Genomic DNA, 144,179 nt, shown 5'->3' with positions numbered 1-144,179 from the left:
GGTGAACCATTATCCTTGTACTTAGCCATTTCTGGGAGTGCAATAAGTGCTGTCTTGGTCAAAGATCATGAAGGTCAACAACATCCAATATATTATGTAAGTAAAAGCCTACTAGATGCTGAATCCAGGTATTCTTATCTTGAAAAGTTAATTTTAGCATTTATAATGGCTTCTACTAAATTAAGACATTATTTTGAAACTCATGTTATCCATGTAAAAACTAACTATCCTATTAAGGCTGTTTTGAGAAAACCAGAAATGTCAGGAAGGATGGCAAAGTGGGCTGTGAAACTTAGTGCGTACGATATATTGTATGAACCAAGGAAAACCATCAAATCACAGGCACTTGCCGACTTTGTGACTGATTTTAGCCAGGATATACTCGAAGAAGTGGAAAAAGAAGTTCACCAATTGGTGATCAAGGAAAGTTAGACCTTACATAAAGATGGTGCCTCCAACATAAGAGGAACAGGTCTTGGTATCTTGCTAAAATCGCCACAGGGGGACATTATACCTCTATCCATATCCTGTGAATTTCAGGCTACTAATAATGAGGCTGAATATGAAGCCTTAATAGCTAGTTTGCAATTAGCTAAGGATATGAAGAGACCAAGGGAAGAGAACACTAAAGCAGATGCCTTAGCAAATTCAGCATCAGCTCTCAAGATACCAGACGATATCAAGATACCCATCGTTCATATCTTGACTCCAACAACAAAGGAGAACCATGAAGTCATGGAGACTTCGTTACCTGAAGACAATCCAATATCCTGGACCCGTCCCATAATACGGTATCTTCAGGATAACATGATCCCAGAAGGAGAAAATCCCAGAGAATTCCGAATGAAGGTAACCCAGTATACTATCCTAAATGATGTGTTGTATAGAAAATCACTTGCAGGTCCATACTTGAGATATTTGGAATATCAAGAAGCACAAGAAGTTCTCAAGGATATACATGAAGGTGATTGTGGAAACCACACTGGGGGCAGACCTTAGTATCCAAGATACTTAGGACAGGTTACTTCTGGCCAACAATGAAGAAGGACGCAATGAACATCTTGACGGGTGGATCATAGAGCCACCCTTAAGTGTAGTAATTCTTATTAAATCGTGTGCGTTTATGTTTAATTTCAAGGATTTGGAATACTACATTATATTGTGTGATTGCAGGTTTGAAAAGCTAAAGGACGAAACAACAAGATCATAGGTGAAGACGGTGAAGGAAACGGAGCTAGAATGAGAAAGTTATAAAGAAAACAAGAAAATTTGAAGCATCTACACCGTGGCCTACGGTGCAGACCGTGGACCACGGTCCACCTAACACAAATCTAGCAGAACCCACCGTACCGTGGGTTGTATGGGAACCGTGGAGGAGACCGTGGCCCACGGTCCATGTCGTAACAGCAAGTGTCTTTTGGGTTTAATTGGCCGTTTTGGCTAATCTTTCATTATCTTTTCATCAAGAAACATTGAAAAACGATTGGGGAGGCTGGAGAATTATTGTTGGTGATTGGAAAACATTATTTTATGCTTTGAATTCGTATGTGAATGATAACTAATGTGATGATGATTTCTCAAACAATGCTTGGCTAATCTCCTTTGTGTTTTCCCTCGGATTGTAAGGTTTCATATTGTTTGTTGATTGAATGTTTATGCAATTGCTGAGATGGTAGTTCAATATTATTGATTTCATAATTATGATGTTTATGTATTGATTGATAAGTTATTAGTTTGTTTAATTCGTGTTCTAAACCGTCAGTTCTCGGTGCTATAGGCAATCGGGATTAATCGGGTGGAATTCGGGGTTGGATAATCTAATTGGTTATTGAGTGATAACCTTGCATTTGTTAATCCAAGTACTTAGTCCTCAATTATCACAATCATTTGCATATTCATGAATTATGTTTTTATAGTTCCTCTCAGATTAAACGTTTACATTAACATTCATTGAAACCTGAAACCGAGGGAGAGCATATCCTCTCATCTTTGATTGAAAAACAGTGTTAAGTGTTTTAGTTAATTTTTGTTAATCAAACAAAACAACCAAAACTTTGATAGTTTATTTCATTCATTTAGTTTAAATTTAGTTAATCTATAAAAATACTTGGTAACACAGATTCCACAAACTCTTCGTGTTCGACACCCATTTACCACTATCTAATTAGTTGTATTTGGTTTATTTTTGCGCGAGCTTTCAACCTCACGTCAAATTTTGGCACCGTTGCCGGGGAATAGTGCGCAACGTGTGTTATTTTTTTTTTGTAGTTTTTATTTAAATTGTTATTGTCAGTTTTACGCGAGTTGTGCTAGTGTGCAGGTACTTACAGGTATATGCATACAAGACGCTCTCGGTCTTCATCACTGTTAGCGTTTGATCCTGAAATTGAGAGAACCTTTCGTCAGAACAGGATTCTGCAAAGGGAAAACAAGGTTATTGGGTCACCAAGTATAAAAAGTCGAACAACTGACACCACAATCATGGCTTCGGAGCAAACCGTACCGCCGATGCCACCACCCATTAATTCACCAAACCCACCATCTACTATACCCATTACCACCACCAATTCCACGTGAACCTACTTCAGCTGCGTTTAGCTTTCAGCCACCAGCTAACCTCCCACCTTTGACAAATTTCATTCCTATTCTAGGGCAATCATCAAACTCACCACAACAATCATCTTTCCAATCTCAACAAAATCCACGTTTTCAACAACCATACACATTTACCCAAGACCCACCTATAATTCATACTTCACCGGGTCAAAGATCGGGCCCGTATTTTTTTGGTGGGCCATGGTATGGTGATGGCAATGAAAGGTATGAAGAGTATGAAGAAGGATATGCAAGTGGGGTTGATAGTATGGATCTGAATTTCAACCGCAACAACAAGTGCAACAATGGGTGGTCCGAATGTCAATCAAATATAACAACCACAACCATTGCAACAAGTTCCACAACAACCGCATTATCAACAACCAAATCCCCAACCGCAAGTTCAACAAAATATGCAACAAAGGCCCGTTTACCGAAAAATGGGTCAACAAAGAGTGCCATTGGGGGTACCAAGAAGGCATGAAAGGGAAATGGTTAGGGGAATTGAAGCTCATTTTCGACCGGTCATCACCAACAACCCATCTCCGGTGGTTATTCCTCAAAACCAAAATGGAAAAACGTTTGAGGTGAGAAATAATGCACTCCAAAGTTTACCAAAGTACAAGGGTCTTGCAACGGAAGAACCCTATTTTCATTTGGAGGCATATGATTCTATTTGCAACACGATTGGGGGTCAAGGTTTTACACCGGATGAGGTGAAATTGGTTTTATTTCAATTTTTGTTGGAGGATAAGGCGAAGAGATGGTTTTACACATTGCCATCCGCATCGATTTATACTTGGGCCGAGATGTAACAAAGGTTCTTAGAAGAGTTTTACACGGCCCAAAAGACTAATGATGCGAGATGAAGTTCGAGGTCTTTCCAACAACAATCGAGTGAAATGTTTCATGAAGCATTCGAGAGGTTCAACATGATGATCAAGAATTGTCCTCATCATGGTATAGCTCTTTAGGAGTTGTTGAATGCTTTTCATGAAGCGTTGAATGCGGAATATGAAAGGGATTTGATGTCAATCACAAACGGTACATTCGGTACCAATTATGAACAAGACGATTGGGCATTTTTGGAACAAATGTCGGTCACATCGAAGAGAAAGGCTCAAACTGCAAGAAGAGCAAGACCGGCAATTGGAAGACCGCAAGTTCATGCTGTGGAAGATGTGGGGGTACAAACTACTAATCAAAGAATTGATGTTTGTACCAATTGTAATGAGTTGGGTCATGGGGCTGATGTGTGTACGGTAGGGCAAGTACAAGTTGAAGAGGTGAATGCACTTCAAGGTCAAGGGGGTGGTAATCGGAATTTCAACCTGAACTCAAACACTTACCACCCCGGGTTGAGAAATCATCCAAATTTCCGTTATGGAAATCAAGCAACTCAACTCAATCCGAATTTCTAAGGGACTTCTCAAACCACCTTTATCCCTCGTCAACAATACTTCAACCAAAGAAATCAAAGTCAATTCCAAGGAATGGGTGGTAATCAAGGTGGGTCTTCGGGCCAAAGTTCATCGAGTGGGAATGAAGTGATGGACATGCTAAAGATGATGCAACAAGAGATGCAAAAGAGGAATCAGTTGGATGAAGCTCGTATAGAAAATGATGAAATTCGTGACAAGGCCATCCAATCATTGACAACTCAAATGGGCCAACTTGAAACCGAGGTATCTAACTTGAAGAAGAACAAAGGTCAACTCCCAAGTGGCACCAAGGTGAACCCTACTCACACTACTTCTCACAATGTGCCGATTAATCAGGTAAGTGTTTTAAGAAGTGGTAAGTAATTTAAAATCAATACCACACCGCAATTAGTTGAAGGTGTGGTAGAGGATGTGACGGGGGTAGAAAGTGAAGATGAACAAGCTTCACCCATTCAACCCCCTAAACCATCCACGTTTTCAAACAAAGATTCGGGTCAAAATGAACTTTTAAACGATAAAAGCAAGGAAGTGGGAGAGGTTCCATTTCCATTTCCTTCAGCTTTGATCGATCAGGTAAGAAAAACGTGATTTTAAAACGGGGTCCCCAAAAGGAGGAGATGTGGGAGGTATTCAAACAGGTTAAAGTCAATCTTCCTTTACTTGAAGCAATAAAACAAGTACCCGCTTATGCAAAAATTTTAAAAGAATTATGCACTCAAAAGAGGCAACAAAAAGTGCCTAAGCGGGAAGACTTAACCGAGCGGGTAAGTGCGGTTTTAAAAGGAGACCTCCCTCCTAAGCTTCAAGATCCGGGAACACCCTTAATTAACATTCAAGTGGGTGATTTCCAAATGTCTAGGGCATTATTGGATCTTGGGGCCGGAGTGAGTATTCTCCCGGGGGGTTTATATGACCAATACGACTTTGGTCCTTTGAAACGTGTGGAGACCATGGTTGTATTGGCCGATTTATCTCATAAACTTTCCCGTGGAATTGTAAGGGATGTAATTGTGAAAGTAGAGGATTTTTATTATCCTGTGGATTTTTTGGTGTTGGATTATTCATTGGGTGACTCAAGTCAACAACAAAATGTTATCTTGGGTCGACCATTTTTGAACACGGCCCATGCAATCATTGATTGTAGATATGGTACCGTTGACATGGCTTTTGGCAACCGGAAAATGCGTTTAAATGTTTTTACTAATGTTGCTAATTCTTTGAGTGGTAAAGAATGTTTTTTGGCAGATGTGGTGGATCATTGCAATCCTCATAAATATGATGAGGATTGTGTAGAGGCTTGTCTTTGTGATGATTCTGAATAGGTACACGTTTGTGCCTTGCAGATGGCGGAACAAAAACAGAATGCGCTAGCTCTACAAGAGGGAAGACCACCATGGACACAACAATGGGAGAGTTTGCCAAAGGAAATCAATTCGGATACCAAACCATCTTTGGAGTGTCCACCAAGAGTGGAATTGAAGGAGCTCCCGAGTCACTTGAAGTATGTGTTTTTAGGGGAGAATGAAACCCTCTCGGCTATCATTGCTTCGAATTTGGAGCAAGAGCAAGAGAGGGCATTAGTGAAGGTGTTGGAAGCACATAAAGCAGCTATTGGATGGACGCTGGCAGATTTAAAAGGTATTAGTCCTTTTATTGTTATGCATAAATAATTATAGATGAGGAGGCTAAACCAACAAGGGAGACTCAAAGGAGATTGAACCCGAATTTGCGGTAAGTGGTGAAAAAAGAGGTAATCAAGTGGTTGGATGCAGGGATTATTTATCCCATTTCAGACAGCTCATGGGTGAGCCCGACACAGGTAGTGCCCAAGAAAGCCGGCATCCAGGTAATAAAAGATGATAAAGGTGACCAAATCGCCACTCGACCGGTAACCGGGTGGCGAGTGTGCATTGATTATAGAAAATTAAATACCTCCACCTCAAAAGACCATTTTCCATTACCATTCATTGATCAAATAATTGAAAAACTTTCGGGTCAAAAATATTATTGTTTTTTGGATGGGTATTCGGGTTATAATCAAATTGCAATTCATCCCGATGACCAACACAAAACCACTTTACTTGTCCATATGGCACCTTTGCTTTTAGACGGATGCCGTTTGGATTGTGTAATGCCCCGGCTACTTTTCAAAGATGCATGATGAGCATATTGTCAGACACGGTCGGGGATTCACTTGAGGTTTTCATGGATGACTTTTCTATTTTTGGTTCAACCTTTAAGTCTTGTCTCAATGATTTAGAAAAAGTTTTAAAACGTTGTGTTGAGACAAACTTGGTATTAAGTTGGGAGAAAAGTTATTTCATGGTACAAGAAGGTATTGTGTTGGGTTATGTAGTTTCAAGTAGGGGGATGGAAGTTGATCAAGCAAAAATTAGAGTAATTTCATCGTTGCCACCCCCGAAAAATGTCAAAGGGGTGAGATCGTTTTTGGGACATGCCGGGTTCTATAAGAGATTTATTAAAGGTTTTAGTGCAATTTCAAAACCTTTATGTAATCTTTTATTGAAGGATGTCCCCCTTTGAGTTTACTAATGAGTGTTTGCAAGTGTTTCACAGTTTGAAGGAAAAGTTAGTACAAGCACCAATCCTACAATCACCGGATTGGTCAAAGCCGTTCGAGATTATGTGTGATGCTAGTGATAGCACGATGGGAGCGGTTTTGGGTCAAAGAGTGGATAAAAAGCCGGTGGTGATCTATTATGCAAGCAAAACTTTATCCGAGGCACAATTGAATATTACCACCGAAAAGGAGTTGCTTGCGGTAGTGTACGCCTTAGATAAGTTTCGCTCGTATATTTTGGGAAGTAAAGTTGTGGTGTACTCGGATCATAGTGCGGTGCGTTATTTGATGGAAAAGAAATATGCGAAGCCACATTTGATTCGATGGGTGTTATTATTACAAGAGTTCGATCTCGAAATTCGTGACAAGAAGGGTTGTGAGAATGTAGTTGCGGATCATTTGTCACGAATTACCCTTGAGGGTGTTGATGATCCGAAGGAGATAAACGAGAAATTTCTGGATGAACAGTTGCTTGTTGTTTCAACCGCACCGTGGTATGCTCATTACGTTAACTATTTGGCCACGGGGGCGATTCCGGAATTTTGGTCAAAGAAGAGAAGGCAACAATTACCAGCCCAAGTTAAGCAATACATTTGGGATGAACCGGATCTCTTCAGGATTGAAGCAGACCAAGTAGTGAGAAGATGTGTACCTGAGAATGAAGTACAAGAGATTTTGAAACATGCCCATTCATCGCATGTGGTGGCCATTTTAGTGGTTCTAAAACGGGGTACAAGGTACTTATGTGTGGGTTTTATTGGCCAATAATTTTTAAAGATGCTAATAAATATGCTAGGTATTGTTTAAATTGTCAAAAAATGGGGGTATATCGAAGAGAAATGAAATGCTTCTACAACCTATCTTGGTTGTTGACATTTTTGATGTATGGGGCATAGACTTCATGGGCCTATTTCCAAACTCGTGTGGGTATCTCTATATTCTTGTTGCGGTTGATTATGTGTCAAAGTGGGTAGAAGCGGTTGCAACAAGAACTAATGATCATTCCGTGGTGTGCAAGTTTGTTCAATCCAACATCTTCTCAAGATTTGGGATTCCCCGGGTTATCATAAGTGATGGTGGATCACACTTCAAGAATTTTGCATTTGGTAAATTGTTGAAGCATTATGGTGTGAATCACAGAATTGCAACGCCTTACCATCCTCAAACAAGTGGCCAAGTTGAAGTTTCGAATCAACAAATCAAAGAAATTTTAATGAAGACGGTGCGGGTGGATAGAAAAGATTGGTCGATAAAGTTGGAGGATGCATTGTGGGCCTATCACACGGCTTACAAGACACCGATCGGTACCACTCCTTATCGGTTGGTGTATGGGAAGGGTTATCATTTGCCAATGGAGTTGGCTCACCGAGCATTATAGGCAATTAAAAATGTTAATTTGGATTACAAGGAAGCTGGTGAGTTAAGGAAGTTGAAATTGAACGAATTGGAAGAAATCCGGGATGAGGCATGTGAATGTGCATCGAATTACAAGGAGAAATTGAAGAGGGTGCATGATGCCAAGATACGGAAACGAACATTTGAGGTTGGGCAAAATGTGTGGCTTTATAATTCAAGACTCAAACTGTGGAAGATTAAAAGCAAATGGATGGGCCCGTATGTGATCACAAGAGTCGGGAGGTTTGGTGATGTGGAGATTGAAGACATGCAAAGTCAAGTTAAGCAAGTTGTGAACGGTCATCGCCTCAAACCTTATTTGGAAGGTAAAGATTTGAAGATGATTGATAAAGATAAGGTGAGTTTCTATCTAAGCTCACCGGATAGCCTCATTTCGTAAAAGAATGGCCCAGGTATGTTGTATAGTGTAAATAGCTTTTGTTAAAAATTTATTTTTAAAATTACCTTTCTTGTACGAGTGGGTTCTTAGGAATTTCTCTACCATGTTGAGGAAAACTTGGGTTTTTCATGGGGGGTAGGGTAATTTGTAATTTTCATTTTGTTTAAACATTATATAATATTTAGTTTCGTTTCGTTTAGTAAAAAAAAAAAATTCAGGTTCACACCGTGGCCCACGGTCTAGTCACCGTAGGTCATGGTCAAGGTTTTGTCCACGGTACGGTACACTCTGTTCGTTTTGATTCAACATCACCGTGGACCACGGTTCCAACCGTGAACCATGGTCCAGCGGTTTTTTTCAGTTGACTTCAGTCAACCGTGGCCCACGGTGCGCCTTCCACTGCTGCTGTTTGATGGGTTTTTAGGTAAAGAAAAGGTGAGTTTAAATTATTTACAACAATTCCCAGCCACAAAACTTACCAACCACCCTCTCCTTCTTCACACACTCCTCTCAAAAACCTTAATTTCACCATCTCTTTCTTCCAATTAACAACCAAAATCCAAGTTTCTTAACCCGATTGTGAGTGAATTTTTGGAGATTTAACAATACAAACCTTATTCCATCTCATTCTCAAGTGTTATCCCGTTTGTGAGGATTTGGATCCTGAAAATTTCTAAGATTTTTGGGGTTTTTTTGTTTGCTTGTGAAAGATTACTTGTTTATCATCCTAAAACATCAACCAAGGTATGTATTTGTCAATTTGTTATAGACATTGCTATAATTGTGAAGGTAGTGTTGATTTGTGTAAACCCACTTGCTTGTAAGATGTAATGGTTATATGTTGTAGTTGTGGATAGAGATAAATGCTTAAAATTGGTGATTTTTCATGGAAAAGTTAAAAATTTAAGTGTTTATTGAAATGAAGTGATATTGGTTAATTATATAATGAATTGTTTATCCACAACTATGGTAACAAGCAAGTGTGGGGAGAGGATATTGAATTGACTTGGTTTGTTTTGGTGGTTTGTGTATATAGATGGGAAGAAGTTCGGACAAGGGAAAGGGAAAGGCGGAATCTACAAGTGGTCGGGCCGCCCAAGCCAAAAGACAACGGTTGCAAGAAGAGCAAGAGCATGTGCAAGTAGAAATCCCAAAACCCGACTAGAGGGGTGGGGTATTATCAAGTTATGCTTTAGAATGGCAGCCGGAGTTATTTAAGGATAAAATGAGCAGTATAAGAGACAGGTTGGAAGGTTTTATGTGTGAGAAGGAAGTGACCGACTCAGGTCTTGAAGCATTTGGTGTGTTCGACAAGTTTGAAGCATTAGGTTGGGAAGCTGCTCTCCAGTGTTACGATGGAGAGAGCACGGTATTATATGATAGGGAGATTGAGGAGTGGGTATCTACCCTGCAGTGCCCACCGTTTAAGAGAGGCTCAGACCTGAAGTTGACTGGTACCGTGGGTGGAACGATAATGGAGATGTCTTTTGAAACACTCAATCAAATTTCTCGGTTCGACAGCAAGCCATCTAATTCGTATGTATATCCATCGGTCAGAGATCTGTTTGACCATCCTGACAAAAGTCCGCAATGGTATAATATATTATCGTCGGTATTGAAAGGGGGTAGAGGTACAGGGTCGAACTTTAAAAGAAAGGAGTTGAGGATTGAAGCGCAATTGTTGATGACAATATGTTTGTCCAATGTGGTACCCTGTCGGAGCGACATTTCAGTAGTAAGAAACAGTGATATGCCGGTTTTGGCCGCATTGATGACTGGCAAGCCGCGAATTTCCTTTCGCTACTTAGCCATGTTAAACATATGGACGAGTAGAGAGAGCAACAAGAGAAAGTTAATCCCTCACTGCCAACTAATAACGGCGATACTGAAATTGCATGGCGCCATTCCATCAGGCGCAGTTGGGTTGAAGAAGGTATTTAGGGAACATAAGTTGAATGCGTTGGGGCTAGGTTATATATTTACCAAGAGCGAAAGATACCATCAGTTGAAGATCGGTAATGAGAAATGGAGAGTATTAAGGGAGGATGTTGAACAAGAAGCGGGTGAAGACCGGGAGGAAATAATGGAGGAAGGAAGTGACGATGAAGACATGGAGGTGGTTGGTGTGATGAGAATGCGGGTGGTAGTGGATCCCAACAAAGGGGTTGGGACTATTCGTCGGGATATGCTTCATATGGAGACAATTGGGCCCACATAGATTCGATAAATGAGGTGGTGGAGAGGCATCGGCCCTCCACTTTCGATAATTGGTCGGAGGAGGCCCGAGCCCTTTTCGACCACCAAACTTTCATGGGGGCTTATCACGAACGAGCCGAGAAAGAGAGGCATGACCGTAACGAGATGTGGAACTGTGCTCACGCCTATGTGCGGGAGCACGAATCAAACATGCCGTATATGGATGACCGAAATAGGAGAATGCACAAACAATGGCATGCAGGTGAAGAGGTCGTTCCAGATCCACCATGTGTGGATTACACATCTTTGCCTCCATACGACGGCTCTTAGCGATACCCCGAGCCTCCATTGCATCACTCCATGTGGGTGGACCCGATGCAGTCGATGGCACCACCACCACCATCATCGGGAAAAGGCAGCAGTGGCGGAAATGGAGTTTTTAACTTTGGTGAATTGTCGGACTTTATGACCTCCATTTTCAGGCCGCCTAACCACCCTACTATACTGATTGGACTTCATCATACCAGGTGCACTTTTTTTTGTATATTTTGTGTATATTGGTGTTTTTATGCTATGTTTTGTGTATTTGGGGGGTTGGGAGGAGAATGTTATGGTTATGACATTTGGTGGTGTTTTGTGTGTTTTATTTCCTAAAAACCATACATTGGGGACAATGTATCCCAAGTGTGGGGATGGGAAATTTTTCGTTAAATTTAAAAATAAATTAAAAAAAAACAAAGAACAATTGAAAGAAAAACACTGGAAAGTGGTAAGATTGGCGGCGCAAAGTTTTGGTCCCCTTTCATGGTCATAATTCCCCTAAAAATCAAGTTTGCTTAGCTATGTTAAAAATGTGGTCGAGTAGTATTCTAGGCAAGGTTAGCATGCTTTCGGTTTATCAAATCACATAACAGGCCCATAGTCACTTGGGTATTGGGAAAACGAAGAGTGGTGACGAATGGTTATTCTTCGTTACAACTTGTGCCATCAATGCACTTCGAGACCATAGCTTGGCATAAATGCAAAAGTGATTGAGGCACTTAGGTTAAAACCTCGTCTCGGATGAGTGTGAGTGCGGGTTTTGGGGGTTGGGTCTCATAAATTACATATATGAGCATGGGGGTAATGAGAGGGGCGGGGGGGTTGGTTCCTTTAGTAAACCTATTTGGGCTTATTGTTCCTATTTAATTAACCTCGATGTATTTGTGAGACGATCCGGCTTGATAGGTTTCTTTGTAATTATAGTTGTTTTGATTTTAATCAATAGAGAGTAGTATTTAAGTGTTTATGCAAGTTATTATAAAAAAATGATGAAAAAAAAAAGAAAAAAAATGAGAAAAGTTGAAGCAATGTTTAAAGTCATGTGTATCGAGTTGATGATACAAGTCGCATATATAGTAGCGTGTTCTTTTGTTTATTTTAGTTTTGATGTAACAAGCCGGGTCGGATCATTTGAGCCACTTTCAATATTCCCCATTCCATACCCTTACACATAGCCCCATTGCAACCCATTTAAGACCTCTTGATTTGTGTTTGTGTTAAAGCACGAGTAGGTGGAGATTTAACGGTGGTACAAGCGTATGCGAGGAGAATCGAGTATGATTGTGAAATTTGGAATGGTCACCGATAAATGAATTAATGAGTGACGGTGTGTTATGTATGAGTAAAGATCGAAAACATGTTAAGGTTGACTAGAATTCTATGTTTTAAAATATAATATCAAGTAAGCTAGTGCAAACCTCTAATTATGTGGGAATAGGGTATGACTCGGGACCTTGACCAAGCCGGGCTTGTGGTATGTTTGGTAGTGTGTTTTGAAAACAATTGTGGTTTCAAGTGTTGCTTGAGGGCAAGCAACGTGTAAGTGTGGGGATGTGACAGGTGGATCATAGAGCCACCCTTAAGTGTAGTAATTCTTATTAAATCACGTGCGTTTATGTTTAATTTCAAGGATTTAGAATACTACATTATATTGTGTGATTGCAGGTTTGAAAAGCTAAAGGACGAAACAACAAGATCATAGGTGAAGACGGTGAAGGAAACGGAGCTAGAATGAGAAAATTATAAAGAAAACAAGAAAATTTGAAGCATCTACACCGTGGCCCAGGCGCAGACCGTGGACCACGGTCCACCTGACACAAATCTGGCAAAACCCACCATACCGTGGGTTGTATGGGAACCGTGGAGGAGACCGTGGCCCACGGTCCATGTCGTAACAGCAGGTGTCTTTTAGGTTTAATTGGCCGTTTTGGCTAATCTTTTCATTAGTTTTTCATCAAGAACATTGAAAAACGATTGGGGAGGCTGGAGAATTATTGTTGGTGATTGGAAAACATTATTTTATGCTTTGAATTCGTATGTGGGTGATAACTAATGTGATGACGATTTCTCAAACAATGCTTGGCTAATCTCCTTTGTGTTTTCCCTCGGATTGTAAGGTTTCATATTGTTTGTTGATTGAATGTTTATGAAATTGCTGAGATGGTAGTTCAATATTATTGATTTCATAATTATGATGTTTATGTATTGATTGATAAGTTGTTAGTTTGTTTAATTCGTGTTCTAAACCGTCAGTTCTCGGTGCTATAGGCAATCGGGATTAATCGGGTGGAATTCGGGGTTGGATAATCTAATTGGTTATTGAGTGATAACCTTGCATTTGTTAATCCAAGTACTTAGTCCTCAATTACCACAATCATTTGCATATTCATGAATTATGTTTTTATAGTTCCTCTCAAATTAAACGTTTACATTAACATTCATTGAAACCTGAAATCGAGGGAGAGCATATCCTCTCATCTTTTATTGAAAAACAGTGTTAAGTGTTTTATTAAATTTTCGTTAATCAAACAAAACAACCAAAACTTTGATAGTTTATTTCATTCATTTAGTTTAAATTTAGTTAATCTATAAAAATACTTGGTAACACAGATTCCACAAACTCTTTGTGTTCGACACCCATTTACCACTATCTAATTAGTTGTATTTGGTTTATTTTTGCGCGAGCCTTCGACCTCATGTCACTTCTCTAAAGAATGTGATGCTTGTCAAAGACAGCAACATCTTACATCAACCAGCTGAACCATTATATCCTATCATATCCCCGTGGTCGTTTATGAAATGGGGGATGGATATGGTGGGAAAGCTGCCCAAGGCTCTTGGTGGAAAAGTCTTTATGCTTGCCATGACAGATTACTTCTCCAAGTGGATCGAAGCAGAGGCATTTGTCCAAGTTAAAGAAAAGGATGTGATCTCATTCATCACTCGTAATATCCTGACAAGATTTGGTATCCCGGCAGAGATTGTTTCTGACAATGTATCACAGTTCATCAGTAGTAGAACAACCAGCTTTTGTGAAAGTTGGGGAATCAAGATGGTGACTTCGACTCCAGTGCATCCTCAAGCTAATGGTCAAGCAGAATCTAGTAACAAGATTATCACAAACAATTTGAAGAAGAAATTGGGATCCAAGAAGGGAAAATGGGCTGAAGAACTACCATTTGTTCTTTGGGCTGATAGGACCACTTCAAAAAATGCAACAGGACAAACACCTTTCTCTTTGGTGTTTGGGGCTGAAACTGTTATCCCTACAGAAATGGTGATCCCCACAGCAAATACCAGCATCCAAGATACTGAGTCCAACAACCAAAGCCTTACTGAAGACCTGGATACCATTGATGAACTCAGAGATCTCGCCAGGATCAGAATTGCAGCATACCAACAAACAATAGCCAAGTCCTACAACAAGAATATCAGAATTCGAAGATTCCAAGTAGGAGATATGGTGCTAAGAAAAGCATTTCAGAATACCAATAACCCAGCAGATGGAAAGCTAGCTCCAAAGTGGGAAGGTTCTTACTTGATTGATTCAAAAGTAGGAAAAGGGGCCTACAGGTTAATCACTATGAAAGGTGATCCAATACCAAGAGCTTGGAATGCTATCCACCTTAAGGCATATTTTTGTTAGTCTCCTTAACTGGTATGTTCGTATCCTCAGGATAAAGGTATGTCCCCTCATCTATTTTTACATATTTATGTTATTATCTCTAAATCAAGTTTACTGACTTAAGCATCGGAGGGGTGTTAGCCAAGCTAACACCCACCCCTTAGTAAGATTTTAGTGTGTTGCAGTTATCCCGAGGATATGTTATCTTAACAACCGCTAGAGGCTGATCACCTCCCACACGAACATGATATCCCTGATATCTCCTAAGGTTTAAAGGTCTTCACCTTTCTAACACCGCTTGGAGCGCACGATGATTCGGATATAGTTCGAGACAGGCGGACCAGACCAGCTGATAATCCGTTTGTTGTTGGCTATATACCGGATCCTTAAGATAAGTGGCAGACGTGTCACGCATACGGTTTATACCATTTTCATGTTATCTAAGGTTTATAACATTTTCATGTTATCTAAAGTCTCAGCATTTTCATCCCTCACGTTTGGGACTTTCCCCAGTTTTATCTAAGGTTTAGACATTTTCATGTCTCTCAAATAAAGGCCTTGTCACCAGTAAAAAAGGCTTTATCGCCAGTAATAAGGCTTTATCGTCCGAACTATCTAACTTTGTTCTGACAGATCGAAGATCGGCCAGATCGCTAAGTGTAAAAATATCACTAAGTTGTGCTTAACTTAGCAAAATCCAAAGGCATTAGGGTCAACAGCTGGGGACATCATGTGTAAGCTTATTAAGTTTAATGTTCTCTACAAAGGTACTCTTTACAGTTAGTATTTTTTACATATTTTGTCTTTCAAGACATAATCTTTTGGTTTAGTTTACACCTAGTCTTTTTATATATTTTTGTCTTTCAAAATGAAATCTTTTGGTTCAATTGTGACGATTCACATTTACACAAGATTTAAGGATACATTGTCCTTAAAGATGTTTTGTCTTAATACGTAATAAAGATCCAAACATATTTTATAAAGATATAATCTTTAAAGTATTTTATTCTGAAGTAGGATGAATTCAAGAAATGTGTCTATGATACATTATCCTCAAGATAATTAATATTTCATAGATATATCATAACCAAAACATACTCAGACAAGTTATTCAAAATGACAAATAGAACACAATGTTAAAACCAAAAGGTTATGTTGTTAGTAACATTAAGTGCAGATGGATAAAAAGACAATGCAAAGGTTTCATCTTTAATAAGTGGAAGATCCTTCCACCCAAGCATTACTAGATGTTCAAAAAATCAAGATAACATGGGTTTCGTCTTGAAAAGTCAAGATCCCTCCACCCATATATCCTAAAGCATCCTTGTTAAAAGACAGAAAAGTAAATTGTTCAACAAGCCATTACAAACCAACATCAAAACCACAAACAAACATACTTAAAAAACTGGGCTCAGACCTTGTCTTTTCCGCCTTCATTGCCCAGTTGTGATTCATCACCAATCGCGTTCACCGCATCCTTGATCGCCACCTCCACAGCCTGCTCCGCTACCTTCTCCGCTCCGTTCTGGCCCGCTTCCTCCATGCCTCTCCAGTCAACTCCGCAGCACCTTCTTCCAAGAAGTTACGTCCCAAAAGAGAGTCTCCAACCCAACAGCCTTAGCCTCCTGAGCCTGGACTTGATGACGGAAAGCTTGAGTTTTTTACTCATGGTGATTGAAGATGAAGAGCAAAGAGAGAAAGAAATTTACCTGGATAATGATCGGGTGAACCACCTTTTACAGCCGTTAATTTTAGGGACAATTGTTAGGGCTCGGATTTTAAGTATCCTAAGCAAAGGATATGCTCAGGATAACTTCAGGATACAGTATCCTCCCAAGCGACAGGTATCTTTAATATATCGTTATACTAACAGTTCAACCGCCTTTCTTTGATGTTTACTAGGTCATACAACTTCACATGATCTCCTAAAGATTCGGACCACTAAGCAACTGTTATACATGGGATTTTTGGTATCTTGAAATGCGGTATATTCAGGATAACTTCAGGATGCAGTATCCTCCAAACGACAAGAAACGGTCAACAATTAATAAAGCATTAAAGATTGTAGACGTTGGAGGGAGTTACAACTCGTTTATAACAATGATATGCAAGCTATAACCGCTCCAAGATCATAATCAGGACAATTAATGCTCTTTATTGCTAGTTATTATCTAGTGATCCTTCTTGTAACTATAAATAGGAGCTGTTTAGATCATATAGGACACACAACTTACACTCTAGCTATAGCATTACTTTGTAAACACGATCTAGAGAAGAAAGCTCCAAACATTTGTAACCTTTTTCGATTATTAATAAACTGGTGGTGATAGTTTTCACCGCCTGGGGTTTTTTTCTTGTTATCCTCAGGATAACGGGTTTTTTCCTAGCAACAAATCCTTGTGTCATTGCATTTACGTTCATTTTTATCAAGCACCTAAACCTCACTTACTAATTTAATTACGAAATTACTCTTGTTAATTTTTACCCAAAACAAATTTGGTCAAAAAATTAAAGTTTTGGTTAGGTTGAATGGTTTCAACTTTCTACTAGTATAAATACCAAGAGAGCTCCTTGGTTGTACACACACAAAAAAACACAAAATTAACACATTCTCTCTTGTGTTTTCTCCAACTTTCTCCTTAAAAAATTCCAATATTCTGGATCATCTTCATCATTTTATTTAAGGTACTATTCAGGTGCTAGAGCCCTCCCCGGCAGTACATATTGCTTAGGCCGTTGTACCCTGGGAAACAAAACGGGGAGAGACCCAGAATTTTTTTTAAGGACCCCGTGTAAAACACGATCCTTGGCCACAAAGACTACGACACCATTCTTCTTCTACACCTTTCTTGCATTATTTTATTTCAATTGTATTGTAATTTTGATTTTTCCGGTGTAATTTATATTGTAATTTACTTACTTTCCTAGATAGGTTTGATTCCTTGTATTGTAATCATTTTATTAAAAGTCTTTTATTTTTATACACGAACGGTTTCCTACACATACATATGACAACATGTGGCATATTTATAGCAAAACAATATTCGAGATGATCTCCTCCCCGTTGAAGCTAAACTCATGTACCGAAACTCTCGTCTAATGTCCGGATTTCTCACCCACTTTAATTATTATCTTGACCATAAATATATTATTAGTTTCACCATATTAATATCACAAGTCACAAATTATTGGCCTTACAATCACCCCCTTGACTTGTGATATCAAATTTGTCAAACCGTGTCTCGCATCTTCACAAATCACCTGATAAACCGAAGCCTCTTCGTTTCAATTCACCCCTCAAGGTATGGCCCACCTAATTTCAGCATGAAGGAGTTCTTTTTCTTTATTCATTTTCTTGGATCTCAAGCAATATAGGTTTAGATGGATCGAATATCCACAAATCGTTCTCGAAATACCGGCTTCAACGGTCGAATGACAAAGCTTATTAATTCGTTCGAAGTTGACTTTTCGGATCTAACTTCTTAAACGTAATATAAAAATAACAAGCTTTGAACACGGTCAAACAATGGCAAAAACCTGAACAAGTTTGACTTTCTTTAGCTTGGTCAACACAAAAATAAACGACTTACTCGGCCCAAAAATATCTTACAAGCACTGATTCATATGTTAAAAGAATTACCTTTGTTTGGATCAGACTCAAAATAAAAACAAGCTAACTTGTTGATCCATAGCATGTTAAAGCCTAGCCCAATCAACATATGGCCCAATAACCATCAAGAAAAGCCCAACATGTAAATATTCCATCAATATGCAAAACCTATCTGATATCTCATCTAACCATCGCCTCTTTGATGACCGGCGCTGCTTCTGGCGAAAAGATTCTGGCAGTCGTCATCCATCATACTTCCACGGATCCTTCAAGCCGAGAAAAAAGAACCCCACAGATCCTCTCAGTGATCTGCACAGTGTGTTTTTAACACAAGTATGTCAACAATCTAAAGGGGGTAATTCAAGTTTAACTTTTCATATATATATATGGGTGGGTTCTAGTGAAAACTCCTCTTAAAGAGAAAACTTAAAAACTCCTAAAAACTTCTAAAAAACTATTTTTAACTTTTACAAATTTTTTTTTTAAGTTTCTTTTTTTTCCATTATCCTTATATGTTGTTATTAGTTCAAAAAAAATAAAAAATAAAAAATAAAGAACTTGTCGGTAACCTCGTCGGTATAGTGCGCATGTGTAATAGTGTGCATTGCATATATGCAAAAGTGTTTGTATTGCATAGAATACAACACTATTGCACATATTTGATACACACTATTGTATATATGCTATATTAGACTAATACACACATCGAATACACATTAGTACGTATGTGTAATACAATATTAACGCACATGTGCACCACATCGACTTTTATTTTATTATTTTTTTTCATATAATACAACACTACTACACATATACCATACACAAATATTGAATATATGCAATAAAACACTATTAAACTCAAAAATACATAGTAATACACATGTGTAATACAACGGTATCGCACAGTAATACGTATGTGCATTACAACGGTTTTTTTTATTTTTTTTTATTTTTTTTCGAGTGAAATATAAGAAAATATAAGAATAATGGCTAAAACAGAATTTTGAAAATATTTTTTTATTTTTAATTAAAAATAATTCTTTATGAGTTTTTTAGTTTTCTCTCTAAAGGTGAGTTTTCTCTTGATCCTCTCCCTATATTTATATATATATATATATATATATATATATGAATGTTGCTAAATGGCGAGCTCCTCAAATATCTCTTCGCATAAAAATCAATTATATCTAAAACAAATATTGTAGAAATCGTTAACCGCTAACCAGACAATGGGATTGATATTAGGGATTAATCAGGATTAACTAGGATTAATAAATTTGAAATTTTATACGATTTTTTCAAAATTATATAAATATACATCAAGGCCGGCCCAACAGTTAAGTAGGGCCGGCTCATCAGTTAAGTTGGGCCAAGCCTGGGGCTTTAGGCCCTAAAGAAAATCAGGCCCCCATTTAAATTTTGTTAATTTTTCTTTTTTAAATACATGTATTAATAAATAGGGAGTTCATTCGTAAACCAGTTCTGTAAATTGTCTCCCTGGTTAACATGCATGCTTCTAATGTTTATGGTAACATTTATTTTCCACTTTAGATCGATTCTCAAGTATGTGGTATATTATTTTTTCTAATTGTTTTTTGTTTTGTTTCCCACATGTTCGATTATCTTATGAGGCCCTTCTTATTGCCAATTGTTTCCCAGCAAACATAGTGCATTCCATTGTAAGTTGTGTATATATTGAATTTGTATTATAAATTAGTCACTTGCTTTTTTAAAACAAAAAAGTCATAATTTTTTCATTTTACGTACGGAATATGACAATCACATGATATATATATAGGATCAGGATCATGTGAGAACTTTTTGGGAACTGAGAACTATGAGAACCAATTTGGACCATAAAAAAACCGAAAAATAAAAAAAATCATAAAACAAAAAAAACACAAAAATAAAAAAACCAAATTTCTTATTTATCATCCCGGTTTCTAAAAAAAACTCGGTTGAGCTAAATTATACATATATGTATAATATGTACATATATATACACATATGTTTTTTTTCTATACACATATGTATAATTTAAGGTAAATGATAATATACAAATGTATACATTACTTAACTAGAGATTAAATGAAAATATACATATGTGTATAGGTACAATACGAATTAAAAAAATATAAAAAAATCAGTTTAGCTAAATTATACATATATGTATAATATGTACATATATGTACACATATGTTTTTTTTTCTATACACATATGTATAATTTAAGGTAAATGATAATGTACATATGTATACATTACGCAAGTAGAGATTAAATGAAACTATACATGTGTGTATAGGTATAATACAAATTAAAAAAAAATCATTTTTTAATGAAACCGGAATGAAATATAAGAATTTGGTTTTGTTACTTTTTTAAAATTTTCGTTTTTTTTTTGTTTTATAATTTTTTAAAGGTTTTTTTTAATGTTCCAAAATAGTTCTCAGAGTTCTTAATTTGCCAAGGGTTCTCTAGGATCCTTACCCTATATATATATATATATATATATATATATATATATATATATATATATATATATATATATATACACACACACATTTACTTATAACTTTTATAATTTTATATATGGAACAAGACAAAAAAAAATACTATAAATTTTATAATTTCACCTATCTAACTCTCAGTAAGTAAACTGTTATTAAGACCAATTTACAATTAACTTACTGTAATAAATCAATAGCTTCTTTAATTTATCTTACAATTTTACAATTGTTTATCGGTGTTCAATGTTCACCTTAGATTTATGCTAATTTGTTAGTAAACACCTGCTTTTGTACCCTTTTTTTTGTTATATGACTTCACTAATTATTATGAGATATAATTTTATGAAGTTGAACGCTAATGTTACAGAACAAGAAGATGCTTCACTAATGCAATACTACAATAGTTCTATAAAAAGCTTAATATGATCGTTCCCAAACCCGACCACACAAATAGCGTTTTGTAACAATGGAAACTAAAAGAGGGCCTCATTTTTTTTTCGCTTTAGGCCTCATAAATGATATGGCCGCCGTTGATATACATGCATTGATATAAAGATAATAAAACTTCAAAGGTCATATATTTATTCCATATAAGTAAAACACTCAAGTGTAACTTACAATTTTATAATTTCACCTATCTAACTCTTAGTAAGTAAACTGTTATTAAGACCAATTTACAACTAAGTTACTGTAATAAATCAATAGCTTCTTTAATTTATCTTACAATTTTACAATTGTTTATCGGTGTTCAACGTTCACCTTAGATTTATGCTAATTTGTTAGTAAACACATGCTTTTGTACCTTTTTTTGTTATATGACTTCACTAATTATTATGAGATATAATTTTATGAAGTTGATCGCTAATGTTACAGAACAGGAAGATGCTTCACTAATGCAATACTACAATAGTTCTATAAAAAGCTTAATATGATCGTTCCCAAACCGGACCACATAAATAGCGTTCTGTAACAATGGAAACTAAAAGAGGGCCTCGATTTTTTTTTTGTCGTTTTAGGCCTCATAAATGATATGGCCGTCACTGATATACATGCATTGATATAAAGATAATAATACTTCAAAGTTCACATATTTATTCCATATAAGAAAAACACTCAAGTGTAACTTGTAAATAATATAATTATATCAAAAAAAATGTGCATACGAGTTATTTGGTCGTAGTGTTTAATCTTCATGACCATCATGGCGGAAATATTATATACTAGCTTAGCTACCCGTGTATTATACGGGCTTAACAATTTAAATGATGTAAGTAATAAAAAACTCAACATATATAAAATGTTTAATAAACATGCGTATCCCTAAAATACCTTTAAACCATAAATCTTCAAACTTCTGTAAGTAGATGACATTATTAATTTTTTTTCTTATGGCCTATATCATCACGTCATGTCACAGTTTTAAAAACTCAAGCAAATTATACATACAATGAGATATTATTGTGGGCTAGCATATAACCTAAATAGACTAACATATGTACCTCTTCAAACTTCTTCACGATTTGATTCTTCTTTGACCCGTTAGTAGTTTAAAAGAAACCAAGATGCGTAAAATGTTACTTTTAAAATTTTGACCTATATCAAATAAAAAATATATGACAAAAAATATTGACTTTGAATCTACTCTGAAACCAAATTTTAAATTTTCAAAATCAGTCTTTTGATTTGTCACCAAAGTCATGACCCCAAAGATTTGTCACCAAAGTCATGACCGGAAAGTTGAAACATACTTTGGCGCATTAACTCTTTTTAGATAAAAGTGCTTTTAACATGTATCAAATTTTGAATCGGTTAACAATATTTTGTAGTAAAAAAACGTTGTATCTAAACTGCCCTTGCTAGAGATTATAACCTGAAATATAATTTTTTTTTTCATATTGTCCAAAACCCTTGATTCAGTTTTAACTAATCTACTGCAAAAAAGTTGCTTATGACAAAATACTCTTTTACACTCAGAAACTTATAAAAAATTATGATGGTCGATTCTTATTTCCTTAGCTACTTTGTTGCTTTTTCACACCTCTTCTTGATTACTAAAAGGCTACTTATAATAGTAATAATGATGATAGTCTTGATTTCCCTTGCATTTTTAATTATTATTCATGACGTTTGATCGCTTCGGTTTCATTATCATGTTTTCGGCTTATATTACAAGTTGTCTTCAATTTCGAGGTGAGTTTCTCACAACCTCTTTTTAAACGTTTTCACATTTTGGGGTGACATATGTATCTTACAAAACTTCAAGTATTTATGATTTCGATTATAAACTACAATTCACTATATGGACTTGTGTGTTACTTGATTACTTGCTCGAGTTTACTTGCACGTGGTAGCCTCAATAAGTATGATCATACGCCCCCCTTTGCACTCAGGTCTATTTGTATCAAGTGGAAAAGGGCCTCATTATCCGAGTACGTTGGTTGTTACCAACTGGAAAGGACCTTACTTACGCGATTACCCGAGTACGTTGGTTGATACCAACTGGAAAAGGACTTTACTTGCTCGTTTATCACCTGTCCATGAATTGTATGATTTTTACGTATTATATCAAACTGTGGGAATCTCACCAGCTATGTTCATAGCTGACTTTATTTTATACATATGTTACAGTTGTAGAGATACGAGGATGAAAGTTAGAAGACACATAGAATGCTTATAGGATACTCAAAGAAAACTAATCATTTTGTTTATTTATTTGTTACAACTTGTATTATTTAAAGTTGTGTTACATGAAGTTTTAAATGAAATAATGTTATTATGGTCACCAAATAGTGTCACGTGTGTTTGAACAATCTGTACGTCACACTCGGACGTTTCCGCTTTAGGCGGGGTGTTACTACGTAGTGTTCTAGGTAGCTATAACTTATTTGTTAACTATTTAGGTTGCATGATAAAATTATGTGAGCCTTTACTTGATTGTTTAAACGCACTTACTATTAATGTATTACTATACTGCTGATTTCATTGACGCCTCATGAACACAAGTACACACATACACAAGTCCAAGGCTTAGGCCTAAAACAAGTTTTCTCAAAAGCAATTTCAAGCAATTATCAAATTCGGTGTTCCGATATTTCATCTTCTTGAAGACCATGTCCCCTTTGTGATAAGGATATGGTTGCACTCCTCAGGATGTCACACAAGTCATGGTGGTTCATGCGACGTGTGACTTCGACCCTCAATGTTTTACAATGTGTTTTGTCACACCCCGACTTAGGGCCTGGGTGTGACGCCCTTTAGTTGGTATTTGTTTTGAAAATATATCAGAGTTGCGGGTTTGTTTTAGCGTAAGTCTTTAAAATATATTATTCATTTATAAAATGACGGGTTAGAATACCCATTTGGATGTTGTAAAATATCAGCGGGAATTCTTTTCAGATAAAATATTATTATATTGAAATCTCGGGAGTTGAACATCCGTTTTAATATTTCAAATATCTGTCTTTTGAAAATATGATTCTTTAATAATAAATATCTGGGCCATCAGATCACCTCTAATGACTATATCTCCAATCTTCTATTAGTCATGCCTGTTAGTTCTATTCTTTTATAGTTTTCCTGAAATGTGGGGAAAATACGTCAGCACGCAGCCGGTGAATGACGCTGACTCAATAATACCATTGCATAAACAATAATAATACCTTTGCATGTAAATGATTACGTTTCTTAATCGTAAAGAAACAATAATTTAACTATAACCCTTGCTTATGTGTAACATCCAACTTTTTGAATAAATGACGGAAAGTTTTGTTATTAATTGTGTGTCGTTATGTTAGTCGTGTGTTAAAATGTTTGGATAAGGATTTGAAATGGGAATGGAGAGTGGGTGATGGGACCCATACCCCACTATATAAACCCAACCCACCCACCATTTCACCATTTTGTCTCCCTCCTCACACACTAAAAACACACACACACTTCTTCTCTCAAGCACCCGGATCCAAATCCGAGCAAAAGAAAGGTGAATCTCGTGTTCAACATCATCGAGCAACAAGAAACGTTTAGAAGATCCTGCGTGTTGTCCCGATCTGAACTCGAACCCGAAGCAAAGGTAGGTTTCGGTATAAATGGTTAAGTTTTATGGTTAGAATCGGCATGCAAACATATATAATGATAGATCGGGTTGTGAAATGTAAGAAAAATATAAACTTGGTAAGTTATAACCTCTCAGGTGCACTTTGTGATAAAAAGGTGGTGTTTGGACTTTGATAGATGGGTTCAGGATCAGGTGCATGGGGTCAGAATGTGTCGAAAGTTAGGAAAGAGTTAAAATCAGGTCCTGAGGAAGAGCCATGAAGTAAAATGGCTTTAAAATGGTAAAAACGAAGAAAAAGAAGAATTTCGCATCGCATAAGCCATGCGAAGCGAAAAAAGGCTATTTCGCATCGCATGACCATGCGAAGCGAAAAAGGTAATTTCGCATCGCACAGTCATGCGAAGCGAAACAGTTCCTTGCGAAGCGAAACAGTTTCATGCTAAGCGAAATTCTTCCATGCGAAATTTTATAAAATTCATTTTCTGATGCATTTTTGTTAAAGGACTGTTAATGAAAATAAAATTTTTCTGAGCTGACCTGGCAGCTCAACCCCAGCCAGGGGCGCTGCCCCTTAGACCCTGCTAGGGGCTGCCGCCCCTAGACCCCGCTACCAAGGGCGCTGCCCCCGGACCCCCGTTAGTTGAGGGTGTCATTAACTTAGATATAAGAAGTAGTAGTAATGGATATTTGACACTCGTAATGCGTTATACAGTTAGCCGTGCACAGCTAAAGAAGGGCATTACTATTAACGGCGAGAGAAACCGACTTCAGGTGAGTTTCTAGCCCATTTATCCGTTATGTTTTTGGGGCTGTGTGCATACTCCTTTGTGATAGTTGTTAATACACTTAACTTAAGTGGTAAGTGTGTGATATGTGTATGTTATATGTATGACTAAGTATTGAATGTTATTATGGAATGTTTATACGAATGAATACGTACATATACGTATATACATGACCAGAAGATATGTAGAGTATGCATGAATGAAAATGAATGTATGATCGAGTGACATGACAGGTATGGTTATTGGAGACAAAGGGACCAGACCCTAATAATATCTGAGACAGAAGGGACCAGACCCTAATAATATCTGAGACAGAAGGGACCAGACCCTAATAATATCTGTGATGGTAGAGATAGAATAGCCTATGGTAAATTTCAAGGCCTTATGAAAGAAAGTACGTAAGCGCGTGTGCATGTATATAAAGTTTGTATGAAAGAAGTGAGAGTAAATAAGGTATGAATACGTATCTTCGGATGCGTATGAGTAAGGGTATGAATGTATTGTATGTTAAATGATTAACTAGAACTCACTCAGCGTAGCTGACTTTTAGTATGTACGCAGGCAAATAGATTGAGGCAGCTGGCTTGAGGAGGGACACATGGCATGGACGGAAGAGATTGGCATCTACGAAGAAGTGTCAAGATTGTTTTAATTAATCACAATTTGTATGTTAAGACAAAAATGAATGTTTTGTAATGTGATGTATGAAGTTTTAAATTATTCCGCGAAAGTTTTAATTAACTCTGATTTTAGGACTGTGTTTATGAGTAAATCCAACACCAAAGTAGGGTTACCGGGAACGGGGCCTTACATTATGAAAAGTTATATTATGCTTATCAGTAATCAAGGTTCGGGCTATACCCCCGACTATGGTCAAAGCTATTATAATAATAAAATAATAACTTAATTAGAACCCCTACCTCGCACGGATATTTGGAGTTAATTGCCTATGACTGATCGAGCGGCACCTCTATTCTATATCACGTACTACACCATAAACCGCCAGAGCTTCAGAGCTTGGCATGTTCCACGAGACCGGCACGCAAACAGAGACTTAGTGTGTGAAAATGTGTGTTGAGGTGTGTGTTGTGAATGCGGTGACCCCTCCCTATTATAGCCGAAATTGGGATCCATCACGTAGCGCGATGGTCCTATGTCTTAAGCCATCGCGTAGCGCGATGTCAGGAAATGACGCGTGCTGACTCAGCCCTAGCATCTGGCACGTGTCCCCTGGTCGCGACACATGTTGATGCGTCATCATAGGCCATCACGTAGCGCGATGGTCCTGTGCTTGGGCTCATCGCGTAGCGCGATGGGTTCAAGAACTCAATTTCCATTTTTAGTCCCTCGTTTTTGATAACTTGCTGCTTCTTGATCATACTTCCATTTTCCAAAAATACTAAGGCGACCCTTATGCGGCTCGCGGCGATGCGAGCGTGCGAAGTGCAAAGTGCGCCATCAAAACGTCACATTACGCCCATCGCCCGAGTCCGAGTCCGTGCGTGTCGGGTGCTTCGCACCTTCCGCTAGGACTATGGAGAGTGGTTAGCTACATTAAAACATTTATATGGAAACTTGTTCCCTTATAAAGAGCTTCCATTTCTTTGTTTGTTTCCATATGGGATGAAACTTTTCTTCCTTATTTATACTCATGGGGAATGCTACCCTTTTCTTCCATCTTTCCATGTGGGATGGAATTTTCTTAGTTCCTTAAGATGAGATATTTTATTTTTCTTCTCTCATTTTCCCTTTACTTGTTTTTGAGATTATTTTAATCCTTCACTTTCAAAGTTGACATATTTGGTCCAAAATAAATATGGGTTTTTCCTAGATGTTACATGTTTTAACTAAAAGTCTGACAAGTCGTAGTGATACACGAATAACCAGCTTTTGGTTCAATTAAATTATGCATTTTGATTTATACGTTTTAACTGAAAGTCTGTCAAGTCGTGGTGATACACGAATACCCAACTTTCGGTTCGATTTGATTACACATTTTTATTTTTATTGGAACATACAAATTATGATGATTCATACAACGTGTGATTCCAAAGACTTAATTGTTCATATTACGGTTTTGAAAAGTCATTGGGTTATATGAATAGTCGAGTTTTTAACTCGTTTTCTGTGGTTATATATTCATTGAAATTTCTAAAAGTCGTGCTATTACAAGAAGTGTCAAATTTCAAGTTGTTTTCTTTATTTATTTATTCATTTACTGTTTTGGGTTTAAAATTTAAAATTCAAAAAGTTATGATGATACATGATCAATTTTCAATACTCATTTTCTCGTGTGTTTTAAAATTTAGAATTCGAAAAGTCATGGTGATGCATAAATTGTCGATTTTCAGTTCATTTTCTTTATTAATTCGTTTATTATTATGGTTTTAATTGAAACATGTTAGTCATGTTAGCAAGAGAGTGTTATAATTATAAAAAAATAGTGTAATAATATAAAGTCTCATTTTAATCATTACATAATTATTATATATTTTTTTTAAATAGATAAAAAAATAAAATGTGATTGAGGAAAAAACATGATTGGTTGGAGAAGATGGGGAGGTGCTATGTACATGACCACCTATAACGCTATGGGGGATAGTTTGGGCCGCTATAGAGCACTCATAACACCTCACTACAAATGATCTTATAATTGATAATACCGTTATCAAGGCGTGTAAAGTTGTCCCTTTTCAATTGGTTGAAAATTCATAGACTTATGATAGACACTAAATTTAGTGAAAAGTTTAAAGAATGTTTCAAAAAAAAGTATTACCTTTTATTTATATATAAATTATCAAATCTGTTTCTTCACATAACTTTACTATTAATTTTGGTTTGTGCTTTTTGTGCTACATGTTTTCATATTTGCACATCTTATAAGGTATAAATATTTTCCCCTTAGAATGTTGGTAATTTTTACTTTTTTCTTTCAAAAATTAGTAAAAATACAAAATAATAATGATGTTTTAGTTTGATTTTTCACTAAATCTAGTACTTTATATGTTTATATTTCCTATATATACACCCACGACCCGATACAACACATGAGCACAATGTTTTCGATTTTATGTTTTCAATGTAAAACACACATCGATCTCTTTTATAACATAGATTTATGTGTTTGGTGATATCATGATTATGATCGGTGATTTTTGGTCAATTAATGTGTGGGTTTGCTTAGTTTCTGGGACAAGGCTTCTTGCGGGGGGGGGGGGGGGGGGGGGGGCAGCCCTCCGTTTTCTTACTCAGCGGCACAAATTTCCTCGTTTTCGGTCACAAATTATTATAATTTTATCTGTTTTCAGCCGAAAATTTGAATCCATCCGCCACCAGTTCAACGAAAGTGGGGGGGGAGGGGGGCAGCCCTCCGTTTTCTTACTCAGCGGCACAAATTTCCTCGTTTTCGGTCACAAATTATTATAATTTTATCTGTTTTCAGCCGAAAATTTGAATCCATCCGCCACCGGTTTAACGAAAGTGGTAGACACGTGGGTCCCGCTACTTTAAATAAAAAGTAAGTTGGTGAGATTTGTGAAATGAAAAGCTTAAAACCCTAACATAGCATTCTTCTTTTGTTCTTGTTCTTCGTTTAAAGGCTTCAGAGAGAACTGGTGCTCTTCCATCTTGAAATTGAAGCTCAAAGCTTAGGAGAAATAAATGGCGGTGACAAGAAAGAAAACAAAGCTTTTGCAGGATTGGAAGCTATAGACTTTGTTTTGAAGGTAAAACTCAGTTAATGGTTTTATTGCATCCATGTAGTTGATGAGTTATATAAAATTGGCCTTTTTATTATGAATTTCAGATGCTATAACATCACTTTAGATTGCTCAGCTGATAATATTACATATGCATCCTTGATTATCTATGTTTCAAGTTACTTTGCGAAAATTGGACTCAAAAATGCTATTAATTTAAGGTGTATAACTGTATATTATAGCTAACTAATTGCAGATTGAACAATAATAATTTCAGTCTTTAACAACCATCATGTCAATAATTATAAAAAAATCTCTGGATTCACATTACCATAACTAAAACCCTTTCAACCTAGCCGAAACTTGAAGCAACGAATCCAACACTTCCTTCATGTTCGGTCGGGACTGAGGCGCATCATTCGTGCACCTCACTCCCAACCGCAACAACTCACGCATTTCCCCCGCACCCTCAGCCAGTCCCCCCACCAGGACCGACATAGGGATGATGGACCGCCGCCCCATCATCCTTCTAGACCACTCCACCAAATACTCCTCCCCACCGTCCACTGCCCGCCTCCCGGTTGCAAGCTCCATCAACAACACACCATAGCTATACACATCACCTTTCGTGGTGGCTTTACACGTTTGCCCATACTCCGGTGCCACATACCCAACTGTCCCCGCCACCATCGTGCTGACGTGGCTCCCACCATGATCAAAAACTCGCGCCAACCCGAAATCTGTCACACGAGCTGTCCCATTGTTATCTAGTAACACATTGCTAGCTTTCACGTCTCGGTGCACGATCGGTGGGTGACACTCGTGGTGTAAGAAAACCAACGCGTGAGCTACATCAATCGCGACGTTAATTCTTCTCCTCCATGGGAACCGAATACGGTCGGGAATTAGATCTTCTAATGTCCCACCTTCCATATACTCATAAACCAAAAGCTTTTCTGATCCGTCTAAGCACCACCCGTATAAGGTAACCAGGTTCGGGTGGGGCCACCCGAACCCATTCCCGGTTAACACTTCCATTTCGGCTTTAAACTCCTTTTCTCCCTCTACACCCTCTCTTAACTTCTTTTTAACCGCAACTGTTCGTCCGTCCGGTAATACTCCCCAGTAAACTGTCCCGTAACCGCCCCGTCCTATAATTCTATCGTTTGAAAAGTTCCCTGTGGCGGCTACAATATCAGCATGTGTGAACGCGGTTTTGTCCAAACGGATTACTTTCACTTTGTCTGATAACCATGGGGACGAGCCGCCACTTCCCGACAGCAAAACGTGTGGTTGATTCGTGGTGGTCTTGGTTGCTAAGCAGACGATGACCGTCATTATTCCACACACGGTGAATGCAAATAATAGAAAAACGAAAACTAAAAGTGCGCCCCATTTTGGTCGTGCGGGTCGCCCACCACTCGTTGCAGATGAATCTGTTGTTGAGTTCTTTATAAAAGAAGGTAAGCGTAACAACGGGTCTCCAAGGAACGACCATATGTCAAAAGTGGCTAACTGTCCCGTGTCAGGAATGTAGCCCGAGATATACGGGTTGTACGAGACGTTAAAGAGGCTCAATTCGGCCAAAGTGTTTAAATTTGTCGGAAATGTACCGGAGAAGTTGTTATACGATAAATCAAGATTCCTCAAACATTTCAGATCCCCGAGCTGCATTGGAATCTGACCCGAGAATTTGTTCCAAGAAACATTAAACACAACGAGCATCATCTTCCCGATTTCATCGGGAAGCAGGCCCGAAAACTCGTTTCCTCCCAAATGCAGCATGCTGTAGTCAACCATATTCCCGATACTTGATGGTATTGACCCAGATAGCCGATTCTCACTGAGTTGAATATACCCCGAGATCTTCTCGCCTCGGATGTTAGATTCCGGGTTGCAAACCGGGAAGACCCCATGCCCTTTAAGTAAATTATCCCATAAACTTCTGCATTTCTTCATGTTAAGAAGTGTATACACAAAAGAAAACGGTTGATAATCAGCTGGTATCCATCTTCTCAAGGTCGAGCACTCTCCCGAATCTGCAATTAGATCATCTTCTAGGTTTATTATAAAAGACGGTGTCGCATTGTTCCCCATGTTCGCCATCTCAGCGGGAATCGGGCCTGAAAGTTGATTGTTTTGAAGATTTAGCCACAGCAAACTACTACAGTTCCCTATTTCTGGAGGTATTTCACCCGTTAACGAGTTGTTCCCGATCATTAACCACAACAGTTTCGTCAGTTGACCGAAACTTGACGGGATTGACCCGGTTAGTTGATTGCTAGACAGATCAAGAGCTTGTAGTCCGTGCATATTACCGTATTCTAACGGTATATTCCCAAAGAATCGATTATTTGCAAGAAACAAGAACTTCAAACTCGCCATTTGAGTGACTTCGACCGGCAGTAAACCCGTTAATTTGTTGTAACTCAAGTCTAGAGTTGTAACATTTTGCAACCCGAGTATACCCGATGACAATAACCCGCCTGTGAACTCATTCGAATGCAGAAGTAAAGTTTTAACTTTCGTAAGCCGCCCGAATATCTCGGGTATATTGCCACCCATACGGTTCCGGCTTAAATCCAAAAACCTCAAGTTTGTCAAATTAAGTAACGAATCGGGAATCTCGTTTGTAAATGTATTATTACCCAAAAAAAGCTTTTGAAGATTCGGAACTGATCCGATTGCTCTGGGTATTTTACCCGAAAAATAGTTTCCCCAAAGGTTCAATGTTGTTAAATTCTTGCAATTTGATATCTCCTTCGGGATTTCCCCGATAAGCGCGTTTTCCGACATGTCTAGCGACTCTAAGCTGCAGTTTTCCGGGAAAACCCACGCTGGTAATGTGCCAGTTAACTGGTTTTCACACACGGTGAACTCTTTAAACATGTGGAATCCAAACCACAAGTTTCCAGTCAAGAAGTTTGCGCTTAAATCCACATGCTTGAGCTTCATACACCCGTCAAGCGAGTGCCCGATTTCACCCGTAAAACTGTTACCCAACAGGTTAGCGACGACCAAACTGTTGCAAATTATTGGAAAACCATTTGAAATCTCACCCAAGAGCCGGTTAAACGATAGGTCAAGAATTTGCAGGCTATCAAGTCCAATCAAATTAAGCTCACCATCTATCATGTTATATGATAGATTCAAAACCTTAAGGTTTTGACAGTTGCCCAAGTCCCCGGGCAGGCGGCCCAAGATAGTGTTTGCTGATAAGTCAAGATGGGTGAGCTCGGTCAAGGCCGAGAAGTTTGTGAACATGTCTCCAGTAATGTTGTTGTTGGCGAGGTTTATTCCGGTGACTCGGTTGTTTGAGCAGGATATTCCTGGCCAGTTGCACGGTGATGGGGCGTGTGGGTCCCACTGGTTATAGCTTCCATGATTCACTAGATTCCTGTCTTCTAAAAATGATTTGAAACCTAGGAGTACTTCCTTGTCGGAATCTAGCAACTCTCCAACTGTTTCTCTTCCTGAAATTATAACATTAATTTTTTTCTTAAAACACGCGATTTGTGTAAAGTTGAACAAAATATTTTTAAATCTTCTGGTGTGCAATATTTTTTTAGAACAACTGTAAAGAAACTAGACAGGACGGTGCATGACTTGCGTAAAAAGTGAACAAAATTTGGTTAAATCTAGTGTTCAATATATCTTTTCGAACGCCAACCATAAAGAAACTAGTCACGACGATGCATAAATTCAAACCGACCCATAAATAAACTATAGGAAACTTCTTGTGTATTATTAATTACCTGTTATTAACGACATGAAGAAGAGGATGAATACAAGATTTTCTTTTGACATGTCTTTGATTTAATGGTTCTTGTGATCGATGATTCAAGTTGAATCAAAAGAGTTGAGAAGTTGAAGATGACTGTGGAATGATTCAATGGGAATATAGGAGAGCCTGCAGAATAAAATTCAAGTACATCAGAGAAAGCTCTTTTGTTTAGTTGATTTAAACTTAATTCATAATGGAATTAATGAATTTAATTAATGGGTTTGTCGGCATTTTAATTTAGGGTATAATTTTCCTATAGTTGACCTTAATTTTGTTTATTTTGGAGCAAATTGAGCATATAAATCAATGGGCAAGTATTTAGTAATGTCATGACTTCATAATCATAGTTTAGTTTAGTCCTCACGTGCAGATACACGCGTGCGGGTTGATTGTTTTGTTTATTTTGGGCATTCCTTAAAATCATCCGCCATTTGCCACCTTTTTTAACATGGAAGTTCGTTGGGTTGTAAATGTATGATATTTTGGTCAAATTATTTATTTATTAATAATAAAACAAGAGAATCCTTGTGGATCTTTAAAAACCTTCTTAATAGTTAATATCATATACCCTTTGTTGCTATTTAAAACTCATTTACTTCAATTTATTAAATGAAAAAATTGAATATATTTGCAATAAATAAAAACATTGAATTAAAGACAAAAATATTATTATTATTATGTTTCTAGATTATGGAGTAATTTACTTTCAATTTTCCTAAGAAAAAACATCAAGATGGGTACCTCAATTTAAGAAACTTTTGGTAATTTAGAAACATTGGAAAACAAGGCAGTAGAAGGGATATGATGGACCTTCTTCAAATCGGGATCTCCCTTTGTGAATGATTGATGAATGATAAAATTAAGAGTTTTGTGAAAACTGAATTTTGGGTAATATATGTATATTGATTATGGGTATAAATGCTATTTAAATACAAATCTTTTACAAGAAAATAAGATGGTTGCTAAACATAAGAAACAAGAAAAAAATAGTCAACAACATAAATAAGGAAAATATTTTAATTTCAATTTCAATAAAGTTGTTGAGTACCTAATCCTTCGGTGAGAAGATCCGTGATTTGCATTTTAGTGTTAGTAAACCTCTTTGAAATCAACTTCTTCCTAAACAAAGTAACAATTCATTTCAAAATGTTTGATTCGATCTGTAAAATAATGTTATTAGCTATATGTTTTGGTTGTCACAAAATAATAGAGTTGGACCAGTGGAAGTAATATCGTGTTCCTTTAAAAGCTACCGAACCCACAAAACTTCACTAACAATAGACGACATGGATCAAAACTCTGTCTCTACAGAAGGACTAGAAACGACCAATTACTTGTTGGTTTTCCAGGAGATTGTTGCTCCTCTCAGAAGAAGCACATTACTAGGTCTTAATCTCAATGGAATAGACACTCAAGCCGGTCGGAATCACAATACTTAGGTCACTCATTAGGGGCTCCCCCTTCAATCTCTCTCTCTCTCTCCACAGATGGAGGGTTCTAATTGGTTGCCACACATGTACAAGACGCCTCTTCTCTCCCTTTCGTGCTCACTAACCCACTTATACCTAAAAGCTAATGATGTGATGGTGGGCGTTACCTGACAACGCATAGCCTTATAAACCTAAACAAGAGTAATGATGTATAAGAATTTATACATCTTTTCGGCACTAAAATATTTTCAAATAAGCGTAATATCGGCAATTATATTAGAATAAATAACCACTAATGTTTTTAATTTCTATCTATAGATATAGCCTAAGGAATAAAACAAGCTGATATACGAAGAAAAATGGAATTAACGGTGAAAACAGACTCAACACACGCTATGGTGAATCAAGACATGACCATGCCTGGAGCATACAAAGTAAAGATAAAAATCAAGAAGCCAAAACATGGCAATGTTAACCCCAACACACTCATGTTATCAAGAACAAGAGAAAAAGACAAAATAAAATGTTCTGAAGCTCACCACGACTGTGCCTTCCCAAAGCACGCCCATATTTACTATACAAGAGAAAAGAACAAAATTTGGACTGTTGTGGACTCACCACGGCCGTGTTAACCCTTGCTGTATGATCTGACAATGAGCATTTAATTCAACAAGACAAAAATGCCACCACGGCCGTGTTTTGCTAAACACGGCCGTGTTTTGGCTCCCAGATCGGCCTATAAATTAAAATCATCATCTTCCACATTCAATACACCTTCTAACCTCATTTATTCCACTTCAACCACCTCTTTTCACCACCATTAATAAGGGAATTATCCCATCCATCCAACCCTTGAAGATTAAGGAAATTAAGCTCTTGTAATAAGTCATTAGCATCAAATATTAGTCATCCAAATTGGTTAGATCATTTCAATTTGATCATGTTTGTATATATTACTTTGAAGGTTAACATTATGTTTATTATTGGCTAAACTTTCATAGTATCATCTTGGTTTATAATGAAATCTTAATTGAAGTTTAATAATATTAGTTAAACACGTGATCAGTTTTTAATAAGTAAAGGTTATGTTGCAATTAGCACTTGATGAGAAATGTTATAATACTCTTAAAAGATATCCCAAGTGCTAAGCTTGACGATAAGCCTAGAAATTGCTACTCTTGTAAGGCCTTGGCGAACATTAAAATAGACACCAAGTTCCGAGCTTGATGATAAGCCGAGGAATTAGAGGGCTTGGTTGATAAATTATGAACCTTTAAAAGAAACACCAAATTCCGAGTTTGATGATAAGTCGAGGAATTGCTATTCTTGCAAGGGCTTGGTAAAATAACATAAATCCTAATATGAACATGGCCCAAATGAATTATTAGTAGTAATTAATCATTTTAGAATGGGAACTATTAGCAATATTTGTGAAACGAATTGTTAATGTTAATCCACTAAAATCAATTAATCACTTGTTAAGTGAGTGTGCAACATAACCTATTTTAAACAACTATTGGGTGGCTATTACATGAGTTCTATAATTACTCAAGAGTTGTAATACTTGGTAATGCAAGGTTAATCCTTTACAAGTCAACTAATCTTAATCGTTATTTTTTTGTATAATTCAAAGGTTATTTTTACTAAAATATCAAGGGCAATTCACTAAGTAATTTTAGGGATTGTGTCACACCCCAACCTAAGACGGAAATGCCAGGGCATGAGTCGATTGCTCACTACTCAAATGTACTATCATAAAATAAATATGACAATATTTATTAAATTAATTATTTCAAATTACCGTGTATAAGCATTCATAACACAAACAAATAACAATAATCCCAAACAAAATTTAAATAAAGATAGTCTTTATTAAGTTCCCTAAAGTCTTTTCTAGATATCCTTCACGTCAAACTTCAAGTCAATTGAAAACCAGCATATACGTAGAAAATAGTTAGAGTTTGTCAACACTTGGTTAATTGAGATTATTACTAGTTTTGCATGATATAATAATAATAATATAAATAAATAAGCAAAATGAAATAAATGCGGTAATAAACAATCAAACCATAAACAAATTGTGTGTCAATTAACCATACCTCACGAACTCGGGCTATCGCTACTATGACTGCGTATAACTGTGGTTGTCAGTTTACCATCGCCAAGCAAATCGGGCTTTGGTTACTCGGCGTATGATCATACTGACATGCTAGACTTCTGATGGACCTCTCCGAAAAATGCTAGAATATAAACACATAAGCAAGTAATAAATAACATTTGATCGAAATACACACAATCATTCGTTTGCTAGTTTTATGTACGTATATAGTATGAACATATGAATTAGATATTAGTACTAGTACGCATATGTCCCCAAAACTTATGAAAATAGTAAAATAGAGGGGAATGATAAAACTCACCTTAATTCGTAGGCAAGCGAATAAAAATAATAATAAGTGATTAAGAATTAAACGGGTCATCTTCTAATGCGTCAAATGAAATAAACCAACTGAACCTGAAACTTTGAGATAAATAAATATGAGTAAATCGAACTCGTTTTCCGTGGAATCGTTCCAAACGGATGTCTAGAACTCCGGTTATGTTAAATTAAACGTTTAAGTGAGCTGGTACTGACCAGAATCCGAACAGCGATTCGAAAGTCGAGTTTCAGTCAGTAGCCTTAAATTCTCGTTACGAAAATAAAAGTCTTCTAGACCGACATTTGGTTCCAACCAGAAGTATGAGAAATTGATTGGTCAAAGATGTTGACTATTATGCCCTTAAACGAGTTTGAGTTAAATTAACTCGTCAATACCCCTCAATCTCATAAATTGATTGAGGGCTATTGACAAATGAATGGTAATGAACAACTTTACAGAAGACAACTTACCTAGATAATGCTTAAATTGATGAGAAACGGAAGTAAGAGGTTGAGAATGCTTGAAAGTCAAACACGAACACTTGTATCTTGAATAATATGGCAAAAACGAAAGAGAAACTGAGGGTGTAAGGTGGGTGACGGCTGAGGGATTAATTCTTAGGGTTTAGGGAAGAATGTAGCAGAAGAAATAAGTCTTGTTTATATAGAATACACAAAAACGAACCAAATATAGCTAGTTAACTCGTTTAAGAAACCGAATCAAGTTTTAATGACTAAATCAACTGAAAGTGCAGCCAAACTTCGTTCTTGAGGAAGAGGTAATGTATGTGGACAAGTACTTAGTCTATATTAGTTTTCTTGGGCTTAAACCACGCGATACGATCCAAAAATAAGCGATTTATTGCCAAAAATGAACTAGGAAAACAAATAATCAACTAGGATCTGTGCAGGTGCCCCAAGGTGGCGCGCGACGACCATGACAACCTATGGTCGCGCGGCGCCCCGGCCAAAAGAGGAAAAAGTTTGGTTTTTTTGACAACTTTAGTCCTTGAACTATCTAAAAAGGCTAATGTTTGATTATTGTTTTTAGTTAAACCAAGGAATTAACAACTTGAAAAACATAAAGAATATAAAATGGAAATACATTTAAGGAATTCTTATAAATGTTTGATTTTATTAATAATAAGAATCCGAAATAAGTTCCCGAATCGGGTTATATGTAAACGAATACGAGTACGAAAATCTGAGATGTCACAGATTGTCTCACCTTTAAAGTGAGTTATCTTATAAATATTTATTGTAAACCACCTGCTTACATAAAATGATGTTTTAGTAGAGATCATAAAGTTATGCATATCTGTTTCTTTAATTATCATGGATTAACATGACTTATGAATAATATGTTAATCCCACATTTAACCACCATAGCAAGCTCACATCACATGTTTACTAACAAATTGCTAAACTAAGTTAAGAGGAGTTTGAACCAAGATAATACGCTTTTATCCTTAATCTTTCTATCTAAAAATAGTAAAACCTAAAAAAGTATTGTCATTTAATTTATGTCTTTAATTTCCTTTTAAAAACTTACTTGTCAAACCAAAACCAATATAACATTCACTTCTGGTTGAAATAAATACAACGATTTAGTAGTAAAAATCAAACAAGTGTGTACGTGGTTTGAAACTTGGTTCTTACCTATGCTTTACTACATATACGATAGGTACACTTACCAATTTGTGTGTAGTTTAGTTAAGATAATAATCATTTTTAAAATTTAAAACTCGGCATTGTGTGAACAAATCTTTAAAAAACTTAACAACTTTTTCTACACCAGCAAGCACACACCAAATAACAATACCATTTTATATTAAAAGGTATTTTTAAGCTATATGATGGGTTACCTGAAAAAGTGTGTCAAGGTTAAATGACCAACAAAGAGCCTGCTATGTCTTTCATAGATGATAGAAAAGTTGTATTTCAACTTACAAACTATGCTTAAGATTCATCATTCATGAGAAATAACACCTGGATAATTGAGAGTCGTGACACACTTTCAGATCGAATTAATTCGACGATTCGTATAAATTTTTAATCGGACAAAATTCAGAAGAGATAATAATTTCTTAAGATTTGTGCGATTTTTTTTTTAACTGGATAGCTCGACCAAAATGACAATATGTCATATGTTTAAATTAGGGTTAGAAATTGTCCGGCAATTTCTATTTTGATATTCAAATTCAAAATGGCATTAACATGCCGCAATATTTTGGCCATGGATTTCATATGTGATATTCCGAAAAATCAATTTCTGATATCGCTTGGACTCCATCAGGGGCTGTCACTGGTTGAACCCTATTGCCTAGAGTGCTAACCCCAGACCTCCCGTCAAGGGGACAACGCCCCTAAGATCATAATAAATTAAAATAAACGTACAACTCGTACCTCTTGAGTTGTTTAATGAATATTATAATATGCATTGGTCAAAGAAATCAATCTAGTTAAATTAAAATATCTAACTAATTATGTTAATGAAAAAATAGTTTTGATTTATTTTACACAAAATTTAATCTACTATAAAAGTTCAAGGGTCCTTTTAGATGAAAAAAATTATATAGTAAAAAGACTAAATAATAATTTATTTATTAACAATTGTTTAGTATAATAAACTTGTATTTTACGAAATCTGCTTGCTCATGTAAATTATAGGTCTGTTTGGTATGAGGTAATGGAATGAATAGGGGAATGGAATGGACAAAAGAATGAAACGGATCATTATCATTCCATTTTGTTGTTTGGTTATCATATATGAATGAAATTAATTATCACTTTATATGATTTTTTTTTAAATAGTAAACTATACACGCATACTATTTTCATCAATTAATAGAGGAAATAACATAACAATGATATAATAATATAAATAAAATTGTAATTATAATTATAATTATAATTATAACAATAATAATTATATATAATAGAAAAGTAGCATCGACAACAAAATAATAATTATAATAATGATAATAATTATAATGTAATAGAAAAAATAATATTGATAATAAAATAATAATTATAATATTTATCATCATCATCATCGTAGATGAATGACATTTTTTTCATTCCATTCTTTGAATGAATAAAAAAAATTCCCTTATCTTAAGAAATGAAAAAAAATCTATAAATAGAAGGAATTACATTCCATTTTAATAATCTATTTTATTGATACATGACAACAAAAAATGCTTAATTTTATTTCTTTGGAACGATCCATTTCATTCAAATCTCCATTCCTTTATACCAAACACCAAATGTTTTGCTCATGTTAAAGCATTCATTCTCTCAATTATCTTTAAATCCAAAATTACACTAAAAATTATTGTATTTTCTCTCTCATGTTTAACTAAATAATAATACTTTTATACTTTTATCATTAACTTTTCTCATCTCTACTCACAGCCACGTTCAAAATATATTAAAAAAAAGTTATAGGTATCTATAGAAACTTTTTAAATATACAGAAAAATCATAATATTTTATCTCATTCACTCACAAAACCATAAAACACTTCCTATAGTATAAAAACCTGACTCAAATAATATAGTAGATGGATTGAGAATGCTCTTGCCTTTACCTTTGGCCTTTGGACAACTCATTATGCTTAAATACCTAGATACGAGATGAAGTCAAACTGAATAATTATCCTAAGAATTGGGTACGTGTGCTTATTATAAAACTTGAGGAAAGAAGTGGGAAAGGAAATTAAACTTGAGGGGAGAAGTGAGAAAGGAAAGGGATGGCGCTTTTAAGCCGCTTTTGGTTGGGTATTTTAAGCCACTTTCGGTTGTGAGAAGGGCAAAACACAGACCAAGTAGAAAGATGTGACGTGGAGACGGTTTTGAAGCTTCGATATGTATAATAAAAGTAAAAAATAAATTATTATTTTACAAACTTAACCCTAAAATAATATGTACAGCAACTACACGAACTTATATTTTTAAACAAGAAAATTTGTTATGCTGTCCAAAATTTGGACGATCCAATTGATGTGGAATCATTTTGGAACTTATTGTTAAATAATTCATATTATTTTGTTTCCTTATTTGAAAGTTAACTTTTGTCGTAATTTGTTGTAATAAAATACAAAAATAATGCATTTTATAAAAGTGTTTAAAATCGTTTTCTTTTTCTTCTTTTATGACAGATTGATTTGACAATTATATATATATATATATATATGGAGAAGATTAAGAGAGAACTTCTTCTTAAAGATAGAACTAGAGAACTAATAAAAAAATATTTTTAAATTTCCGTTTTTTTCAATTATTCTTATATTTTGTTACCATTTACTCGAAAAACATAAAAAAAAAATAAAAAAAAAACTCGTTGTAATGCACATATGCAATACATCGACTTTTTTTTATTGCATATGTGCACTATTGTGTATTTTGATATGTGCAATAATGTTAAATAACATATATGCAATTTTTTGTATTGTATTAGTGCAATATGTTATATTATATACAAAAATACCAAAAAAACAATATAGTGCATATGTGCATTAGTGTTGTATTACGTATATGCGATAGTTTGTTTTGAGTACAATTATTAGTGTTTGTATTTGCATATATTCAATAGTGTGTATTGTATAATGCAATTGTGTTGTATTATATGCAATAAAACACTATTGTATATGTGCAATACACATTAGTGCACATATGCACTACATCGCCGGGTTTTTTTTTTTAGGAACAATATCATCTTATTAGAAGGAGGAAAGAAAAGAAAATCGCAAAATATATATTTTTTTTTTAAAGTTAAAAATATTTTTTATTAGTTCTCTAGTTCTCTCTAGATCCCACCCCTATATATATATATATATATATATATATATTAGCTTTCGGGCCAGAATACTTTTAGATTTATTTTGATATTTTGAGTGTGCTGATCAAAACCCGACTCTCGACTGGCTATTTGGATTCTGGTCAGTACCAGCTCGCTTATTTACTGAAAATCGCATAACCGGAGTTCTATACATCCGTTTGGATTAATTCTAACGGCTATGTTCTCGGTTTTAATTCTAGTTTATTGTCTCTGAGTTTCAGGTTTATTTTTGGATTAACTCATTCAGCGCGTTAAAAGTTCGTTTTCTCGCTTATTCTTATTATTTTTCTCTAATCTCGCTTAAGTAATAAGGTGAGAGATCACTCCCCTCATAATTTACAATTTTTAAACATTTTGGGGACCTATGTGTATGTATTCATATTTTATGTTTAATACATATACACAACTAACAAACTTGAATATTGCGTGTTAATCAGTTAAATGCTAATTGTTTATTTGCTTACTTGTTTATTTTATCGCATTCGGAGAGGTCCATCATAATCATATTATAGTATGATCATACGACTATCATAGTAGCCAAAGCCCGATTCGCTAGGCAATGGTCAACTGATACTAACTACTTGCTCATAGTTTGATTGATTTGGACTCACAAATATCAGTTTTGCTCATTTATTTATATATTATTATTATATCAGAAACTGGTGATTATCTCACTCGACCTCGTGTTGACAAACCTATGTTATTTTGTAGGCATATGCAGGTTATCAGATGATTTGAAGCTAAGGTGAAAAAATACATAGAGAGACCTTAGTTAATTAAATAAAAGAAAAATGTGTTTGATTATTATTTTGGAATGTTTGTTTAATTTGGATTGTTTTGTCATGATTTAAACTTTGTGTACTTGATTGAAATTTTGTAATTAATAAATAAATCAGATATCGTTATATTTAAATTGTATGATAGTACCTTGTGAGTTGTAAACTAACGGTTTACACCCTGGCATTTCCGTCGTAGGTTAAGGTGTGACATCACAATGCTGTTTCAAATACATGTGGCAATGACACTCCCATGTCCACATTCATATTCAAAATTCCATTTCAAATACACGTGACAATGAAACTCCCATGTCTATATTCTCAATTTCCAATTTAAATCTCAATATCTTAGCTTCTAATTCTTTAATCTTAAATCCATTTTAAATATTGGTATCTGAAAAAAATCAGTAATATAGTCTTAAGTAGATTTAAAAAATGTCATGTTAATATGCAATCAATCAATTCTTTCGACTTATAAATCTAGCATGAGCCCATAACCTAGCCGAGTCATATATGCCCCCTACTTTCTTGGTATGTTAGCTCTAACGTCTTACAATGGAACGTTAACACACACAAAATGATAATAAGCATTCACATTTCCATAGTACATAACCATATGCTATACTATATTGTATTATATTGTATCATGGAAGATCCCCTAAAAAGGATTTTTTTTTCTACGTAGTCTAAATAGGTCTATTGACATGTAGCACCCCTCATTAATAGGATTAAAGGGTGTACTCAAATTAAAGATAATAAAGTGCTTAATTTTATGGTGCACCTTTTTAAAAAAATAATGTCGCACGAAAAAGTGATGGGCATTTAAAAAATAAGGGATATCATGAAAAAATTCAGCAAAAGCGGTCGTCCCCAAAATACGATCTCTTTCCTCTTTTTTCTTAAACTTTGATCACAACCATTGATTAAATAAATGAAAGGATAAGATGTCTTTCTTTCCTACTGGAGCAAAACACCTTTTTTTTTATCATATCATACCATATCATATCAAATGATATATAATGTAGAGTATCGAATTATATCATATCATATCCTATCACATCGTATCTTAACACATCAACTTGTAGTATAATGAATTGTATCATATATCATATAATTATACCATATCATACAATTATGCCATATCATATCATACCGTATTGAATCGTATCGTATCATATCTTATCTTATCCTATCATAGCAAATCAAATTGTAGCATAACGTAGCGTATGCTACATATCATACAAATCATAGCATATTATATCATATCATAGCGTATTGTATGATACTAATTATGTCATGTCACATAATTTTAAATTACATTAATTCACATTTAACTATTGTTATTAGAACTGCTAAAAAACACACCCATTAATTAATCATATTTCTAAACCTACTCCCCTAAACATTTCGAGACTCAAATCCACAACATGAAACAGATCACAGACATCAATATTTATTGCACTAAGGTTTATTACATTGCATTGCATAAAACGATATAATTTGTTTAATTTTCTTCAACAGATCGTGTCCATTGTATTTAAATTGCACATGTTTATATTATGTCTTCCTTTAGGTCACGTTGAACGTAATTCAATTTAAACATACATCCATGTACAAAACGATTATGCATGTGTGACAATAACTTCTACACAAGAATGCGTTTTCAACTCACATAGTCGTATTTTATTTGTTGCACGGTTAGATAGCATGTGATAGGTGGATATAGTAGCAATTGACTCTAACAACGTATATGAGAGAAATACATGTGTGATTTCGTAAATTCTTCATAGATTTAAAAATTTTACTACAGATCGACTCAAGATATTTGGTTTCATTGTAAGAGTGACTACGACTAAAGATTTGCATAACTAAGTTTGGAGATTTTTAACTTTTGTTTAGATTTAGAGGAAAATATATATTAAATTAATATATGCTCATGATGTAAACAAATAGGCCTAATAAAGATATCATTAAATAATACAATAACTAGTATTCGTATCAGCATTGCAGTGGGAACACGTTAAATGCGTTAGATGTAGTACCAATAAAAACCAAGTTGTAATCTGACCCGTTACCAATAAGATACAAATACAAATCCATAATCCTTTAGACTGTTTACGAAATGGAAAAAAAATAACGCCCTAACTTTATATAGTATACGAAACTTGCCAAAATACCCTTCAAAATCTAAATTTACTTGAGACAAAGTTTTGACACAAAATTGAACGAAATTCAACCCACTTGTGATTTGTGCTCCGTGACCTCAAACACTCTCGACCTGTTCACTCGTTGATCCGTAGAAAATATTGAAACCGAAATCAAATCCGATCCATTCTAATTTACCCGACCTGCAACCAATTGTTTGGTATACTCATATCAGCAAATCAAACTTAAATTGCAGGTATAAGTGTAGTTTTATATCAAACCAAGTACTCAAAATTACCAAACTACCCTTATATATAAAGGTGACCCGCTACAAATTTGATGTATACTCGAGTTTCAATCACCAAAAACTCATAATTCCAACCCACTAAAATACTTTTAAAAGCATTCAATCAACGACGAAACATTATCCAATACCTTATTAACTAAAATGCAGCACAATCATTAGTTCAATTCCAATACTAATTCATCATACTCAAGATCAAACAGAAGCTACTCTGGTATAAAAGGTATCAGAAATTGCAGGTATACATATAACATGTACGTCAATTGCGTATATATTAACCAGCCAAGAGTAACCTAGACCAATCGCATGAAGTGCAAAATTCGGCGAGTACAACTCATATAGTAACCAACAAAGGAATCGACGACGACATTGGAGCATTTTCATGGTGTCTCCGACAGATTCAACCTCAAAAAAAGTCTTGAAAATACCTTGGCATGTTAAAGTGATTCCAAAATCTCAATGAGGAAAGTTATTAAGATACATGAAAACACTTTAACCAATATTAACAAAATGAAGTGAAATATTTATAAACACTAAACACCTTTTTCACACCATGATGTAATTAAATGGATACACATCGAGATTTGATGTCAAGTACCTTACCTAAATATTATACTTGATGAATCACCGACAAAGCCCCAAATCACAATAATCTAAAACCCCATATAAATATAAGATAAGAAATCAACCATCTTTTTGATTCAATTAACAACATAAGAGAATTAGGCATCGAAGACAGCAATTAGGAATTACTGGAGGAAAAACGAAGGCCTCTTGCTCGGAACCCGACGACGGAGTTAGACACCGCCAGTTGCCACCGTCTTCTTCATGATTGTCTTCCTCGTGGTGATTAGACGTCTCAGCGAGAGGGAAATGCCAATGATTAACACCGCCACGTTCATCATCAAGGTTATGCGATGGCTACCACCGTCATTCTCTCACTCTTCAAACCTTCTGTATCCATCCTTTTTTTCTCTCTCTCTCTCTCTATACGTGGTGTGTGTGAAGGAACAAAAAAGCGAGCATGAGAGTAAGGGCACACGTGGATAAATTGTGAACCGTTTACAAAGTATGCTTTAAAAGATTGTACAGTCTGCTTTACTGAATGTATATTTAGCTACAGTGGTCTTACACTCACAAACCAAAAATGCCTTTTATATATATATATATAATAGTGAATTTATGTCCGATGTGAAAAACGAGTGTCACTTCTTTATGTTGTGCATGCACGTTAGGTTTTTAAGGAAGGACATCATGCATTTTATTAAACATGTACCTCTCTTTCAAAAATCCTAGTATAAACACATATTTTAAAAGATTTAGGCCTCGAAGGTTATATTCAAAAAATATAAAGGTGAAATAAGTGATATTCTTTTTTTTACTGTGACATAGGTAGCAGTGCATATAAGAGCATTCTCAACCTATCTTCCATCCCCATTTCTGTAATTAGACTAAAAAATTATGTTTAATTAAATAATATTTTTTTATACTTTTATCATTACAATTTTCTCTTTCCATCCAATAATTTACAAAAAAATCACTACATAACACAAGGCATTTGATTAACACTTAGTAATTACATAACATAAGGCAAACGGGCAATAAGCTGCGCCGCTACCACATTTTGAATTGAAAAACCAAGTCTTTTATAAACAAGAGTGATTGATCTTGAAGTTATAACATTAATATACATGACCCGCTGAACTCGGCTAAGTAACTCCACAACTTCATACGCAAATAAACCAAAAGTGTAGCGTAAAAGATATAGATACATGTTGGTTGTATAAGGGCACGCCCTAATTCAATTTCCTCGCATCCGTCTAATGCGAACCAATTTGCATTGGGGCTTTTAAATGGCGCGGTTTATGTTATCGAGCCACTTCACTCGGACATACAATGGGGTGATGAACCACTTACTGAAACCATTGCAGGTCCTAGAACCAACCCTAATTCGGACCAGACTATGGTGGTGGCTTAACTTGAAGCATGCCTAGTTCGGTGTATAGGAGTGAGCCTGTGGTTGGAATTGCTTGGGCTGGTGTTCATGCTCCTGAAATGGCCCTATCTGAACCACGGCCTGTTGATTCATCTGGCGGGCTCCAGGCTTAGCCAAGGCCATATCAGGAGCCTGAACCCAACGCCACCAACTGCCACCGCAAGTTCACGAACCCTACGCTGAAATCATGTGATCTGCACGCATCTGCGCAAATACAAGCAGAAGACTATTTAATTTATCAAGTACAAAAATTCATACAACACCAAAAAATCTGAATTCGTAACAAACAATTACCTTCTATGAAAAATCAACATGTCATCGATGTTAATTAACAAGGGTTCTTCTGCCCCCCTGCATGGATCATAAATCAGAAGCTTCATCACCATGAAAGAATATATATATATATATATATATATATATATATATATATATATAGGGTAAGGTTAAAATAAAAACTCACTTAAGTTATGAAAACTAGGGCTGTGCAACGGTTCAGAACCGCGAGAACCGAACCGGAACCGAACTGGAACTATTAAATGCTAAATATAATAACTGGAACTGAACCATATTTTAACGGTTCCGGTTCGCTTCGGAACTGAGTTAAACGATTCTTGTGTAAACGGTTCTTACCAGAACCGGTTTTTAATTAAAATTCTAAATATGAAACATTAGAAGGTGCAAGAAACAAGCGACAACCCATAAAATAAAACATTATCATATCAACATATTATATTTTAATGAAAGAGATTGAAAATAGATTAGAATAACTCTAAATATTTCAGAAAACCATTATTTTTTAAAACAGATTTAGTGTCGTGGAAGATGATTATTGTTTATGATACTATAAGGGATTTAATGTAACCGGGAAAGTGAGAACGTGGATGGTTGCTCGTACATGAAAGTATGAAAACCTACTAAATAAATAGGATTTTAAATATAATATTCAAAGTTTAAACCTAACCCGGTTCTAGCGATTCTATGACTGGAACCGTCGGTTCTAACCGGGACCGAATCGGGAACCATTTTTAGCCAAATTTAAGAACCGGAACCGGACCCGAAATACAATAATACGGTTCGGATCTACCGGTTCGGTTCTGGTTCCCCGGTTCTAGCGGTTCGGAACCACGAATTGCTCACCCCTAATGAAAACTCTAGAAACTCATTCTCAACCACATGTTTTTAATTAACGTTTGAAACTTGTGGTCCACAATTAAAGTTAATAAAAAATATAAATATAAATATAACTTTTTCTCTCTCCTAAAAACATATATAAAAATTAGTAAAAAATGTTAAAAAAATAGCAAAACATTTTTTTTTAGTTTTCGATGTTTTGTATTAAATGTTATATATTCCGTGTGTAACAAAAAAAAACGATGTTACATAGGGTTTTCACGGGTTTTCACAACTCAAGTGGATTTTTCATTTTATACTATATATATATATAATAAGAAAACAACAAAATAATTTAGGATACTTACAGTTGAAATCCGACCCTGATTTCATCAAACATTCGCAAAGATGAAGGTTTACGGATGGTGACAGGCAGCCACGACGCTGATGAATTAGTGATAATATAAGCTAGAATGATAAGAATGAAAGAAGAGTTTAGGGTTGCGATTATATGTTTATTAGCTAGGGTTATTTATAATGGTGAGATTTTGCATTTTACCCCCTCTTTAGTCTTATGTAATCTTTTCAATTAATGCACAATATTCTAGTCCCATTTCATGTAATCTTTTTAATTGTATAATATTCTAGTACCATTTCATTTAATCTTTTCAATTAATGCACCATATTCTAGTCCCATTTCGTGTTTTCTTATGATTTATATTATTATATTTTATATCATTATGAGATTTTGGATTTTAACCACTTAGCCCGGGCAACTGACATAGCAATTATAACATGTACACTAGGTGGAGATATGGACACTCTACTCTAGCAAGAAGAAAAATGCACGACGCAATTTCTAATATTCTTCATAGTTAGTTTTAAATTACCATCCAAGAAGAAAACGAACAATTTCTTAGATTCCTCATAGTTAGCTTTTATTTTGATCTGGCACTCAAGTTTCACGCTTTCTTGTCCGTAGTGAGGGGACTAAAGATTCAATAGATTTTCACTTTTGTTTAGATTTTGAGGTACGTTTTATTTAGATTTTAAGCGGCATAATCAAGATATTACTTCAAAAAACCTAATAACATTTGATTTGAAGTACGTTGTGAAAAACGAGTGGTATGTCTTTATGTGCACCCATGAGTTTTTTAAAGAGTTTGAAAATGAGGCAATAATGTATGTCAAATCAACCTATTTCCTTCTTTAAAATAAAGTTGGGATTAATCAATAGAATAGTATCAAAGTTTTGAAATAATTTCAATCAGATTACTCATAAAATATTTTGTTCCAATAAGGTAACTAGAGTTTTCTTTTTTTTCCAATCCTAGATATTTATATATATAACAAGTTATCTAGGTTTTTTTATTTTTAAATAGTTTGACATTGCATAATATTTTTTTAAAAAATTAGTAAAAATTGAGAAAAATTGCAATATATATATATATATATATATATGAAAAATTATGGAAAACTACAATATAATTAATATGTTACTATTTTGTTATTTTTTTATAGAAGCAATTAATAATTCTACTAATAAATGTTTTTATATCACCAAACTATTTTTTTGAAATTTTTTTAAACAAATGGTGGTTTTATATAAAAAAACCATAACTTAAATTTTTCTACTTTATTTTTTTCCATTTTTCACAATTTAAAATTATTTGTCTAAATTTTTACTATTTTTTCAATTTTAAGAAAAATATTTTGCAATGTCGAACTATTTAATGGTGAGATTTTGCATTTTACACCCCCCCCCCCCCTAGTCTTATGTAATCTTTTCAATTAATGCATAATATTCTAGTACCATTTCCTGTAATCTTTTCAATTAATGCACAATATTCTAGTCACATTTCATGTTTTCTTATGATTTCTCTTATTATATTTTATATCATTAAGAGATTTTGCATTTTAACGACCTAGCCTGGGAAATTGACATAGCAATAATAACATGTACACAAGGTAGAGATATGGACACTCGACTTTAGCAAGAAAAATGCACGACGCGATTTCTAATATTCTTCATAGTTAGTTTTCATTCAAATGCACTTAAGATTCGTGCTTTTATAATTCCTGGTGACGGGAATAAAGATTCCATCGAGCTTCACTTTTGTTTAGATTTCGAGGGGTCTAGATGTTATTGTGAAAAAATGGGTGTAAAGGATTATATTTGCATACAAGTGACAACCACTTCTCCCGAGCAATTATTTTTAACTCGCTTAGTAATGTGTGATTTTTTGGGTGGTTATATAACACGTGTTAGGTACGTGGAGATAGGGACACTATATATACTACAGAAACAATTATCATCCTAGAAGAAAACGTATTATTTCTTAGGTTCTTCATATTTAGCTTTCATTTAGATCCGGCTCTCAAGTTTCGCGCTTTCATCTTCATAGTGAGATCTCATGTATTTTCGCTTTTGTTTAGATTTTAAGGTATGTTTTATTTATATTTCGAGGGTCATAATCAAGATGCCATTGCGAAAAATCTAATAACAATTAATTTGGAGTCCATTGCGAAAAAAGAGTAGTGTCTTCATGTTGTGAAGTTTTTAAAGAGTTTTGAGAAAGAGACATAATGTGTGTCAAATAAACCTATTTCCGTATTTAAAAAAAACTATTGATGAACAAATATTATACTTCTATAAAAGAAAAGGAAATATTAATTATCTCTGTCTTTTCTGATTGTATTTGATACATTTATTAGTTGTGAGGTTAGACAAATAAAATGTTGGTCGGTTAACCCAACCTCTATTTGACCAAGATCGACCCCTCAACAATCCAACTCTAGCTTCAAACAAACTCATACTTTTTAAAACCCATTCACTTCTTTAAAATCCCAATAGCTTCTATCAAACTCATATTTCTTAATTGAAAGAAAAGAAAAATATCATCTTTTGGAGGATCTACATAAATAATGATACATCAAGGGCTAAATAGATATTGGTTGAGCCATAACGTGCATAATGATAAGTAATAATTGACTCATAAGTTGATGGTAAATTAACTTGTGAGCCAATTGGGGTTAATAATATAGATGTACTTGTTTCTGGATACTCAACGGTCTTGTAAAGATTTAAAAGAAAGAAGCAAATGTCGTAAAGTTCTACACTGGAAGAAAGGTGCAAGTAAAATATCGCGTTGTATTGAAATAAAGAACAAGAGCAATAATGATAGGAACTTGCCATGAGATGTTTATTCCCAAAACTTGTGTACCATCAAGAAATCTAACACGAGAAAGAGGGTACTTGTGAGTACAAGAACATCAGGCGGTAACCGCAATCACAATTACTATATTTACTCGTAATTATTGAACTTACAATGTTTCTTTGCAACCCAAAAAATTTAATGATATCCAAAACGAAGGAACAATTGTAATCAAGTTAAACTACAATGTTTAATTCTTGTTAAAGTTTTTATATCGATATACAAGTAATTAATGGGTATAATTGTATGGTTGTTACTCGGATTCGTGTACTACCAGGCTTCAATTGTCGCTTGAACCACATCAATCATGAGAATTTCTTCCACTAAGTTTTAAATCTTGCTACACTAATAAAAGAAAATGTTGAAGCTTAGGTGTCAAACTCACATTTCTCCTAATTCCTAATCTCTCTTCTCATTCATTCTAACTATTCATGGGTCATGGGTAAAAACCATTTTGTCTAATGGGTTATAACATAGTGTGGATTTCATTCATTATTGAATTAAGTGTCATTTTCATACATTAGGTTTGGCCAACTACGCAATTTTAATACATTTTTTTAAATTTATTGCAAATTAACACCCGGCATTTCTAAAATCATGATATTTTAGTACTTTCGTTAACCCCGTTTGTTTTTTCCATTAAGTCTACATTAAATTAATTTATAAGTATTTTAAGAATCACAAGTGAAATAATGGACCTTATTTATCTTTATTATTTGACAAAACCCGTGTAATACACGGGTTTAAAAGCTAGTAATATTATACATTCAAACTTTTATGAATGGTGACATTAGTACGTAGCACTAATGGCGAAAAATGACAAAGGGGAACCATATGGTTCGGGATGGCACAAATGATGACATCTTTATTTCTTTAACCTTAATGATATGCATCTTATTTTAATGAAAGAAAAAACAATTGTTACTTTCATAACTAAATTAATGAGCATATTCGAGTAAGAACAACATTTTTTTTACCAAACTAGTGTATTTGATAAAATTATTTACCAAGCTAGCTAGTGTAGTTTGAAACTTATTTATCAAAATGGGTATTTTAAGGAGGCCCACCACCCGCTCACACCCACAGCATCTTCTTCCCTCTAACCCCCCCCCCCCCCCTTCTCTCTCTCTCTCTCTCTCTCTCTCTCTCTCTCTCACTCCCCTCCCTCGACCACCAAACAACTCTAATGATCACAACCATCTACAATGACCACCAATACTGTTGGATTTATAGACCAGTTCGGGTAAGTCAATGCGGCCAACCGGGTTAGGACCCGTGAGAGTTACACCGTAAGGTAATGAACAAATCACCCGCTTAAGTTAGTTAACCGGGATGGACACATTAATGAGACAAAATAACATGGAGTCAGTGGACTTTGGAGTTAGAGATGGACTTAATGGCCCGTTGGGTTTTTAACTAATTAATATTAGTTTAACCTAATTTAGTGGTTATATAATATATGGTATTATAAAACCCTAATATCCTAACCCAAGTTCCTAATTCTCTCTTCCTCCACCCCAAGCCACCAGACAGCTGCTGCCCGCCTGCCGTCGACTGCCTCCGTCTGCTGCTGTCCACCGAGTGCCACCGACTGTAGCCGCCACCCGTCGCTACTGCTCGCTACCCCGTCGCACCAGTCACCACCGCCGCTGTCATTGCCACCGCCGGTCGTTTGTCTCGTTATGTCACCTAGCTCTGTTCGTTATCCTTCGATTTCGGTGTTTCAACTGATTATTATTAACCGAGGTAAACTTAAATATATTGTTAGTTTACGATTTATATTTATTTGTTTTACTCGTACTCGTATTGTTTGTAACTGGATCCTGTACTGTTCCTTAAAGTGATTATTATTGGTTTTAATATTCCGCTGCGTAACATTTTATTAATATGATTAAAAAATATGAAACCTTTAATTAAAACCAGGTTTAATTGTTAGACCGTTGACTGATCACCACTGGAACCCAACAGCAATACCTCTAGAAATACGTGATGTTGTGGTGAAAATATCACACAAAACATGAGGCATACATTGAGAGAAATCTATTGCTTCGTTTCACCAAACACCATTGTTCCCTCTTCAAATCTCTGAAATATAATGAATCTTCACTTTATTATGCTTGGTAAGCACAAAAAGCGTTGTGGTTCCGAGCATTGAGGCAGTAACTTGACACAAATTCGATCGGTTTTGATTACGTACATTACGGTACCGGAAATAAAAAATGAAAAAAAAATATTAAAATTCAAGTGGACCAACGACCAATTTTATTTATTTATTTATTTTGAGGAAAGGGGGGGTCGGTCGGTAAACTTGAGCATTGATAAAACCCTTGCGTTGTCGGCCATGAGCTTTAAATAAGGCCACGAGTTTGCATGAACTCAGTCGGTTTCTTTCAGGTTTGTTACGGTATCAGAACTAATACAAAAAAAAATATTGATGTTTGGTCGGTTCCAATTACATTTATTATGATAACTGAACTAAAAAAACAAAATTTATCGAACAATACGGTGCCGCCAAGTGACCCAACAGGCAATAATAATAATAATAATAATAATAATAATAGTAATGAAAGGAAGAAACGGACATGTATGATGCAAACGTGGCAACCTTGTTATGTAGCATCACTTGTATCATAAACAAAAAAGAAAGTACAATTTATGAATAGTGTTAAAATGTGAATGCCAAGGAGTTTGGTTTTTAGTATATATATAATTCCTGTACAATCATTAAATTGATCAACCAAGTTCAGAATAAATTGATCAACCAAGTTCAAAGACAAAGAAAAGCAGGTTTTTCCAAAGAATTACCGCAAACAATTCACTCGGATCTTCCTTCCCAGCTTTTAAGTAGGTAAAAATAAAAAATCCCAAAACACCCCTTAAACAAATAATAATCACTAGCAGGGTTACCCGCGCGTTGCGGCTATGCAATTTGTGTTTGGTTAGATACATCATATTCATTTGGTTTTGTTAACTTTGATTGATCTAAAGTTTTAATGATGTGTTCACAAACCTTGAAAAAGAAACTCATAGATGAAATGTTAATTCCTAAAGGTAAAGTCCCTTTATTATAGACAATGTACAAAACTCTAAATTTATCGTTCACACATACATGATATTACTTATGAATTTAAACATGTGTGTAAAAATAATTAATAAAATTATTTTGAAGATAAAGGTTAAGAAATATATGAATAACATATTTTCTTCCCCGCATATCAGCCCCATATAAATCATCAAAATCAATCAACGAAAGTAATTCTTCCATGTCCATGTTTTCCGGCAACGTTGTTGGCAACGTGTATCAGCCCATATAAATAATCGAAATCAATCAACGGAAAAAATGTCATTTGGATTGAAACACCATACTTTGACTCACGCGGTCAAACGATGACATCGATTAAATCGTTAATAAGGTTTAATCATCGATTGTTGCGTGATGCTTAGCCATTACCACAGCAGTTGGCGGTGGTTTATAATGAGATGTAATAAGGGAAATGTTACACGTCTCTATGCTATGATGCCTACTATGACAAATGAAAAATAAATACATATTAAGATCAATAAAAAACTAAATATTGAAAATTATTATAACTATCAAATAATGTGTGGGTTGCATTTGGCTTCACTTGAATGGCATCATCTTCTTTCCAACTTCATCCTTTTCTAGTAAAACCTGAGACGGTCATCGGAAAACATATAAAGCCAATATTCCTCTTCGATCACAGTTTTCTTCTCTTTCATTACATTTGCTTGTCAATCGAAACGCTTGCCACCCCTTCGATGATTCACTGTCCCATACCCGGCCATCATCCTTTGTTGTGTACAGTGCCGTCGCCATACACCAGATTTCCCTTACAGGGTTGATTGGCGGTGACGGCTCGGCGAAAGTGGCGCTGAAGATGATGGCTTGATCCGGTGGTTGTTTCCGCCGTTCACCATAGTAATGATTGTGTATGCGTAGTAGGTTATAACAACAATAACACTGGAAGCTGGAGGGTGAGGAGAATTGATAAATTAAGATGTATTTATAGGTTTGGATGTTGGCGGTTACAGGCTATTATGGTTATAAAGCGGTTATCATCATTGGTGAAACGACACAACGGTTAATCAAATCTTTATGGTGGCTGCTTAAGAAACGGTACATCGTATCATGTATAATATTTCCTTTTATTATATTATACATGTATAAAACATTTATTATACATAATTATAATAGTTAAAACTTTTTAAATAAATATATGTTATTTTTCTTTAAGAAAGTTAGAAAAAAGGGTCTACGTGAATTGTAAATGTATATGGGATTTTTACAAATTTCTCTTTGGTAAGAGTACAAATTACATATTTCCTCCACCAAAAAATTTAATTACATATATCCCCTCTTTCATATTAAATTACCTCTTTATCCTTATAAATCAAATGAATTAAAAAATATATAAAGTTATATTAATAGTTTAAAGAGTCAAGAGCACAACATATTTTTCCTACCTAAGTTACAGCCAAGCTCAATTCTTCAGCAAATTTCTGGCCACTTCGCCACTGCCGGAAACCACCACCATCATCATCCTTTACCTCTTTTTTTATGTTGCAAATCTCACCCTAATTCCACATACAGATTGATGCAACCTCCTTCCTCCTCCACCTAACCTTACCGGCGACGCGTTCCCCATCCGGCAGTTCTCAAAGTCTAATTATGTTTGTTTCGTCTCCAATCACGTCACTGTCCGACGCAATTAACGCCGCTAATGGATCACATAAGAACACTTGAAAAACGATTTGTAGATTCAAACGACATTAATGTTTGAGTTGGGTTTCACTTCAGATCTGAAAAATGTGATTGTGGGGGTGGTCGCCGGAAGAAGATCTTTATCGCCGGAAATCTGTATTGCGAGAGAGAGAGAGAGACCGAATATCTGTATCGCCGGAAGTTGTAGGCTCGCCGGAGAAGATGAGACGATGGGGCTGCCAATTATGCACGTGAATGCTCAGTTTAAACAGGAAGACAACCAACACGTTCATATCTAATTTTTAGATTTTTATTTTATTTTTTTAAATAAAAGGTAAAATAATAAGTTAAAAAACATTAAAACTTCATTAGGGTATATTAGGAATTTAATAATTTATTTTTAATAAAATGGATTAATATGTAATATGTATGTTTTATTAAAGGGAAATATGTAATTAATTTAAGGGAGTGGGGAAATATGCAATTGTTAAGTTTAGTAGGGGAAAATATGTAAATGCCCATATATATATACGTGTGTGTGTGGTAAGGATCCTAAGGACGCGTTCGTTTCACAGAATGGAATATAATTTATATTTTCATAGGATTTGGAACTGAAAGTAATTAGATTTGGAATCTGAAGTCCTGTTTGGCTAATAGAATCCTTTGGAATTTAGGTTGGAATTGGAATATTTTTCTCCAAATTCCTTTAATCTTGGGATTTAAAAATTCCTTTACTCCATTGATGGAATTTTAAACATTCCAATGTAATGTTCAATAATTACCATAAACCCCTTCATACATATAAGCAATTCGTCTTTCAGTTGAACAATTTATACACACACATGAGTTTGGTTGATACCCACTGGAAGTACAAACTTGAAACATTGAGACCAAAATCATAAAGCCAAATTAACCAAACTGTAGTCCACCGTGAATCAACAAACTTGAAGTGAAGTTGCAGATTCCAAAATCAACTATACAACTAATAGAATGATAAACCCATAAATCAAAGATGAAAACCTGAACGATTGAACCAATGAGCAATGAAAAAATCAAGCAAAGTGAACACGACAACGGAAACCTGCTCGAATCCCAAGCAAGTTGAGCAACCATGATAAGGAACAAGATGTCGATTTCGAAGAATTGTACGCCGCTCGCTTGGATTTTAGGTCATCACAGGCATAATAATACGGTTTTGGTGGTTGATTCGCAATTCTCATACATATTCAATTGATTTAGAGCAATTAAACTGAAACTATTAATTTTGAGTTCTAGACTTTGTTGGGAACGAAGCAGGTCCAGGAAGACAAGGAGAAGTTACAGGAAATTAGGGATGGTTTTTTAGGGCAATTAAGTCATTTGTTATTTTCTCTAATTCAAATTCCGTTAACATGTTTATGAACCAAACATCTTGCTAATTTCGGATGAAATAAATTCCAATTCATTTGAAACATTCCAATTCCTTTCTAAACTTTCTGTGAACCAAACGCCCTTTGAACATTTCAATAATAATTGAAATTTGAAATCCAATCCATTCTTGTTGTGTACGTTTGACAAATAAATTGTAAAGTTTTTTTTTAACGAGGATAAAAGAGAAAACATTTTTAGTTTTGTTTTTTATTTATATTTTGCATTATGATTTTTTTATTATTATTTTTTTTGAATTTTTTTATGGGTTTTTTTTATTAAGATCAAAAACCCTTCAAAAAAATATTTAAAAAAAATAATAATAATAAATTCATAACTCAAAATATAAATCAAAAACAAAAAAAAGTAAAAAAAAAAAAACTAAAATGTTTGATTCGTTGTCATCGTTCCAAAAAAACTCGAGAAAAGATTTTAATGAATTCACTAGAAATCTTCCACATTTTGGAAGGATTTGGAATCCTTTGATTTAAAGGAAGTTGAAGGAATTGAATTTCAATTCCAATTTTTTGACAACCGAACACACCAAAATGGAATTAAGGGGGTGTTTGGTACAGAGAATGGAATTGTAGAGAAATGGAATAGAGAAATGGAATTGCAGAGAAAGGGAATTGGTCTGGAGAATGAGAATTGACTGTTCTGTTTGGTAGTACAGAGATTTCAGTAGAGAAATATAGCTGAGAATCATTTCTCTTGTTTGGTACATAGAAAATAAACAGAGAATTATATCAACTTTATCATTAGCAAAAGTATTTTTTTCATAACAAATATTTATTAAAAAATAAAAAACATATAAAAAGATGCATAAATTCCAACCAAAATATGCATTGATCAAACCAATTCACATACAAAACATAGTTTTTAAGCAAAAAACATCAACCATAGTTAAAACCAATTCACATACAAAACATACTTCAACCATACACAACTATCCCATTGAACCATCGGTATACAACTCGACCATCTCAATTTTCTCTTCTATTGTCAACGCAAGAAAAGAACGTCCTAGATCCACGTCTTTACCAATCAAATGAGCTGCTTTGAACCGTTTTTTCGTAGTGATACCTGGTAAAGCTTTCAACTCAACACTAACCTTTTCATAGATTTTACGAGCCTCCATACCTTCTTTGCTAAGTTGTTCACCCACCATCTCCCCAAATCGAAGCAAAACTTCCTTGATATCTTTGCAAGACTCTCGATATATCTCATCTGCATCCGTGCTTCTACCTCTTTTGCGCTTGCTTGTTACACTTCCTGTTTGTCCTTCAGATCTATCAACATTTGGAACGGCTTCATCAACAAAATCAAAGTCTTCAATATCAACAGGTGAGCTTTTTTGCGTCTCTTGAACAACATCTTCTTCTCCAAGGTCAACTGCTTTACTACCAGTAGCTCTATCCTTACCGAATATGGTACACAATTTGTCATAGAAAGGAAATGACTTGTCACGAAAATTCACAGCACCTTTGTGAGACTACAAGACAATTACAAATAAATTAGACTAAAATTTAAAATCTAAAAAACATATTTTTTAGAATATACCTTCACGTATTCATTCCAAACACTATCATCGGCAATAATACAACATTTTTGTTCATCCAAACCAAACCCACTTGTATGCACCATATCATATACAATGCTAAAGTGTGTCTTCCATGTCTTCATCCTAGACTTTATATGTGGTTCTGCTTTGAGGCCAGAGTTAGGAAGACTTACATCTAGCAATTGTTGAACACCATTTAAATAACCTGGTTTGAATCCATTGTCAGCACCAGCATACTTTCCGGATGCATGTATCTCCATTAATGCATCAATTAGCTTTGCATCTTCATCATTTGTCCAGGTATGCTTGCTCCGAGTAACTCCTCTCACTATATTTGAATCTGCCATGTCTACGTACAAATGCATAATTATACAATTAAAAATCATAATTCATATAACTACAAATACAAATATAACAAGAAACATTAATAAGAAACAAATAAAGTGCATAAATAAACATTAATAAGAAACATCCTTGGTTCTACAAATAAAAAATACATAATTGTCAAACATAATTAAGAAACATTGCTGGCACGCTGCGCACGCATCGCAGTCCAACTATTAAACATTTCATTAACAAGAAGGTCTCTACGATCGGTCCATTCTTGTGAGGGCTCGATCATAGAAATAACATTGTCATGGTCATTTGCAGGTTGTGTGTGATTTACTGGGATTTCGTTATCAAGAGGGTCTTCACTCATTGTTGTTCGTATGAAATTGTGCAATAAACAACAAGCAATGATGATACGTGGCATGGACTCTATGGGATGATATGAGTTATCACGCAAAATAGCCCATCTATCTTTAATCATTCCGAAACATCTTTCTATAACATTCCTGGCCGATGAATGTCTCATATTAAAGAACTCCTTAGCATTCGTAGGAGGACGAGACCAATCGTTAAGATGATAACGTTGACCTCGATATGGAGTTAAAAATCCTTCACCATTTGTATAACCGGCATCACAAAGGTAGTATGTTCCTACAATTAACCATAAACTCTATGTTAATTATCATACTTAAATCTATGTATATTCTTTGAAAATTGTCTATCACATACCCGGAGTTATTTTAAGACCATTGGGTCTACTGATTGCATCACGCAAAACTCTACTATCAGCTGCAGAACCCTCCCATCCAGCTAAGACATACGTAAATAAAAGGTCTCTCGTACATACTCCGAGTACGTTAGTACAAATCTGCCCTTTTCTTGTCCTATAAGGTTTTCTATCAATAGCAGGGACTTTAACTTTAATGTATGTTCCATCTAATGCTCCTAAGCAACCCTGGGTTAAAAAAAATCATTACTTACTAATGTATGTTAGCAAAAAATATCTTTAATAAAAAATGTGTTTAACTAACCTTAAACCATTTCCATCTTTCATCAGTTTCATTATCTGGCACTGGCACGGGTGACTTGTAGAGTTCTTTGTGTAATCGACATATAGCATTTAAGACTAACTTGAAATACCGACTTACAGTTTCCCCGGACCGATGAAATTTGTTGACTAATATCCTATTCTTTGCATTATGAGCAAGGGTATGTAAAAACATAGCAACTTGCTCATCGACTAGCATGTTTTTACTATTCTTTAGTCCCCCTCTAGTTTCTAGCATATCACAAAGTGTTGTAAATGCATGTATATTCATTCTTATGTTAACAACACTCGTAACATCACTTTCATAAACCATCCTCGCCATGTTTTCACGCCTATTATGGTAACTCATTAAATATTTTGTACGTAAAGTCATCGACTCAATCGACCGACACAAATGATAAGTACACAACATCCACCAACGAATCGTAACATAAATGACATAAAATGCACCTATGGCAACTATTCTTTGTCTGGAAGGTGATCTTGCCATCTACACATAAAAATATAAGAAAATTCAAGAAAAACAAATAACTCCAAAATATAATCCAAATATTAGTTTGCTTTGTGTCTGTTAAATCTAAACTTCATTTAGCTAAGAATATTGAAGCAGTTGCTAATTTAATCAACAACATAAACCTAATTCATGTTCTACCACTTAATAGAATAAGATGTATAATGAAAACAAAGTGTTGGAATAAAGGAGAACTCACAGGTTAGGTTTGCTGATGATTAAATGATTGATAGAAGCTGATTCCAGGTACGGCGGCGATGCTGATGGATGTCAGGTGACTGCCGATGCTGATGAAAAAAAAGTATATCAGTTTGCTTTGTGTCTGTTAAATCTAAACTTCATATATATAACAAATCAAAAGAGTTCATAGTTCCTATTATACACTAAACTAGACCTCACGATAGTTTATAATAAGCGCACCATGTTCAGAGGAACCAAACTTATATATTGTCCAAAAAGAAAAAATCCAAAATCTTCATCCTAAATAAACATTTCTAAACTGATATCTAACTAATCCAAACAATACCCATGTATCAGTTGTATATATCAAAAGTTGAGGGCATTACGAATGCTAACAATACCTATGTAAGAATGCACATGTTAAAGCTGCCAAAATCATACACTATGAGGCTGCCAAAGTGCACATGAGATTGCAGGTAAATTAATGCAAAAACGCAGCCAAAATGCACACCAAAATGCAGCAAAATAAAGTGCAAAATTGAGCTAAAGTGAAAGAAGCTTCCAAGTTATCTTATAAAGTGTCAAAATGGACACTATGAACCGGCGAAATTACTCATCAAATCCTAGAACATGAATGCCAAATCTTGCATCAAATTGCACCACAAAATTATGTGAAAGTGAACATGTAATTGTAGGAAAACGAATATCCATCTCAAAATAACCAATCATAAATCATAATAGGTTCAAATTTTATGAACGTGAAAAAATAAATCTCAAAATAATCACACATAATAGGTCTAAATTCCTCCATCCCCTAATGAAGAGTAAAACAAAGAAAACCTGCAAGTGTAAGTGTAAGGCTCATTCCTCAAATGGCTTGCAAAACATACACCATAATTTACAATAGTCTAGTCGAAGATATTGGTTTACACAACGACGGATTTGTAACATTTCACAGACACAAAGCCAGTCACCTCCAAATCAATTAAATAAAATGAGTCAACAAACCTAAAGAAAACTTTATAGACTAACACGAAAGGACATGTAATTTATAAGTATAACACAGGTGTAACCCTCTACACAACAACCTTCAAATGAAATGAACAACAAAATAAACCAGTGTCTTTAAGAAAATTTACAAAATCACAAACAATGAACCACTAATTTGAGTGCAATCAAGCAATAAATTAAAGATAAATGATAATTGCAAGACCTGCCGAAGGAGGCGACAACCGCAGTTAGAAAGGGAATTGGTCAACACTGCCGCATAACCGATTAGCAATTATAAAGGTTATTGAAGGAATAGGTGAATGTTGCAACCGATTGGTGAGTGACTGTCGAGATAACGATTAACAGGAGGCAATTGGGTTGCGGTGCTATCCTTGCTGAAGAAGGAAAATGGGAGAAATGAAAAGGAGGAAAATGGGAGAAATGAAACCCTAGAAATCAATTCTCCGCTTTTTTTAGAGAAACAAAATAAGAGAAATGGAAATGGTTTATTTCCATTTCTCACCTCTTTCTTTCATAAACAAACAAGAGAATTCTTTCCAATTCCATTTCTCACCCCTCAATTCCCTCTACCAAACACCCCCTAAGATTTCAATTCCAACGAAACGAACACGCCATGTAATAAGATTTTAATTCCAATTCCTTTAAATTTCCACGAATTCCGTGAAACGAACATGCCCTTAAGAGAACCTTTTGCAAATTGAGACTTTGAGAACCATTTTGGACCACTAAAAAAACCTCTAAAAAATTATAAAAAAAAGAAAATTTTAAAAAAGTAAAAAAAAAAATTCTTATATTTCATTCCGGTTTATAAAAAAATTGTATTATACACATGTGTATAATTTTATTTAATATCTAGTTGTATACACATTATCCTTTACCTTAAATTACACATATGTGTATAAAAAACCATGTGTGTAAGTAATATACATATATGTATAGTTTAGCAAAACCGAGCATTTTTTCATGAAATCGGGATGATAAATAAGAATTTTTGTTTTTTTTTACTTTTTTTATTTTTGTTTTTTTTTTGTTTATGGTTTTTTTTTTTGGTTTTTTGTGGTCCAAAATGGTTTTCATGGTTCTCAATTTTCAAATAGTTCTCACATGATCCTGATCCTACACACACACACACACATAGGAAGAGGATCAAGAGAAAACTCATTTTTAGGGAGAAAACTTAAAAACTCCTAAGGAATTATTTTTAATTAAATATAAAAAAATATTTTCAAATTTCTGTTTTTGCCATTATTCTTATATTTTGGTCCCCTTCACTCGGAAAAAATAAAAAAAAATAAAAAAACCCGCTGTAATGCACATACGTATTACTGTGCGAAACCGTTGTATTACACGTGTGTATTACTATGTATTTTTAAGTTCAATAGTGTTTAGTTGTATATATTCAATATATGTGTATTGTATATGTGTAGCTGTATTATATAGAAAATTAATAATAATAAAATAAAAGTCGATGTAGTGCACATGTGCGTTAATGTTGTATTACACATACGTACTAATGTGTAATCGATGTGCGTATTAGTCTTATATTGCATATATACAATAGTGTGTATCAAATATGTGTACAATTGTATACTATGCAATACAAACACTTTTGCATACATGCAATGCACACCATTACAATGTGCACTACACCGACAAGGTTTTTTTTTTTTTTTTGGGAACCAATAACAAAATATAAGAATAATGGAAAACAGAAACTTCAAAAAAAAATTTTAAAATGTTAAAAATAGTTTTTAAGTGTTTTTAGGAGTTTTTAAGTTTTCTCTTTAAAAGGAGTTTTCACTGGATCTCCCCCCCCCCTCCACACACACACACACACACACACACACACACATATATATATATATAGGTTTAAGTTCATGTGAGAAATGATCTTATTGCGAGAAATATGAGAATTTATTTCCACCAATCAAAAATTTTCTTTTTTATTTTCTTTTAATTTATTCAGAGGGTATAATTGTAAAACTTTAAATTATTTTATTTGGTAAGTATTTAAAATTTGTAAGTTTCAAATACTAATTTAATTTTTTTTAATTTGTTTATGTTTTATTACTTTTTAAATCTTAATTTAATCGTTTAATCTGCACAAATTTAATCGTTTAATCTGCATATATTACAAGATGGAATATGGTATAGTTTTGTTGGGTGATTCTAAAAAGTTTCGTATCACTCTATAAAATCTTATAGACTCTATGTAATTATTGGTTTCCTTCACGATTTTGCAAAACCATTAAACAATGATATTAAACCAAAAAATTTCATTAGCACTTAAGAGTTCAAACTTTACAAATTCCATAAAGGGGTCAATACCAAATAACAAAACATTAGGTTCTTACAATTTATCTTAAACAAAACATTTTATAAGTCCCATGAACTAAAACCAAGAAAGCGACTAATCATTCTCCGCCTAATTCTTCATCATATAGTCAATCTAAACTAGAACCATCAAGATATCTGATCTTTTCTTATTTCCAAAAATAGAAATTTTGGCCGCATATTTTATCCTTAAACTCATTATTTTTGGTCCTAGTTAGTTAACCTTCAGCAAAACCACAATCTCACTTTATCATTATACACCCACACATATCATAGTAATATAAACAAACATGTCATAAATAATTAGCACCTACACAAATCATGACAATGTTCCTGCACATACATACAACACCTACACAACTCATAATATATACATTGTCGGCATATCCCACACATATACATGATGCCTACACGTATCTTAATACACGAGCATGTCATTATATATGCTTTACATACACAAATATTTACATTGTTCCTACACTTACGAAAAACACCTACGCAACATATAATATATAAGCCGCCAGCAAATCCCTACATATATATGACACCTACACAAATCATCGTTAGCCTACACAACCAACATTAATTAAAAACTATAAGCTGATCAATAACCTTCACCATGTCATCAATTACCTACACATCCTACTCAACAATCCAATGATGAACAAGAACTTCAAGCTACCGATTGACGAGTACTTGAAAACTTTGTTGCTTCTCGGCTTAGGAACAATCAAATTCTTGTCACCAAGGAAAATAATTATTTGAATCATTTTTTATAATAATTTCAAATGGATAAACATATGAATAAATTATCATATACCTTCACAGGTCATCAAATACCTACACTCTAAATTAACAAATCATAATATAAATAAATAGAGAATTATAAAGATTATCATACATCCACACATGTCATCATTTAAAATCATTCACTAATCATCACATATATACAATAAATATATTAACAAATCATCAAATACCTTCATAAAATCATGATATATACCCAACACCTACACATAACATTAAACAAACTTTACACAACCTATAATAATATAAAATTGGAATCAAAGAAATCATCCAATTCCACATCAAAATCGAAATCAAATAAATCCCTAGTTTACAGAGGAATAATTTGAGAACTTTGTTGAGTTTTAAGAACCTCATTTTTAACCACACATTTAATTAAATACGTTAGATTACATGGCTGAAATTAAATCTGATTAAAAATTTAAGTATAAGAAAGATTAAAGATGTACAGTGATTACACTAATTTAAGCGTCTGTTACACATATGTAAAAAGTCGATTCGGTGCGTAAAAAATATTGTGATTTTTCTACGTACATGCAACCTACGTATATTACATATATGTAAAAAAATTCAAAAAAAAATTGTTACGTTGAGTTCTTTCAAGTTCTTAAAACTCAAAGTAGTTCTCATTTGTGTATATATATATATATATATATATATATATATATATATATATATAAGGCTGATTTCTTTTGAGAACCACTTTGAGTTTTAAGAACTCGAAAGAACTCAACGTTACAATTCTTTTTTTGAATTTTTTTTACACATACGTAATATATGTTGATTATATATATTTAAGAAAATTACATAATTTTTTACGCACCGAGTCGACTTATTAAATGTGTAACGGACGTGTTAAGTCGTGTAATCACTGTACATCTTTATTTTCTCTCATACTTTAATTTTTTAATTACATTTAATCTCAACCACATAATCTAATATATTTAATTAAATGTATGATCAAGAATCAAGTTTTTAAGTTCTTACAACTCAACAAGGTTCTCAAAATATCTCTCCCCCTATACACACACATACATACTAGCATTGACCCGCGCTCCTTGCGGCGCGTGAAAACATTCAAGAATTACAAGCATTGTTTTGCATGAATCAGAATTCAAATCCATTCGCCATTAGCTACAAAACTTGCTTTAGAGGGTTGTTACAGCATGACATCGTTTATTTGTTTGTAGTGCGGCACATATTTCCACACCCTGCATTAAAAAAAACACAAAAAAAAAAAAAGCACTCTCGTCACATAGTATATAAAAAAATAAAGAATGACAATATTTATATAAGGTACCATAGCAAGAGCATCAGATTCATGATGCATGATTATTTAATTGTCTTCTTTGCACTTCAGAATTCCTCTAAATTTATAGAATTGCAGCATTAGTTAGAAGTATGTATAAGCACTGTTAACAAATTATAAAAATCAACAGCTTGCTTGAAAATTTCACTGATGAAGCTTTTAAATAATATGGTTTTGGTAAATACCAATTCTAAAACTTCTAGAATGAGTTTGAATGATCGGTTTTCTTGAACAAAACTGACATAAGCCTACACTTAGGAATATAAGCATGCATGTTTTCACTCAACACGTGTATTTGATTATTCATGAGCATCAATAGTAGTATAGTTAGCAATCAATCAAGCAAGGATTTTCATGAAGAGTAGGGTATGACCGCAAAAGCTCATGATTCAGACATTCAACCACTCCTAACGTTTCTATTTAAAAGCCTAACACTATTTACCAGATAATTCTAAATACAACTAACACTACATCCATACGATCGTTTCTAACTGGAGACTAATTAGCAAACCTACACTCTTTAACATATAGCATGTGTCTTAGCTTTAGGTGAATGAACTCTTCCTTGTGCAAAATCTCTCGTTAATCACTTGCAAACTATTAAAACAAACAATACGCAAACTGGACTACTTTCAGTAAAACTAACTATATCTAAAATATCTAGACTGCCCCTCAATCCAGATTTACCTCTGCACCAAATCCTTTGACCCTTTATAACAAATATGAGTTGCTTTTTTATCTACACACACACACACAAATGGGTCAATTTAGGTTATGTTTTATCTCTAACACACCAAATAGGTTTTGCTATAAAAGGAAATGAGTCAAATGGGTTAGACGAGCTAGGTTGGATTCAATTCAAATTCATAAAGCCTTCTAAATCGTTTAATTTAGAAAAAGAAAGAGTCGTATAGTGATAATACAGTTTCTTAATCACATTTAACAAATTACCTACTATTAAATATAAGAAAGATTGTTTGTGGGTCATCTCAAACGAACCCTAGCCGTTTTGGGCGGAAACTGTTATGACCAGTTGCCCAACCCACCCATTTAACCAACAATGTGCTTTAATAATGTAGTTCGGCCATTTAGTAATGATAGGTTGAGGAGACCTGCAGGTTATGTCTTTATCTCTAAAGGGTGTAGTGAAAAAAAAAATAAAGAAACTTTATACACACTAGATCAAAAGTAGTACGAGCTAGGTGTCTTTATATAATGCATAAAACCTTCTAAAATTATGTTAAAGAATATAAGAATATTATTAAAATAACAGAGTTTTGTAATCATATTTGGCATCCTAACTGTTTATTGTTTATATAAAGAATAAATGAGAGAATTCAGGAATACAAAATCGTGATGATGAGAGATGTTGGTGACTCACCTGCCGCAAGCAAGTTGGAATTTTCATGAACCCTGGCAGTAAAACATCAACATCCTCCAGAACATTTAGTTAAACGGGATTAATTATGTTGAGAACCCGCCTTAAGGTGTCTATTACTTTATTGTTTTACTAGGTTATTCACGGTAATGTTTCTTCATTATGTTGATAAAGCTTATGGATTGTTATTAAGATGTTTGTAAATTGTTCCTTTGTTGTGAAGATGATGCCAACATTCTTAACTCGGTGAAAACTGGGTGTCGTATTATTAAGTTCGACCTTCCCTCCACTCATGAAGTAAGTGCTATTTAAATTTACCTATAGGTTGCACATTAAACTGATTTTACGTATAAAAAAGGTTGACAGGTTATATATAAAATCTCGGAAAATTGAAGTGCAAATTTAGATATCAAAGAAAAAGAATTTTGCTTTACCAATGAATTTGCTCGAAAGATTGCTAATAAATCCAAACAGAATTTGAAGAAAGCAAACAAGGATTTATGGCACTTGAAGCCTACAAGTATTATAAGTAGGACAAAGCATATTACTAGTCATATGCTTAACCTTTGATAATATCTTATCTAATTTTATCATTGTCTTCTCTTTATTGTGTAGGTACACTAACATAAAAAAAAACACACACATACACACACTATTGAGTATGCAATCAGTAATAAACATAGTCATGTAGTTAATGAGGAGTTGTATGTTAGGACAATGATAACTCGGAAATTGATGGTTGTGTAGTTATCGGTGTGACCTAGGGTAGTATTAGATTCACGTCAAAGTGAACATTCGGACCACAACATTTGTACGGTTCACATACTTTTTGCTAATGGATTCAAACTTTGATTCAAGTTATATGTTTACTAATTTAAAGACACCCCGCTGCAACGCGTGGGTCAAAGGACTAGTCCAAAACAAAAATAAACCATATCAAGAATATTAAGTCTATTTTAAATTTAAAAAACGTTGAGAAATTAACTTCTTAATAACCCATCAACTGTAGACTGGGGCTCTCACTTTTACCCGAAATCCAACCCGAAAAAACCCGAATCCGAACTAACACGACCCAAGAAACCCAAACCCGAGAAAAGGCTAACCCGAACCGAAGTAATTTGGGTTGGTTCTTGGGTTAGAATTCTAGGTTTCGGGTCAACCCGAATAAACTTTTAGAGCATGTTTGGTGAGTTTGAAAAATGCTTATTGGCTTATTGGTGTTTTCAAAAAGCCAATAATTTAAATTTGTTTGGCAATCACAAAAATCTTTTTTATTTTAGCTTTTTGAAAGAGTTAAAAAGCAGCTTTCCAAAAGCCCCAAATCCCGATTTTTCAAAATGTTTTTTGAAAAAACCAATAAGTCAATAAGCATTTTCCAAACTTAATCCCAAACATGCTCTTAGTTTTAAAACAATATATATTTTTAGGTATTATAGGTTAAGCCTTAGTCGCTGACGTTATTAGAATTTAATCCAAGCCGATTGTTCTTAATTCACGTATTATGAATCGATTGTTTATTAATGTTTCAATTTTTGACTAAAAGCAACTATAATCCAACCACCCTAATGACCGCATACTTAAGACGATTATGTCGATCTTGTTTATTATGGTTGAACTTTGTTAAATTTTACTATTTTTAGGATGTTTTATCGGTTTATTTTTGTTTTATTATTAGTTTGTTTACATTACGAGTAAAGAAAAATATATTACATTTAAATTTAGCAATGTAATTTTTTTCCTATGATACTCGAAACCTGATTAACCCAGTCCGAAAAAAGAACCCAAAGAAACCGTGAGAGATTTGGATTGAGTTTCGAGTACCTAAAGAACTCAACCCAAAAAATTAACCCGAAAAAAACCCCTACTTTAGACGACAGATAAACAATGTCTTCATGACAACATAATCGGTTGCCATGCCTACAACATAATAGTTTGTAGGTTAAGAATATAAATGGGATGGGAAGCTACATAATAGTAACCAAGCTTTCTCTACTTTTCATTAAATTCACTAAATAATAGTTCATTATATGCACTCAAATTTTTATTTTATTTTTTTTTTATTATTATTATTATTATTATTATTATTATTATTATTTTTGTGGAGGTATGGGAATGAAACCCTGATACCATCCGATTTACTCTGAGACACGTGATTTACCTTTATCGTAATTAATGGTTGTGAGGCCGGTCAGACGCCCATTGGTGTGTGCTCCATTTATTTTCCTTTTTTTTTCTTTCTGTTGATCTGGTTTAACTGGTTTGTCCAAATGAAAGCGGTTTAAACCAAATTGATTACGTAGGCGTCACGATCGGTCTGACTTGATTATGAAAACAATACTAATAGCTACAAACATATAATTACAAATTCAGACAAACATATAATTACAAATTCAGATGCATTTATATAATCATTCTAGTGACGTTGTTCATGTAAGTTGCACCATCAATTAGTACAATGATTATAAATAACAAAAACAAACCATAAAATTATTGGCATGAGGATGAATGGATGTATGGCATCAAAAAGGCCCGGATGTCCTATTCAGCAGTCCAGCAGCACAAACTGGGCTGGATGTTCTGAATTGGGCTATTGGGTATTTCTCACCTGGGCCATTTCATTAAACATGAATAAAAATATTTCCCACTATAGATTTAAACAATTAAAGTTTGTTTCAGTAAACCTCTTTTAGTAACGAGTGTTATTAGTCAACAAATCAACCATTATAAAGCTTTTTAAGTAAGCTTGTTTTTACATGATCATCTAAAATCCTGTTATGGACCTAAATGTGGCATAGATTTTATGCACTTTATATATTAGATGTTCTATTTAAATATGATTATGATTGTATATTCGCTCGTTCAATATTCGCTCATTCATGTAGTGAGATGTTGAATGAATTTAATAACAATTTCTTTTGATAAAACGATGCTTTAAAAGTTGGTTATCGTTTGTATATTATATAACTATCATTGAATTGCATGTAGTTGGAAATCCTTTTAAAATTGCGCTTAATTGTACTAGTTATGAAAATGATGGTGAAAGGGTCCGTAGGTTGAAATGTTAATATACACGAATGGTGTAACCACTGCCCCCACTGTCTTCGATATGGACCCTGTGAATTTGGATTCTCCACGAATATGCAGAGTACCAACGGCTAGACGGTAAAACCCTTAAAGATGCATACATGATTATGGAAATGTCTGAAAGTAAAAATAGTGAAATGAAAAAGGAATATCCAAAACCTGGAAGCACGGTCACTCTAAATGTCACTTTGTTGCAATGGAAAAAAGCTTGAAGATATCGTTCCGTCTTCCTATAACTGTGATGTATGCAATCAATGTTTCCACAAAGCTACCATTTTTTATCGATTCTTATTGTTTTTTTAAATCAAGTTGTCGATTTTTGAATCTATTTTGCTTTTCCCTCATGTTAGCCGCACTGACTACCAGCTCATTGATATCTCTGAAGATGGATTTGTATGGTTCTTTCTGTTGTTTCTTGATTAAGTTACTTTTTTAAATGTTTGTTTGATTTTGATACTTAATGAAATGTGAATTAATGGATAACATCAGGTGAGTTTGCTGACTGAAACTGCCAACTGATTATGCTCTTCTCACACAGGTATATTGTTTATATTATAAAAGAATGAATGATTGAATTCGGAATTTAGTTTTTTGTACTATAAATCCGTAAGGCTATGTGTCGTGGAGGGGTTACAAAATGGGGGTGGGGGGACTTTCGACACATTAGCAAAGGGGCGATCTCATTTTAGGGATGTAGCAGTGTTGTAGCCCAGAACCCCCCCCCCCCCCCCCCCCCAAACAGTTACCATTGGTCCATTCAATAAAATAATAATTTTTTTTAACCCAAGCAAGTAACAAATCTATGCCCCCCCCCAAAAAAAAAAAAAAAAAAAAAAACGTTATCATTGGTCCATTCAATAAAATAATAATTTTTTTAACCCAAGAAAGCGACAAATCTATCCCCCCCCCCCAATGTCGGCCACTACACACAGCCATATATCAAATTTATGGTTAAATGTGCAGATAAAAGATGGATTTGCAAACGGGAAAGATCTGGTTGTGAGTGTGATGCCAGCAATGGGAAAGGAGCAGATCTGTGCTCTCAAGGACATTGGTCCAAAATAGGTTTCTTGTTGTTATTCAACTGAAAGAAAACTGTTGTGATATCAACAGAAACTTGTTCTGTTGTAATATTACTATTTTATTTTCTGCACTAGTCCATTTTGGCTATGAACAGCTGTCTGTTACTGGTTTCATATACTTCGAGTTCCACTAGCTTCTATGAAAGAATGTTACATGTACGATTTAAATACTGATTGATTATTTGAACCTTAAATAAATAAGATGTTATTTTGACAAAGATTAATCGGTCATCTAACTCGTGGGCTTGTAAGTTGTAACTAGCTCGGAGTTAACTAGAAAAACCTTTGGGTAATGAAGCTTTTATGCTTGAAATAACTATTCTGTTTTGGGTCTTGGTCAGTCCCCTCTCAATCTTACATCATGTAACCAATCATTTTTATAGACATTTATACTAAAGAAGGAAATTCTGATACGAATAATTAAGTACTCGAATGCCACTCCACAAATCTACCTTTCCAAATTAGGATTCGAGAATTTGCTCAGCAACCTTGCAAAATGAAAACAAGATCTTCCTGTAATCACCAGTCGGTGTGAGAATCAGTATCGAGCTTTTCTTCTTGAAGAAAATATAATTAAGTACGAGAGAGTGAGATAGCATAAATGTACCTCTTACTAATTATAGTATTTATAGAGGTGGAGAATATGGTTGGTATAATTGATGATGTTGCTAGTCCCCATTATTTGTAACGACATTGATAGTGACACCTTTTATTCTTATTGGTTGATTGAAATATTCCTTTTGTCCTCTTGGGGGGGGGAGGCATATGATTTAAGGACGACTCATTGACATCATTCGGGTTACCTTGATATGGGTGACCCGACCCATTCCACTTCATATACATTTATTAAATTCTGTTAATTCAAAAGTATTAGTTATTTTACTAAAAAAGATTATAAAGACAAGTCTTGAATCTTCAATGGAATAAAAATGGGTCAAATATGAAATGTTATGTAACTTATTTTAAGTTATGTATTATCAAATCTCGAAGATAGGCATATTGATGAAAACAACATTGAAATACTTAAGCATAGTCATAACAATATTTGCGATCAACATCAATGTATAAAGATAATTTCCGTGATTTACACGTAGCAAAATGTTTGGTTGAAAAATTTGCAATAAGACTTTTAATCTATAGATTTAAATGAAGTATTTCGTTTTGGTTACAAACTATTTAATATAAATCAGTCTAAAAATATACTAGGCGTGATAACTCAAGAATATTAGTACCAACTAAAGAAACATGAAGCAAGTAATTAACATAACATTTAAGATTTAAAATGCGAAATGGTTTAATTAACTTAAGAAAGTAAAATATCTTTTTTATTTATACATTTATTAAAAAAACGACTCACCTCATTTTTAAACCTACTTCTAAATCTACACCAATTTTCACCATAGAACTAGAATCTCCAGCATTTTTTAAGAAACACTTTCAAATATTCAGTACATACTTTAAAACCGTTTGACTACAAGCCCTTTGACTTTTTTAATTCGACTTGATTTAACTCCTTATACAAGTCATGAAAAGCAAATGAATAACCTAACGTTTGTGAGAAATGTATTATTTATATATAAAGATAATTTGATTAAATCAATAAAAAAATGCTATAAAAACTTGTAAAGCCCTTTTAAGATTAATTAGTTTAGTAGATTGAGTTAACCCTAATTCGAAAGTAGATATGATTAATTTAAAAATCTTGTTGCTTGATAAATAAAATCTATCAACAAAAGTTTAAAATAAAAATGTATCAAAGTGGAAGGCGAAAACATTTCATGCTATTTGTCTTATCACAATGTGGTGCGTATGGAGGACACAGAATGATATGATCTTCAATGGAAGACCGGCGAACCTTAGTAGCATGGTGAGTAACATAAAAGTCTTGGGCTTGCTTTGGATTCGGAACAGGTCGAATATGGAGGAGATAGATAACATGAGAGAAATGGCGTGCTTTTAATTTGTAAGGAATTCCAAATGGGTTTCGTAGATGTTATACATAACAAGCCATAATAAGAAATAAAATAATCAAAGAAAGAAATGAAGAAATGAGAAAGAAAAAAGAAGCAATAAAAGGAAGAATGGAAAAATAAAAGTAAAATTCCATCTCACATTGATGGAAGAAAGAAAATGGAAGGCTTCCACCATGGTATAAATAGGATTTCTAACTCTTGTCCCACTTCGTTAGATTACAAAACTTGTAAGCTCTTTATAAGGAAGAGAGTTTACATAATAATATTCTTATGTGCCAAATCACACCCAGTAGTCCTAGCAGAGGGTGCGAGGCACATGAGCACGGGCGCAATGTGACGCTTTGATGGCGCACTTTGCACGCTCGCATCGCCGACTTAGTGTTTTTGCACCTTCGCGAACGTCACCTAACACGTATCGAGCCACGTGGCATAGTTAGGGCTGACTAGAGAACCCTACTGCAACTTCGCGATACGCGAAGATGCTCAATTTCAAGTATAAATAAGGAGGCATCTTCGACTGCACAAATCGTTCAAAAAATCACCGTAGTTCTATTGTTTTGACACCAAAAAATTAGGATGGCGACCGGAACGCTCGCATTCGACTACTTAAAGTATTGACATGTATAACATGGTTTGTGGTCTAGAAAACGAGCACTATAATCCCACCAATCCAGGTAAGTAAATCACCTTCGATTCTTGGAATCTTTTTGTCAAATGGTCGTTTTATAATGTCTCGCTTCCAATGAGGGCTACGAACACGATATAAATGCAACCTTTAAGGGATTATAAACAACGGGATCCAAGTTAATCTTGTAATCCATAAAACACAATGAAAATCTACTTTTTGCGTTTTAAGGTAAGGATACCTTGGAAATACTATGAAAGTGTGTGTATGTGAACGTTTGGGATATTGGTGAATTTTAAACAAGTTTATAAATAATATGCGATATGAACAATCAAAATAGAGTAAACACGTATGAGCACACGTATAGGACCCTAAGCATAACAATACTAGGTCGTTACGTCTAACCACCTATCCTATTGTCAGGGCTCTGATAACAATCTGTCACACCCCGACCAAAGGCGGCAGAACATGCCGAGGTGTAACGATTGTCCATAAGCACATGACACCAATTAAAGTGATAGTATTTAAAAACTCATTTCATTTAATAACATCGAAAATGTCACATAACAATTATCCATAAAATAACCATAAACAAGAAATCACAAAATATGGCAAATTTGATATTGTTCATTTTTACTAATATCCTAAGGTCTTTGATGTCGTTTTCTTCACAATCATAAATCAACCAAAATGCAAACCTGCAACATTTCATAAAATAAAGTTTGTCAACACAAAGGTTGATGAGCAATTCATAAGTTTAATCATATTAGTATATAATAAAGATAGCCACAAAACTTGCATACGAAACGATAAATAAAAGTGGTGATTTGGATAAATAGATATCGCTAAACACATTAGCGACACCTAGCTATAAGGGGATGCCAAATAGTCTAGGATTTTATAGTTATCGTTAATTGCATTACGTTAACGACACCTTGCTATAAGGGGATGCCAAATAGTCTAGGATTTTATAGTTCCACCAACCGAAAGCGATAAACACATAGGCATATAAGCATAGAACACCAAATCGAGCAATTATTTAGGTAAAGTATACAACTACGTTTGTGGTTTAAGATTCAAATATAAAGCATTTTGTTGAATAAGTATGAAATGTCACCCCCAAAATAAAAGATGGAAAATGGGGTATGAAGTACTCACCTTCAAGTGGTAAACTTGAAAGATGATAATTTGGAGATTTGTCGGAACGACGAGTTTAACGCACAATTCCTAAAAAGAAAAGAAGTCTTGAATTTAGAAAGGTTGTCTTGAAGGTCTTTAAACAAAATAAATGTTGAGAAATATAAATAATTAATGTTCAAGGTTTAAAATGTGACTATTTAAGAATTTATAATAATAACCCTTTAAAAATGTAAGTTTGCTCGAAACCGGGTTAAAGTATCTAACCTTAATATTTACTCAACCTATGTTAAGTAATAAGGTGGGTAAAATGCAAGAATGCAAATCCCTTTGGAATAAAGATACTAAAACGGGTTTTTTTTATCGAGTGTTCGGGTTGTCGGTTCGGGTCTTGATAATTGGTCAAATCCAAAGTCAACTTTCCAAAATATTGAATGCTATGAGATAACTCAATAAAATTTAATAAGACTTAACCAAGTATGTAGTTCCATTGTTTTAGAACTAACAACGCACGTTAAGCGAGTGTTCGGTTTTGTCGGTCCAAACTTTGTTATGAGATCAAGTTGGATCCAACATTTCCAAGTACTTACGAAAATATTTAAAAATCAATTTGTAACTATTTTTAAAGAAATATACAAGTCTTGATGGCTAAAAAAAAACACACTTCTGTGTCTTAAGCGAGCAAGAATCGGTTTGGTTCGGTTTCCATCTCACAACAAGTTCATAGATGGTTTCCACATGTCCAAACACTAAAGAACTTGTATAATAATGTACATATAAAAAAATACCAAAAGTTAACAATAAAGTCTTTAAACAAAAGTTCGGTTTTCGGTTCGGATCGTGTTTCGGGTTAAGACCGAGGTAAGATTCTACAAACCCATAACCATAGAATTTGTAAAAATGATTTTAGAAACTTAAATCTAACACTAAGTATGTTTAAACAAACAAACCTAGTAATAAAGTTCGGTTTACGGTTTAGAGCTATTTACGGTTAAACCGAAGCATATACTTTTAAAAACCCATAACCATGGAACTTGTAAACATGACCAACAAACTAAAATAAGCAAGATTAATATGTATGAACAAGTTATATAGATGTATATATATCAAGGACACGAAGTCCTCCATGAAGCCTTGCCTTATGGGATCCGAAACCTCACCGACCGGAATCGGAGAAGTAACTACCAAAGGTAAACAAGGGGTGTATATTATATATATGTTGCACAACCATAAACAAGTATTAATAAGGCTACATAAACTAATTAAGATGAAGACCAAAATCCTTCAAGAGCACTTAAGAAGATAACCTTGAATCTTTGATGTTTGAGAGAGTTTTTTTTTTTTGGAGTTGTAGCAAGGGAAAATGAAGAGGAAAGGTGGTGTATATATAGGGTAATGTTGGTGGTCAAATATGGGTGTGAGACACAAGAGTTTTCATGCAAAATGGATCAAGACAAAAACACAAAACAACAAAAAAATAAATAAATAAATAATAAATAAATAAAAATACAAATAAAAATAGGATGTTTTCAAGACCCAACAAGTGTGAAACAATATTGTAACATAAATCCATCATTTTGATTATAACATAAGCTTCGGTTTACAAATCGGGTCGGTTTACATAATAAACAAAAACGAATACAAACAAGACCCGAAATTGACGAATGTCACACTAATAGAGATATACTACATTGTGTTTAATCTAGGTGCTTAACACCAGAAGGCTTGTTAAATATAAACTTGCAAGGTGAGACATTCGAATTTTTGCATAACTCACATTTGCGTGAGACATTAGATTTTCCAACACTGTCATGATGTTTTTCCAAAAACATCAAACTCATGACGGATAGTTTAAATATTTTCAAAGAATTTAAACTACATTACAGTGATTAAGTCTCTGTAGACTTACGGGATGATTATTACTGGTATTGTGGAGTTTTGTATACAAGGCTTGCCTACTGGGCTATTACACGTTACTTATTGGACAAGTGTTAGCCAATAAGTAATATGACCACAGTCACAGATACGGTCGAGTGACAAGTACCTTTTGGTAATTTGTAAGCAGGCAGATGTAAAAACATTTTAACGCTGTAACTGTAAAATGTGTCATTTATAAATGAATGTACTCACCAGTATTTCCTGCTGATCAAATATTTTTAAACATATTTCAGGTGACTTGTTAGAGATAAAGGAATGATGCATGCGGGCTTCCAGCTTAAATAAGTGGCCTGTCACCAGAATAAAGAAAGGTGTTTTGTAAATTAGGGTTTATCCCTATAAAACTTATGTTTGTATAAAAACGGGTTTTTATCCCAGTTTATGAAATAAGAATTATGGTGTTTTTACAACTCTGATCATTTTTCCTAACTACGGTTCTGTTAAGATATTCCGCTGCAAATTATTTTAATAAACACCGATACCATCACTCAACGTTCGCGGCTCCCCTCCCGGGATATAGGGGTCGGGGGCTGTGATATTATAAGTTGGTGTTTTTTGGTTTTGTTTGTAAATAGCATCGGGTGGTTGTGTTGTATACGCTTTGGTTAGGGCCTTGCTATACTGTTTTCGGTGGTAATATAATGTTGGTCGTTCAAAAATAAATTAATATGTAACTTTGAATCGCCTAATTAACTATTGTGTCTTAAAGTCTTTATAATTATGCTTAATAGACTATCTTTTAAATTAAATTCCAATAACACTCACGATTATAAGTAACGAACATTGAATCAGTGGTAGATCCATAGTCAGTAAGAACAAAGAGCTGGTTGGTTAAAAAAGTTTTATCAAAGGCTAAAGGGATAAAAATACATTAATAGCTTAAATGAACTTGTGAACTCAAAAGAGTTAACAGGCAGGTTATCAAAAGAGTTTCTTAAATACATCTTTGTTTATATGGTCTTCTCAACAATTAATTTCTATATGGTTTTCTATGTAACTAGAGATTATATTGGATCAAGCATACACTAATTCTAATTTTTCAACTTTAATGATAATTGAAAGTATAACTTTGGTGAGTATTAAGCCTTCAGCTCGATTATAAAATCTTCGAATTTTATTATCGAACCCTTGAACTCGATTTTGAAGTCAATATTAATGTTAATTAAGATCCAATTTTTAATTAACATTTGTTTTTGGTTCAGGGGCGTGCAAGCGTGCAATTGTGCGAACATGAAGTCAAATTATGTCGGAAGACAATATGTAACTCTGATGATCACTTATTCCTAATTACTCGCTAGCCAGTTTGTACTTTGGAAGAACATAGGCCAAGTGAGATTTTTAAACTATATGATTGATTATCTTGGCAAAATGTGAGAAAAACATTAATCATTTATAGAATTAAGAAACGACTACCCCATAATGCAAGCAATTTATCAACTTGTTTTTACCTTGGTTGAACCCTAACCTAAGTCCATGGGAAAAAAATAAGCAAAACTCACAAGCCATATTGTGCACTTGTTTGAACCACAACATCGTTGCTAACAATCCTTTAAAGACAAAAATAGATAGAATGAAGACAAATGTTAATTAACTACTCATGCCTTCGAAATATACGTTTCAGGACTCGAGGAACCAAAATCACTTTACGTTGGGCTCACGAGTCAATTTTTTGGACCCAAAAAAAGATACTTAGAAGGAAATTATATCAACACAACTTTTTTGATAACAAGATATTTAGAAGGAAACTACATAAACACAATTTTTATGTGTTGTCGAGTAACATTTTCCACAATTTGTCTCTAAAATTGAAAATGCTCAGAAAGAAACACTAATGTAATAATATCATGTAAACGCATTGTAATATACACATATTTTTTTATTCTTTCTAAAAACATGTTTCAACCTTAATATTTAGTTTTTCCCCCCTAAAAACCCATTTATTAGATCACAATTGTAACTGATATTAGTACGAGGACACGTTATGTATATACGGTTAGTATATAACCTATCAATCATCTTGTAAACCTTAGCTACAATAATCAATACAACCTATAATTTTCACACACACAAATATTTTAATCCGTTTCAACCAAAATAAACCGGGTTTTTTTTTCCCTTTTGAAGTTCACATGATTTGAAGGTGACAGATGCCATTGAAAATTTGTTTCATTTATGATATTGCCAGCATATTATCCTAACGACAGACAACTATTTTTATAAAAGTTTGCATCATATAATAAGAGATTTTTTTTATTATTAAAAAAGCAAAATGATAGAAGGTAGTAACCATCCGAAACAGCCGGGAGATGTTAGTTGGGCATGTGAAATCCAAGATCCACCAATACTTATCGTTGAGTGGGGTCCAATTGAGCCTATTGCCTATCTCTATGCCCCCAATAGAGTTGTGACATGCTGTTTAGTTTCTATATTTTATAGAAAATGCATACAACAATCATACCATGTGACATTTTTTATATGATGTTTTACATGGAACATATGGCCCAAATAAGTATAGTTTTGATATCTAAGTAGAAAATGCATTGTAAGTTAAGTATGTCTTAAAGGAAATTTAGAACAAGAAAAGAAGAGAGAAAATATCTAAGTCATCCATCACACATTAAATAAATTAGCATCATTTTCTATATATGTATTATTATGATTTAAATTTTTGTACAATGAATTCTAAGTAATCAATTATGTTATAGTTCTTGTATAGTTGTATGAGTATGCATCATTGGTTGTTTTATATTATTTCATCAATAATTTCAAACTAGACATTTTCATTTGGGACCCTGCAGATTCACTTTCTTTCATGTTTAAAGGTTAGCCCTTTGTTTATGTGTTTTCATATCGAGAATTATTTGCAGATGAAGAGATGTCAAAAGGGCTTCTTACTCCCCAAAAAAATTCCTCCTACATCTTTATATAAACGTTGGTTTATCAAGAAGACACAAGAAAAACACTTCGAATTGTTGATTAATCGCCAGGGATGGCTTAGAACCAATCGTTCATTAGTACTGATTGAGATTGTTGTTCATATGAGATGCCAAATTTCCAAGAAGAAATGAGCCATTGTTAGTTAATTATGTTTTAAACTTATATTAGATATTACTATTATCTTACCTATTTTCATGATAGAAAATTTAGTTTCAGTTTCAATCATAAAACAAATATATGTGGATGTCATGCTAATACGTTTTATAATATTATTATTATTATAAAAAATACAAGATAAATTGACATGTAAAAGGAGCCAAAAACAAGTGGTCCATATAATCAAACTTAATTGTATGAGGACCCATCACGACAGAATAGCACCTTTTGTGTTTCCCTCTTGAAATGTGGATAACTATTTGTTTATCTTCAAAGCAAAGCTCTGCAACCAAAACTGTCAGGTAGTTTATTAAAACTTTACCAAATTCAATAATTTTTTCCCAAAACTAGTGTCGGTGAAAAAAGTATTTACCATTTTAGTATTTTAGTGTTACATGAAAACTATTTTTTAAACTAGTGTTTTTCATTTATTTTATATTCATCTTTATTTTTAAATTCTTTTATTGGAGTCTTTTAATTTTTTTATTTAGTTAATCGATTATTTATTTTTATAACATAATGCTTATGTATATTTTATCCATCAATCCACTATCTTTTTTTTATATATATATTTTCTTATCAGTCAGCTTTGCTTTTTTTCTTTTTTTTTTGTATTTTCACTAATTGTTATAATTCTTTTCTTCTTATTTTATTTTTTTATCTACTACTGTCAAACATAAAAACAAATAAATCATCTAAATAAATTCAAAATGAAATAAGAAACATAAAAAGATAACCAAATATTAAAACTTAACCTGCTACAAGCCACGAGTCTCAATATCAAATATAAATGAAAATATGAAATTCAAAGAACACAAACAAAAAGGCAAAAATGCCAAATGAAGTTGAGTCGCTACCGATCTCTATAACTATAAACAAATTAAAAAAATATGTAAAATAAACTGAATATGCTACACTGAACATATTTAAAACGAAAAGAATCCAGAACATCAGTACCAGCTAGGTTCGTTACCGTACCGGAACTTAACCCAAAAATAAATTCGTAAATGAACATATTTAAAACAAAAAAAATAACATAATTTGGTAAAACCCAGACGTTGCGGTGATTATTCGACGTGGATTTGATCGGTATCGGTTATGTTCATCAAAGTCTCGAAACTAAACCTAAAAAATAAAATTCGTAAAATGAATATATTTAAATAAAAAACAAAAATAAATACATTTGAAAACAATAAAAAAAAGAAATAAAAAGAATAGCAACGAGATAAAAAAAATAAGAAAGTTTTGTTGATAAAATATAAAAAAAGGTTAACTAATATAAAAATAATAAAAAAAGAAACTCTAATATGATGATTTAATAATAAAAGGTGAATAGAAAATAGAGGAAAACACTAGTTTGGTAAATAATTCTCATGAAACACCAAAATTATAAATACTTTTTCTATCAACGCTAGTTTGTTAAAAAATTCCCAAATTCAATAAATGTTGCAAAGCAAACATTCAATAGTTAACAAGTATTTAACAATTAAAAATATATAAAAAAAAAGTCTATTATTGGAACAATAATCTCCTTTGACAAATAAAAACTTGTAAAGAGTAAAAATAAGATTTTATATATATGTAACATGTTTGTGTTTATATGTTTAGATAACTAATAATAATAATCTTATTTATACATATGTTTGAGCTTACTAAAAAATTACTGTCTAAAAAACAAGGTTTTGGCAGAGAGAAACGCATGAGCACGCTAAACTACTAAATCCAATAGACAAAATATGTATTCAAATAAATATTTGTATCTTTCGCTTTAAACTAGTAAGTGGAATAATGCGTATCTTGTAGAAGCCTAACAAAAATCCAATCAGTCATCAACAATTCACCACCCCAATTAAACCCGTCAAAACTCATAAACACCAGTCATAGAAGCGCGTTCTCTTTCTCTCCTCTTCTTTCAACGGATATCAATAGTTGCTACGTCTTTTTTTCATAAGGTAACCCTAATAGATAAGCTAAGCACCGTATACAAATACATTATACAATTATTAGTCTTATCTAATAATGTTTCTAATTAACTGCCATCTTTGTTTGTGTTAAGTATCTTGTTGATGATCTTTGTTTCCGTTAATATTATAGATTCCGTTTCCACGTGTACATGATAATCATATATTTGCTTCCTTTTTCAACACTCTCTCCCTCCAAATAATAATAATAATGTGCAGCAGAAAGAAGAAGAGTGAGGGAGTCACATGCGTTTTCAACATGTTTCTATCGCCATTACTTCACCTATAACTTCCCCAAAACCCTAACTCCATCCTTTAACTAACTGAACACGCTTTACTTTCTCTACACTCACCTCACATTACAAATTCCTCAATTGAAGCTTCGATTCAACTTCAACAGCAGCTCTTTGGATGAGTTTGAGATCGATCTAGGTAGGTAGGCTTGCTTCAAATATTGGATCTCCAGATGGCACTGTTCAAGCGCTTCTTTTACCGGAAGCCACCGGATCGACTCCTTGAGATCTCCGATAGGGTTTACGGTACGTATTTATATACATATACATATTATTATAACCACATAATAATAATAATAATATAGTTTCATATTCCACCTGTACTCACCGTACTTTACGGATTTAACTCGTGATATCCTATTAGATTAGAATATTATTATTATTAGTTTTCAAATCAATTTGTTGGAATGTTTCTCCTCTAGTCATTGTTTGACTAACAAGTCAAACCTTGTTCTTACTTTTTAATTTCTTTTCTTTTAGGTTTGCTAATTGTTGACTTTTAAATTTGGGGAAAACTTGCTCGCTGCTCAATTAGGTTTAAGTTATTGAGAAATAGGCTATGCACTAACCAGTTAATGCGGAAAAAATATGGACATATATTTAAGACGGTGGGATATCGGTAATTTTAATATCATGTAAAATTCATACATATAGCAATTTAACGCTAATAATACACTATACTCTCTTCCTACCATTAACAATTTAATTAAACTTTGGCAACTTGCAAAACACTAGTAATCGTAGCAAGTAGGATCTGATTAACACTTAAAACACTAACACTGAACACTAAAAGTTGATAATTAAGACTTAACCCTGATATCGGGAATATCGGTGATATATCGGTCAATATGGTACTGATATTTTACCAATGGACCGATAACCAATATATCGTTGATATCGGCTTATGCATATGGCTATACATACTAAAAAAATGTAGCATAGGGGTTTTAGTACCTCAATAGCACAATTTCACATCGCCTGAACTTTAGTATGTCTGGTAATTAGTGAAATTCAAGTTTCAAGTTGACATTTGGAGCTATATTATAAGAAAATTCGAAACGCGTGCATTTTCTGTTGGCTTGTTGATCTCTGTTAAAAAAATAATATTGTTGAAATCTGAAACGAATCATTTGCAGTTTTCGATTGCTGCTTTTCGACTGAAGCACTTGAAGAAGATGAGTACAAGGTATATATGGGTGGCATTGTGGCTCAACTTCAAGACTATTATCCCGAATCATCTTTCATGGTTTTCAACTTTAGAGAAGGTGACAAAAGAACCCAAGTATCAGACATATTATCTCAATACGATATGACGGTAATGGAATACCCTAGGCAGTATGAAGGGTGCCCAATGTTACCATTAAAAATGATCCATCACTTTTTGAAGTCTAGTGAAAGCTGGCTTTCATTAGCGGGTCAACAAAACGTTCTTCTATTGCACTGTGAAAGGGGCGGGTGGCCCGTGCTTGCGTTTATGCTTGCAGCTCTTCTTTTATTTAGGAAACAGTATAATGGTGAGCAAAAGACTCTTGAAATGGTGTATAGACAAGCTCCTAAAGAGGTTCTTCGTCTTATAACACCTTTAAATCCACAACCTTCTCAACTGAGGTATCTTCAGTACATATCCAGGAGAAATGTAGGTTCTGATTGGCCGCCTCCAAACACACCGTTAGCTTTGGATCATATTGTACTTAAATTCCTTCCTTTGTTTGGTGAAAAGGGTTGTAGACCTGTCATTCGAATCTACGGTCAGGATTCATCTTCAACAACAGCCAATAGGGGCTCTAAGCTTTTGTTTACATCCTCCAAAACCATTAAACAAGCCCGCTATTATCAACCTGTAAGTTAAATCATCAGATGATTAGTTTCAAAATGCAATAATATAATACTATGACTTTGTGACTGCAGAAAGAGTGTGAACTGGTGAAAATTGATATTCATCATCGTGTTCAAGGAGACGTGGTTGTTGAATGCGTGCATTTGGATCATGTTAAGGAGGACATGATATTTAGAGTAATGTTTCACACAACGTTTGTGCGAAGTAATTTGCTTATTTTGAGTCGTGATGAAGTTGATGTTGCGTGGGATGCAAGAGATCAAATGCCAAAGAACTTTAAAGCAGAGGTATCCCTTTTTGTTCCTTTTCTAGTACCCTTATTTTGGAAGCACTTGAAGTTACAAATGCATACTTATATATGTATGCATCAGGTATGTTTTTTGGATGCTGACGCTCTACCATCTATGATCACTACAGAAGGAGAAGTTGAAGAGTTTTTTGAAGTGGAAGAGATTTTTAGTAATGCGGTTGATGGGCATGATGGTCTTTTACCTAAAGAAATAAAGGTCAATGCTGAAAATGGTGATATAGTTGATGCATTTGAAGACTATGAATCGAATGATGGAAACAAAAAGCCGGAAAATAAGATTTACCAAAACGGGTTGGGACATGTGAATGGTGGTTTGAAGCTTACAGTGGTGGTTGCTAATGAAGATGATTATAATACAGATGGGATTGTGAAGGAGGGGGTGAAAGGTAAACAACACGATGGGGTAGGTAAGAAGTTGAGTGGAAAAAGTTCTAGTAAGGGTAAGGTGGAAGTAGGGGTGAATGCAAGAGTTGCAAAAGCGAATGTCATATCTAGATGGATCCCGCCTAATAAAGGGCCGTATACTAACTCGGTACATGTGGTGTATCCGCCTACCAGATATAATAGTGCGCCTTCTATGCTGGCTGAGTTATTGAAAGAAGACCAAAAGGCGCTAGAAGTTGGTGTTTGTAAAGTGGAGAGTACAAACAAGAAACAAGTTGTTGTTGACTCTTGTGGGAGTAATTTGGAAGAAAAGTTAACTAAGGATACATCAACACTTCCTCCATTACCATCACCTCTTCCTTCAGCCGCTAGGGCCCCTCCTCCATCTCCGTCTCCACCTCCTCCACCTCCTCCTGCAACATATGGATCCACATATCCACCACCCTCACCTCCGCCCCCACCTCCGGTGTATGGAGCCCCGTCTGCATCCCTAAGTTCTACACCTATAATGTATGATGCACCATCAACTCCACTGCCCCCGCCACTACCACCTCCGCCTCCAATGCATGGAGTTAACACTCTACCTCCTCTAATAGGTGGACCACCACCGCCGCCACCACCACCACCACCACCTCCGATGAGCAGAGGGCCACCTCCACCTCCGCCACCTCCAATCCGCGGAGCACCTCCATCACTGCCAGATTGTCCACCGCCACTGCCACCACCTCCGCCGATGCGGGGACCACCACCGCCTCCACCACCTCCACCTGGAGTTCGTGCACCTGGGACACCTCCAACGCCTTGTGCTCCTGCACCCGTACCACCTCCACCACCTCCATCTAGTGTTCGTGCACCAGGTCCATCTCCACCTCTTCCACCCGGTTCTCGTGCATCCGGGCCACCTCCACCGCCTCCACTCGGTGCTCGTGCACCTGGGCCACCTCCACCGCCTCCACCCGGTGCCCGTGCACCTGGGCCACCTCCACCGCCTCCACTTGGTGTTCGTGCACTTGGACCACCGCCTTCTCCTGGAGCTCCAAGGCCTCCAGGTGTTGGTCCTCCACCACCTCTGCTCGGACCTCGTGCACCTGGACCTCCAAGTAATGGTCCTATACCCCCTAGAGGCCGAGGAATCATGCGTCCAGCTGGAATGGCTACAGCACCACGGAGATCTAATCTTAAGCCACTGCATTGGAGCAAGGTTGCTCGTGCCTTGCAAGGAAGCTTGTGGGAAGAGTTGCAAAGACCTGGAGAGCCCCAAAGGTATTATTCCACTTTCTACACCTTAATTTTGGTTTTCATCTCCATAATTAAGCAATATTTCTCTATATTTCTAATGAGAAAATAAATTATGGTCATCAAAAGCTTGTGGTCAGCTTAAATGGCCATAATGGTTTGGACCTTATTTTTGCAGACGTTTTGTACTCAATGTTTATACAGTTGACACATGTTTTCTTGATGTTAAGTATTTTATTTATTGGATTGCAGTGCACCAGATTTCGATGTGTCTGAACTTGAGACATTATTCTCTGCTATAGTCCCAAAGAAAGATACTTCTAAAGGAGGGCGGCGCAAGTCTACTGGTTCAAAACCTGAGAAAGTCCATTTGGTAATGCAATTTGAATAAGTTAAATATCTTATATATGAAGCCACTTTTATTCTTTTTGACAGATGACCTACCTTTCAGATGTAAAAGAATATCCTAATGTGAATATATAATCGATTTGGATGTTTATCAACCAGTAATCACCTTTAGAATATATATATATATATATATATATATATAAAGTTATGTATTTTTAGTTACTGGTGGCTGTTACATATCGACCTTCCCATTTTGCTATTGCAATTTTTTTAATAGGTTGATTTGAGGAGGGCTAATAACACGGAAATCATGCTCACGAAGGTTAAGATGCCGCTTCCCGACATGATGGTAAGTGTGGACTTCATATATTACTACATTAGAATAACGCCTCAGTATATTTGGCTTCTTGATTTTTTGGAAATTGATGCGTATTTTTTTTTCTCAATTAGTGTCATGAGTAAATAGAGTTCTTTTTCTACATGCTTGATATGACTTTATTTTTGTGTAAGAAGATTTGGATAGAGCACAATTATCCTAATCAACATAGCCATGCCAAAAGAACTAGTATCAGTTGGTTTGTTTCAAATGACATTCTTAAACCATGTTTTGAGGATGTTGCACTTTTATTATATAAATAAATAATATGCTAAAGTGATTAAAATTTATATTATTGCAACCACAGTTTATTGTTTGTTTAATAAAGCGAGGAGGTTTTTGTGCATTTTAAATGTTCTCCAATCTCAGATGACTTTCAACCTGTTTTATATCTAATTAAATCCTATAGCTTAACCCTTTTGACTTGTTAAAAACATAACCCTAATGTACTTTTTGTAAATAAATGGGTAATATTGCCTCTCATTTTAAGCAAACTTTTAAAATATGCGTTTGTAGAATGAAAGAACCCTGTATCCTTTTCTAAACAACATCATGAATCTTTTATGCTGCTTTTAAGTTTCATTATAGTTCCAAGATTAATTATATATGGAATATATAGCAGTGTTTTTGCATACTTAATTGCATGCCAATGAGTCGAATAGCATCAAGTTTTTTTATTTGGGCATCTACAGGCTGCAGCTTTAGCGATGGATGAATCAATTTTAGATGCCGATCAAATAGAGAATCTTATCAAGTTCTGTCCTACTCAAGAAGAGATGGAGCTTCTCAAGGTACTATAAATAATTTTATTTTATATAAGTGTTGTATTATTAGGTTGCAATATGCACGAGTCTTGTAGCTTAATTGTTCTATTTATGTATTAATGGTTATGCATTGCAACTGTTCAGAATTATACAGGTGACAAGGAGACCCTGGGCAAGTGTGAACAGGTTGGTAGCCAAATAATGAATTATTATTTCTTTTTATCATGATTTGCATGTCGCCTCTCACTTGTTCTTTGTTCTTTTTCAAATAAATTATCTCTTAGTTCTTCCTGGAGCTCATGAAGGTGCCACGTGTGGAATCAAAATTACGTATTTTTCTGTTCAAAATTCAATTCAACACCCAGGTATTCTTTATGTTATAGTTTGTGTGTTCTAATCACATACTAATATTATCATTTTCTATTTATTTGACATCATTATTATATTGTAGCTCTCAGAGTTTAAGAACAGTTTGAACACTGTAAACAACGCATGCGATGAGGTACTTTAATATAGTTTCTTTTTTTTTTCTAAATAATAGTGGTATTCAATATAATAGTTGACACCGTTTTGTAATCCTTACATTTGTTTTATTTTTATCTCATATACTTCTCTTTCTGGTGTTAGGTCCGAAACTCCGCTAAATTGAAGGAAATCATGAAGAGAATTTTGTATTTGGGGAATGCATTAAATCAAGGAACTGCTAGAGGTAAGAACATTAATATTAATAAATAAATTTGTTTCACATGCACTTCACGTTTGGTTCTATACAAATATTTTGCAGGTTCTGCAGTTGGTTTCAAGTTGGACAGTCTTTTGAAACTCACTGATACACGTGCTTCTAACAGCAAGATGACTTTAATGCATTATCTCTGCAAGGTACAAGTCGCATATGCATAACTGTTGCTATTTAATATTTATACATCTTTTGTTTCTGATAAATATACCACCATTTGTCAGGTTCTTGCCTCTAAGTCACCAGCCCTTTTAGATTTCCATGTGGATCTTGTTAGTCTCGAGACTGCAACTAAGGTTCATGTTAGCATATTTTCTCAAATTATAGTCTTCGATTATTGTTGGTAAAGAAAAAGATGAACAAAAAGGGTTGAATTGCAGATACAATTGAAATCTTTAGCAGAAGAAATGCAGGCAATTATTAAAGGACTTGAAAAGGTTAAACAAGAACTGGTTGCATCTGCAAATGATGGCCCTGTATCTCAAGTTTTCCATAAGGTAACTACAAAAAATCATTTTCATTACATTTTTAAGACTAGAAGAGTAGAAGTAATTACACAGATGTTCCAGTCCATGTGGTTTCGGCATATGCTCATATTGCACCTTTAGTCTCCCGGTTTAAAAAAATTACAACGTTGGACCAATTGTTTGCATGAATGTAACACTATTGGTCCCCGAAATTGATGGAGGTTACCTTTTTCCGTTAAACTTTTTAAAATGACTAAAATATCCTTATATCGAAAAAAAACATGGATAAGTGTATATATATAATTAATGCATTATTTCACCCACACTTATCGAAACATGTTAACCTCCATCCATTTCAGAGAATGGTTGTGTTATGTTTGTGTAAACGGTTGGTCTAAAGTTGTAATTTCTAAAAGTTGGGGGCTAAAGTTGCAACATGATCATACCACATGGACCATCCGTGCAATTAAGTATTTCAACTATAAATATAGTCAGACGATTGCAGTTTTAACAATACAATCTGCCAAGTAATTATATTTCTTGAACTGTTAAGACATTGAACGAGTTCATCGGCTTTGCTGAGTCAGAAGTGGCGTCTGTGACAAATTTGTATTCTGTGGTGGTAAGAGTCAAGAAACATAAAAACCCTTTTTTATAATGCCATCGTCTTCACTTTCTGGTTGTTTAATATCTTTTGTTTTATTTACAGGGTAGAAATGCTGATGCATTAGCCCTATATTTTGGTGAAGACCCTGCTCGGTGCCCTTTTGAACAAGGTAACATATAAACAATAAAGGTTTAATTTTTTTTATTAGAATTCTATGCTGGATAAATAACAAACACGTGGATAATTTTTACGGTTTGCAGTTACTCAGACTCTTCTAAACTTTGTGAGGTTATTTCGAAAAGCTCATGAAGAGAATTATAAGCAGGCTGAACTAGAAAAAAAGAAAGCTCAGAAAGAGGCTGAAATGGAAAAGTCAAAGGGTATTGAATGAACAAAGAAAGGTGAAAAATAAGCTGAATGGGATTTATTCTTCTTAAGATTCGGTCAAAGGGTCGGGCGAGACGGGTTAATGCAAGCTCGATGGTAGCCACATGCACAAACCCCTGAATTGCAAACATGTGAAGTGAACCGAATGGTAAATACTAAATACATACACAGAACAAGATGCACGTGTTACCGGGGAGATATGAAACTGATGTGAGTTGACCACATCAGATGGGGGTTGACCTTTGAAGTAATGGGCCAGCCATAGGGACTAATGTATAGTGATTAACCATGTATATATGCTAACTTTGATATTTGATTGTTTGGTGTGTATTATTAGAAGAAATTGGTCTATGTAAGAGTTTTAGAACAGAAACTGGCCATGGAATTTGTTGTATATATAGAACCAAATAGATGATAACAAGTTGGGAAAATAGGTTACTGTTAGTGTATCAAAAGTGCAGATTTAGTTACATTTTGTTAGTTGTAGAATGGGAAATTTATTTAGTATTAATTGTGTGTTCTGGTATTCTGATATGGTTTATTTTAGGGTATGTTTGGTATGCAGTAATGGAATAAGCAAGTGAATGGAATGGAATGAATGTAGGAATGAAATGGATCATTACACTATGAGAATAAAATGAGTTATTAGTTTTGTATTGTTTGGTATGTAGGAAACAACAAAGGAATAGAATACCTTTCATTAAATTTGACAAAAATACTCTTGCCTCTAAATAAAGAAGTTTTTTAACTTTTATAACATTAGCCATTTAAAATTTATATTAACCTGTAGTATATATAAAAAATACTTTTAACTAATACAATTTCATAATCATTTAAAATTTCTCAACAAAATTAAAATCATTCACCAAACGGTTTCCAATCGTTAAAAAAAAATCATCAAAAATTTGCTAAGCTTAAAAAATAAAAACAATCCAAAATATGTGATATCATGTCAAGCGGTATCTTCAAGCATGTCCCTTACCCATTCAAGTTTGCGTTCTTCATCAACCTTAAAAAGGATAACCATCAACTCCTCATTCTGTGCGAGCCTACATACAGCCTTGTTACACTGGCGAGTAGTCAAACCCACAACTTTGTTCATCTCTGCCCAAAGTTTGTTGCGTAGTTCCTCTCTATTGCTTTCCGTTCCAAAAACTCTATTGAATGTATCTGTAGCCCCCCTAATCTCCGAACCAATTATTTCTGCCGACTCTTTCAAGCTGTTTATTAAAGGATCCCAACTGTTGCGCCTATTTCTCTTTCGTTGTACACTTGATTCTTCTCTGGATGCAGCATATGAAGGACTGTTTAGTGGCTGGTCAACACATATATCATCTAAGCCATCTCCAGCAGCATGTTCTTCTTCTCCATTTATGTCAGATATAATATCGGCAGCAGTTTGCGCATCTCTACCAGTTGCTCGATCCTTTCCAAATACAACACACAAGTCCCAGTAGTGAGGAAATTTCTTTCCTCTCCATTTTGCTGCTTTTTTGTGCACCTAACAACGCACATCATCATGATCAGAGACTAAGAGTTAAGAAAATATATAAATGATAATATAAAAGAAAATACTATATAAAACAACAAACATATTCACACATTACCTTTATATAAGCTTAAGCTTGCCAAACAGGTTGGGGAGCATCGAACATGTTATTATTGTAATCCCAACCAAAACCACTTGTATTATTCCATGCCAGCATATCATGAATGACAAACCAATCAATCTTCATTGTCTTTATACGCGATTCTATATGTGGCTTTGCTTTTATGCCGGCTTCAGGTAGTAAGTTTGCAAGTTGTAGCTCCACTGCATTATAAAATCCAGGTTTAAACCCGTTATCGGATTTGTAATTGGATCACGCATTAAGCACATCAAGCATGGCTGCAACAAGCTTCTCATCTTCATTTTCATTCCATTTTCTTTTATTTTTTCTTGGACCCCTTTCAGAATAAAGTTGTAGTTCCATACCTTCACATCAAAAATTAATGTCGTATAAATAAACAAAAAAAAAACAGTTTAATGTTGTGTAAATAACAACATAAGATGACACACACATAAAAACATCAAATTTATTATAAGAAAACTCCCTATAACAAACAGTACCAAAATAACATAACTAAAAACACACTAATCTAGAGAATCATTGATGTTTAGATGTCCATGCATTAAACATAGATATTGCTAAATTTTGTCTGAAGTTAGTCTATTCATTCGAGGTCGCAATTGTTGTAATATGTTCCACATGTGAGCCAAGATCTTCGTCATCCGCGTCATTATTTGTGTCAATAAATTCATCATCATCAAGAGGATCATATGCCATTTCTCTTCGAATAAAGTTATGCATAAGACAACATGCAAATATAATTTTATTTTGTGTTTCGATCGGATAGAAAGAGGGACTTCTAAGTATAGCCCATCTTTTCTTCAAAACGCCAAAACATCGTTCTATAACGTTTCTTGCTGCTGAGTGCTTCATGTTGAAATACTCTTCAGGCGTTCCCGGTTTTCGTCCATTTAGCCAAGTATTCAGATGATATCATCTCGGAATGGTGAACAATACTGATAACTATGTATGTACATAATTTTATATGCTGAACAATACTGATAATAACAATATCTATATAGAGGGGAGTATGTTTTAGAACCATTCCTTTTAAAAGAAAAAAAATAATAAAAAAGTGGAACCTCGAGACCGTTACACATGTCAGATAGAGTGGCACTTCTGCCTACGGATGGTATGTGGCAACATTTTCCACGTTTTTAGTGAGACGAATACACATAAAAGTGGTTAATATAAATTAAGAAAAGTGACTACTATTTTTTTTAATATTTGTTGCCATACCTTTTTGGGCCTTTAAGGGTTGAAATTTACACGATAAGAGTTGAGTAATTAACTGGAAGTTAGTAAATACAGGTGTGGTAAAACAGATTTTGTCTCTCGTGTTAAATTTTTTCGTTAGATACTTGATCGACTAATATATTAAACTCACTTTTCATAAAATTGAGCATCTTATTTTCTTTAAATACAAGCAAATTATTATCACTATATATAGTTAATAAAATTTATTTATAGAAAAGGCATGACACATCGTGTATATAACGGTGCTATTATGCATTTATGCCATTATACACCGTGTTGTTATCTCATTTTAAACGGTGTGGTTACGTGGCTAGTGAATTACACAATGTTGTTATGTGCCTAAATCTAATACAATACTTTGATTACAAAATAAGTAAAGTGCTTTTATACAATTTTACATGAAACTGATATTGGTGTCAGAAACTTGCGTTATTGAATGGACGTAAATACTCTTGCCCCTAAAATCCATACACGTGTAAATGTGTCGCATTTCTGTTGCTCCCTACACTCTTAAGAATAAAATCAATTGGTACATAAACCGGACTTTGTGTGTGCGTGTGTTATGGTACTTAATTTTATCCAATAATAATATGTTATCATATTTCTTGTATTTGAAATTCTGCTTCAGTAATACAAATTAAGAAAAGTCATAACTAAATTTTATAATTTATAGTCTAAACGTGAGGGTGGCCTAATTACTAGTGCTTATTTGCTCATGCACCAAACCAAAATTTACCTACTTAATTAGTCAACAGTCATTCGAAGATGACCCAATTTTTATTTTGATATGAGTTTAGTGCAACAGTATTTGAATTTAATCATTTTACCTGTTTGATAATGCTTTAAGAGAATATTTTATAGTTGTGAGTTAATAAAGATATGACCAGAATATTAATTTAGTTATTGTTAGGTTAACTAAGGATGTAATAATCCGAACACTTATTCACTAAAATACCAAATCGAGCCAACTAAGCTTATATTAGAGCTCATGTAATAAACGAACTATTTATATAAATATAATAACCTTTTTTTTGAGACAGAATAACTATTTAAATATAGTTACCGAATAATTATTATTACATATAAATTTATAAATTATAATAAAACAACTAAATAATATATACTGCCTTATGCATAAAAGTACAATTATGTATACATGTATAGTTACGTATGTATATTAGACAAATAATGAAATAGTTATAAAATAATACGTTGGCTAAATCCAAGAGAGCCGGAGACTGAAAATTACTTATAGGTTGAGCCTGAGCATGCAAACTTTAACTCGTTCAAGCTTATTTACACTTATAGTAAAAAGGATCTTCAAAATTCAACTGACCCCCCCCCCCCCCCCCAAAAAAAAAAGGTCTAAAAAACTAAATTGAAAACTCTCAGTTTTGGTTTAGCTGTTAGTTATCTAAATTCCAAACCCTAGAGCGATACCTTGATTGCATATGTTGCATGAAGAACCCGATAATTTACATTGTAATACTTTTTTATTATAAGTTAGTTAAGTATGAAAGTGAATTACTGAAAAATAATTTTATGTATGTTTTGTTCTTATGATCATTCTAAATAATTTAAGAAAAAAACAATGGATAAAATAAAGAAAAATTGAAATTTGCGCAAAGTTGATAAGGTGAAATTTGAGTGTTTAAAAGTATTCAGTCAAGCTTGATTAAAATTGTAGTTCGGCCTAAATTGGCACTTCCTTTAGAATTGGTGAATGAAAGGCTTAATACCAACTAAACATGATCAATTTGTTGATGGATGTAGATTCTTTTCATTCACCTCATACTGACATAATGTTGGCTTTTAATTGAAGTTAAGTTTTTAATAACAATAATTGTAATTTTAATTAAGACTAAGAATATTGTGCATGATAAATTGATATTTTAAAAATGACCATTTATGAATGAGAGTTTTTCGTCAAAAAGACTCAAATTATAAATTTTAAAAATGATTCATGGAATTGCTCAATAGTAAATTTATTCTGTTTAAAAGCAATTTAATAAGTTTTTGAAATTGAAGTTCAGCTTAAAAGGCTATAAAAAAATTATAAATTATTCTGATGGTTATGATAACATGCTAATTGTTAGGAATGATATCGGTACCGTACCGGTACCGAAAATCCCGGTCCTGAAATTCTCAAATTTTTGGTACTAGTACCGGTAATAAAGGTAAAAAAGTTTGGGAATCCTAGTATACCGAAACTCAAAATTTTGGTACCAATTCAATACCGGTACCAATCAATACCAAACCCGAAATTGCTCATCTCTACTAATTGTTGTATGGTAGAGTAACTTGGCTAAGTTGTTATAACATGTTTACTTTGTTTCGGGACAATAAATACAATACCGAAGTGATGAAATAAATAGAGATGTTAAATCTTTTTGCAATACTAAATTCCTTAAGGTCACTAGGGGCACCATTCGGGTTCTCCATCAAGTACATAGGGTAATTCAGTCTCACATATCTCAGTTAATTCAGTAAACTAAAAAAAGTCAAATAATCGGGTGGTCGAATGAAAAGATGCATTTGTGTACTTTTGGTAGTTTGAAATATCACCTCAATTAAGTTTACAAATTTTTTAGTACGCCGAGAAAAGATGAAGTGTCCGGATGATTTGAATCAAGTTTTTTAAGTACTTATCCGAGCATTCCTAGTACGTTGGTGGTTTTGCTTTGGAATATAATAATCTCCCTATGTGCTATATTTATTTGAGATGTTAATTTAAGTCTAAAATCCTTGTAATTACTTAACTAGATCAATCATGTTAATATGTTATAACTTATAACACTTGCATTTAATACAAAGAAAAATTGTACATTGTTTCTATTCAGTCTTGTAACTATCTTTCTACATAAATTGAATCCAGAGGAGAGATTATCAACTCATTCTCACCCTGTGATTTCAATCCAAAAAAAAAAAAAAAAAAATCCCAATCACAAAAAAAAAGTTAAAAAAATAATAATAGAAAAATATAATCATTCAAAAAAGATATTTTGCCTCACACTTTACCAATGCAACATCACCATCATCTGCATTAATCTTGCCTGATTCTTGATCAATAATATTCCGATCATAAGCTATTTTGCAGCTTTTGAAGAACACACAACCAATTATGACATCAATTATGATAAGAACAGAGTACATATAAGCAATTAATAATCCCTCTAATACCATAGCTGATGTGGGCTTATTCACCCCGGAATCGGAATATGCCTTTATTATCCGGAACTGGAATAGGAATTCAATTCCGGCCAACGCCACGTTCACCGGAAGCGATAACGAGAGCGCGATAGACGTTCTTCCTCTTATTAATACACAAGATTTTAAAATGGACATGATCCCACCTCTCAATTCCATTCCAGACAGAATTAGTGCCATGTTGCATGTGATCAACGTATTTGCTACAACTACGGAATACGCAATTCCACCGAAGACAGTGAGAAATAATGAGGGGATATGAAGCTTTTCTAAGCAGTTGAAAGCAATGAAAAGAACCCAAAAGCAAGTGGCATTTGCTGAGATGATTACAAGTGTGTTCCAAATTTGTGTTTGGAGGATGGAATTGAAGATTCCGGTGAACGAAGGAAGCGGTTTGTGGCGGTCAACGGTGTTGACCACTTGGATAACGGAAGTTTTTGCTAGTAGGAGGGAGGAGAGGGAAAAGGGTAGGACTAGAATAGAAGTAGAAATGGTTTGGGAGAGTTTGAGAGTAAGAATGGAATAGAATTCCGATTCCGGAGGGAATCCAGCCGCCTTGAAAAGTGACCGGAGATTGGGTTGGAATGAGAGGAAGTCCGGGAGGAGGGTGGAGGAGAGGAGGATTGAGGCGGAGAATGGGAGGGCGAAAATGGCGGTGGCGGTGAAGTAATTGTAGTTTGTGAGGAACGTGTGAATCGCTGCTCGGATGATTTTGACGGTGGTTTCCATCGGAATTGTGGAGATGTTATGAAGATCTCGGATGACCGTATCAGAAAAGATGGGTGAGAATATTGATGTTGATATGGAGGGTGTTGGGTGCAGTAGATGAGTGCGTGGGCCACCAACTATAAGCTAACTAATCCCATTTAAGTTTGAATGATATATAATTACTCCATTAATAATATATTAATTTGACTTTATTTATTTATAATATAAAATACTGAAGAAGAGGAGCTTTTAACTAACTTAAAGGGAATAGTTAAGAATACAAATATTTATTTTATAAGATAAAGTGGAAGTGTTGGGAGGTTGCTTGGTGATGAAAAGAGGTTGATGTGTCGTAGGTTTGGGTGGCGTAGGATGAGGAGTTCCATCATTCTAATATTCTCAACCTTTCTTCGTGGGCAAAATATATACATAAAGATGGAGGGATGATTAAAAGTTTGTGTATGAGACAATTAGTAATTTTGTATTGCTAAATTAAAAAATAACATGTCAGAAGTTAGGCTTGTGTACTATTCGAAGGCCATTGTACGAGGGCCGATCGAGATGGGGAGAAGGATGCCAATTGTTGAAAAAATATTAATCGAAACCCGAGTGGTACCTAATGTTGTTTTGGCAGTAACACCCATGAAAATAATTGTGACAATGAAGATAAAAACACTTAAATTAAAATTGTTAAATATTGTAAATTGTAATTTACTAAAAGATAAATAAGCTATCAACTCATTTAAATTAAAGTAGCTTTTAACTGGAAACTTAAAGAGGATATCGGACCAAACAGGGTCGTCGCCTCATCGGTTGGGATGGGCGTAGATGTGTAAAAAAACCGGTTTTAGGCAAACCGAACCGAACCGGTTTGGGTTTAAAACCGGTTTCATCCAAACCGATTTCCAACCCGACCCAAACCATCAGTTTCAGGACCGGTTCCCCTTAAGATCTACCAAACCAGTTTTAAAACCGAACCGGTTTGAGAAAAACCAGTTTATAAACCGAACCGAACCGACGTGACCAGATCGGACTATCTTGTGTTTAAACCGGTTTATAAACCGAACCGGTTTGAGTCAAACCGGTTTTGACCAGTCATTGACCAAACCGGTTCGGTTTGGGTTTAAAACCGGTTTTGTACACCTCTAGTTGGCCGATTTGGTTGACCTGGTTTAACGTGTTGGGGCCATTGGGTTACAAATTTATGGTGAACCTGGACCAGATTGAACTATGAGCTAAGATTTTTAGCTATTAACCATTGGGCTACACTTTTATTGGGCCGATCTAATTTAAGCTATTAGCACATGTGTTTTGGGAATTGGGATAACTGTAACACCCCGACCAAAGGCGGATTATACATCGGGGCGCCACATATTGCTTCATTACTCGCGACACTATTGGTGTCAATATTTATTAATACACATTTTATCGCGCACGCGCAGCGGGGAAAATATAGAACATAAATCAAACATAAATCAATATATTTTAAATTATAACATTCAAACAACATTAACTTGTCTTGATACATTTTAATCTAGGTCCAAAAGTAAAAACGTCCTATGTGTCCACAAGCTCCAAAACAGCTACTGCAAACCTGAACATGTGTTAAAATAAACGTCAAACACTTGCGTGTTGGTGAGAAATCAAGTTTAATACAATACATAGATAACAATAAATCTGCGCGCAACATGTGTATGTCTGGTTTTCAACAAGGGTGTAATCTGATCGGGACCAACTCTAAGAGACAAGACTGCCAGTGCTCACAATTGAGCTCACAAACAAGACTAACTGTGCATGTGTAAACAAAAGAGAAAATCATAAACGAATGTTCTCCCGTGTTCATCTAATGGTACCATGAAAACTGCGGAATAGACCGACAAGACGGTTAATGATCCACACATACAAATAAACAGCCAAGTCTACGTCCTCAACACATGGGATACTGCGCGACTAAAGTTCATAAACAGTTTAAGACTCAAGTTTTGTATGAACACATGAACATCCCAAAGCATTTAAAATAAAAAGGGATTAGATACGAGATAACTCACTTGATAAACGATGCGGTGTAAGATAAAGCAAGAACCAACTTTAAACAAGCACAAGTTAACCTATAAATAAGATTATTGTTTTAATGATCTGTTTTAAGTCTTGATTATAAGTTAGCATAATTAATAAGTAAATTATTATATATAATATATATATATTACCGGAAAAGCAGGGAAGAACAGGGAGGAAGACGGAGGCAGGAGAGGAAGACGGCAGAGAGAGCAAGGAGCAAGAGAACAGGAGAGATTAAGTGTTTGTGTGTGATGTGTTATGAAAATATTATTATTATTTATAGGAAAACCCTAGGAGACACAAACCCTAGAAAAAGGGGAAAAGATCTCAAAAAGTAAAAGAAAAGATATCAACGGTAAAAAGTTCTGAAAAGTAAAGATATCAAAAGATATGGCAGCTGCAGGGGGCAAGATAAAGCTGACAGGGAACAGTAAAAAGCATGGGCGGATCAGATAAAGGTACTGGTCAAGCATGGCAAAAGCAGATCTCAAAAGATTATGTCAGTCACTTTATCTGTCAACCAATGGGGTTGGTGCGCATGCTGCGCCGAAAGTAACTATTCAGACATTAGATGGGTTAGGTCAACGGCTCAAAAGATAAGACAACACAAAAGCAAACGGCTAGATTTAAACAGAAGATACAAGGGTTAAGCGCGGGAAGGCTGAGTGCGCGAGCGCGAAGGCTGGCACAACAATCCTTAGCGCACTGCGGGAAGAATCACATCCTTAGCGTGCTGCGTGAACTAGAATTCTAAGCGCATCGCGGGAAGAACATGCATTCTTAGCGCGCTGCGAGAAGAGTTCTCTTCACGCATCGCAGGAACAAGATGTCTTCACGCAGGCTTCCATGTAAGGAGTCTGGCGCGTGGAGCTGCAGACATCCTTAGGCGGGAAGAACCAAAGGACAAGCAAAGAGTTGAGGGAAACAAGGCTTAAGGGCGGGACGGCGACAAGAGGGAAAAGAAGGCGGAAAGAGAGAAGGAAGGGGGAGGGGACGGCGGAAAGAAAGAGAGAGAAAAAGGCGGGAAGGAAAATATATATTATTATTAAAAGTAAAATATAAGTATAAATAAATATTAAATCATAAAAGAAAGAGATCGGATAAGGGAAACGGGTACCTGGGTCGGGTCGGATCAGGGCAGATGTCACAGTCTCCCCTACTTTAAGAAATTTCGTCCCGAAATTTATCTCGAAGTAGGTTGCGCAGAGAACAGGTGCGGGTACTTGATCTTCATTTGATCTTCCCTTTCCCATGTAAACTCGGCTCCGCGCTTGGACTCCCAACGAACTTTCACGATAGGGATACGACTGCGCTTGGTTTGCTTAACCTCGCGATCCATAATCTCAACAGGCTTCTCAACGAAATGCATAGATTCATCAACTTGAACTTCATCGAGTGAAATGTGAAGGTTCTCGTCAGCTAAACACTTCTTGAGATTGGATACATGGAACGTTGGATGCACATTACTGAGCGCGGGCGGCAGGTCAAGTCTGTAGGCAACTTTTCCCACACGCGCGAGAATCTTGAATGGACCGACATAACGAGGAGCAAGCTTACCCTTCTTCCCAAAGCGGACAACACCTTTCCAGGGCGACACTTTGAGGAGAACAAGATCACCAACTTGAAATTCGAGAGGCTTTCGCCTACGATCTGCGTAACTCTTCTGTCGGCTTCTGGCAGTCAGCAGATGATCACGGATCTTGGCGATTTTATCGGTTGTCTCTTGAACAAGTTCGGGTCCTGTGATTTGAGCTTCTCCCACTTCGCTCCAACAAATCGGGGAGCGGCACTTACGACCGTAAAGTGCTTCAAATGGGGCCATACCGATACTGGAATGATAGCTGTTATTATAAGAGAACTCGATCAAAGGTAGGTGTGAATCCCAATTACCTCCAAAATCAAGAACACAAGATCGGAGCATATCCTCAAGAGTTTGAATAGTTCGCTCAGACTGACCGTCAGTCTGAGGATGATATGCCGTACTCATGTCCAAGCGAGTTCCTAGCGCAGATTGGAGAGATTTCCAAAAGCGAGATATAAAACGGCCATCGCGATCGGATATGATGCTCAAAGGAGTACCATGGCGGCAGACAATTTCCTTGACATAAAGCTGCGCGAGTTGCTCAACACGGTAGTTTTCACGAATGGGCAGAAAGTGAGCAGACTTAGTCAAACGATCCACTATTACCCAAATGCTATCATGTTTGCTTGCTGTCAAAGGTAACTTGGTAATAAAGTCCATCGCTACACATTCCCATTTCCACGTAGGAATTTCAGGTTGTTCGAGCAAACCAGATGGGCGTTGGTGTTCAGCTTTCACTTTAGAACAAGTCAGACATTTAGCTACGAACACAGCAATATCCTTTTTCATACCGGGCCACCAATAAGTAATGCGCAAATCCTTGTACATCTTATCAGCGCCAGGATGAATAGAATACCGAGATTTGTGCGCTTCACTCAGGATATCAGCGCGAAGATTCTCATCAAAGGGAATCCAGATGCGATTGAGATAGCAGAGAATTCCACTCAGATTAGAGACAAAGAGTGCTTCCGCGCCACACGCTAACTCGGCGCGAAGGCTACCATTACTGATGGATGCGCGCTGCGCGTCACGAATACGCGATTCAAGGTTGCTTTGAATCGGCGCGAAGTGAAGCTGGGTGCGCGGCAAGATACAGTTAAGTTGGCAGGGTTTTCGGCTGAGCGCATCGGCTACCACATTAGCCTTACCAGGATGATACCGGATCTCACAATCGTAATCGCTGATGAGTTCGTTCCATCGGCGTTGCCTCATGTTAAGTTCCTTTTGATCAAAGATATGCTGAAGGCTTTTATGGTCAGTGTAGAGGATACACTTAGTACCATAAAGGTAGTGTCTCCAGATCTTCAAGGCAAAAACAACTGCACCAAGTTCGAGATCGTGAGTTGTATAATTCTTTTCATGAACCTTGAGTTGCCTTGATGCGTAAGCGATAACCTTGCCTCGTTGCATAAGAACACAACCGAGACCTTGGTTGGATGCATCGCAATACACGACAAAATCATCATTACCCTCGGGTAGCGCAAGAACAGGAGCTTCACACAACAAACGCTTGAGCGTTAGAAAGGCTTCTTCTTGCTTCGAGCCCCAAATATACGGTTTACCTTTGTGCGTTAGAGCTGTTAAAGGCAAAGCGATCTTTGAGAAGTTCGAAATGAAGCGCCGGTAATAACCAGCTAAGCCCAGAAAGGAACGGATCTCAGAAGGAGAGGATGGCGTAATCCAGTTCTTGATTGCTTCAATCTTGGATGGGTCGACATGAATACCCATCTTGTTAACAACATGACCAAGAAACTGTACTTCATCCGACCAAAATTCACACTTGGAGAGCTTGGCAAAGAGCTGCTCAGCTCTAAGCTTTTGCAATACCAATCGGAGATGTTGCTCATGCTCGGCCTTGGTCTTAGAATACACCAGAACATCATCGATAAACACGATCACGAATTTATCCAAGAAAGGCCTACACACCCGATTCATTAGATCCATGAAAACGGCGGGTGCGTTGGTTAGACCGAAGGACATGACCAAGAATTCAAAATGGCCATAACGAGTTCGAAAAGCAGTCTTCGGAACATCTTCATCGCGGATGCGCAACTGGTGATAGCCAGAGCGGAGATCAATCTTCGAGAAACAAGAGGCACCTTGGAGTTGATCAAAGAGGTCGTCAATACGCGGTAAGGGATACCGGTTTTTAATGGTGAGTTTGTTCAACTCGCGGTAATCAATACACATGCGAAACGATCCATCTTTCTTTTTAACGAACAACACCGGAGCACCCCAGGGCGAAGAGCTAGGGCGAATGAATCCTTTAGCAGTCAACTCTTGAAGTTGGCTGGCCAATTCTTGCATCTCAGCGGGTGCAAGACGGTAAGGAGATTTAGCTACGGGGGAAGCACCAGGGACAAGATCAATACGGAACTCGACTTCACGAGCGGGAGGGATACCAGGAAGATCATCAGGAAAAACTTCAGGGAAATCACGCACAACAGGGATATCGCGAAGCTTCTTCTCTTCAACAGGTTTAACCACATGGGCTAGAAATGCAATACACTTCTTCCGCATGAGTCTTTGGGCTTCGGCGCAAGACATAAGTTTAAGACCACTGGAGGGTTTTTCGCCGTAGATGTGAAGATCACCATTTTCTCGAGGTATGCGAATCATCTTCTTGGCGCAAATAACTTCGGCGCGATTATGCGTAAGCCAGTCCATACCAATGATAACATCAAAGCTTCCAAGAGGCATAGGGATGAGGTCAATCAGAAAATCGTTTTCGTTAAGGTTAAGCGTGCAATCTTTAATCACCGAGTTAATTAAAACAGTTTCACCGTTAGCCAATTCAACTGAAAAATCTTCTTTTAAATCGCTGCGCGGTCGCGCAAGCTTCTGCTCGAAGGCGCGAGAAATAAAACTTCGATCGGCGCCAGTATCAAAAAGTACAGAAGCATAAAATCCGTTAAGCAAAAATGTACCATTAACTACGTCATTATTCGCTTGCGCTTGGTGCGCGGTTATGTTAAAAGCTCGTCCACGCGTTACTTGGTTTGAAATCTGGTTCACCGGATTCGCTTGCGTAATCTGAACTTGTAGTCTTGGGCACGCGTTCCGGAAATGACTGGGATCACCGCAGTTAAAGCACGATCTGGGTCGTGGGTTTTGGTAGATTGATTGTGGGTTCTGCGGGTAGACTGGTGGTGTTGGCGCAATTGGATTGGCGGGAAGGACTCTACAGTTTTCAGCAGTGTGACCAGTACGGCCACATCGGTTACAAAGTCGACACGGGGTTTGGGTTGGGTGGTGAAATCTACAGGTTGGGCAAAAGGGATGGTTTCCTGTGTAAGGTTTCTTAGTTGGCGGGGCAGGGAGTGCTGGATTGGTTAAGGCATAGTTATGGACTGCAGGAGGTGCTGGGTAGGTTGACAGTGGGTTAGGCGCGTAAACTGGGGGTTGGTAAACGGGTTGCTGGACAATGGGCGGGTTGGTAAGCGCATAGGCCTTGCGCCTGCGCTTGAGGTTGTTACGGTTTGAGGGTTCTGGTTTGGTTTCTGCGGGTTCAGGGACAGTTTTGGTGGTTTTGGTCTTCTCAGTTCCCCGCAGGAACAGGGTTCCTGCTCTGACATGGTTGTCGCTAAGCACAGCGGCCAACTCGATGGCGTCAGAGAGGGTAACTGGGTTTCTGGCCCATACAGAATCTTGAATTTCCATGGGGACACCCCCAAGGAATTTCTCGATTGCTCGGCGGGAAGGGGTAACAAGGTGAGGGACAAGCAGGCTTAGTTCATGGAAGCGCGTCGCGTACTCGCGCGCTTCACCGCTGTACTGCTTCAAGTTCCAAAATTCTTCCTCCAGGCGCTTAACTTCGTTGGGAGGGCAGAATTCTCGCGTAAGAATTTCCTTGAATTCCTCCCATGTCATGCTAGAAGCAGCCTCTGCGCCACGCGCATGAGCTACTCCATTCCACCATGTAAGCGCTCTGGATTCCAGGACACTGGAAGCATATAGGGTTCGTCTGTCTGAGGGGCATTGGGTGTGAAGGAAAGTGTTTTCTATCTTCTCGAGCCACTGGAGCATCACGGTGGCTCCTTCGAGACCTGTGAACTTTGGAGGGTTACCCGCATTAAATGTCTTAATGTTATAACTCGAGGTGTTGGTATTGTTTTGGCTCAAAGCTTGGGCTATTGCGGCGGCCATTTCCTGGGAACGTTGCTGTCTACGCATGCGCGAGGCTTCTCTTCTCTGAAATCGGCGAGATAGCGGAGGCATTCTATAAAAGTTTTAATTTTAGTTAATATCTTGGTTTTATCGCAAAGTATAACTTTATAAAGCTTGGTTTCACGGAGTTAGATGCTATCAAAAGTTAAAGTAAAATAAATGACCCAAAATGCAGACTTAATAAAGGTAACAAATTCGAATCAGAAATCGACAATTCATGTATCACCATGACTTTCCGAATTCCCAATTTAAAATATACGAGTAAACGAGTATTGGAGATTGACGATTCATGTATCACCATGACTTTCCAATCTTCAATATAAAATATACAAGAAAATGAGTATTGGAGGTTGACAATTCATGTATCACCATGACTTTTCAAGTCTCCAACCTCAGAACATAATCGTAAATGGAAATTGAAAATCAACTATTCATGTATCACCATGACTTTTCGGATTTTCAAATCCCACAAACGAATATGTAAGTAAAATCAATAAAAATCGAAATTCAACCAAAATCGAAATATCGCGAAATAAAACATAAAATCATATACTGCGCGAGTGCGAGCATATTCATAAATAACGAGTAATTAACAATAAGCGCGCAAACATGAGATTTCTCTCATGCGCGAGAAGGGACTCTTAGGTATTCTAGGCCGTTACGTCTAACCACCTATCCTAAAGTCAACGAGCTCTGATACCAATCTGTAACACCCCGACCAAAGGCGGATTATACATCGGGGCGCCACATATTGCTTCATTACTCGCGACACTATTGGTGTCAATATTTATTAATACACATTTTATCGCGCACGCGCAGCGGGGAAAATATAGAACATAAATCAAACATAAATCAATATATTTTAAATTATAACATTCAAACAACATTAACTTGTCTTGATACATTTTAATCTAGGTCCAAAAGTAAAAACGTCCTATGTGTCCACAAGCTCCAAAACAGCTACTGCAAACCTGAACATGTGTTAAAATAAACGTCAAACACTTGCGTGTTGGTGAGAAATCAAGTTTAATACAATACATAGATAACAATAAATCTGCGCGCAACATGTGTATGTCTGGTTTTCAACAAGGGTGTAATCTGATCGGGACCAACTCTAAGAGACAAGACTGCCAGTGCTCACAATTGAGCTCACAAACAAGACTAACTGTGCATGTGTAAACAAAAGAGAAAATCATAAACGAATGTTCTCCCGTGTTCATCTAATGGTACCATGAAAACTGCGGAATAGACCGACAAGACGGTTAATGATCCACACATACAAATAAACAGCCAAGTCTACGTCCTCAACACATGGGATACTGCGCGACTAAAGTTCATAAACAGTTTAAGACTCAAGTTTTGTATGAACACATGAACATCCCAAAGCATTTAAAATAAAAAGGGATTAGATACGAGATAACTCACTTGATAAACGATGCGGTGTAAGATAAAGCAAGAACCAACTTTAAACAAGCACAAGTTAACCTATAAATAAGATTATTGTTTTAATGATCTGTTTTAAGTCTTGATTATAAGTTAGCATAATTAATAAGTAAATTATTATATATAATATATATATATTACCGGAAAAGCAGGGAAGAACAGGGAGGAAGACGGAGGCATGAGAGGAAGACGGCAGAGAGAGCAAGGAGCAAGAGAACAGGAGAGATTAAGTGTTTGTGTGTGATGTGTTATGAAAATATTATTATTATTTATAGGAAAACCCTAGGAGACACAAACCCTAGAAAAAGGGGAAAAGATCTCAAAAAGTAAAAGAAAAGATATCAACGGTAAAAAGTTCTGAAAAGTAAAGATATCAAAAGATATGGCAGCTGCAGGGGGCAAGATAAAGCTGACAGGGAACAGTAAAAAGCATGGGCGGATCAGATAAAGGTACTGGTCAAGCATGGCAAAAGCAGATCTCAAAAGATTATGTCAGTCACTTTATCTGTCAACCAATGGGGTTGGTGCGCATGCTGCGCCGAAAGTAACTATTCAGACATTAGATGGGTTAGGTCAACGGCTCAAAAGATAAGACAACACAAAAGCAAACGGCTAGATTTAAACAGAAGATACAAGGGTTAAGCGCGGGAAGGCTGAGTGCGCGAGCGCGAAGGCTGGCACAACAATCCTTAGCGCACTGCGGGAAGAATCACATCCTTAGCGTGCTGCGTGAACTAGAATTCTAAGCGCATCGCGGGAAGAACATGCATTCTTAGCGCGCTGCGAGAAGAGTTCTCTTCACGCATCGCAGGAACAAGATGTCTTCACGCAGGCTTCCATGTAAGGAGTCTGGCGCGTGGAGCTGCAGACATCCTTAGGCGGGAAGAACCAAAGGACAAGCAAAGAGTTGAGGGAAACAAGGCTTAAGGGCGGGACGGCGACAAGAGGGAAAAGAAGGCGGAAAGAGAGAAGGAAGGGGGAGGGGACGGCGGAAAGAAAGAGAGAGAAAAAGGCGGGAAGGAAAATATATATTATTATTAAAAGTAAAATATAAGTATAAATAAATATTAAATCATAAAAGAAAGAGATCGGATAAGGGAAACGGGTACCTGGGTCGGGTCGGATCAGGGCAGATGTCACAATAACTACTAGTTATCGCGTTACGTCACTGTCGCGTAGGATAACAAGTCATCCGTTAATTTAAGCGTTGTGGGATAACTAGTCACTATTATGTTAAAATAATAATTAAACTATTTAGAAAAAAAGTGAAAGTGACTAAAGTGGAGTGAAGTGGATTTTTTTATTGGTTTACACAATTAATTCATTTGGTTGTTAGTGAAGTGGATTCATCATTTTCTTTGATAGCAACGTGATTGTGGTGGCGCTCCCCAATCCCCATCTATGGTGCCTAACATAAAGTGCATGGCATGGTGTTCATGGCATCATCATGCTTATGTGGTATGGATGACGCCTCCACAACACATAGACTTAAAATTATGGTTTCAAAAGTTGTTTAAATTTAGATAACTTATGCAACTCTTGGTCATCATAACAAATACAAAAACAACGATAAGATGCTACTGGATCTAGAAGTCGTATGAATTTTTTTAACAACAAACTAATAAAGTAGTGGAGTACACATTTGTTTATAACTATTCTTAGTTCATTCACCAGCGGCCTCGATGTTCTAAGGGGGTGGGGGTGCCTCCTTAGCATGGATTCAAGTGAGGTTGCAACTTGCACTCCCTTGGTGGGGGGTTTGGCGGCAACGCCGGTCCCTATTGGAAAAAATATTTTGTTACCTTATTGAAATTCGACTGGATAGCGATTTAGATCTACATGATTGCTGGTAAATAGTAAGGAAATAGATCATCAACTATAACCGATTTATCAATGGTAGTCATGAGTATTAAGTTACCAATGATCAACGACAATTTGGTCCTTCAGTGGCAAATGATTATTAGGGTGTAAGCGACTATCAATAGTAAACTGTAGTGGTAACTTGGTTGTCAGTAGTTACTAAGTCCGCACTAACTAAAAATTGTGATGGTTCGTTTGTATATAAGGATGGTCTTTGATATAATTTCATGCACTGTTTTCACAACTGATCTATATATTCGTTTTTGGTATTCACTTAGAATTATCCTATTGACCTTTCGATATTCGATAATTACTGTAACACGAGGCCAAGATTCAAATATGTGCATCAGAATTTAAACTTATTAGAGAACAAATTAGCAGAAACTGTTCAGAATCCTTATGACAATTAGAATTAGAATTCATCAACACTGTAAACAAAATTTAAAAAAAAACACAATTTAATCAAACAATATTAAACAACAAAAGATTGAATCTTGGTTCATCTTCCTTCAATATCTTTCATCTTGGAGAACAAAGGAGAGCCCATTACCACACCCGAATCATCATTTTTAAGAATACTAACATCACTCTCATTATTCATCTTCTTCTCATCCTTCTTCACATTTTCAAAATCCACCATCTTAGTCTTCTTGCCCTTACAATTATCATCATCTTCTTGAGGCGGATCAAGCTGCAAAGATGCATCTTGAAGTTGCAAAGCAAACTCCAAGTTCCATAACACATCTCCCATTGAAGGCCTATCAACTCCATACTCCGCTAAACACTTCTCTGCTGCTTCGACATATTTAGCCAACGATTCCGAGCTTATGTTTTTCGCGATTTTAGGATCCGCAATTGTATCAATAATACCCTTTCTTTGTTTGTGCATTGCCCATTCGGCTAAATTCACTTGTTCTCTCGGTAATGAAGGATCGAGAGCCGGTCTAGCACATAATATCTCGAAAAGAACGACACCAAATGAATAAACGTCGGATTTATCAGTTAATTGTTGCCTTCGGAAATATTCTGGATCAAGATACCCGAAACTACCCTTGACCGCGGTGCTGACGTGTGTTTGGTCCAACGTGGGCCCGGTTTTCGACAGCCCGAAGTCAGACACCTTGGCGACAAAATTGTCATCTAGAAGAATGTTTGTGGTTTTGACATCCCGGTGGATTATCCCCTGTGATAATCCGCCGGTATGCAGGTAATGCAGCCCACGGGCTGCACCAATGCTGATCTCCAGGCGTTGTCGCCATGATAATAAAGGGAGGGCGGGTTTGGATCCGTAAAGGTGGTCACGAAGGGGGCCGTTCGCCATGTACTCGTAAACGAGGATCATTTCATTGTTCTCATCACAATAGCCGATTAATGACACGAGATGACGGTGTCGAAGCTTGGATAGTAACTCGATTTCGGTTTGGAATTCATTGATTCCTTGTGATGACTTCGGGTTTCCTCGTTTTATAGCGAGTTTCTTTCCTGGTTCTACCTCGCCTATATACACTTTCCCGAACCCGCCAACGCCTATCACCACACTTTCATCGAAGTTCTTGGTTGCGTCCCGAAGCTCATTGAAAGCAAAGGACCGACCCAACCCGACTTTTGAAAACATAACACTCGAGTACCCGTTTTTGCTCTTGCTTTTACTCGACAACAAACTACTACAACTCGCGTTAATGGGAAGAAACCACGACGTGAAACTATTTCCGCCTTCCTCAAATCCCCGGTCCTTGTTCTTCCTTCGAACAAGGCTAAAGATAAGCACCAAAAGCATAATACCTCCAATGGCAACGCCAGCTATCTCAGCAACAGTCCTACTAACTCTCTTGGACCCACCAGGACTGTTGCTGCTAGATGAGAAAACCCCATCTAAACTCCCAGCAGAGTTACTCATCTTCATGACCTCCAACCCATTCAGTATGGCGTTGGGGGTTGTGGTTTCAAGATCTGACGGTCCAACCTGGACCCGTATCACACCGTTTCGGACGCTCGACGCGTTTACCACAAAATCTTTATAGTAAGCCACGGCTAGTTCGGAAGTGAGAGCCGATAGATCAATCCCCGTCACCCCGATTAACCCGTTAACATACACATTAAAGTATAAAGAGTTCAAGCTAGCACTCACAATATCACAAAAGTGTAGCCTGACCAAGTAGTTAAACCCAGGATCAATATTCATCTCCCATGTGAGATTAAAATTAGGGACCGAAACACCCGAATCCGCCATGGAAGCCGCGGTTGAGTAAACTTGATCCGGCGCAATCAAAGGCGTGGCGCCACCTGCCGGATAATTAACAACACTAGGATCAACAGACACCACTTTATCCCCTTGTGGAAACACCATGCATCCATTATTATCACTCACCCAAGTTCTTGACAACGTGTCATTTTTCGGAGTCACCGTTGGTCCTCCAACGTTCACTCTATGCACAACTTGAAGGTTGTAAGCTGTCACTCCAGTGAAAACTCCTGGAGGAGACATGGCGGTTGCGGTATCAGGAACGAGCTCGTTTGGGGCCGAAACAAACTCGATGGCATTAACAAACGCGAAAGACTTCTTCAATGGGGAAAAAATTAATGAAAAGTCTTCGGACGTCACGTTAATAAGGTACTCTTTAAATTGAGAATTATGAGAATTCACCGTGCATGAAAAGTCATGCAGGAGTACTAAACCGTTGGTTGTTTTCACTGTGAAAACAGCCGACGTCAGGTTGTACTCTGGGTGGGGGAGGGGGTGGAAGTAAAGGCGGACAAAATGACGCCCCGGTTGGAATACAAGAAACTTGAAAACGGATTCGCTATCGAAGATTCTTGCGGTTTTGTATAAAGGAAGAGATGTGTTTCCCGGGAGGGAGTTTGAGGTGGCGAATATGTTTTCGTCGGTGGACAGGAAGGAAACGGATTGCGGTCGGATTTGAAGGTCCGTCCGTCGTCGAGGATGGTGTTTTGAGGCGATCCGCAGTCGATAAGGTAGTTGTCGGGCGGGGTGAAACTTGCATCGATGGAAATAGAGTAGAAAATGATTAATAGTAAGGTGATTGAGGATGTTGGTAGCTTGTGTCCACCTCCCATTGTGGCGGTGGCGACGGTGGTGGTGGGAGTAGGAAGAACAAGAGTATGGGGTTGAATGATGAAAGTTAAAGAAATGTTGGTGTTGGAAGCATGTTTAGGGGGAATGTGAACGACGTGCAATGTTGTAGTGCGTTTAATATACTCTCTATATTAGTCTTAAGGAGTACTTTTGTTTCATGTAACTTTGTTAATTTAATATTAATCAAGTGGTTATATATAAACTAAAAATGATCATTTTTCTTCTCCTTGTTATAAGGAATTAGGATGTGAGAATTTGTTGCTACAAACTATATAATGACTTTTGATTAACTTTAAAATCTTTTGACATGTGAATGTGGCCCCTAGTGATCAATTGATGTTATGATGTGAGAATCGTACATTAAATGGTATATGCAAATAACTTCAGCTAAATGAATTGTTTTTTAACCATGGTACATGTGAATAGATTAACTTAACTTTGTAAATAATAACCAAAAAGATATGGGAGGTTACTATTGTTTTTCATGAGCAAAGATTAGTTGGACTATTGATATAGAATAACAAAAATACTCTTTTTCTGGTTTTTAAATATACGAGAAGTTGTCAAGATTTCAGTGTTTGTATTGTGTAATTGTTTTTGTTTGTCATGTAAAGAAATTAAGTTGCATAGAAAGTGGCTTGTTTGAAGGAAGTTGTGTTTTAAGAAATGTAAATGATAATAATAATAATAATCAACTACCAACTAATTATCGAATGAAGTCCAAACCGCGTATCCAGCTATCACAATTCCCTCTTCTATTTTTTTACTTCTTTTTTCAAATCCAATTATTTAGGTTGATTAAAATATATATCTAAAAGGTTAACAATATTCATATTTCTTTCATAAGTAATTTCAATTTTATTACCAAATTGCCTCATAATTATTGGCTTTTATTGATTAATGGTTCAAGTTTCTTTTCATCCTTCTCATGATTATAACTCTTTTTGTTATCTTTTTCTAACGCTTAATAAAAAATCAGTTTTGTGTAAATAATTGTGATAATCACATAAAAAAGCATTATACCAGACGGTTGTCGGTTACATAACCGACTTAAAAATATACACCATTGGTTTGTGGATTCGAAAGGTTTTTTTGAAATTGCTTATGTTTAAGATCATTATCATTTACATATGAAGAGAAAGTACAACATATATATGGTGATAGCCAAAACTTAATTTGTAACTTATTTTGTCCACCGAAAAGCTGAATGCATTTGTTGTGTTTTTTCAATGATTTGGATTTCTGAGAAAGTTGACTTATGTAGATTCTGCTTAATCAAAGGCTGACTTTTTTGTAATAACTTGTAAGTTGTCATAATTTAGATGTATATTTTTATAGTATCCTTAATCATTTCAACATTCGTTATGATCATAAAACACGATCCCACCGTCCCAGGCATTTTCTCAAGAGAAAAACCAAGCAAAAAATATTGTATACATGAAAAGGTCATATTATTATTATTATTATTATTATTATTATTATTATTATTATTATTATTATTATTATTATTAACAATTCAACTTTGTTCTATTTTCAGAACTCCTTAACATAAAATACAGCACCCGTCTCCTCTAATTCGGCCTAGATAGTACAAACTGGATCAACTCGGGTTTTGGTCTGACCTGATTATGTGCAAAGCCAGCTGGTTCATTGTAATTTAGCTAGAGAGTATTAACCGACCAGCCCAGCCGGTTTAGTACCACTACTGCTACACCTTCCTCGTTCACGATTGGTGTAATCATCATCTTAAACAATTATTTGATGGTCTTACAATAAATTAATGATCACTTAGATATGAGTACTCAGAAATTAGAGTTCAAATCTTAGCATGTAAAGTTGGTTACATATATCCTACTTAATAGTTTTTGGTCAGCTAATGAATATGTCTTCAGTCAGGACAAATTAAAGTCCTTGTATTGGGATTCAGCTTAATTTGCCAAAACATAATTTCAACAGTTTCATTAAGTGTTGCATTGGTATGTTCCAACAATATCCAGCAAATCTAAACATAATTATCTTGATGTGAAAATCAGTTATGAAGTTGTCTGCTGCCAATCTTCCTAAGTGATCCATATGTTCCACCCTGTACTAAATTGTAACATCTTCGGTTATTTATGTTTGGAACTACCTGTAGAAACTTTTATTATATCTGAGCAGGTCTTGTCTTGATCAACAGTTTAAATTTTTATAATTGATCTCAGTATTGTGTTCATAAAATTTTTGCATTTCGTTGCACACGTTATGTTCTTACGTCAAATGAGACTGATAAACTGAATTTCACTAGTGTTTATTTTCATGAACCAAAACAAGACACAAAAATAATCAAATTTTGAGGTAGCAAACATGACACAAAAATAATCTATCCTCTTCATAGAAAGGCCGTGTTAGGATTTACCTGTTTAATCAAACGGGTTATGTTCGGGTTGATCTGTTTAACTCATTTAGTCAGGCGGTCAACCCACCCGCCAACCTATTTAGTTAAACTAGTTGACCCACTAACCCATTTTTTTTACAACCCACCAACTCAATTAACAACTTGGTTATCACTTATAAATGTAAAATGTTATATACTTTGCTGCCTATCAGCTGTTTGTATGATCTCATCTCACTCACTTTTTTTTATCCACAAAAATCTAATAAAATTCAGTTGTTTCATGACTGGTTTAGAGACTAGAATGATTTTAACTTCTTATTATCAGAACCAATGTATCCAATGTATGTAACAAAACTAATCAAATAAAGAAATCTTAATGCAAATATGCAATATACCAATAAATAAGCAACTATTAAGGATTTCACAGTAACCTTTTAACAAAAAAATCTACCTTGCTTTGAACCAATTCAAATACAGTGGCATTAAAATCAACTGTAACTTGTTTAAAACTCAAAACCCATAAAAGAAAAAAAAAACACTAAAGATCATCACCTCTTGACAACAATCCAACTTCACTTCAGTTGCTAGTAGTAGCTTGACCCGAATGCCGAATATCAAACTGATCTACATACTCCAACGGCTTCACCGTTTCATTTCTAATCCTCTTAATTTTCGGGCTCAAAAGTCCCCTATGCCTGAACCCGTACAACTTCAAAACCTGATTATCAGCAAAATTAAACGCCCGTTCCATACTACTTAAACACCTCTGAACCGGGTAATCCCCATAACTCCCACACGGTTTACACCCGACAAAATGTGTCACAAAAGGCCATCTTTCATCACCCAAACCCGGGTGATACTTCTCCATCATTTCCTCGTACCGGTCCACCAACCCGGCCCAATACCCGTGAAGGAAATAAGAATTCTCAATAAACACTTTCTTCATCCACTCGGGTTTAGTAATCAACAGATAAATTAAAGCCGATTGATCATCGGCTTCAAACGCAGGGCGCCCTTTCAAATTAGCCGTCAAAATCTTCCCGGCTTCTTCACGAACCGGACCTTTCGGGCCCATTGGAGCCCAATCATCAAGCAAATCCAAAGACCACTGACAGTTTCTAAACAAGAAACTCCCGGTGTTCAAAGCGATCCACGACTTCTGCTCAAATAACAAATCCGGGTACCCGTGAATGATCAAGTTATGATCTTTGTACTTCGATAACGGAAGCTCAAACACCATATCTGTAAACAATGCATCACTATCCATCCACCAAATCCACTCGACCTCCGGGTGCGACAACATCAACCTCCGAATCAACGGTAGTTTGGCCCAATACCCCGAAAGCTCTTTATCCAAATGAGCCATATTATACACAATCTCAATACCATGAATCCTACAGTAATCAATCTTATTCTTTATAGATTTCAACAAATAATGATCACCTATAGCATTATCACAAGCGTTTGGTGGTGACCCGGTAACGAGCAAGATTCGAGCTTTACCGTTAACAACATTCGGAAAATCTTGATTCTGATTAAGCCAAAGACTCCTCTCCTCATCCCAATTTGAGATCTTTGCACCAAGGGTATAAGTGTCATTAAGATTTATAGTGGGTTGGTTCTGCAAATCCTCCGGGTCATCCGGATCCTTATCGGATCGGATCTCAGCTAGGATCCGGTTAGTCTCTTCAATAATTGCTTGGTTTTCAAGGTCATTATCAGAAGAGAGCGATCCAAAGCCAATAGTGCCACGTAGGACAAGAATTGTGACAAGCCCACAAAGGATTGTGATCTTGATGTTGTTTAGGGTTTTGTGGATCTGGCGGTTGCCGCCGCGGAGGAGTGACCGGTTGCTCCGGCCGCCGCCGTTGACGGCGGTGGAGGTTGGTAGAGTGGCAGAGCCTCTCTTTTGAGCTCCTTCTTGACCCATAATATTATTAATAATAATAATAATCTTGAATTCTTGATTTCTGCAAAACACCCAATTCTTGAAATGGGTTTTGAAGATCTTGATGTGGGTGTTAAGATTATGTGTTCAAAATTGAATCTTGCATAATTAAGATGCAATTTCTTGAGATTCTTGAAATGGGTTTTGAAGATCTTGATGTGGGTGTTAAAATTATTTGTTAAAAATTGAATCTTGCATAATCAAGATACAATTTCTTGAAATTCTTGAAATGGGTTTTGGAGATCTTGATGTGGGTGTTATGATTATGTGTTTTTCTTGAAATTCTTGAAGAGGGCTTTAAAGATCTTGAAGTGGGAGTGGTGTTTATGAAATAAAAATTGAATCTTGGATAATCAAGATTCAAGAATTGGAAGATTATTAGAATAATAATAATAATAATAATAATAATAATAATAATAATAAAAATTAGAACGTGGGTGAGAGTAGGATGATAATGTATGTATGAGTGAAATAATAAGGGCACCGACTGATTATTGTATGTGTGAGTGCGTGTAAATGGAACCTACTGGGCGGTAAGACTTTGAAGATTTTGTTTGGGGAAATTTAATTTAATATAAAAAAGTTGTAATAAAATGCAGGTTTTTGGGAGGGGATAAAAGGTGTTGATGGGTGGAATGTTAAGCGCGTAACAGGCTCGTGCTTTGCAGCTTCTTGTTAACCTAACTGGTGTTTGATCATGGCTTAAGAACAGCTGTCAGATTGAGATTGAGGGTAAACTACGATGTGATACGACAATTGTATATATGCATACAAAAGGTTTTAAATTGTAGAAACCTCTTAAGATAGGAATGTTACTATTTTTATGTGTCTTTTAGTAAATATAAAAGATATTAAACAAAATTATATAAAAAAATTAAACGATTTTATACACTAATTTTAATTTACTAGAAATCTTTTATATTAAAACTAGGTTAGGTATCGGTGTCTTAAGGAGTTGGACAACTTAAATTTTGCATGTGATAACTTTTGATAAATAAAGTAGAATAATACATTAATAAGTAGGAGTTAAATTATAACTACTATTCACAAACTTATAAATAAATCATAAATCTCTAATTACTTCTTTCGATATAACATTACATGATACACTAAAAATATGATAGCAACTAAAGTAAAATAGTATTATGAGAGCATAAACGGTACGATCAGAACAATACGAACCAGTCATCAATAGAAGAAAATTTTCGATCAGTTGAAGAAAGCATGGTAAAAGAGAATCAACAAGGTTTTGATCAGCAATTTATGGATAGAAAGAAAGAGGTTATGATTACATGGGAAAGAAGGCGGTTGGATCAATTAAAGATCTACGTGTTTTTAACAATGAAACTATTAAGTAAGTTTTAGGAGCAAAAATGTTTCATATATGTGTAATGTTTTCTTATACATATAAGAACGATATAATTTATATTAGACAAGTTAAATAATGAAAATGTTTAGTTTATAAAAATGTTTTATAGATAAACCTAACATTTTTTTAAATATAAAATACATTTTGTAAAAGCAATTAAAGAAATTATTAAACAAAAAAATATATAAAAAGAACTTTAATTAATGTATACTTAATAGGAGTGAAAGACGTGGAGAAAGAGTAAGAATGCATAAGAGAATGGCATGTGACAGACAAAAACTTTTATTTATTAAACAATATAGATTTATAACACTCGTATTTGATTTTAAAATGTTTTACAGTGAAGTTCTACTATAAGTATATTATTACAATGACGTGTCTATATCTTTGCACATAACGCAAATGATGCATTGGATTAAGCTAATAATACAAACACATAAAGAGATAGAATATATGTATCAAAATAATTGCAACGGTGCATCAAAACTATGTTACTACTAAACTTTACATTTTGATACGCACTTGTAATGCATTTTGATATGTACATGTGACAACAGAAAAGAAAAAAAGGCACAAAAAATTATGTATGCCAATGTTAAAAACAACACAAAAATGAGAATATGCCGCTCTAATTATAATAGTATTTTACAATAGTGTGGCATTAGCATTGTAAAATTTAGGTATATTTGCAAGACTTCGTTTTGATAATAATTTTCTCGTATTGATGACCATTATAACTTACAAGGAAGTGTTAGACATGCACATAACTTTATTGACTCCTTTGATGGTAATCAATCAACGTTGTGCCAAACTTCAAACAATATTACAAACAATGATAAGCTCATAAAATATGAATGTTCTTCGGAACATATTAGTACACGAATAAAAATTCCTAAACTGATAAATGTTAAGCATTTTCGGTTCCTTTTGTTCATTGTCACGCCCATAACTTATAGACTCTTTTTATAATAATATTCAACCCATTTGAAAATTTTCACAAAATGGTCCCAAAACAAATAGGGGGGCTTCAAACAGTTCACATTTACATTTAGCTAGTTATTTGAAATTTACAAATCATAATCTACAATCTCAATCTAAAAGTGTCTTGCAAGTTGTGACCATAGCGTGATCCAAAAAAACTCAAATATAAATTAATACATTTTTATGGAACCACAAGGAATAATAAATCATGCTATAGAGGTAGGGTGGTAAAAGCTACCTGCGGATCCCCGAGTCAATCCGCGGACTCCCACTTGACCCGCGGATCGTTAATAAACATCCGTGAAAGGAATACATGGACAGACACTTACAGTCAGCTAAAGACCAGCTAATGATCCATGGTTCCGAAAACATGCTTCACGGGTACCAATCGTAATCCGCAGATTACCAATGAGCATCCGCAGGAAGAACCCGCAAGCAACACAAGGGGTTCATTACGCATGTGATCCCCACGTGATATGGAAGAACAGTTGTAACAAACTACTTCTAGAAGAATTCTCAAACATTCCCTGATAGCGACATCGACTAATGGAAAGGTGACACCTAGGCACGTAATGGCCACACCACGTCTCGCACGTAACGGCCATGGCCAGGCTGTCACAACCAGTAAAAGATCGACACGTGTCCCTTCAGGTAGAAAGGGAATATTACGATAGTGACAACCCCACCAATCACCTTCCCCCACATTCGGCTATAAATACCAAGTACAACACTTACAGGTATTCATTCACTCACACTCTCAAGCCTTACGCAATATACTTGTACTTTCTTTGATTACTCTGATCAGGACGGTACTTATTCTCACGCCGGAGGGTGGTTACGGGAAGACCCCCCATCTTGTCCTTCCCGTAACGAGACTCACGGTGATCTGTTTTGCATGCAAACAGCTTGGGTCTGACGCCATTATTATTCAGTAGACTCACATCTGGGGTAAACTCGAGTTCAGACTATTGTTCGGACCCTTGTTTCTTCACATGCATATGAAGACTAGCCAGAAGCTAGACAATATACAAGAAAAATAAAACAACAAAGGCAATTAAACATATCGAAAATAAACGGTATTATTACACCACATATGGCAATCAAAAGTTCTAGCATATGCTTGACTTTTGACCCAACCAGACGTGGTGGCTTTCATCTCCTCGACCACTTTAATCGGATGTGTATTGACATCATTGTCAAATCTTTGTTCAATCCATCCTAAGGCTCCTTATCCCTAGATAATTTTCTTTTGACACCTCATCTTAAATTATACACCCTAGAGGCCTAGAAATTAACAAAACCAAATAACAGATAAGAGTCTAGACTCCATAACCAACCAAAAAACAAACTTTTTTTTTTTAAAAAAGAGAGGGGCATGACTGTGCAAATTAATATTTAACTTAAAACATTGAAAAAAGATGAATGTTTAACAGAATATCATACAAATGCCAAAAGACAAGCTTATCTTAGATGAATCTAGTGTATAAGATGAATAAACCAAATAACGTAATCAAGAAACAGGACACTTTGAGGACATAACGAGTTTAAAGTTTGAGCTAACAACATATATGCGTGTTTGTACATCCACACACAATATTATTACTTGCTTGGATGCATAAACTTACCAATCAAGTTGAAGCTCCTTTCTTTTTTATCTTCTTATGCACCATCAACTTCTTACCTTTCTTTTTGGCAGCAAACAACTTCTTACCCTTCTTCACATTAATAATCGGCTTTGATTTTTCACCATTTTTCTGTTTGGGTGTTTCCAAAACGCTAACTTTGTCTTCCATTTTCCTCACTGGCTTAAACACCTTAGTGATCAAAGGGTTTAACACATCACTTGAACACGCAAGTGTGAGGCCCGTTGCAGCAGCCTCATCCCAAAGCTCTTTACCCTTTTCAAATTCACCATTTTTACATAGTTTCGGTATCAAAATATTATAAACCGTCTCATACCCACCTAACGAGTTTTTTTTCATCAAATCAAACAGCTCAAGAGCGTAATTTACCCTTTCGACCCCACAAAGAATACCAATCAAATCATAGTAGAACTTACGTTCAGGGACTAAACCTTCTTTAACCATCTCATCAACCATTTGCTTACCTTTACCAAATCTTCCAGTCAGATACAAAACACGTACCACAAGATAATAACTCACCCAATCAGGATCACACCCGGTTTTCCTCATTGTGTTGATAATCTGTACAGATTCTTTAACTCTTCTAGTTTTACCCAAACATGATAATAATATATTGTAACTTATAGTCGTTGGTGCGATCGAATACGTTCGCATTTCGATCATTACATTCAATGCTTCTGGAACAAGCCCAGAAGGGTTCGACTTCAAGTTTTTCTTGCAAATGCAGCTAAGAAACGTGTTGTAACAGAAAAGATCTGGAACAATACCTGCGCCTTTCATGTCTTTGAGAACCCGTCTTGATTCTTTGACGTTTTCTTGAACTGACCACCCGTGAAGCAGGTTTTTGTAAATAATATGTTTCAGTTTTGCATCCAAGATTTTATCTTTATGGTGATAAATGACTCCTTCAGCTCTTTTAGCATGCCCTTTTGAGCATAGAGCTGAAACTATGGCGGTAACGGTTGTACTATCTTGTGGACAGTTAAACTTATCCAAGTTCTTGAATATCCCCAACGCTTCGTCTACTCTTCCTAGTTTGACCAACGAGTTAGCTACCGTACTAAACGTTGAGGTCTCCATTGACCGGTTTTGTTTACCAAGATTTGTGATCAACATGTCTAATGCTATGAAATCTTTCTTCTCAGCAAATACACGGATCGCGTGGTTGTGATCTTTATCTTCGAGTCCACCGTCTACATGTTTTTCTGACCATGAAAAGAATCTAAGCAGGCGTCTTGTAGGTGCTTCTTGCTTGCTGGAATCAAGCATTTGGGCCAAGAGTGACGAGCAGAAGGAGATATTGAGTTCGTTAAGATTTGTTTCTAAGTCGTCTAGACTGCCAACGCCATGGCATATGATGTCACGCAGCTTTTCCAGATCACTCGATTCTGATGTTGAACAGAATGTAGCTTGGTGATGACGTAATAGAAAACGTCTCGGGTTCAACATACCAAGGTTGGGACAGTTGTGTTTCAGTAAAGGCTTCATGTCCTTAGAGAAAAATTGTGCATATACATGTTAGTATGCGTTCGTTATTCTTTGGGGCATTTCGTCGAACAACTGGTGTTCAATCAGCAGATTCAAACACATTACTCCTGAATCCTGATGCATCTGCCTTCATCTATACTCATAAATTTTAGAAATGAGGCATAAAAAATCTTCAACATAAGTGTGTGAATTATAAGTGGCAGTCTCACCTGCTTTTCAAAAATATCCTCACGGTCTCACACTCACTCTGTTTAAAAACCCGGAACCACCTAACCAAAAATATTTAAAACGGATATTTGGATCATAAATTAATTATAAAAATTATTCCCTTTTTAGAACAAATATGATATTAGCTGATACATGTTCGATTATCCTACGCCCTGCTTGCGGTGCGCACATATAATGTATATATGTGTGAACCCTTGGGTGGGCAAAAGTAAAATTGCACTAATTTTGACGTTATTTTACTAATCACGTGAAAATAACGTTAAAAGTGGCGGAAGGTTAATCAGGCATCATGTGGTGGCGTTGATAGCCGAAAGACAAGGGCACATGCACCAATCAGCCGGTGTCCCGATGATTGAGTGTTATGTGTCTTATGTCCAAGGCTTGATTCAAAACTACTATCGAGCCGGGGGTCTCACCGGAAGCAGCCTCTCTATCCCTATGGGATAGAGGTAAGGCTGTCTACATCTTACCCTCCTCAGACCCTACCATAGCATTGCTATTGGTGGGATATACTGAGTACGATGATGATGATGATGATATGTTCGATTATCCGAAAAAAGATGTTGGCGGGGATTTCTTGAGATCGTTTAAGATCATAAGTGTGTATATCTGATGCGCATAGGGGAAACCCGGACCTTGATGAGTAATGATAAAGGTATCTAGCAGGTATGCAACTGTACATGAAACAAGATTTTACAATGAGCATTCATCTGGATCATCAAAATCCAACTCATTATCATCGTACTTCATAATCAAAGTGATTACTGATTTGCTAATTAATTGTAATATTTGCTTAGAATATGCAGCATCAATTGCTTTTATTTATTTTAATACTTTTCGAATGGCAATAATTTCATTATGTTAAGTTTCAGCAAGAAACTAGAACCAATAAAGCGCATGATCATCATGTTAAGGATGCATTAACGAAACTGAAATTACACCGATTCGACCATCGTAATAATGTAATTTTGCTATCTTCTTCATCTATTATTATGACTCAACATCTTTATCCCAATTTTTGGCAAAAGAATATACTTCCTTGAAGGCCCTCATGTCTCTACAACAGTAATCTGTCACCATTGGCCTTCCAAACTTGCTCTGCGCGTCACAAATTAGATGCTATTTACATGAACAAAACCACCTTTCTGATTTCTGTAATTGATTAATGATCTTGAAGAACATAATCGAACATCGATAAACGGATCCCATGAGTCAACATCATTGACCTTATATCTTATATATATGCGAAACTAATTCCATTTCACCAGCATTCTTTAAATACTCAACTACATTTTCAGCATAAGGAGCTTTAAGTCGTATACGTTTCTGAACCATTAACTTAGCAAGCTTTGAAACCTCTAACAGCCGCCTTTCAACGCAAAGCCCGTCCATCATAATAGAATAAATCTCTGAATCAATAGAGGTCACAAACCCTAATTTCTCAATTTCATCATACAACACAAACGCATCAAGCACCTGTTTTTCCTTCAAACACAACCGCTTTAACATCTCACTACACGCCACACTATCCGGCTTCAAATCACTAACCAGCATCCTTCTAAACACCTTTTCACCCTCTTCAAACTTATTAAACCTTAACAATGTCACCACAAGCGAACTATAACATTCACTTTTTGTAACACTCCCGTTAGCAACCAATCTATCGATCACTTTATAAACTTCCTCCACTTTATCCTCTTCGCAAAGACCGTTAATTAAAGTACTAACTGTAACCCTATTTGGTGCACAACCACTCGCCTCCATCCGGTCCAAAATAGTCAACGCCTCCATCAACCGATGCTTTTCACAAAAATGACGAATCACAGTCGTGTACGTGACAACAGTCGGTGCACAAACTCCGCCTTCATTTTCCATTTCTTGCAACAAGTCTAAACCTTTCTCCAAATTCCCAACTTTACAAATACCATCAAGAAGAACCGAATACTCAACAACGTTCGGCAAACAACCCTGTTGTTTTATAACCTTAAAGAACCTGCTAGCATCTTCTATCCTACCCGAATCACAAAACCCTTTAACCATCAAAACAAACGTCACCATATCAGGATAAATATCAACCGAACTCATCTCCTCCGTTAACCTCGAAGCTTCATCCATCCGACCCGTTTCACAAAACAACCTGATAACACTATTGTAAGCAATAGTATCGGGCCGACAATTAAACTCATTCATTTTATTCAACACCCATAACGCCTCGTTCGCAAGCCTAGCTTCCTTACACAAATTCAAAACAACCTTAAAACTTTTAACACTCACTACATAATTATCATGACTATACGCCTTAATAATATCCTTAACCACATTAGGGTTGTGGCTAATTCTAAACAGCTAACAAGCAGTGCTGTACATGTATGAGCTGTGATTGTAATCGCGTTGGATTCCGGCCCATACGAAGAATCGAAGACCGGGTATATGAGACTGATTGGTGGAGCTGCATCTCTTGATTACTTCCTTTACGCATGATGAGTCTAATTTAGACCCAATTCGGGTTAGGGTTTTTTCGATGTTTGGGTCGTTGTTTTGCAAATGGATCCAGTATTTTTCAATTGGATTCGTGAGTGAAATTGTTGTGGGGTTTTGGTGTCGTCGGATTGAAGATGAGAGGAATCGAGAGATGAAAGACATTGAGTTAGGTAATGGGTTTTTAATTAACCTAATTAAAACCTGAAATAAATAAGGGGTTTTGGAATGTGTATGTGTGACGATGGATTGAGGGGGCTGGCAGGTGAAAGCTTGACTTGACGGCGATAGATAGTTACTGACGGCTAATCTGCTCCGATCAGGGAACAGAGGCGTCACAGGATGATGAGTTCAGCGTTGTATACTTATACTTGTATTATATGAAAAAGAAGAAAAACTCCAACAGGCTGGGGAAAACCGGGTCCGGGAGCTATACAGGGTATTTTTAGGAACCGGGACCGGTTTCAGGTATGGTCAACAAAAGTCAAAACCGGGTCGGGTAGAAATCGGTTCCGGGTATAGTCGGGTATTTGACTTTGTTTTTTTCAGGTTTCGGGTAGGGTCGGGTTTTGACCGGGTATTTCTGGTTCCGGCGGGTCCGGGTCAATTCCGGTTCGGGGTACGACTCCGGGGAGAAATCCTATACATGGTCGTACCGTGGTCAGGTACCGGTATGAACTGGTTTCGGGTCGGGTATGGGTAGGAACCGGTTGCGATTGGGTTCGGAACCGGGTATTTTGTGTCAATTATTCTGATGTATGTTAAGGGTTTGAGCAAAAAAAAATCAAAATCAAACCATTAACTTAAATGATTAAACGAAATTAATCATAATTGAGCAAAACCGACAGTATGGCTATAGTCAATTGGTGATCATAACTGAATTAAACCGACTTTACACAATTTACATATTAGTAATCTTTCTTGATAAAGTCGGTTGATTAGGATCAAATTGTATCACTTTGAAACTGTATAGGTGTCTTTTCGTCCAAAAACAATCGAAAGGAGGAGCCATGTTTGACCATCTAATCATTAATTTGAGTTTTGCAACATTCCGCTAAAGGTTTTTTTGTATTGAAAGTCGTTTAGCGTAAGTGTTTTAAGTCTTCAAAAATGATAGTCAACCGTTTCGGTGACAGGATCACCATTTGATTGAAATGGACCTAACTTAAGTCAAAGCCACAATTTACAAAGCTCAATGCTTTTTTTATTTGGATTACTATCTATAAGCATAAATGGATGGTGATTATGATCGCTTTTAAACATTTCTTAGGTGTAAAAAGATAACCATTTGTGTTGATTGTTTATATAAATTCTTAATATAAGTTGTTTTCATCGCTATGGTAGCGTAAGGGTGTGTGCTTTCACCAACAACGTGGGTGTATGCGTAAGTTGTTGATGAGGAGATATGAGTAGATATGTGGCATGCTGATAAGCGGTAACGATGTTGAAAAGAGATATATGATAGGCGGAAGAATGCAAGGTCTCAAGTTTGAATATGATCAAAACCAGGTTTTGCTGTGGTGGACATTCGGGCGATGGGTTTCTTTGGAATAGGAAACGATGCGGTTGAACTATTCAACGTTGTCTACGATCATGAGCGGATTATTAAAGAGAATATTATTGTAAAATAATATCCATGTAATTTAGTAGTTTCCTTATTATATTATGTATATTTTTGGATAGGATTTGTGGTAGTCCTTGACCACCGTATTCTCTGCCTTTAGACTCTCCTAGTCATTATTAAGGTTGTTGTAATTTGGCTTATTTAAGCCACTATAATGTTTAATGAAATTAAGCTTTTCATCATACAATCAATATTTGATATGGTATCAAGAGCTCTATAACTCAAACAAGTCTCTGGTCCTGCCTATTTTTTTTTTCCGATCACCCAACTGTTCTTCAAAACCACCCTACTACTCTAACCACCATGGCTACGATTCCTTTTGTTCAGATCAATGCTTCTACCAATTTCAATGTTAATCTCACAAACGACAACTTTTCGGTGTGGCGCAAATACGTTCAATCCACCCTAATCGGAATGGATCTGGACCATTTCATTACCGGTAGCAAACCCGCTCCGGCAGAATTCCTTGACTTGGAAAGAACTAAGTCAAACCCAGAATTCTACCCCTGGTATCGCCAAGACCAGGTCATTTTGGCTGCTCTACTTGGCAGTTGCTCGCCCACTATCCAGCCCATGATTGCCTCTGCTGAAACCTCACGGAAGGCTTGGGAACAGCTCGTAGCGAGCTATGCAAATACATCTCGGTCTAGGATTATCTCACTGAAATCCAAACTTGTCACACCCCAACCTAAGGCGGAAATGCCGGGGCGTGATCCGATTGCTCACAGCTCGAAGATACTATCATAATATAAATGTGACAATATATATTTAATTATTTTATTTCAAATATACACACAATAACCAAATACAACAAAACAATTCAAATAAATAAATATAACAAGTTTAAATCCATGTTTGTCTTCATTATAACCCTAAGGTCTTTCTAAGTGTCCATCCTTCAACTCAAGCAACCTGCATATGCGTAGAAAATGGAATTTGTCAACAAACATGTTGAGTGAGTTTATCACCAATTTTTGACACAAAAAATATTGTTGATATAATAAATAAGCAAAACGTAATAAATGCGGTGATGAAATCAAACCATGAGCAAATAAGTTGTCGATTAAACCATTGCCAAGCGAATCGGGCGCCGGTAAATCAACCATGAGCAAATAATGAGAATAAGACCGTTGCCAAGCGAATCGGGCGGTGGTCAATAATGAGAACCCTCTCCAAGGGGATATGTCAAGCGATTGCATACAAAGACAAATAAGCACATAATAAGTAGATTTGATTAATCACACATAAATACACGTTTGCTATTTTTGATATATATATATGTATGTATAGTATGATATACGCACATGTCCCCAAAACATTTTAGAAAACTGAGTAAAATAGGGGAATGATAAAACTCACCTTAGATTTAATGCAAGTGATTAATAACTAAGATCAACGATCTAAAGATTAAGTGAGTCGTCCACTACGCGTCGAACGATATTAATGATCAGAACCTGAAACTATAAATAAAAACGAACTTAATGCCGCTGGAATCAATCCAAACGGATGAGTAGAACTCTAGTTATGTTGACTTAAACGTTTAAGCAAGCTGGTACTTACCAGAATCCGAATAGCGAGTTAGAAGTCGGGTTTTGGTCAGTAGCCTTAAAATTTCATTATGAGAATAAAAGTCTTCTGGACCGAACGTTGAATCTGGCCAAAAGTATGAGAAAACGTAAAGTCAAACTCGTTGACTGTTTTACCCTTTATCGGGTTTTAAAGCAATTGACCTGTCAACACCCTTCAACCACTGAAATTTATTGAATTTTATTGACTAGGGAATATGTATGAACGATTCCTATGTTTACAACTTACCCGGAAAGTGAAAGGATCGATGAGAAACGGAAGTCAAAGGTCCTAAAGCAAGCAAAGTCAACGAACAAGTCTTGTATCTTCAACGAATATGCAAAAACCGAAGGTTTTGGGGATGACAAGAGGTAGGTGACGGCTGGAGGATGTGTATTAGGGTTAGATTAAAGTTTACAGCAAGGAATTATGATGTGTTTATGTAGGAAAAACAATAACGAACTAAATATGGGCTTTTTACTCGTTTAGGAAACTGAATCGAGTTTTAATGATCAAATCAATTATAAAATCAGTAGATTTCGTTCTTGGACAAGGGGTTAAGTATATGGTCATGTATTTTTGTTATATTAGTTTTCTTGGGGCTTAATTCACTCGATTATGTCCTAAAATAAATGATTTCGGACCAAAAAACGAACTAGGAAGAATAAACATTAAACGAATTTGCACAGCAAGGCAATGGTGGCGCGCGACGGTGAGTGGAAATCCGTTCGCGCGGCGCTCCAGGGTTCATAGGGTAGAAGTTTCATTTTTTACTCTTTAGGTTCTTGTAGTTTCATAAAAGGTCATTTATTGAATATTTTATAGTTAAAGCAAGAAATGAACAATTTGGAAAGTATAAGGGATACAAGGCGAACATGAGAAACTTTAATATTTATAAATATTTGATTTTTGATTAATAATAAAGATCTAAAATGTTTCGAGTCGGGTTAAACGCAAACGAGTACGGGTTTTGAAAAATCCGAGATGTTACAAAACTTGCTTCAAACCCGAAAGGAAATATTGGGAACAGCTCGTGACGTGCATGCTTGTTGAAAAATATTTTCAAACACCCTTAATCTCACTTTTTACTGACAATGGTGGCGAATATATTGGGTTAACCACCTATTTGCAATCTCAAGGAATCTCTCGCTTTACTACCCCGCCTCATACCTCAGAACAAAGTGGTGTTGCTGAACGTCGTCACCGGCATATTGTAGAGACCGGATTATCTTTACTTCACCATGCATGGCTCCCACTTACCTTTTGTACACATGTGCTCCAAACCGCCGTTTACTTAATCAATCATTTACCCACTCCCATCCTTGATTTCAAAACCCCTTATACCCTTCTCTTCCATAAAAACCCAACCCACACCAAACTCAAACCATCTGAATGCCTATGCTACCCGTGGCTTCGCCCGGATGCCAAATCCAAACTTCATCCCCGCTCCGAACAATGCATCTTTTTGGGTTACTCACCTTCTAAATCGGCCTACAAATGTTATGCTCCTTCAACCCATCGCATATATCATTCCCGTCATGTTGAGTTTGTGGAGCCCAACTTTCCATTTTATACTCAACAATGCTCCTTCTCTCATATCCCTACTGTGGAAACATTTTAGGAATTCCTTCTACACCCATCACTCCTCCACCACAAAAGCCTCACTCCCGCCTTCCTATCCAACCTCTCCCTTCTGGGCCCGCGCCTCAGTCCATCAACCCAATTTCTCCCATACCTACTCACTCTGCCACGGCTCAATCTCCCTTACTTTCTTCCTCCTCTCAATCCAACCCTTTATCTCAATTTACTAGCCCTCAACCCACCGCCACTTCCCAACATAAGCCCACTGCCACACCTCTTTCCCTTCAACCCTCACCCCACCAATCCAATCCATCATCTCCTCTCATGGCCCACTCAACAACCAATCCCTCACCAAAGAATTCCAACACCATCCCTTCACGTCCTCCTCGCCAAGGCAAACCGAACCCAAAATATTTCAATTCAAAAGTTGTCAACACCACCACACTGCATCTGATTCCATCATCTGTTGAACCCACCACCCATACCCAAGCCTTGAAAGATCTCGAATGGCGTAAAGTAATGGATAGTGAATTCAATGCTCTTCTCAAAAACGCCACGTGGGAACTTATCCCTCCATTGCATCACAAACCGATTGGATGCAAGTGGGTGTTTCGTATAAAACGGCGCCCAGAAAGATCCATAGACAAATACGAAGCTCATCTAGTTGCCAAGGGATTCCTCCAAGAATATGGTAAAGACTACTGTGAAACTTTTAGTACAGTCACTAAACCCATCATCATTCGTACAGTCCTTACCATTGCTTTATCCCAAAATTGGCCTCTACGACAACTCGACGTTAATAATGCTTTCTTACATGGTACTTTCACTACTATAAAAGGGGAAAGTTTCCTACACATTTTTCCGGCTAAATACCGACAAATGCATTTTCCCACAATTCAGCGGCAATTTTCCGACAAATAAAAGTAGAAAAATAAACACTAACTTTTTCGACAATCATCCGATAAAATACCTTCAAATTAATTTTCTCGCAAATTTGTCGCTAATATTCAAATGATTTCGACATTTTACCGATAAATTTGCCATTCATCTATTAATAAGTTAAATCTAATAAGTTACATAAGAAAAAATAATAATATTTTTATGTTTTGTCAGAAAATTGTCGAAAATATTAAAACACCTCCAACTAGTTTCCGACAAATATTATAAGTACGATTATTTTTATCTATTATGATCATTTATAAATGTAATCAATCAACAAAATAACTGGAAGGTAAGTTTTTTTTTTAACTTTTGTCAGAACATGGTCGGAAATATATAAATTTCTGACAATTTTCCGACAAAATGTAAAAATAATTTATTTAAGTTAATTTATTAAATCTTCAACAAATCTAATTGATTAATTCTAAAAAATATATATATATATATTATTTTACTAGCAGTAATAATTTAATACTTTAGTATTATATATAAAATTTTAAAATATAATTTATAATTTATAATAACATTAATAATTAAATACTTTAGTAATAAAAGACTATTATTATTATGCACACAATATTAAAATATAAAAATATAATAATCACTGATTATTTATTTATTTACATAATGTGTATACATATTTGTATAAGCATATGCATTCATGTGTTAGTGTATGTACATGTAGGAGTATGTATGCGTATGTGAGTGACTGTATGTGTATGAGTGTATATGCATATAGGGCTGTTCACGAGCCGAGCCGAACCGAGCGAAGGCTTGCTCATTGCTTGGCTCGTTTACAACCGAACCGAACGGCTAAAATTTGAACTGAGCGAAAAACGAAATGAGCCAAAATCGAACCGAGCATTTTTCGATCGAACATCGAGCGATTTCGAGCATTTTTTTATTTCTTTGTCACTTTAAAATTTTCAATAAGAAACAAGTTTGAAGGCTGTAAATAATATATTTTGTAAACAAATTGGTAGTTTTTAGAAAAACGTATAATAGGTTGTAAATTTTTAGGAGAAAGAAGTTTGAAATGAGATATAATGAACATGTAAACAAACTTTTAGTATTCTGAAAACTTGAATCGAACTAATAAAACTATAAAATTGACGGAATAGGAAAAATTCAAAAGGGTTTAAAAAATTGTATACTTATATTCTATGTGTTTTGTCTAGATATTTATATATTTGTTCATAATATAATTATATATAAAATAAATTAAAAATATTCGAGCCGAATCGAACCGAGCAGACCTTTGCTCGTTGCTTGGCTCGTTTACAAACCGAACCGAGCAGAGCGGCTCGTTTACAATCGAGCGAGCATTTTTTGAGCAAATTACGAGCGAGCGGCGAGCGAGTTCGAGCGTCGAGCGGTTTGGACGGCCCTATATGCATCTGTGTTGGTACCTATTGTATGTGTATATGACATGTATCATGTATGTGTGTTGTTCGTGTTAGTGCGCGTGTTATTATACGTATGTGTATGAGTATAAGCATATGTATGATGAGTGTGTGCTATAAGGCTTGTGGGTATGGTTCATTTGAACCATTCTCTCACATTCTTCATGTCTGCGTCATGTTAGCTTTGTGTATTTCATTCTTCCTCACCTTTTAGCTAGGGGTATGGATCATTCCTTTCATTTTCCATCAGTTTCCATCATTTCATTATTTAATATTATAAACAACTGAAAAAGAAAAAACAAAAAAAATATATGATTAGCCACTGATGTGCGTGACCACTATCAGTGGCCTCGCGTCACTAGTGAAATGAGATAGGAGGGGGCGATGTTCACTGGCCTAATTTGAATGACGATGGTGCCACATCGGACCAATGGAAGGGGGGGGGGTGCCCACTGATCCAACCCTTTGGCCTAAGTATGTATTAGTGTATGTATATCCATATACGTTCGTGTGTATGTGTTATAAGTGTATGTACGCATAGGAGTGTATACGTTAGTGCCTGTATGTGTACGCGTGTATATTAGTGTATGTGTTAGTGTATGTACGTGTAGGAGTGTCTATGTGTATGCGTATGTGCTAGTGTCTGTATGTGTATATAACATGTATATGTTTGCGCGTGTACTATTATTATACGTATATGTACGAGCATAAACGTGTGGGTAATGTTAGTGTATATGTATATGTGCTAGTGTGTTTGTATATGTGTGTGTATGCATGGGTTAGTGTGTGTGCTAGTGGAAGAAGGGGGTGACGTGGCATATGACTTTGACATGAATGGTGGTGGTGCCCCGACGTTACTTCATAGCGTTTAGTCATACGGTATATATTTGTATGACTATATATACATATGAATGAGTGTGTGCGTGATTGCGTTAGCGACTTAGCATATGTACGTGTATAAGTGTGTGAGTTACATATATGTTTTATATAATTCTATGGCTTGTTGGTTAAATTAATTTACTTTTCTATACATGTTAATTTATTTTTCTATATGTTTGTAGGATTTTCATCAAATATATTAAGATTTCCGACAAAATAGCGACAACACTGTTTTTCTAAAAAATTAGTGTGTAGGTGGGTTTCGAACTACCGTCTACTCTAGACGCTCATACAAACTCCATTTGTTGTAATTTAGATAATAATATTTATAAAGGCAACTAGTGAAAAACCTAGAACTTTGGATACTTCCCCCCCCAAATTGAAACCCTTGGCGCTAAGTCTCTCCCAGAATTAAAACCCTATCGCCATTAATTCACTTCACAAACCCCTTGCCGCCTCTTCTCATCACCTAACCCCTATCTCATTGCACCGTATTCTGGACATCGTTCGAGGTTTTATTGTGGCAGAATCCTTTTTGAGGTATGCCTCTTGATTTTGTGTTCATAAAGCAGTCGAATTACTTGTTGATAAGCAGATTTCTAAGTTTTCTTGTGGATAGGCTGTTTAGGGGCGGATGTTATAGGAGCGCATTTTGTATGCTAATGTTGTGCCTTCTTTTTGTAACAAATTAGATTAATTATGCCATAGCAGTTCTATTTTATTGACATTTTGCAGAAGTTAATCTATAAAAAAAATTACTTGCTTCATCTGTTCTTAGGACTAAAGCGGTGCACGACTAGCGTTTAGTATACAAACCATTTTTGTAATGAAGTGTGATACATTTAAGGACAGGGATGACAACGTACAGGCCTATGTTTGTATGTAGATATGGTTAACATGTTTATATGTTTATATTTATTGTTAGGTTAGTACGTATATGTATGTATTTATGGTTAGGTTAGTAGGTATTTATATTCTTAGTTTAGGTTCTAACAGTTAGTGGGATTTTAGTTAATAGGTAAAAATAAATGAGTTTGAAAAGAGAATGGATGTAACTATTGTTACACATTATATTATTTCCAATCTTATGTTTTGTTAATCTTTTATTAATTATTTATCTAACAGTTCTTGTTTTATTAAATGCAGGTTGTATACGATATGGATTCGAGTGGTGGTGGTGCTGGTACTCGTGGTGGTGGTGTTGGTACTCGTGGCGGAAAGGCAGCTCCAGGGAAAGGTGTGGTAGCGGTACACATGGTGGTAGTGGTACTCGCGGTATTCATATTCAGGAGCCTGATTCTCGTAGTGGTGCTCGTGATAATTTAGGGCGACGTGGATCCCAAGGGTTTAGTTCTAAAGGTAAAGCCGTAAAGGTAAAGGTGGGGGAGTTTCTGGTTGTCATAGTCGTGTAGCTAGTGGTGATGAAATGGCTGATATGGCTGGGGTAATCCATAACAGAATAACGATACAGAATATAGAAGATGATGAGGATGAGGATGATGGTAGTCATCAGGATGATGTTGGTGAGAATGATGGCAGTGGTAAGGATGATGGTTTCGAGGATGCTAATGGTAAGGATGATGGTGATAACAGGCGGATTGTACGCGTGGGGAGAAAGTATGTTTCAAATTTTAAAAGTTTTAACATTTTTATTTTTGTTGATTATAATTATGTTTTATTTCAATATTATAGGTTTGGATCCGGACGTGTTCATAGGAGTGCTGGTCAAATACTAGATCAAAAACTTGATGGAGATTGGATCACCTTTAAAAAGATCCCACATAGTGTTTTAAGGGATATGTTTAATACCTTTCGGGTAAATATCAATATATATTCGTATATGTTATAATTATTTGTTTTCATTTGTTAATTTTATCTTTATTTTTTTGTAGACACGGTGGAGATGGGACACACGAGATGACCAGCACATTTTTGAGGGATTCGTTAACGTTCTCAGGGATCATTATCCAGATAAGATGAATGACTTGAGAGAAGAATCAAAAAAGAAAGCCAGGGAAGACAATCACTTTATCGAGGATGGCAAACATAGATTTGATATAATTTGTAATTATCCGCCCGATAAAGTGCCTAGTGACAGACGAAACGCTGGTGTAAAGTAAGGGTGTTAACTAGTTTTTATGATTTTTTAATTAAAATTTCGTGTTCTTTATATGTTATATGGTTTTTTTAATATTGCAGATGTGGAACACTGAAAAATGGTTAAACAGATCCAAAGCTAGAAAAAACAATCTTAAAAATGATTTATCCCGTCATGCAGGCGGGTCTCTGGGTATTGATGAACATCGCATCCACCTGGTAAGCTAATTAGATTTAAAAATTCGTGTAACTAGTTGTGTAACACTTATCAATATTTATGTTGGAGAAACGAAAGGGAGGGCCTGTGGGCTACGAATTTGTCTTTGTTGATACCCTTGCCACCAAAGAGACTAAGAAGAGATTGCGCGATGGGGAAATCAATATTAATGACTTGGAGCAGTTAGAGTTCGTCACAACACGATCAAAAGAATCATTTGTAAGTTATCATTTATATATATATATGTGTGTGTGTGTGTGTGTGTGTTATTATTGTATTAACCTTGATTACAAAGTGACTTGCTTTGCATTCATGAAAATGTAGACATCGTTTCACAAAGAACTTGAGTATGGGCCAGACAACGATCAGAATCCGGATTGGGATGAGTTTGCTGTGTGGGAGCGTTTGCATCACAAGAGTTGTGGCCGGACGTTTGGGATAGGATCTTCTGATCCACATTTTGTGGTGACCGGGTCACAGTCATCACTTTGCGGGTTTATTTCACATGGTGATGCTCGACAATCACAGGAGGTATCGTTATTATTATTATTATTATTATTATTATTCTTAAGTCACGTATATTTCAGTTTACGCATTTTAGGTTTGTCTACATATTTTTTATGTATGCGAATTTTTTTTGTTTACATTCAAGGTCAAACGAACATGATATCTGTTTGTAACCGGCACATTGGAGGTTTGGCATGTACCTATTTTAGTCATTTGGTACTTGTTTTCTAGTATTAGGTAAGGCATTTTTGGTAAATTATAGTATAAATTGGCCGCCATAGTGATCTGCTGTATTAAATGGACTAGGGGCACCATGGTAGTTTGCTGTTTAAATTGGGGCTATCATTGTCATTAGTTTTCTTTACCACAATACCAAATACACAGATAGGCTATTGTCTATTCCATCTAATAGTAATTCCACTTGGTGTCTACTCAAATTTTTTTGATTTTGCTAACAGTTAATTAGCATGACAATTGAATCATGTCTTAAAATGACCTGTTACACATATATTATGCATTAATTATATATGTTTTTAAAAATTTATAGGTCAAAGATGTTAGAGCCAAGCTAGAACAAGAAACGGAGGCTCGGCAAAATATGGATAACCGCTTGGCAGAAATGGCAAGAGAAGCGGAAATAGAACGGGCCGAACGTGTGAGGCTACAAAGACAAATGGAAAGAGACTTGAACAAAGAGCGGGCCGAACGTGAAAAAGAGCGAGCTGAGCGTGAAAAAGAGCGGGCTGAACGCGAGAAACTGCAAAAACAGATTGAAGAAATTATGAAAAAATTTGCCGATAAGTAGTTTGTTGACTGTTCGGTATTTTCACATCTTAAACATATGTTATTTTGTTTGGTATTTTGACATGTTAAAACAAATGGTATTGTATTTTGTTAGGTCATTGTAAACGATTCGCTTAATTTAAATTGTGTTTTTGTTTTTCTGGAATTTTAGCTGTTTCTATTGGATTTTTTGAAGAAATAATTTAGGCTTTTTATCAGGAAAAAAATATATTAAATTAAAAATCAACTTTTGTCGGAAATTCATCTGTAAATATAAAACAACAAAAATGTCTTATATTTAATTAATATGATTTTTGTCGGAACTTGGTCTGTACATTTAAAATTGTCTTATATTTAATTAATATGATTTGTCGAAAGATCATCGGAAATAAAATCAAATTAATTGTTATTACTACTTAATTTTTATGATTAATAAATAGAAACATATAATTAATAAAATTATGTTTTGTGACTAATTTCTCGCTAAATGGCTAGAATAATCTAAAAATCTTTTCCTCGTTAATTTCTCGCAAAGTTAGCGACAAACGACAGTTGTCAGTATGTTGTGGGAAATTACTCGGAAAAGTTTTTCCTAGGAGGTTTTTTCCGACAGACGCCTTTCATCGGTATTTTGTCGCTAATCAACGTTTCCGACAATTTACCTATGAATTTTTTCGTCGGAAAAGGTCCAGTTTTTTAGTAGTGTTTGGATGAGGATGTGTACATGTCCCAACCACCGGGATATGTTCACCCGGATTTTCCCAATCACATTTGTCGTCTTCAAAAATCTCTTTATGGCCTCAAACAAGCATCTCGTGCTTGGTATTTGGAACTCACTTTCTTTTACACCTCGGTTTTAAAGTCATTGGCTGATCCATCCTTGTTTATTCATAAACACAAGAGCATTATTTGCTATTTCCTAGTTTATGTTGATGACATTGTCATCACCGGAAACACAAATTCTTTTGTCAAACAGGTAATTCGTGCATTATCCGACAAGTTCTCCATTAAAGACCTTGGTATGTTGCGTCACTTTCTTGGGATAGAAGTCATTCTCACTGTTAATGGCCTCTTTCTATCTCAACATGCTCATATTCAGAATTTACTCACCAAGTTCCGCATGGATGGTGCAAAATCTGTTGCTACACCACTCAGCTCTACGACAACCTAACCCTTGCTTTTACGCGACCCGACGTGTCCTTCGCTGTCAACAGGCTCTCACAATATATGCATGCACCTACCGAACTTCATTGGCAAGCATTAAAATGTGTCCTCTGGTATCTTAAGGGTACAATACATCACGGATTGTTTCTCAACCGCGGCTCTCAGCTTGATCTTCAGGCCTTCACCGATTCCGATTGGGGTGGGATTACTGATGGGGGGTGGTCCACTACCGCCTGCATCATCTATCTTGGGTCAAACACTCTCTCATGGCGTTCATCGCGTCAAAAATCCGTCTCTCGTTCCTCTACCGAAGCCGAGTACAAGGCATTAGCAAATGGTGCGGCTGAACTTTCATGGGTTCAAAACTTACTGTTGGAACTTGGTTTCTCTATGCCAAAATCACATACACTTTTTTGTGACAATGCGGGAGCTACATATTTGCGTGCAAATCCGGTCTATCATTCGCGTATGAAACATGTGGCGCTAGACTATCATTTTGTTGGCGAAAAAATTGGGAATGGTTCATTACGTGTACAACACATCCACTCTGAAGATCAACTAGCCGATGTTCTTACAAAACCTCTAGGCCGCGGACCGTTTCTTTGTCTAAGATCCAAGATTGGAGTATCCGATGGCTCCTCCATCTTGCGGGGGCATATTAAAGAGAATATTATTGTAAAATAATATCTATGTAATTTAGTAGTTTCCTTATTATATTATGTATATTTTTGGATAGGATTTGTGGTAGTCCTTGACCACCGTATTCTTTGAATTTAGACTCTCCTAGTCATTAGTTAAGGTTGTTGTAAATTGGCTTATTTAAGCCACTATAATGTTTAATTGAAATTAAGCTTTTCATCATACAATCAATATTTGATACGTATAATGCCACATTTTGCTATTGGGTTAACTCGGGCAACAATATGGTAGTTAAAAAAATTATGTAAATCTATCGTCAACTCGACTGCCAAAAAAGACACCACATAAACACGGCCGGCTAAGAAGGCTTAAATTCCGCTTGCACAAAAATCTTTTTAAAATACAATAGTTTCACAAAATAAAGCATTAATAGCATAACCCGTGTAAACGGCTGTTGAATTTTAACATGCTAAGGAAAGCATCGGCTAAACTATGCTTTCTTGAGTTGACTAGAACTTAGCGACCCTTTACACGTGTTATGCTATTTTTGGTTCAGTTTGTGGACCCATTGTACTTTTTAGAGATTGTTGCGCTCGCTAAATTTCAGCCTTCTTAGCTGGTTGTGCTATGTGATGGTTTTTTATTGATTGGTTTTGGGTCAAGATTATTGTTTTGGTAATAATGATCGTTGTTAGACTTTTCTAGCTTATAATTTTGGACATAAATGAAGGTGACTGTTTCTGACTTGCATCCTGTTGAGGTGCTTGATTTGAACGATGAAGTAGCTTACAGCGGACTATCAAAGGATTCACTGAGGCGTTTGCCATGTCATCAAATTTCACATGAAACTAAACTGTTTAAGAACATATGTTGCACAATATGTTTGCAGGTTCATGTTTATTCAAAACTTTACTTGTAACATGAATTTTATTTATTTATTTATTTATTTTTTATTTTTGTCCTGGTTCACTGACAGAAAGTGTTTTTGCATGTCAGGATATTGAAGTAGGTGAAATTGTGCGGTGTTTACCTCTCTGTCGACACTCGTTTCACCAGACGTGTGTGGATACCTGGCTGACTTGACATGGGTCGTGTCCGATTTGCAGACAGTTTGTTTTAAGTTTTTGTTAGAGGTGTCAAGAGTGAATGAGTGACTGTGTAAATTATCTGGTGTATGCATACAAATATACATATATGGGTGTGTGTGTGTGTGTTACATAGGTGTTAATTGTGGCAAGTTAGTTTGGTGTATCATAGTTCTTGTTATTACAAATCTGTATATTTGGAATGATGTGTGTAATTGTATGTTGATTGATTTAATAAATAACAGGAAGCATTATATACCATATCATGAGACTTCATATATGATTTGGCAATGGCAAGAGTTAATTATAATGTACATACTTGATACTTGTACATACTTGCTGTACTATTGTTGGTCCTGTTTTGCTTATAATCACGAGTCAATGTATTTGAGGTTCGTCCTGTCACGGACTTTTCGGGAGAGTGAGGTTCGCCTTCATGGACTTTTCAGGAGAGTGATTCCAACTCCCTGCCAGCAGGATACGAGAGTTGCATAAACTTTTGGGATACACTCTTGTTAATCGTCGAGGATTCCCGAAGGGTACGTAAGAACAGTTAGGAACCCACACGTTTAAACACAGCTTGAGTAAATGAGATATTTAAACATTTGGCTCGTTACATTAATCAAGGCCTTTTTAAGCTAAGAGACCCGAACTTGAACTTGTTTTTTCGAGCTTTACATTTAAAGCTTAAGCACGGGTTGTAAGTACGTTTTCAAGCTTTTAGTTCGTATGTTAATAACTATTTTATTTAACCACGTATACTTTTAATTATATATATATTTCTAATTATAATTTAATACACATAAAATATGTTATTAGGTATGTTGTCATAATTAAATATAATAATATTTATTATGTGATTTTATGTTTATTATATTAAACAAAATATTGTATGTATAGTAGGTTTGTTTAAGATTGTGAGCCTAGTACTCTAGTTTATACGATATAAGAACGTTTACTTGAACCCAGGCTCGGTTCTTAAATAAGTTTCAATTTATGCTCGGGTTAACTCAAGCTCATTTAGGTTTGGTTTTGTTTAAATTTTTAACAAGTTAGATCACATATGTACGTCATGGCAGAGTGTTCTCGTGATGCAATTAACTAGGGTTCTTGATGTGGCCCCTCTTGGATGTATATTATAGATGCATTATTGAAATTTACTGCACCTCAATCACTATCTACTCGAGTGTTTGGGTAATATGTTCAAACATTATGATGAGCCATGCTTCCAATTCTCCGAACTTTATGTTTTTGTATTGACCATTGTGAAGTCTTATCAATTGCTTTCATAGCTCAGTTGGTCAGAGCACCCGTTTAGTAAGCGGGAGGTCTTGAGTTTGACTCTCAACGAAAGCATTTTTTTTCTAACTTTTATATTTGGAGATTTATGATAAAGGTTACACGATAAAAATTTAAATAAAGTTTAGCATTTACTAGTGAATACATTGATGAAAAATGAGATCTCATATTTTAATATGTTTTACATACCGATACATGTTTTTAGATATCTTTATAATTACTTATGAATAAATTAAATACAACTAAAAGTTTGTGGGTTCTAGTCTCGTTTGAGACATGCTTAAACCTATTTTTATATAAAAAAATTTGCAATTCAAAAAGGGGTGGTGACGCAGCTTGTTGCCCGCTTGTTTTCTGTTTTGATGTAATCTAAACATTTAATACATGTAATCTAAACTAATGAGTTAATGCAAAACACAAATAAATATTGATACAACACAAGAAGCATCACGACAAAAAAGAAAAAGAAAAAAAAAACATTTTGGGCATTGGTAAAATGTTTTAAAGATTTAGAGGCGTATCAATATTAGTAGTGGGATTATATTTTGATGGTGGTGATTAAAGTAACGCCTCAAATGTTCCATTAATCCATGCTAGGAATTTATCCCATTGTTGTAACGGACTAAAATTCAACACGTACCTCTTAACTCATGTAACCCATTTTAGCTTGGCATCTTGAAAAGGCATATACATGAATAAGGACCAATAGCATGTGGTTATTGTTTAAAAGAATATCTTTTTTAAAATAAAACAATTCATTTTATTTCAATTTTTGTAATAGAAAATGATAGATTGCATAATTTATGCCGTGCACCTTAAAGTCACAATGGAGTGCCAATAATGAATAGAGGGAATATGATATCATAGATGAAAGGCTAATGGTACTCTAGGCCACCAATGCTATGAAATTCCTTTTTACTAATTAACCTATAAAGCCTATAGAACTTAATACTCCTAAAACGACATGTACGCATATTCTATGTAGCCTACGGTGTTTTGAAAATCAAACTACAATTGATTCAATGGTTGTAATAGTCACATGTTCCACCAGTATTGATCGTTTTTGTTCTATTCACCGCCATGTCCATTAACTAGTAGCTAACACCAAGTTTTATATAATATCTTGCACCCCTTGGATAATCTATTGTTTTTCCTTTATAATTGTTTACATATTTCTTGTTGGATGATCTACTGAAGAAACACTAATCAGCCCCGGGCAGATTACGGATAATCTGGGGGTTAGATAGATGTTTCCCACGAGGGGTTAGATCCGGCAAAGATGGTTCTTTTGATAACCTGCAAAACAGACACCGTGAGCTCGTCACTGAGAAGGGGGGGGGGGTACCTCCTTGTGACCACCCTCCGGCGTGAGAATCAGACTAGATTGCTCTTGAATATAAGTGTATATTAAGAGATTGCTAGAGCAGATATCAGGTATAATATGTAAGATACGAGATGAGATTAGATGATCATACCATTTGGGGTATTTATAGCCGACGGTAGGTTTCCAAGAAGGTATAGCCGGCTGAATAGTATTCCTGTTCTACCAACTGTGGCCTACGCACGTGCCATGCTGGTAGTTGGTGGGTAGGCAGCGACTGACAGTGACCAGGCCTGCTGTGTACTATTCATTTTCCACCAACTACAGGCTATGCACGTGGTATGACAGGAGTTAGTGAGTAGGTAGCGGCTAATAGTGACATACAGTACAAGAGCATGCTGCTCGCCATACTGTTGTCAATTAGCTGTCGTATCTTTGGTCAGATCTTTTGCCCATACCTCGTCAGGTACAGTACAAAAGATCTTTCAGTATCGTACGGACTGGCTCATTTGGGCGGGAGTATTCCCCCTCCCGCCTTTGTGCGGGATTGTTCCCGGCTTGCTCATTCCTTCTTCAGGTGACTACTGAATTATTATGAGTGTTAAGCCTTGTGCGTGTAGCCTTGCTGCGCGGGTAGCCTTCCCTGATGGCTGGTATCCGTAACTGCGGGAACAGGCGGAGTACTTGGAAACCATTGGGAGGCGTTTCCTGCGGGAACAGCTTGCGTACTGCGCGTAAGGACGTCACGTCTCTGAGCATGGTGGGTCCTGCCGATCCAGTTGGTTTCTGCGCAGACGTCTCTCTTTGAGGTGTCTTGCGAGTTTGGTCTTTGCGCAGACGTCCCTCTTTGAGGTGAGTCTTGCGGGTCCAACTGCGCAGACGTCTCTTTGAGGTGAGTCTTACGGGTCCAACTGGGCTCTGCTGGGACCTACCTCTTCATCTACTATGTTAAACACATTACGAACCTTTTTGTACCAAACAAAGTTAGTTTATTACAAAAGGAAGAAATAAAAGCCGATAACTTTGGGGCACTCCATGCCAAATTCTTGTTGGGCCATTTAGTTATTTGCCACAAACCTATGTAAAGTTGATTGGTGTGTATTCCTATAAATCTAGCTAGGCAATATTATTATTATTATTATTATTATTATTATTATTATATGGTAAGATGTGGAAATGGAGGGACTGAAGTGACATTAAGGTTATATGAGGAGTGAAAGTGTAAATTTATAAAAAAAATACAATTTTGTCAGTTTGTTGGATCTCGAAGTGATGTGTTTTTATATATTTTATAAAAAGTGGTTTGAAGAAAGTAAAAAATTCCCTCCTGGTTGTACTTTAGTCGTGAAATGGGCATAAAAACTTTGAATTATTTAAGATACCCCTGCACTTATAAAATATGCCACTTTTACGTCACCAACAATGGATAATGCGTTTTTTACTTTCTAGTACAATCAGGAATACATGCTTCGGTTCCGAATCAATAATCTACACGTAACATATTGTATCACTCTAAAGAAACCCTACTGGTATCGTGTTACGTAGTCAACAAATTAGTAAATTCATATACTACTTTATGTAAGTGACTACCGACTAACTAACAAGACAGGCGTGACTCCATGAAAGAGTGATGTCCCTTAAACCAAATGTCATGAGTTTAATTCTTGTAAGTGGTGCTTTTTTTGTTATATAAAAAAACTTTCTATTGTGTTTTATATAGGCCATCTTAATAACTTTATTATTATTATTATTATTATTATTAATTTTTTTTTTGTATTAGCCTTCGAAAATGCAATCCAATTGGTAAAAGATGATCAAATTATTTAGTTCACATAATTAAAAACGTGATTTTAAGGGGTTTTTTCACTCACCCTACGCCCCAAAACTTTAAAGGATTTTTGAAGACAATAGTACTAAATGTTTTGTTAATAAAGATGCTATATGTAAAAATGAGTAAATTTATATTTTAGCCTCTGTGGTTTATTTCATTAATATGCTCATTATAAAGATGCTCATTAAGCCCAGAATGCTAACTTGTTGCGAATGAATCATTGACGTTTGCTTCTGGTTGCGATATCCGAAGGCTATAAATGGAGACTTTCATTTTCTTTTCTATCATACCTAAATTTTAGGCTGTATTAGATTGGAAAACATCATATTATTAACCTCTAAGGGTTTTGGATGTGTAGATTGCACACATGTGAATAGAAGGAAGTTGGAGCCTTTACTTAAAAACATCCAAAGCAGTATAGTTGAGTAGTATATTGTATATGACATGTGATGGATTTGTGTGCTATATTCTCTTATTAATCCTTCTTGTGTCTATAATACTACGTGTTTGTTACCAATTAGTTTATTGATTAGAGTCTAGTGGATGTTCGTGTCACGTAAGTGTCACGAGAGTCCATCTACAAATGCTCTTTGTATGTTATAATAACACACAAAGAAATCTGCTTTCCCATTATTCTCTTCACCTAAAATAAGGGAATCGAAACACTATATCAGATTAGTAATATCTTCATATAAGTTAATCCACCAACTTTATTAATTCACCAACTCATTTTGTCTAACACCTTTCGACCGCGAATCTGAAAATGGAATCTCTTATGGTGAGGTTTCTAACTACCTACTCGTGGTAGAACTTTGAAATTGAGGAACATGCATAAAAATATGAGGAGAGGTGCGAACATGCGAAAATTCGGAATAATGGAAGTGTAGGAACATGAAGAAAGGTAGGAACGTGCCAAGGTGCATAAAGATGTTGATTTATTGTAACATGGTTATTGTCGACACAAATGTAGATGGTTTAAAACCAAGATGTTAGGCTTGGTGAGGTTGTGGTTGTGCAACTTCCTAAACAGGCAACACCATTTTTTGGATATTGATTTTGTAGACAATACAATATTGATGAACCGAATTTAACAAGTGAACGAAAATCAAAGGGTATTTGACCCAAAGACATATTGGTGTATTATAAGATGTTCCATTACTTAGATGTGGAGGGTTTGAGTCTTTTGGTGGACACTGGTACGTGCCATATTATTATTAGTATATTAAATTACCGTGATATTGTCTTGGTTCTTTATGAAATTATTATAGGAGATATAACAATC

The 144,179-nt window shown here is 35.6% G+C and overlaps 3 protein-coding genes, 1 non-coding gene and 5 pseudogenes across 4 annotated transcripts; 2 read left to right on the top strand and 7 right to left on the bottom strand.

Moving 5' to 3' along the window:
• Positions 1-29,543: 29,543 nt before the first annotated feature.
• Positions 29,544-71,016, bottom strand: LOC143619648 (putative LRR receptor-like serine/threonine-protein kinase At1g74360 pseudogene; annotated as a pseudogene).
• Positions 71,017-83,188: 12,172 nt separating this feature from the next.
• Positions 83,189-90,952, top strand: LOC143619694 (formin-like protein 20). Its single transcript, XM_077091565.1, has 17 exons — positions 83,189-83,261; positions 84,152-84,855; positions 84,924-85,139; positions 85,224-86,809; positions 87,035-87,155; positions 87,408-87,479; positions 88,199-88,297; positions 88,415-88,456; positions 88,555-88,635; positions 88,722-88,772; positions 88,898-88,979; positions 89,055-89,149; positions 89,231-89,302; positions 89,387-89,503; positions 90,027-90,095; positions 90,183-90,249; positions 90,341-90,952. Exons 1-17 carry the CDS (start codon positions 83,189-83,191, stop codon positions 90,469-90,471), a joined length of 3,678 nt encoding a protein of 1,225 aa, XP_076947680.1. The 3' UTR covers positions 90,472-90,952.
• A 467-nt stretch (positions 90,953-91,419) lies between these two features.
• Positions 91,420-92,440, bottom strand: LOC143619527 (uncharacterized protein At2g29880-like; annotated as a pseudogene).
• Positions 92,441-96,182: 3,742 nt separating this feature from the next.
• On the bottom strand, positions 96,183-97,270 carry LOC143619526 (uncharacterized). Its single transcript, XM_077091432.1, has 2 exons — positions 96,353-97,270; positions 96,183-96,236 (listed from the first exon to the last, which is right to left on the bottom strand). The coding sequence occupies exons 1-2, from the start codon at positions 97,268-97,270 to the stop codon at positions 96,183-96,185; spliced, it is 972 nt and encodes a 323-aa protein (XP_076947547.1).
• Positions 97,271-108,858: 11,588 nt separating this feature from the next.
• Positions 108,859-111,434, bottom strand: LOC143619691 (putative receptor-like protein kinase At5g61350). Its single transcript, XM_077091564.1, is given in 2 exon segments — positions 108,859-111,269; positions 111,272-111,434. Coding segments are annotated over 2 exon segments (2,574 nt in total).
• A 2,766-nt stretch (positions 111,435-114,200) lies between these two features.
• On the bottom strand, positions 114,201-115,979 carry LOC143619693 (putative xyloglucan 6-xylosyltransferase 5 pseudogene; annotated as a pseudogene).
• Positions 115,980-119,675: 3,696 nt separating this feature from the next.
• Positions 119,676-121,347, bottom strand: LOC143619692 (pentatricopeptide repeat-containing protein At5g61370, mitochondrial pseudogene; annotated as a pseudogene).
• A 1,346-nt stretch (positions 121,348-122,693) lies between these two features.
• LOC143619609 (pentatricopeptide repeat-containing protein At5g47360-like) lies at positions 122,694-124,127 on the bottom strand (annotated as a pseudogene).
• A 15,601-nt stretch (positions 124,128-139,728) lies between these two features.
• On the top strand, positions 139,729-139,802 carry TRNAT-AGU (transfer RNA threonine (anticodon AGU)). Its single transcript has one exon. It is a non-coding gene; the product is annotated as a tRNA-Thr (tRNA).
• The last annotated feature ends 4,377 nt before the right edge of the window (positions 139,803-144,179 follow it).

Source organism: Bidens hawaiensis, unplaced genomic scaffold, assembly GCF_021521415.1.
Source record: "Bidens hawaiensis isolate Kalapana, Puna unplaced genomic scaffold, B.hawaiensis_p1.1 tig00002477_1, whole genome shotgun sequence".
Taxonomy (NCBI): Eukaryota; Viridiplantae; Streptophyta; class Magnoliopsida; order Asterales; family Asteraceae; genus Bidens; species Bidens hawaiensis.
This window is presented reverse-complemented; position numbering and strand designations above follow the sequence as displayed.

Excerpts from the sequence above, each read along its gene's own strand:
- LOC143619526 (XM_077091432.1), bottom strand. The coding sequence starts at position 97,270 with ATGGAAACCACCGTCAAAATCATCCGAGCAGCGATTCACACGTTCCTC. Across the intron at positions 96,237-96,352 it reads ATGATGGTGATGTTGCATTG|GGTGAGAATGAGTTGATAAT; the intron begins GTAAAGTGTGAG and ends TTGAAATCACAG.
- LOC143619694 (XM_077091565.1), top strand. The coding sequence starts at position 83,189 with ATGGCACTGTTCAAGCGCTTCTTTTACCGGAAGCCACCGGATCGACTC. Across the intron at positions 87,480-88,198 it reads TGCCGCTTCCCGACATGATG|GCTGCAGCTTTAGCGATGGA; the intron begins GTAAGTGTGGAC and ends GGGCATCTACAG. Across the intron at positions 90,250-90,340 it reads TCGGTGCCCTTTTGAACAAG|TTACTCAGACTCTTCTAAAC; the intron begins GTAACATATAAA and ends TACGGTTTGCAG.